General features: G+C 33.6%; 1 protein-coding gene across 1 annotated transcript; it reads left to right on the forward strand.

The window, feature by feature from the left end:
- The first annotated feature begins 4,106 nt into the window (after positions 1 to 4,106).
- LOC118202295 (uncharacterized) lies at positions 4,107 to 100,305 on the forward strand. The gene is made up of 5 exons (XM_035374455.2): positions 4,107 to 4,438; positions 36,147 to 37,374; positions 82,261 to 82,362; positions 89,599 to 89,736; positions 97,837 to 100,305. Exons 2-5 carry the CDS (start codon positions 37,059 to 37,061, stop codon positions 98,073 to 98,075), a joined length of 795 nt encoding a protein of 264 aa, XP_035230346.1. The 5' UTR covers positions 4,107 to 4,438; positions 36,147 to 37,058; the 3' UTR covers positions 98,076 to 100,305.
- The last annotated feature ends 2,422 nt before the right edge of the window (positions 100,306 to 102,727 follow it).

The raw sequence follows: 102,727 nt of genomic DNA on the forward strand, positions 1-102,727 counted from the left end.
ATAAGAAGAAATTATAGGACTAGATGTTAGTTTCATCGACTGAAAAAAATAAATCGAAATGATATAAAGGAACGGTATAAGAAAAATCTGGCTATTTACATCTAGATAAAGGAATTCAAAAAGAGCATTAATAAGAATAATGAATCGTAACAGATTGTATTTTAAAGTTTTCTCACATTTTATAATCATTTCAAATGTGTTAGTTTCGAAGACATCTCCAGCTGTCTTCTTTAGTTTATATGAATGTTTCAATTTTTCTTCTTTTTAAACTTGTTTTATCAGCTTTTACGCTTTTCTACAATAATTGTTTATTCATCTTTAGTGATAATTATTGTTTTAGCATCAGAAAAGGAATTTATTACTTTCTATAGTCATTACTGACTATTCCTGACTATACCTCATTGAAACCGATTGTGTAATTTCTTCTTTTCTAATAAATATGTTGTTACATATGGCTTTATTGGAAAGATCAATCCAAACATATGAAACAGCTCAAGTATCACACAAGAACAATAATAAATAATAAAAAAGAACAAACATTTATAAAGAATCAGAGTAAATGAACATGGGAACGAAAGAAAAAAGTTAAAAATTTAAGCAATAAGGAAAGGAACATAAGAGATGTGGAACATAAGAGATGTAGTCTTTATAAGGAGTTCATGAAAGCTCTGGCATTCCAATATAGTTTACTTTATCTCACCACTTTTCTGAGACTCTTTATCTAGTTCTGGGCATTTAAGAAGATGCTCTTCATTCATGATGCCCGAATTGCAAATTTAGCATATACTAGATGGAAGGATGCCAATTTTATTAGGATGATGTGCTATGCAATCGTGACCTGTTTGCTGAAGTCTGCCACAGCCTCTTTGCAGGATTTTTGACAAAAGTTTACCATGTGTCTTGAATGTTAGCCCAGGATTTGCCTGTTGATTTTGCTGCATGGTCAGATTTAAGAGTATCCGTTAATTTCCCAAAAATATGCTTTTTAAATGACTCTGGAGGAAGTGGTTTGTTGTCTTGTGGCGCAAGTGTTACTCTTTTGGCTAGTGAGTCTGCCTTTTTGTTACCGCCGATACCTACATGTGAAAGATTCATTTAGAAACGATTGTTTTATTGTGTTTATGAAGAAAGTTCAAGGTTTGTCTTATTTCAGAGACAATTTGGGTATCTCTGTCATGATTTATAACTGCAGCCTGCATGGCTGCTTTGGAATGAACTAGAACAACTGCTTTAGAAAAACAATCGATCTTTATCTTGAGGTTTTCCAGATCGGGGATTGCAAGGATCTTTGCATCAAAATTAGACATGAAGTTTCCCACAAGAGTACATTCGAAAAAAAGTTTACTGTATACACCAGCCCCAGAGTTGTCTTACATTTTAGAGCCATCATTGTATACTCTAGTCCAGAAGTTCTCAACCTTTTGACTAAGGCGTACCATCTAAACAAAAATTGAAAACCTTTAGTAAAACCACTACATTTTACAACGATTATTTTTCAATTTCTAAGTAGAAATATTTAAAACAAAATAATGAAAGCTTTCAGATTTTATATTACGCTCAAAGAGAAATTTGTTTTAACGTTTTGTGTGTCATCTTTATTTATTAAATATCATGTTCTTCGCACTTAAACCATAAAATTCAATTCAACAGCAATATCACAAAGCATTAAAAAGAGCATATCTTTAGTATTTCCGACAGACAGTCTCGCGCGCTGGAGATTAAATTTTTGTTTTCGTACAGTGTTGCCTTTGCTCGCTTTGAAATCATTGAGTTTGTTAATCAAAAATTCGTTTAAAGTGTTATAAAATATGAAATGTTGGGGCGTTGCGGTATTTAATGCAGGATGTTGTAGTATTTATTTTTTGAATTTAATAGTTAAAAATACTTTGGTTCTTTGCATACCACCTATTTTTTCTTGTGTACCACCGATTGAGAACCTCTGCTTTAGTCCACTGAGGTTCAGGGTATTGTTCATGTAACATACACAATGTGCTTGGTTTTAATATTGCGTCAGGAATGTTTTCCTTTCCCAAGTCGTATATATCTAGCTAGTATTTGATATTAGTGTATTCAAGGGGATTAATCATGACCTTATTGCAATTCATTAGTTTGTTTTCATCTATTTTTTGTAATAATTTCTCACATGCCTCTAGGGAGGGTCTTCATAGTACTTGGTTTGCCTTCGTTCATTCAATGCGCTTCACCGATGCTTTCATTTTAACGAATGTACCAACTGCTTGTTTTTTGATTTTAATAGCAATTGGTGGATTGGAAGTATAACTTTGCATAGCTGTAACTGTTTCACCGCTCCTGTGATAATTCGAAGAGCTTTGCTTTGGGCTTTTTCCAAAGAGTCAATCTTCCCTTGTGTGGTAAAGATTAACACCGCACTTCCATATTTGAAAATAGGTTTCATATAAGTTTTATTTAGGATATACTGTGAGCTTCCCCATTTGGTACCGGCTAGTCTTTTTAAAATTGAGTACCTTTTCTCTGCTTTTTCTATAACAGTATTCACATGATTAGTAAAGTTTAATTTGTTGTCCAGCACTTCGCCTAGTTATATGGTACTATTGCGTTTTTGAAAAGAGTAGCGTTGTCTGTTTTTAATTCAAAGTCTGTATTTACATGTCTCAGGTAGATTGTTTTGTTTTTATTTATAATCGTATTTCTAATAATATTTTTAAGAATATTTAATCACCTCTTATGAAGCTGTGGCCTCCAATGTAGTTGTAGTATATTTGGGATCTATAAATTTCTCGAAATAAAATAATGTAACGATATTAACACTGCGCCCATTAGCAGAACAATTACCAGCTAATCAATAAGGGTATTTATAGACCAACTTTAAGCTACTACATTTATTGTTTATTCATATTATTTTATTGTATGAAGTGTGCATAGATTATATGTGTTTCAGTTTTCGTAATGATATGCACTTTCTTTATCTGCTGCTTGCTTCCTGTACCAATCGATGGAAATATCCGGTTTCGGTTTAAAAAAAAAAACAACTGCGGGATATTCGATAAGCAGTCAGTTAAGACGCTAGACTATTAAAGTCTGCTGTCCACACTTTTATTCAAAGACTGTGCTTGAATTTTTTTAAAGCTGAATCCATTCTTCATATGACGATGTCCTTGTTGTGGATTTAACTTGAGAAGCTCTTCCGATCTGTAACGGGAAGATTATAATATCCTCTTGAAATTAAAGACACAACTTAGTCTCTTTAAACTCAGTATTAATTCAGAACCTTACAATTTACAAGAGAATTCTAGAACTTATTGTCATTCATTGCACAAAACTGAAAATTATCTTGTATTTGTAAGTTTAGCAGTTCCTTGAATGATTTCTATTATAATGCTTTATATCCCTGCTTTAAATTATATATTTTGTTTTCAATAAGACATCTGCATTTCATATTCAATATTATAAGGTATTTCTCCTTCCTTTCTGTATGCCTTCGTGGTGTAACGGTAGCCCACTCGGCGCGCATTCGAGAGCTCCCAAATTCGAATCCCGGCGAGGGCATTGCACATTTTTCATCTACTCCTGCTTTAAAATAACCTAATATCTCTACAGTGGCGCCCGAACTAAAAGATGCTGGATAATGATTCTTCACCACTGGGATTAGGCGGGTCATCTAATCCTCAGTCGCCCTTTGAAATGGGGAGTATATAATGCATTTTCTTCCTTCTTTTTACATGACTTCATGGTTTAATGGTAGCATACTCGGCGCGTATTCGAGAGGTTTAGGTTCGAGTCCCGTTGAGGGCATTGCTAATTTTTCACTTCACCAGCATAAAATTAACCTAATGGATCTACAATGTTTTCCGAATTTTCTAAAAATATGGCATTGTTATGTAGAGATCCGCAACAAATTTTTATCCCAAAACTATGCATATAATGCAAGAGATTTATCTCCTCTAGTTAGAACACATTCGAAAAATATCACGAAGAAATTCATTTGCTAGATACGCGATAAGATATAGTTTAATTATCGAGGCAGCGCAACGTTTTGTGTAATAAAAAAGTTCAAGAAACTCTGAACAGTTTATCATTCGAACAAAAGTAAATTTCTTGCAATATTAGTTGAGCAATTACGCTGATAGGAATTCGAACGCGACTCAATTCAACGACAGTTCTATCGCTCGCAAACAGAATGTTAACATTCTTTTTTAATCAAATATGGCGCTTTTTGGCAGGCGATACAGGTAAAGTTTTCGTGTTTCGGACATAATGAATGCACGCGGGGGGGGGGAAGAATATCGAGAAAAAAGCTACCTCAAAGAGATCAAAAAGCCGAAGTTCGCGAAGCATTGTGGGATAGCTCAGGTAAAATACTTCTACCTCAGTACTTTTGGATCAGTGCCTTTCGCTTACAGGCTAAGACACACGTGTTTAACCCTCATTTAAAACGTGGAACTGTGTGTTAAATCAGGTGAGTTTATATTTTAAGTATAAACAATTACATATTAATTATTGAGTATAATTTTGTACAATATCTAAAGCTCTTATGACAGTTATTTGTTGTAGATAGTTGTATTATAAAATTGCTTAATTTTGCTAAAAATTTAAAAAGCAACTTAAGTTTTTAAAGAATTTAAAATTTTGATAACAATATAATGTATTTTAGTATATTTTAATAACTTGTGAAACATCATGCAAATTAAAACTAATGAACTGTATTAATATTTTCAAGCATTCTTTTCCTTGAAATTAGTTTTGCAGTATAATAATTAATATGGTTATCATTATATGACATAATGTTGTATAGATGTATCCTTAGAATGCGCAATATATATATAGATATAGATATAGAGAGATACAGACAAAAAAAAAGTAACATGTGGATAGGTCTTTCATGTTTCACGTTTTCGGAACAATATACGAATATTTTCTATCGTTCGAGGTATTTTATGACTTTTTAAAACACTCGTTTCTATTTTAATGTATAACTGGTAGTTTTTTTAAAATTAGTTTTACTATACGTGTCATTTGAAAATATCTTTTAGTTTTGTAATTTTTTATGCTAAATTATCCTTAAGGATTAAAACTAAACATACTACTCTGAACTATAAAAATTAAAAATGAAAACGTTCTCTTGTGTAAAACGCGAAACGCAAGAAACTTCCGTTTGTAAGTCGCACTTATGCAAAAGCAGTAATTCTTCGAGATAAGAGTTTATGACTAAGATGTCAACATATATATTAGCAAGGAATTTTAAGCTTTTTCAAGCATCCAACGTATTAGCAATGAATTTTAAGCTAATTTTGATACAAGCCTCTAAACTTCAAGAACTAAATACCGATATATAATTAATAACTGTAATTCATCTGATGAATTTAATTTCATCATTCATGCTCTGAATTCTTGCAGAAACTGACCTAGATTTTATGCCAAATTTTAAAAAACATTTTGCTTAATGGACCCGCTACTAGTTGGAGGAAATTTAATTAAAATTAAGATATCTATAGAGCAGAAAACTGTAAATTAGACCTGCATTGTTTTTAAAGAATTACTAAGTCTTGCTTTATATTCACATGTATAAATCATTACATTTGCATATTTCAAAAAGTGTAGGATAATTTAACTAAACTGTATAAACTAATTCATTTACTTTTCATTCTTAATCAAAAATAACACTACACGGATATACATTCAATTTTCTTACATCTAAAATGTCAGAATAATTGGGAAGATATTGCAACTGAAAGTAATCTATAGAAAAAATTTTCGATAATGATAACAGTCAACTTATTTGCATTTTGAACCTATATACTCTGTTTTTGTCAAACTATATTCATCTTTCTTACCGCACTGATGTATTGATAGAAAAATATTCGAGGGATTTCTTATAGTTACAAACGTTTACTGATATTGGGAAGATACACTCACTTCCAAAAGTTAAGCACGAAGATGTAAAATGGAAAAAAATCGACAAATACTGCTTTCATTACACAAAATTCGGCAGGAAAGTAGCATATATATTTATGCATAAAACAAAATCAATAATTATATACAGAAATGAAAGCAATATTAAATTTTTGTAAGTTATCAGATAATGACATACTGAAGACTTAAACAAAATTATGTATAAAGTGAAAATAAACAGCATAAAAGGAAAAAAAGGGACATTAATTGGGTATGTGATCCTCCCCTCATCTGTATACAAAGTTTACACCTTGTGACCATGCTTTCAATTAGGTAGTCAACCACCGCAGAATTAAGCAATCGCCATTCTTCCTGTAGAGCAGTTTCCAGCTCAACAAGAGTGGCTGGAGGTGGGAAACGTGAAGATACAGCACGGCCGAGAGCATTCCAAAGATTTTCAATGGGATTAAGGTAGGGCGAATATGCTCACCACGCCATACGCGCAATAACTTCACTCTCCAGGTAGTCATCGATGATGTCAGCTCTATGGGGACGTGCGTTATCGTCCATTAAAACAAAAGCAGGGCCAACTGCTGCATCGTACAATCTCACAATGGGTTCTAGGACTTCATCTCAATACCGGACAGCAGTCAAAGAACCCCGTTTAAAGACGTGCAGGTCGGTGCGGTATCCTAATGAAAAGCCTGCCCACAGCATAATGCTTCCTTCTCGGAATGCGTGATGTTCGGTGATGTTTTGGGACTGATTGCGTGTTCGTTGTTCACGTCATATCCTTATACGCTTGTAATCAGGTTCCAGAGCAAATCTTGACTCATCAGTATACATGACATTGCCCCAGTCAGATACATTCCAATTGACATGTGTCCGGCACCACTGTAATCGTGCCCCTCTTGATTGGACGGATAGAGGAACACAAACTCGAGGTTTCCAAATGTACAGTCCACTCATATGCAATCTTCGACGTACAGTAGCTGGAGATATCGCCTTACCAATGGACGCTGAAACCTTAGATGCCACACGTGTGGAGGTCGCTCTGCGATTCCGCTTGGCTACAATAGCAATATATCGATCTTCCGCGGGGGTGTTGTAACCCTTGGGCGACCGGCTACGGGTCTTCGGACAACTGATTTTATGGTTTGGAATTGTTTCCATAAACTTGAAATTACAGAATGATTAACCCCGAAGAAAAGAGCAACATCTGTGATCAACTGTCCTGCTTCAATGCGCCCCACAGCACGCCAGCGCTCAGAATCTTCCATTCGTCTTCTGGAAGTCATAGAAACACGTATGTCTTGAAAACAAATTGTACAAAAGTTTTAAACACCTTCTATCAGCACTTGCAATCAATTTCTGTAACCCTTCATAAAGCTAGCTTCTTATAAGACTGCCTTTTTTGCATATTTCTTGACATGAAAGCGCGATTGGCTGTTACGTAACATATTTTCATACTTCCATGTACCTCTGCAGGGAGTTGCATCCTCTTCAATTCTGATTAGCTTCCGGAAATTAGCATTTTTCTCTCCGTACTTAACTTTTGGAAGTGAGTGTATTTTAGTAAATGAAAAAGGGAAATTCTGAGAAATCTCTTATGAAGTTAAAGCTTTGTGAAATAATTGAAAATTTTTAATTGAAAAAACGCATTTTTTAGAATTTTAAATGTGAAAAAGTGCTGAAAATCTCTTTGTGAATAATTTTGTTAGATTTCTGCCTATCCATATGAAATCCTGTTACTTTCTACAAAAAACATTTATTCTTTCAGAAATTGGTTTCAAGTTTTTTCTTATATTTCTGGTTTTTTGTAAGACTCTGCTATAGAATGTGTCAGAAATACGTCTATACGTTTGACGTGAATGTTACGTGTTGTACATTATACAGCCGAAAAAATATATATTAAATCTAAAACTTCAATTTTTTCCCTTTCGAATAAGAGTCACGTGTTTGACGTTATATTATAGGCAAGGTAACTCTGAACGTGCAACATGAGCGTTTACATTAGGAACCGCCCATACTGCATCTGGCTAATAATTGACCATTTCTCAGATTGAGTGTTAAGCCAGTGAAACTGGGAGAGCATTTCTTTTAATGCAGTATTCCTGCTTTAATCAATAGAAAGAAAAAAACTGCGTATAATATAAAACATCTAAAAAAATATTCGCTGGAAACATTCACGATAGCAATGATGCTGCAGCATAGGCAAGATCTGAAAGCATTCGAAACGGCAAGCATTTTCAAGCAATAATGAGAGTCTGAATGGTATTACTGTCTTTTGTTCTTCAGGCTGAAGACTTGATTTCCGAAGGTAATATTTCATATTCCATAGGTCATCTCATAATGCAGTCAAATGTGTAGCCACATTTCTGATTCAGACTGCAAATTAAAAGTTTTCCCTGCTTAAAGTAAAAGTTAAATTTGTGTCTCACATATATAAGGTGATTTTTAACGCATTAGTTACATCTAAGACCTGGTTACCTACCAAGCGTGAAAGGTCCAGACCCAGGGGTACACAATTTAAGAGGCCTTATAATTTCTCATTAACCAGTTCTGCCCTTTTCATGTTAAAACGAAAGCGGATGTTGGACAGACTTCAAATAATGCTGCTTTTACCACCTCAGACTGTCATGATTGAGCTTATCTTTAAGGGTGCCAGAGAAGCAACCTTGTTACTAAACATACCTGAAAACTGACTTTTAATGAAAAAATGTGATAAATTATACCTAAAAAAAGTAAGGAACTTTATATGCTTCAAAATATGAGATCACCGGTGACGTTTATATATCTAGAAAATGTTTGCTTAATTTTTGACCAAGAATTAAAGTAGTAATTCCAAAACGGAGTCTGAAAAACTAAAAAATATTGCCTCTACCCTTTCAGTTACTTCTTTTCTCTGAGGGTCCGCGCTATTATGCACATAACATATAAAATTCTTGAATTAGAGCTGTATCTACTTACGCGTTTCACCGACCTGAGTATGATATTTGTCGCAATCCTGGAGCAAGACAAAGCAGAATTGACTTACATGTGCGAACGTTATAGATCTGACTTTCTTCGCTATCATAAAGTCAACTGATCTTATTAGGAAACCTGATGACTTTTCGCACAAGCGTGAATAATACCAGCACAGAAGAAGAATAAAACAAGCCCTTTATTATTCGTCAAACTCTTAACACAAATGCACGTACTTCCTGCCTACAATAACACCGAGGACCTGCAGTGGAACTAAAAAATAATTTAACAATAAATTTAGAGATAAATAGTATGACTGAACTAACAATTTAGTTTAAGGCTAACTAGGCTGATTCAATAACCTACCTTGCGAAGTGCTTATCAAATTGCCAAAAATGCGTATCAGCAACTCAGAGTAACAACAATGAGGACAGAATGGTAACGTGTGCTGGCTAGTGAAATCACGCTCTGAATAAGCGTCTGGATTCTTCGGTATTTATACTCTCTTTACTTGAATTTTGCATCCTGGCTCGGAAATGCTAGGGATAAAATGAGAGGTTCAGGAAAGATAACCAAACTTAAAATAATTTGTTATGAAATCTAAGGGAAACCCTGCAACATAATCAACGGACTCAGTGGTTTGTGATTTGTTACAAAACGTGTAACATTCTTTTGAATAGGAAGATCGCATTAAAGCTTCAAGACTCTTCAATATCCTGCTCCTGTTTGTAATTATCAAACTATTGAGTGTTTGTGCAGTTCTGATAATGTAACCAGACACCCGTACCTCTGCCTCAGGGTCTAAAAACAGATTTAAACACGTGTAGATTCTAAGGATGGATTTAATATTTTCGTAACATCGTCATTCAGTACCTAATAGCATTTAGACTTTGAGTTCTGTGTTTTTTATTAGAATACGAAATGTAATGTCTTTAGATTAAATTAACATATCTATATATTTGCCTAGATCTTTAATCGTTTGAATGTTTTTAGATAAACTCACTTGGTTACACAATTTTACAACATATATACGTGCTTTTTTGATATTATTGTTTCGGTTGCCCTTCAAAAGTGTGCAAAGAATAGTAGAAAGTGTAGAACATCTTTTATAAGATTTATAACTTTTTATTAATTTTCTTTTATAACTTTTCATTAGTTCAACAACAGTATTACAACTCCTTTCCTCCTGGGAAATCTTTTCTTGAGAAGAAAAGCTAAATAGTTTCCTCCAGAACAGGAAAAGAATACAAGAATTGACTCTCAATACATGCAGAGATACATACAAATAAATACATACAAATTAATACACTGAAGTACCGCGATATACCTTGAGCCTGCCAAAAAATAAACCTCGGTTGAATAATTTTTATTATTTAAACAAGTAGTTATAACCAATATAGTTTCTTGTAAGGAAATAAGAGTATGAGAAAAGCACTAAATGTTTAGTTCTTTACAAAATATACACACTGTAAGCTAATATATAGTTAGCAAAGCAATAACCTTGTGTTTGGCATAGATGTAGTCAACAGCTCTATCGGTTTCGAGGGCGAACAGGTATAGGTCCCTCTTCACCAGGAGCAAAGAAATCTGACAGACACAAGGTTGTTGCTTTGCTAATTTTGTGTTTTACCTTGTGGTGTTGCTCTTCTGTTTTGAGTAAGCTGACAGCATGAAATATAAGTACCTTTAAATATTTACGATTAACATGCAATTTAGCCAGTTACGTCAAACACATATATAAACAACAAAAATCTTGCTTATCCGGTAACAAATATAGATATTACTGTCGTATATAATAATTTTAAATTATCTTCACGACTGCGAAATGTTAAGCATTTCTCAATTGCAATTTTACATATATGACATTAATTACAGTTTTACATATGTGACTATGGTTCATAGTATTCAACTATAAAAACACGTATAAAATGAAAATTTTCTCTAGAAATAAGATAATTAAGGACCTTTTTATTTCCGATACTTTTATACCTGTTTGAATTACGTTGTCTCCGCAAACTGCAGCCTTTCTTTTAATTTTTCCCAAATCTCCTGATGTACGTTGGCTAACCGTTAACAAATCAGTTTTGGGCTCAAAGTTTGTCTTATCCGAACATATTCGTCGCAATAAGAAGAATCAGTAATAAACCCTGCACACACCAAGTCAGCTGTGACTCTGTATCTCTCAGAATTTTTATTTCACTCCCATTTCTTATATAAGAGTCAATGAAATCATTCTGAAGATCCTCTTCAGAATTGCTGAGTGACTCGGATTGTTGATTTTTATCTCATTTTTGACATGCTGACCTCAAATGCTCGACATCGGTACAGTATCAGCACTTTGGGAGGGGGGTCGCTTTCGAATTCATTTAGACCCTTTGTTCGCATATCCCGCGTTAGGGAGTGGTTACTGCGGGGACTATTCTCTAAGTCAGATTCTTTCCTTTCTAGTTCTGATGTCGATAGAACTGTTCCCTTGGTTTTAGCAATTCTATTGAAAGATTTCTTTGCCCCTTTCCTAACAGCTTCATAGTTATCAAAGAGTTCGGATAATTTTGCTGCAAACTCTAAAATAGCCAATTCTAGGTAAATACTCTTTCATTTCTGGTTTTGCTCGTTTCTTTAATTGGCTAGTAGCGATTAAATCTTTCAACTCTTCTTTTAACATTTTAACATCTGAGCTAGCGAGCCATTCTTCTAGGTAATTTCTTATTTCAGTTCTTTTTATTTACTCTCAGCTTTTTTCTGATGTTGAACAAATTTTTGCCGGAAAACCTCCGGGCTTAGATTGAACTTCTGGAGCAACAGTTTTTTTATTACCTCATAATTTTCAGCCATATAGTCTGGCTTTCTTGCCGTAAGCTGCACTATATCTAAACGTAAGTGCCCTTTCTAAACCTACGCTCATATCATGCGACGTTTGAAAGTTATAAGATATAAACTAATATCCGATTGATTGGTATTGAACTCTGGCATTAATCTTCTTAAATCCAAGCGTGTCGCCTCAAATTGAGCATTTTCAGCTTGAATAGATTCTTTAGTTTCTTGGCATTTCGCCACTAAATCTAGTCTTTCCATTGTAGAGTTTATATTTATTTTAACTAACACTTATTTTAAGTTTAAACTATCTTTTCTGTCAAGCCTTACTTTCCCCTGGAACTGCCAATGCCAGAATTTGTAAATTTGAGTAGAACGCGCAAGGATTCAAATTATCAGCGGAAGTATTCTGATTTAAATAGAAGGAAACGAGTTCGGTGAGATATTCTTACTTAGCGAGCGCGGAGGTAGTTAGCGAGAATTGAAGAACCCCGCGTTGCGGCCTATGTGCTTGGCGGGAAGTAGTGGTAATCGTTCCAGTGAGCTTCAAGTCTGCTGAATTAGCAGCGGTATTGTAAAACGCGGTGAGTTAGTTATTTTAGAGAGCCTCGTAGTTAGAATCTTGTCTTTACTTTCTTTTCAGGTTATTATTTTTATTTGACTGCCAAGTTGGCACAGTCTGTAAGCGTCAAGAGGACGCAATTGTAATTTATTACGTTGAATAAAAAGGGACTTAAACCCTTCACAAGGCTCTATCTTTTATACAAGTTTTCACAGTCACCTCTTGGTTGCGTGCAAGTTGGAGGCGCGCAACGTTATATTGGCGCCCGAACAATTATCGAACTGAAATGGCCGAAAACTGGATGGAAGCCGCTGGACAACACCAAGAAATGACAACTCAGTTAGAAGGATTTGGATACCTGGTCCAGACTTTGAGAGCATCAATCAAGCCAAACGTCTATTTCGACGGAAAAAATTCGGTGGCGGTATTTTTAGAAGGTCTAGAAAACCACTTTCAGCTCTACCCTGTGTCTGAAAGACAAAAAGTTGCCATCGCCACATCAGCACTAAGAGGACAGGCCGCGCTATGGTTCAAAAATATAGGCAAATTTCTTCTAGGTGAATTTGGAAGCCCGACGTATACATTTGAAAATTTCAAAAAATCGTTAGTAAAGGCCTTCCCCATAGTGAAAGATCGCGCACGGCTGGAAGCCGAACTATATAGTTTCTATCAACGGGATACAGCACAATTGACGGACTTTATTTTACGAAAAATCAAGCTAACGGATATGCTGTATGGAAAAAAACCCGATGCGGAGATAATTGAAATAATATTACCAAGATTGTTACCCGCTGTCCAAGACTACTTTGAAATTAGAAACCCAAGCACATTGCAGGAACTTTTCGAATTGGCGGTGAAGTTTCAAAATCGCAGAATAGCGGAAAAAGCGAGAGGGGAAACATATTCTCAATATACCCGAAGGAAGGAGGAAACCAGAAATGGAAATCGCTCATATGGGGGAAAGAACTATCAAGCTAACGCATCGAAACTCGAAGGTCAAGGCCCAAAAAGAAAATTTGAAAATAAACATCCGCGTACCCAGAAGACACAGATTGAAAGGAAAGCTTTAAACGACTAGAGGGGCCTGTGAAAGGGAGGGTCCAGACCCCGGAAGTTTTAAAAAAAACCCTCAAATAGACATTTAAACACGGTCATCGTAAAAAACTCACAGCTACCAATTATACAAGTCCTGGTTGGCGATGTACCAGTAGAAGCCCTCATCGATACAGGAGCAGAAGGAAATTTTATGAGTGAAAAGTTCTTCAAAAAGAATTTTTATAGGATACGACTATTTAAAACCAGAAATACGGAAATTATAGCGGCGCAAGGAAAAACATGTCACTGCATCGGGAAATTATCATTAAACTTACAGGTAAAAGAGGAAAATCTCAAAGTATTAATTTTTGTGGTGAAACACCTGCAACACTCTCTTATTTTAGGTATGGACTTTTTAAGGGCCGCGAGGGCCAAATTAAATTTTCAAGATAGTTCCGTAGTGTTGGAGATGGACCAGAGGGTGGTGGAACCTGTGGAGACACCTGAATTGGACCTTAGCCATCTGAATGACCAGGAAAGTAAAGCAATACAGCAAGTGGTGAGTAATTTTTCTCATTTGTTTTCAGAAAAACCAGGAAACTGCCAAATCGTGACTCACAAGATTCAATTAAATGCCGAAAAACCTTGTAGGACTAAACCGTATCGTTATGATAAACAAAAAGACCTAATCATCGAAGAATATATTCAGGAGATGTTAAAGAATAAAATAATAACGTCCATAAATAGTGAGTACGCGAGTCCAGTCGTACTATGTAGGAAAAAGAACGAGTTTCCTCCTTCGGATAAAAGGGCTTGGAGGTTTGCTATTCGTTACAGAAAACTAAATAGTATTACTAAATTTCCAGTTTACCCTTTGCCGGTTATAGACGAGATCATTAGACAGATCAAATCGACAAGATATATGTCTACTTTGGACTTAACGTCTGGCTACTATCAAATAGCTATGAGACCCGAAGATATACATAAAACCGCGTTTATAAAAAAATCGGGCACTTATGCATTTTTAAGCATGCCCTTTGGGTTGTGTGGGGCCCCATCAACATTCCAGAGAGCTATGGACATTGTTCTAAAGCCTGTCCTAGGAAAATCAACTTTAATTTATCTAGATGATATAATTATAACGAGTAGTACGTTGGAACAACACATTAATGACCTCGAACAAGTTTTTAAATTATTAAAAGAGGCCGGTCTTACAATTAACGCCTCAAAATGCAAGTTCGCAACTAAAGAACTTAAATATCTCGGTTATAAAATTTCGCAAAAGGGTATAGAAACGCAAGATTCAAAAATAAAAGCTATTAAGAATTTCCCACCGCCTAACACCGCCAAGAAACTTTCATCTTTCCTTGGATTATGTTCTTACTATCGATCTTTCATAAAAGATTTCGCTAATATTGTTGAACCACTCTTAGTAATCAAAAGAAAAAAGAGTAAATTTACGTGGACAGCGGAAGCTAACACAGCTTTTGAAAGATTAAAAGAAGCGCTTATTAATGCCCCTGTTTTAAAATTCCCTGAGGGGACGAAAACCTGGAAATTGCAGCAGATGCGTCAGACTATGCGGTGGGTGCGGTTCTTATGCAAAATAACCATCCGCTGGCATTTTTTAGTAAAACATTGAATCAGACACAAAGGAATTATACAGCTACAGAAAGAGAAACATTAGCCGTATTAATGACTGTACACAAATTTCGAGTTTATTTCGGCAAATCGCCAGTAACAGTCTTTTCGGATCATGCGGCTGTTGGTAGACTTTACTCGGGAAAAAACCTAACGCCCAGGTTAATAAGATGGGCTTTAAAACTCCAAGAATATAATATCACAATAAAATATAAACCGGGTAAGGAAAACAATGTAGCTGACGCACTTTCTCGTATAAAACTGGACGATGAAGGAAATGAACTTAAATGCGCTGTGTTGACTTCAAAAATTTTAGATTCTAGAGATACGGTTATTACTGAACTGAAAGCTGATCCTGAATTTGGAAATATCTATGCTTATTTGAAAGACCCCGAAAGCTTTGAGCATACAGATATCGATGCGATAAGAAATAGAGCAAAAAACTATGAAATAATAGATAATTTATTATTCTATACGAAAACAACAAACGAAAATCTTGAGTATAAGCCAGTCATCCCAGCCTCGCTTCGATTAAGCATTTTGAAGGAGTTGCACGAAAAAAAAACAGCGGGCCACCTAGGGGTCAGAAAGACTTTAAAAAGGGTACGCGAGGCGGTATATTTCCCGCAATTATACAAAATAGTAACGGCGTATGTCAGGTCCTGCAATCAATGTCAGTTAATAAATGATATTAATTACAGCCCGGCCGGGTACTTAAATAGCATTCGCGCTACATTTCCGAATGAAATTTTAGGCATAGATCTCCTTGGTCCCTTCCCCCAGAGCGAGTTAAATAAAAATCGTTTTCTTTTAGTAATAGTAGATCATTTTTCAAAATGGATAGAAATTGTTCCACTTAAACGCGCGTCAGCCAAAACAGTCGCAGATGCATTCTTACACAGATACATTTTAAAATACGGTGCACCGATAAAAGTCATTAGCGATAACGGAAAACAATTCATTAGTCAAATATTTGAAAACATATGCAATGGACTTGGCATACGCCATATCAAAACGGTTCCGTATAGACCACAGGCTAACATAGCAGAAAGAGTTAATAAAAACATAGTAAAAATAATTCGCAGTTACGTGAGCACACATCACAAGCGCTGGGATGGCTACATAAATGAATTAGCTTATGCTTTAAGAACGGCACATCATGATACTACGGGAAAAACTCCAGCAGAATTATTTTTAGGCAGAAAGTTAATTACGCCTTTAGATAAATTATTCTTTGTGCAACAAAGAGAGCAGGAGTTTAAACAACAAGATGTGCAAAAGCTCATTGATCAGGCGCTTAAAACCTCGGATACGGCAAGAAATAGGCAGAAACTTTATTATGATAGAAAACGCCGTGAAGCAGATTTTAAAGTTGGGGATAAAGTATTGAAGCGGAAATTTTCTTTATCAAGTGCCCCAGACAATTTTATGGCAAAGCTAGCTCCAAAGTTTGAAGGCCCCTATGTAATTCAGGAAATCAAAGGGGTAGTATTATATCTTAAGAACGACAGAGGGGAAATCTGTAAAGCAAGTCGCGACCAGGTGAAAAAATACTATAATCCAAATGATTTTGAAATCCTTAAAAGTTTCTTGCAGGACTCAAGTCTAAACGAAGTAGAAGAATCAGAGACTACAACAACTATTCCACCACCCAAGAAACAGAGAATTGAAGAGAGACCTAGCACTTCTACAACCCGGACGTCGGTATCAAAAAGAAAAAATGATTTTCAAACTCCGGCGTTTAAGAAAAACAAAAATACCGATGAACCGGGTAAAGAAACCGTGGTAAAGAGAAAAACACCACCTACAAAGGATAGCAGGAGAAATTACACATCAAGGAGAACGCGCACACGGCCACAGAGTCAGGTGCCAGCAAGGCCGCCGTTCCGGAAACTGAAACGCCAACAGGAGGCACGAAAATACGAGGAACAGAAGAAATTCAAGAAGGACTCCAGACCGGAGGACGTCAAGACCAGCCGTCCCAGGCAGAAACGGAAAGGCCAACAACCAGACGATTACTCCGTCAAGAGGCCAGCATGTAGAGAACGCAAAAGAAAGAGCAACGTGGACGACACTCGGAGATCAATAAGGAGAAGATTGACATCCATGAAACCTCTAACTTGGGATCAATTTTGCCAAAAACGGATGACGGAGTTTCAAGCATCGAAAACTCAAAGATAAGTTAAAACCTTCTATAAATATTTTTCTCTTTTGTTCCGAAATGTTATGCATAAGTACGAAGTTCTATGTTTTGACGAAAGTCAATATGTCTCGGTTGAGACTTAGTTTTGTTTTACTTTATTTAGCTAAGGCAAAAGTATTATTTTCTTTAAGTGTAAAAGCTAAAAACAAGCATTTTCTGTTGGTCGAAAGACTAATTCTGTTATGTTAAAGCCAAAATTTGGCCGGAGATAAAAATAACTTCGTATTCTTGTATTAATAAGAATTTTACTTTCAGTGCCGCCAGCTTGGCGAAGAATGAGTAAAGTAAAAATTTATTTTCTCTTATTCATTGTATGGTAAATTGTAAAAAGCATATGTATTAAAATTTTGTAAATGTATGTAAATACTTGAAGGTTATGTAAAAGTAGAATTTAGTCTAGAAGCATAAAATTGTAGATGCTAAAAGTGAATACTTAAAAGCAATGAAGTCAAAATCTAAGTATTAAACTGTAAAGTCATGCTTTAGAGCGAAAGCCTGCATGTTTAAAGATGAATGAGGGGGAAGTTAGAATGAATGTGTTTTGTAGGGTTCTCCACCTACATTTGAATTTTTAAGAATATTAAAGTAGCTCATTGAGTTGTAGAATGTCGAGTAAGGTGTGTCTATTTGGTCGTTGAATTCTAACAAATCATGGTGGTTAGGGGAAGTGTTGTAAGGCTAAAACACGAATATTCCCGTTTGACACCACACACGGTGGAGAGCCAGGGTAAAGTTAAATTAATGCTTGAAAAATTGAATGAATGTGAAGTAAGCAATAACTAAGAAAAACGAATCGTTTAAAAACAAAAATTTATTGTGTGAAGAAAGTGTAAATTATAATGTATGTAGAAAGATACTGATACTTATTCCTTCCAGATGCTGGAAGGAAAGACCAAGATTGATTGATGAAGTCCAGGAAAAGTTGCTGTAAGAAGAAAGCTTTGTAACGAGCAACAGAATTTTAGTATAATTGTTACATAAGATTTTTTTTTTTTTTTTTTTTTTTTTTTTTTTTTTTTTTGTAAACGAGGTTCTCGCCAGTTAGTTCAGAATTAGAGAAACTTACAACAGGTCGTTTGTAGGACCTGCTTCCAAGTTTTCCAAATTCTGGCAGCGGCAAATGTAGGGTTTATATTTATTTTAACTAACATTTATTTTAAGTTTAAACTATCTTTTCTGTCAAGCCTTACTTTCCCCTGGAACTGCCAATGCCAGAATATGTAAATTTGAGTAGAACGCGCAAGGATTCAAATTATCAGCGGAAGTATTCTGATTTAAATAGAAGGAAACGAGTTCGGTGAGATATTCTTACTTAGCGAGCGCGGAGGTAGTTAGCGAGAATTGAAGAACCCCGCGTTGCGGCCTATGTGCTTGGCGGGAAGTAGTGGTAATCGTTCCAGTGAGCTTCAAGTCTGCTGAATTAGCAGCGGTATTGTAAAACGCGGTGAGTTAGTTATTTTAGAGAGCCTCGTAGTTAGAATCTTGTCTTTACTTTCTTTTCAGGTTATTATTTTTATTTGACTGCCAAGTTGGCACAGTCTGTAAGCGTCAAGAGGACGCAATTGTAATTTATTACGTTGAATAAAAAGGGACTTAAACCCTTCACAAGGCTCTATCTTTTATACAAGTTTTCACAGTCACCTCTTGGTTGCGTGCAAGTTGGAGGCGCGCAACGTTATACCATTTCAAAATTCAAATGCTCTTTGCTTTAATTCTTATTTTTGTCTTTACTTTCTAATGAATCATTTTCTAATTCTAACTTTTATTTTTTCTTTTTTCCTATTCGGCCGTTTTAGAAACGAATAAGGAATGTCAAACAAATTCTCGAGAAATTCTTCATCATTTCTGCTACTTGTTACAGCGGATTTAAGTTCTGTAGTTTTCATTTGAGATGCACACTTAAACCCAGAACTTTTAAAGAAATTTTAAATCGTGCCTATTCCCTTTTCCTAGAAAAGATATTTTCGGTAAAATATATACAAAATCACCAAAACAAATTTGAAATTAACTATCAGATACACATAATAAACTATAAAGATAACTATCCTAAGCCCAAATTAAAAATATAGTAACTTCTACAATATTTAAAAAATAGTACTCCCTTACAAGAAAATACTTAAAAAGATTTTTTTTGAAAAACTTTTAGTAACCACTGAAAATCCAAACAAGGCATCTAAACAAACTGTACTGTGATCAAACTCAAGAGCTATAAGAAGGTACTCATCCATTTTGTTGAGACGAAGTAGTTCTGTAACTAATTATTGGCTTCCCTGCCTCGTTCGACTTAAAAGCATTACAGGTCCCCTCTCCCTTTAGGACAAGTCGCAGAGGTTCATCCTCCGCTATTGCCCCTTCAGGAGAGAGCGCACCACCTTGCTATTTGCCAGACAGCACTGGTCGTTTGATTTGCTACCTGCCAGGTCGTTCGGGCTGCCCGTCGCAGCGGTACATTACCCAGCGAACCCGAGGACGCTATCCCCCGGGCTACTAGAACCATGCCGCGTTAGGACGTGCCAGACCCCGAGGCCGAACAATAAGTGACTTTTCCCAGATCCTTCAGAACCACCAAGTTCATAAATTTTATACCCCGTGGCCGAGACTGCCTAGGTACAGATCCTAGCCAGCAGCTTCGCAGAGCTCTCTACCTCGATCCCCGGAGGGAGTAGTTCTGCAAGTCTTGCACACATGACTGTTTTCAATGAAAGCACAGAAGGTCCGTCTGACCACACTTCAAATCACTAAAACATAAAACACTTATGCCAACACGTTTTGTTAAAACAATGATTTGTATTCTTCCATAGATAGAGTACTTTCGCACATCAGTAGCGGCATTTTTTCACATACAGGTTGTGAAATTCTTCGATGAAGGCTGGGAGAAAATTTCGCGCTTTCCTTTTTCAGCGTAGCCATTAGTACGAGCTATTAAACATGCGCCGAAAGTTTCTTCCCCCTTTGTAGATAATCATCCGACTCCTTGTAACCAAACATTATATTTATATATTTGGCTGTAACGTCGTTAGATTAAATAAACATATCCATAGATTGGCTGAGATTTTTAATCATTGAAATTATTTAGAGAAACTCACAAACGAATTTTGACCGCACCTATAATACGGCTAAAAAAGCAATGTTAATGCGTCAAACTTGCACCACACCTAAAAGCTTCAAAAACTAGAATTCACGTTATCACTTTGTAGAGTCCTTAGAATTTTTTATGCTGGAGAGGGGAATAACGTGCATTGCTCCACAGGGACTTCAACCAGGGCTCTCGAATACGTGCCGAGTGTGCTACATTTACACGAGGACATGCTGAAAACAGGGAGAAAATATCTTTTAAGTTTTATGCAGAGAGCTGAGACTAATAGAACCGATTTTTGTTGTATTTTAAGTATCTATCTCTAAAGTGAGTGAAGATCATAATACGTGCTTTTTTAATATCAGTTTTTTTTGTTGCCGTATAAAAGTGTCGAAATTTTTTTATAAACTTTATAACTTTTTATTGGACTTCTTTTATAACACTTCATTATTCAAACCACGATATTACAGGAGATTTATTTTAACTTTACTTGAAGTTTCTATGAAATCATGAACTGCTTAGATAAGATCTTCACTCACTGTAGAGATGGAGACTTAAAATATTAGAAGAATCGGTTTATTTTCCTAAGTTCTCTACATAAAACTGCTAAGGTAAACTTTGATTTTTTGAAGATATTAGGTGTGTTACAGGTCTCACACATTAACATTGCTTTTGTATCTCTATGAGAGGTCGAAAGTTTTGTCTGCCACACTTGCTGAGAGTAATATCATTGTTCTTTGTTTTGTAACGTAGAGAAGATATTGCACATACTTCTGTGTTCATTCTATATTCCATGGATTAACAAAATAATGTTCCCAACTGGAACTGAGTGTATTTTGAAAAGTTTCTAAGGCATTTTCTTCCTCCTTTTCGCATGCCTTGTTGGTGTACCTTGAAGTAAGCCTGACGCGCAATCGAGGTATGGAGTTCGAATCCCGGCAAGGTCATTGCGGATTTCTTCGATTTCTTGCTTCAGAGAAACTATTACATACTTAAGAAACTATTACATACTTCAGATAAACTATTACGTTGCTTCAGAAGAACTATTACATGACTCTACAAAGCGGTCAAACGAAAGCTGATGGTCGAAAATTCATCACCAGTAGGATTTGTCCAATGTGTTCCCTCATCCCCAGTCGCCTTTTAAGAGGGGGTGGGGTACATGAGGTATTTTCTACTTACGCTGAGTATGCTTATTGATGTAACTGGAAGAACGTCCGACGTGCAATCCGGTGGTCTGAAGCTTGGTTCCCGGGGAGGGCATTTCACATTGTCCTCGTCTGTTACAACAATAAACATAATGACTACAAAATTTTATTTCAGTACTGATTGTGGTAAAATTGTCTTACAGATCTCTAAGAAATTCAAACTTACCGGACGTTCACTGACTAACTCTGGTCTTATCGGAAAATTATGTCTTATTCAACACAATTGAAACACGAAAATGCAATCTGCGCTAATCTTGTTTCTACAGGAGCTTTTCTATTCTGTTCAAAAGTCTATTCAATTTTCATCTGCCCATTTTGTTAATTCTTACTTAACGCACTCTACAGAAGTTTCTTATAGAAAAGGCTGCTTATGCTCTTGATCTTTCCGTCACAGCGTTTACATTCGCTACTTTATTCTAATGTTTTATTTCGTAATTATGTTGTATTAGTGACTGAATTTGAATCAAGTACTAAGGAAGCGGCATTGCTGGCCTATAATTCTTCTTTACTGTCATACACTTTTCATTTTAGAGATAAGATGCGTCTTTTAAAAAAGTAATATTTCTATGAAATTTCTGGGGACATAAATCCCCATTACATAGTAACAACCTTGAATTCAGCATTCTTAGTTTTCAGGAAAGAATTTAGCCTCCCATTTATAATCTAATCTACATTAATTCTTGAAATAATTCTTATTCCCTATTCTTGCTTTGCTCTTATAAAGCTTCTCTAAAAGCGTAAAAATCTGAATAGTTATTCAAGAGTTGCTCAAATTATATATATATAAATTCTTCTTTTTGCCAAACTACATTGAGAAAATATATTATGAGGTTCAAGAGTTTTAATTGTGTACATCATCTAAGTTTCATTTGTCTCTTCTTAATAAAAATAGATATATTTTTAAACACTGTATTATAAACGTTTTTTATATTAAACTACGATTCGAAATTTTGCGTTAAAAAAATTTTAATATAAAATAAAAATATTCTCCACCTTTTTTTTTTTTTTTTTTTTCTATTATAAGGAAATTTCGAAAGATTATGGAATTTTTCATCCTTCGGACGCGAGAAAGTGTAGAATTCTTCTTTTTGCTAATCAGAAATGTGTTGAAATGTTCCTAACTTTGTAAAAAAAGCAATTGTAAAACTATAAACGTCTCGCTACAGCGTTGCGTGATGTAGCTTCTTTGCAGGATAAGTACAATTACAGAGAAACAACTTTTACGAAACGTACTAAGAGATGACCCGGAAGGATACTAAGAATTTAGGAGGATTTATTGTAGAATACTTCTTTCTATTACTTGGTTCCAAAGCAACAGAAGTTATACGGTAATTATTTCATGAAAAAAAGCTGCATCAAGAAATGGCTGAGCGATTATCGAGGAGGCGAAAGTTAAAAAAATTATTATTAGCAAAGAAAACTTTTATTATAACTGGAATTACACAGCTATCATGGCATAGAGATAACGACTTTGAATAAGCAAGTAATTGAAATTAAAGTAGCATAAAATTATGATTCTTACACTGAGGAATAAATTGTTGTCAGCTATAGTTGAATTTTTACATTGTCAAAAAGATTGATTTAGAAAAAATATTGAATAGATTTCTGCGCTTTTCTAAAAAAACATATTTTCAGAAGAAAAGCAAAATTTAAATTTAGAAAAACACAAAATTATGATGTTCATTGCATTCTTCCGAGATGTTTAGAACACCGTAAGATCAGATGTACAATTATTTGCAAAAATAAAATTTTTCGTAATAAAAAAATCGATTTTACTATAGACGAAAATAATTATGCAAAGAAATATTCACTTTGTACGGTTACTATTATTTTGGATTAAACTATAATTTCAGCCTCTACTATATCTTTTCGTTTCCCCGCCGGAAATATAAATGAGTTAGAGAGTATTTGAGATGAAGTTTTTGGAATATGAAACACTCTTGTAAAATAGAGTGTATTTCTAACGTTAGAGGCCACGTTACTAGGTTTTCTCAGCCCTAATAAGATTGTTTTCTTCGACGAGGTTCACATTTTGAATTTGATTGTTACTTTATATTTCATCGTTACAATTTAATAAAAATTATGTTATTTTTTAACCTTCTGCAGTCTCTGTAGTTCACTTCAGATCAAGCGATAATGCACTTGGAGTCTGTTAGGTTTTGTTACTAATTAATGCTACCAAAGAAAATCAAATTATATAACTTATTTAACTATTTCTTGTTATGCTGTCAGGCGACTCATCAGCCCGTCTTAGTAAACCAGCAGCAAACTCAGAGCAAAAGCAAATTCTTAGTAAAGCATGCTTAAACAAATTTTTTATTAAAACTTTGAACTTCAAAAAATGCACTGTTCCTTTTTACAATCAGTCTCCACTACATGCGAGATCTGTACTATCAGAAAACAGTTAAAGTATGTAAAGCTTGAAAGATACGAAATAAAATCTTATCAAGCTATGGCTAAAATATTTCTAAATGCGCCAGCAACATGGATATCAAAATGTATAAAGATTAATTAGGCAATTCTGATGAGGTGGGAAAGAAGTATCACATTGGTCAGTTTTTCTGCCAAAAAATGTCTTTCTAACTTCAAGAACTCCTTTCTTATATACTCTTTCATTAATTTGCGTTCTGGTGGAAAATGATAAAAGCAAGTCTTCTGCTTTTTTGGGTTTCCACCATTACAGCATAGACAAAATAATAAGAATTTATCAACATAAATCTTATGAAACAATTATGTAATTATATTTGAATGAATGTATCAAAGAAAGATCGATTTTCTGTCTTGAGTAAAAGAGAATTCGGTGTCAGAAATGTAAAGAAAGATTCAACAAAGGGCTTATCACCACAGTTACGTTTTCGTACAATAAAAACTAAAAGTACGAAAAGTCTAAACAAATGTAAAATTAAACTTTACTTAAACAGTATTCCCTAAAAATTCCCTTATCTAAAAACTAAATCCCATTATAATATCCACATAATATAAAAAAAGTTGAATTATATCAGTAGAAAGTAAGAATTACGTGACAAAAATCTATGACAAATTTCTTATAAAAGTAGGAAAATGATCTGTATAACATGTACACTTTTCCATATAATCCAAAGCAGTCTCCTGTTGCAGTTGCTGGTGCATAATTGTGCTTATGAACTCTTAAGCAGAGCACCTACTACAGATCAATAAAAGACAATTGGCAACTTAGATTAACAGCACAAGAAGAATGCGAAAAATTCTCATGAGTAAAATTAAGATATTGTCTCTTATCATAAATATCCTGGTATAGATGGATAACTAACAGAAAGAACAATTAGACTCAGTACTATTACTACTTTTCACCCTACTAACATATTAGTGCTGTTTTAAATGTAATTAATTGTTTCATTGCATAAATTTCTTTTAAAAGAATACGAACACGTTCTTTATTTATCCCATAAAGCCTTGTTTCCTGACTTTGGAGGAGAAGGTATCAGTAATTCAGAAGTTGAGAAAGAGATTAAGATGTATACGAAAATAGTTTAAAATGTTTCACATATATAAATGCTAAATACTAAGACAAACAAATGCCATTGTTTAAAATTCAAAACGAGTCATACTTTGGCTATATAGAAAATAGTTTCTAAATACTGAACTCTGAAGAAGCAAATGATAATGCACCTACTTTCATGCATAGACGTCAACACAAAACGAATATTAATATCGTAGTAAATTGGAAATTAATAATCTAAATCCCACTGAACATATCAAATTTTCTTCCTTTTCCTTAACTCAATTTAGTGTCTGGAAATCCAGAGACGAAAATTTTGCGACTAATTTAATTTTTAAAGAACGCGATTATAGTATTAATATAACAAATGAAGACAGTAATGGGTAAACTGGGTGGAAACTATTACGATATTATATTAAAGAAACCTCATTCCAATAAAATACATTGTAATGGTATGATTACAATATCTCACGGATATTAGCCGATAATGATGTCTTACAGATTACTTCACTTGACGCAGCAAAATACCTGGATTTCGAAATATCGAACACATGAGCAATAGATAAAGCCATAATAAGTTGGAACTTAAATAACAGCAATAAGAATAAATCACATGGTGGGGAAGTTCCTTAAGAGTGAGAACACCTGCCACATTCAGGTAACTTAACGAAAAATCTACGCAAAATACATTTCAAGTAATGAACGTAAGGGAAAATAAAACGGATGAAATGGAAATACAAATTAAAAAATACTGAATAAAAATAAAATTATCAAGGGATACAATTTAGCAATAAACTAGCCCTCAAGTAGAAAACTTATGTACGATAGGGAAGGGGGAAGGTTATGAGAATATATTTAAAATTTCCAGAACTTAGCGTCTAAAAAGCTAGGAGAGAATTACGCAAGGAAATACGTTATATCGGAAATCCACTGCACTTTTTACCTGGAGAAAAGAAGTATTTCTCTTCATACTTTGCATGCTAAGTTATTAAATTATCGATTATTATTGTTATTCAAAAATTTTCAAGCTTCATATGTCGTCTTTTGTTATGAAAGGGGGTTAGAAAAACAAGTGATATAGCACACGTGAAGAGTCCAAAGTCGACGCTCGTCTCTAATTTTGCGCGTGAAGTATAAAAGTGAGTTTTTCTTGTTTTCAGGAGTAAGAGTCTGTTTTTTAAACGTAAGCTTTGATTCTCCTACATATGGCAAGCCCTATTTGGTTTATTCGCGTATATATGAGGCCTTAGTTTTAGTAGCCCCCCAACACAAAAGTTTTAACACATATATAACCTAAAACTTCTCCTCATAATCTACAAATATTAAGCAACACAAGGTACTTTGGAACAAAGCTTACAGACGTGCTTGGTTCGAAGCTGTATGAAAATTTAAATTTTCCTGAATGTTCAGAACGATTTAATAATCATAATTTGATATTGTACAGTGATCTAAATTTTTGTTTATATCTGTGTAGCTTTCATACCGACTGCTGCTAATAAAAATGAATTAACAATGTATTTTTACTAATTGTATTTTTATGTATTTACTAAATATTGATGATTGTATTTTTTACTAATTGTATTTGTAAGTGTATTATTAACTAAATACATAAATGAAAATAGGTTGGAGTGTATCGTCCCACAAAGTATAATACTTTTGATAATTTTTCATAATCAGTTTTCATTACCACCTCCCTTCCCGCATGGTGGGGATTTTACGCCCCCCGATTAAATTACCTTTCTTAATATTATTAATTATTTATTTTGTGCTTATTTTCACACTACTGTGACACTAAAAGATGCTTAATAGTATTTCCTTACATAATTAGATTGTAACAGATAAAGACCTACCTCTCCTTCCATAATCCCGAAATAAGAACTAATCGAGCTGATGTGCTTCCGTGATCAGTAACTCAAACTAGTAAAGACTGGGCACTTATGTGACAAATTGTGTGTAAATCAATTTTATTATAACCCCCAAAAAGATTTTTTTAAAAAAGTCATTTTGCAAGGAGATGCAAGTGAATCAAAAACGTCAAATAATTTTACTGCGTATTAGCGAATTATTGGTTACGTTGTTGAGACATTAGGTATTTTGGAGCAACGCTTTCGTCGGGAATCGAACAGCGGACCTCTGGAATACGCGCCGAGCGTGTAGACCACCACACCACGAAGACATGCCAAGAAGGCGGGAGAAATACCTTATAACGTCTTTAAATTTTTACGAAATAATAACAATATGGTTTAAAAAATAGCAAAATGGCAGCTTTCTTAAAGAACTTTTAATAGCTTTGGAGAACCAAAGTATCCTGTAATGTACAATAGCTCTTGTTCACCTCATTGTAACATATTTTGATTATAAAGTTCGAAAAAAATGTATTCTTTAGAAAAGTTATATGAGAAATCTCCATTCTTCTTTTTCAAACCGCTTAATTTTTAAGACATTTTTATAATAACAATGACGTTTTAAAAATTTAATGGTTCGCATATACTCATATGTTTATAAAATGTATGTTTTGTAAACATATGAGTAATATAATAAAATATGAAAAATATAAAACTATGAGCTTTATATGAGTATATAAAAATATTATATTTTTCAAAAAGAGAAAAGTATAAATGTGTAAAAGGATTATCGTGGATATAACAGCATCATATATCTATTTGATCTAAAGTAAAAATTACTTATATTTAGATTTCATTATTTTAGTAATTTTATTGAAATTACTTCCTTTCAACTGAGAGGTAACACGTTTTTTATTCCTGTGCAGACAGAATATTCTGAAAAAGCAAACCGTATACCGATGCGGTTTGCCAGTCACGTTGCGAAGATAATTTTTGCCGTCAAAAAGTGGTTTTCATGTAATAAATCATTTCTTCGTGTTTTAATGATACATAGCTGAGAATAGCTGTAATGATACTACTCTTTCGTACTGTGTTATTTTCAAAGACCAGTTCGAATGGAAAAATTACTTTTATTATTTTTGTTGAGATACTCTTTTGTTAAGATTTCCTGATTTTCGGAATCATTTTATGTTAACTGCAAACAGCACTGCTTAATGTTGATTTAAAAAACGGTTGAAATAATTAATTCTGAAAAAATTAAAAGAAAAGAATTTTGTGAAAGTAAATGGTTCAGAAACGCATTTATGATAGACGATGTACATAATCCCCAATACCTCTCTGGCTCTCCGAACGACCTTGAATTTCTCTGAGTTTGGAAAACTGATGATTTTCAGATTATATTAAAAATATTATATTGCTTTCAGAATCGTAGTTTTTTTTTTTTTCTTTTTTTGTTAGTCCATATCATATTTAACCACCAGTAATGATAGTATGTGAGTAAGCCTCATCATGCTTATTACCGATTCTGAAACTTTCGACACCGTTACACTCGTACCTAATTATGGTTTAGGCTTTAGTGCTCTTGTAGAGATGTATCATGCGCAGAGGAAAGCTCAGAAAGGTAAATTTACTACTATGAAAAATCTATAGAATCTTCTCCTGTCTATTCAATATTATTATGCGAGTTTCCGGAACAATAGTATCAGCTGAATTTGTGACAATCTTATTCACGGCAATAGAAGGAGTATCCGAACAGCGCAGCTTTTAAGATAAAGTTAGATGTTTCTTAAAGTATTTAAACCGCTGAATGCTTTTTTTTAATTCGAGTAGAATACCTTCGTTGTATGCCTGTTATAACATTACCTGTGCTTCTGTGGCGGATTGTAAATTTATGCAATAGTAAAATTCTCGTCAAATATTCTGTTTTTAAGGAAATGTATAATTCTGTGTGAAAGTCATAGTTTATTGTGTAGAGATATTAGGTATTTTTTGAAAGCCAGAGATGTGAAAAATAAGCAACGCCTCCGCCGAGACTCGAACCGCGGACCTCTCGAATTCGCGTCGAGCGTGCTGACCACTACACTACGAAGACATGCTATGAAGGCGGGAGAAATACCTTATATACTCCCACTTTTAAAGGGCGCCCAGGGTTTTAGGGTACCCACTTGCCAAATTCCGGTGGTGAAGAATCATCGTTCACAAGCTTTTAGTTCGGGCGCCACTGTAAAGATATTAGGTACTTTTTCAAAGCAAGAGATGGGAAAAATGAGCAACGCCTCCGCTGGGACTCGAACCACGGAACTCTCGAATTCGCGTCAAGCGTGCTGAATACTACACTACGAAGGCATGCTAAGAAGACGGGAGAAATACCTTATACCTGCAAGAATTTCGCAGCACAGCATTTGTAGTGTTCATTATATAATCTGATAAGATCTTCAAGATGAAGAAATATATGAATAAAGATTGCACTTTTCATCGCAACATATTGAAACACCTACCCATTGTCATAATCTCATTTGGAAAATCAAGACGTACAGGAGAAATTCACAGTTAATATTAGACAGGAAAAGTACTTTTATTAAATCAAAACCTGGTGTTTTAGAGCAGTAACCATGACTTGGAAAATATTATTTGGAGGTTTCAGGAATGTTTTAACAAATTTATTAGTAAGATAGAAATGATTTCCATCTGCTAAATAAACACAATTAATAAACGAATAGTTCTTGAAAATTTGCTGGTCCTCATTTGAAATTCACCAATATTTAATAATATTTAATCTTAATGCGATTTGTTAGTATTATAGAGTCATTTTTAATAGGCTCCTACGAGTTTTCAGATACTTTTTTGACACAAATTATCAACTAACATAATTAAGCTAGTATAACTCCTTCATAAGTAACGAAAGACTAAATTAAATTACTATATATCTTATTAAAATATTTTCAATTTTTGTAATTTTCTTTCCTAACACTAGTACTCTCGAGTTCAATTATTCTTCATAATAGTTGTTTCTTTTTTTTTAATTTTATTTTCTTTGATAGTTTTATCCAATGGCGTAGGACGTTTATTATATAGTTTCCAAGTCACAGTAATTTACCTTTGATTCGATTACTTTTCTTGTAAACAGATATAATTTCTAACTACACTCTTTAATAAAATTTTAACAATAAATATCTTCATAAATAAAAGTAAAATACATTTCTGCATCTGAAAAATAAATACCATTAGTGTAAAAGTCAAGAGGAATAGTTCATATCCCCCTGTCATTGGATATGATAAAAAGTCATGAGATTTTCAAGTTGTCTCTGATTTTCTGTTTCCTCTCAAAATCGCTTTTTCCTTAATTATGCCTAATTAATATTACATATATTTAAGTACAGTTAAAATACTGATATTCATGTAACTAATGAAATATTGCCTTTTGTATGAGTATTTCATTTCTTTTATTCTCATTCTTTCTTTACTTTATTAAATATTAATTTAAGCTCAAGTACTAATAACTCCAATATTTTTTCAATTTCATTTAATAATTCTTAGGTAAGAAATTACTAATCGTTCGGCAACAATAATGTATGTCATTGCAATGGTAAAATTCTCTTTTTCTCTTTGAGTACGTAATGAAATATGATGAATTTTTCTCGAAACGTTTTTGGAAAGATAAGTTTACAGTTAAAATTTAATGCATAAGCTAGACTATATAAACTACACATAATGGAATCTGAAATATTTGTGTGTAAATCATTCCTGAGGTTCCAGTTAATATCAACAATTACAGCTTTATATCTCATATTAAAACAAAATTATATCAGGGGTATAATGGTATATGAAACAAACCAGAAAAAAAGTTATTTGAAAATATTTGAATTCAGTGTTGTTATACATTTTATGATATTATATGTTGGAAATACACAGTGATACCTGGGTATACGTCATTAATACGCTGCAGATCCTTGAACGTATACCAAACTAGGCGTACCAGTATTTTCCAATAAGAAATAAAGTAACAAACTTTTCCAATAATAAATGAAATTTGCCAATAAGATACGAACTTTTCCAGTAAGAAACAAAGGTAAAATAATTACCTCATTTCTTATAAAAAAAAAATACGATTTTTATTTTTATAACACTGTTTAATACCAAAATGCAAATGCAATGTATGAAATATATACAGCACATAACTAAAGCGCTACATATCATATTTTACATCCTGCAGGAAAATACTGGGACATTCCTATATCTCCTGTTCTGCTGGGCCGATTGACGAAATTTAACTTACGTTTTTCATATCTCGAAAGCGCAATTTAGGGTATATATTACATTTATATATGACATTGTTCTAGCATAGGTATTCGGACACAAAATCAGGCTTTTTCGAAAATGAAATTCCGATGTTCTTACATATTTCGATTTTATGACTCAAATTATGCAAAAGTGCCAAGTTTTGTAAAAATTGCGAGAGCAGTTTTTAAAAAATCTCTCAAAATTTTAGGTCCTCTAGATGTTAATTGAATTTGGTATAAGTGTTTTCATATCTCTTTTTTTTATTAAACTTTCTTGATTCTTTCTTTCACAATTTGTTCAATCCAAATAAATTTCACACACAGTTTCTGATTTGTTTTTTAAATTTGCATTTTATAGTAATTTTTATAAATTTTTCGAAAATATTTTTAATTTTTAAAAGTTTTACTATCTTATTAAAGTAGATGTATTGGTTCATAAATAGATTGAATGCAGAAGGCCAATAAAAGGTTAATAAAATTTATTCTCATCGCAAGAAGTAAAATAAAACGCTGTAATTTTCCTCAGAGATATTCTCACAGTATCACGCAACATAATCAATAACTATACTTTAAACTACTCAAAACTTTAAAATGCAGCGCAATGTGAAGAGAAAGCAAACCCGATCGAAATCCCGAATTCGGGGGGGGGGGGAACTTTGGCTTTTTTTTTAATTCGGTCGCGAGAGATTCTAGTATTTTCTGCTTCTCGAAATTTCTGGAAAGAAAAGGAGTAGAATTTCGGTTACAGCTAACACAGTAGTCAATTACATTTATTGAATTTAAATATAAATTACCAAGATATCAATTTATTAAATGTTAAATGCACATGCTCCTGTATTTTTAATTTTCTGGCAACGCTTTACCTTAAAACCCGTCTCGCGCTGCATTGCATGGAATAATAAAACAATTTTAATTATAATTCTACTAACATTAGCTATCTAAATACAAAATTCGTAACACGAGCTAACTAAATACAGAATTCGTAATAATATTTTCACAATTAAATATGCGTGAAATGAATGAAATGACTACTAAAGAACGTACAGCAATATTTTTCGTCATTCCATTTCCATTCTTACATCCGAACTGATGGTTTTATTTTTCCCTGTCCTTCTGTCACTGTCTTTTTCTATGAAGCACAAGAAGTTGAGCATCAGCCAGCTGACCTTGAACTTAGTCTAAACAAGAAAAGGTGAATTTCCTAGGAACCCTACTCCTCATCAGAGAACCCTTAAAAATATTAGTCAAGAATCCGAAATGCATCATATAAGTCATTGTTACAACCTTTTCTCCAATCGGGAAGCTGTGTCCAAAGGGAAACGTTCTGTAACATTCGAAATGTCATGAAATGACATAAAAGTTTCTCTTTTAATTTTCAAAAACGCAAGCTCTCTCACACTTTTCTAAACTCTAGGCCAAAATAAAAACTTGAATGTACATTTTTAAATAATATCTAATTATAAAGAAATCTCATAATATTTAAATTGCGTAATTTTACTATATATCAAATAATAGTATTAAAAAAATTAAAAATAGAAATTTGAGGTACTTTTCTGTTTCGCCGGCGCAAATCTCGCCGAGCAGACTTTATTGGCGACAACATACAGTATACGCATAAAAAAGTTAACAAATGGTAGTTCTAAGAATGTTTTATTTTAAAGGCATAAACATTTTAATAGCGTTTAAAATTTTGTAAAAAGCCAATAAATAAAGACAATAAATTTGCAAAAAGGCATTAATTTAAGAATTTATTATGCCTTCATGGTTCAGTAAGCTGATTCGTCAGTTCATATCACATGACCCCAAGTGATCTAATCTCACGTAAACTACGCTACAAAAATCTAATTCTCTCAGTAATTATCTACATTAATTTCAAGTTACATTTTAATTTGGAATACAAGTTTAAATGCAAGAATTATTTCAATTCTCGTTAGAACTGATGAATTTAACCTTGACTTTGCCTTCTCTATATTTTCGCCTTCGGATGAGCGGTGTGATTGTATTCTAATTGACTTAATTACGGCGAATGGCCCTAGGGCATAAAATTTTATTATCTGGTAAAAATTCTATGTAATTGTAATGCCAGCATTGAAAGAACCAATCAACCTGATAAGAAATGTCTGTGACTTGTTTTGAAAATGAAGCGTAAAAGGTTACCAGCGAGGATATTCCGTTTATCGGCGACTTTATCGCCTGCGCCGGCAAAACGGAAAGGTACCAAATTTGATTACGCAAGACATGAAATATTATATTACTTGATGCTCTTTAAAACATTTATATTTTTCCGCAAGGATCCCTTGTGCTTTGATCAGTTACGTTAAAGCACATGAATTGCCTAAGGCGAAGGATGCCTTGGTGGTGGGTTTTCTAGGAGAAACTGGCTCGTATTCTTCTTATTACAGGGAAAACCAATAAAACGCCCTAGCAGTCAACCCGTCTGCTAGGGATTTGAACTCAGGTCGAATTACCAGTGTTCAGTGCCTTGACCACTCGGCCACTGGTGAGCCGAAGGATCCCTACGATGAATCATTTTAAAGTTATAAAGTTGTAACGCGAGTGCCAAGTTCATCCATCAAGAATTACACCTGTAGCGAGGTAACGAGACATTAGACTGTAGCGAGGTCAAAGAATTGTGATCAGTTTACGTCAAAAACTCTAGATGAGAATCCAAATAAAACTGTAATTTTTTATAGCATAGTTTATAGTTGCTTGCTGCTTTCCTGCGCACTCCTTCCTTAAATATTTTTTTATTTAGTAATTTTTGAACTTAAATAAAAAACAGAGTGTTTATTTTCTTTATCATCTATTTGACATAATATTATATACATTGTCTGTAATATAATGTTGATTTCGACCTTCGAAAGTCACAATATAATTGCTTCCTGAAATTTTCTGCTTTGTTTATCCAGGACTTTTGCACTTCTAAATTATTTGTCGATTTTTAATTTAAAAATTATAATTAAATCTCCTTTACCAAATTGTGTTTTTACTGAGTTTCGTTCATGTTTTACTTCGTTGTTAAGCTTCTTTCGTGTATTAAATAGCCAGTTCTTGACATTTTTTCATTCGATTAACATATTTCAAAACCTAACAGACGATATTATTTCTTTATTTCTTTGCGTATAGTAGAGTGAAAACGTTCGTCAGTTTTTTTTTTTTTTTTTTTTTTTTTTTTTTTTTTTTGCCATGAAATAGCTCTGATAACGTGAAATAGATAGTTTCATATGTGACCGTTTCTGATTGCGTAAGATGAGCCAGTGAATACTTCTGATATTCAGAAACAACTCCTAGGACATTTGTATCCATTTAATATTCTTTACAGCGTTCATGGAAACATTCAACGGGATTAATTAAAACATAATAAAAGAGCTTCTCATATTCTCAATGCAAACTAGCTCCAAAAATTTCACTGCCAAACCACTGACAAATGAAGTCCCCTGATCCATTTAAATCGAATTTAGGATACCAAAAAGACTGAAGGTGTGTAAGAAAACATCAGTTGCACTTCCTGAAAAAATATCTGTCTGAGGAACAGCATGTGAATATTTAGATGATGTACACAGAGATTTGATCACATATTTTTTCCAGTCCTTGTTGAAGTTTGCTGCGGACCTACAGCATCAACATTTATTTACTAAATATAGTTAATATAGTAAATATTTCAAAAATGACCGATATTAAGAGCATTGAAACCTTCTTTGTATCGTTTCCTTTCCGAACGCGCTGACAAGTAGCACATACTTTGCAAAATCTTCGGTTTCATTACAACAGCTTTGTCCAATAAAACTATCCGGCCAGACTTTTTTTTTTGTACTTTTGCGCACCTTGCAGGGGTTTATGTACTCTAATCCATTATCTTGTCATTAGCTTAATTATTTATCTTTACTAGCCATTATCAGTATCTTTATCTTGTTTATCACACGGCAAGGTTCTTTCAACTTCTGCATCGTCGGATGTTTCTGAGATACAAATTAGTTAACGTACAGAAGCGCAAAATTCTTGAAATATGTAAAATCTCTTGGAAACGAGTAATGACCTTCTCCAAACTATTTATGCTCAGCTCTCATATTTGCCATAATAGGTTGTAACCTTTCGCTAGCCGCATTTATTTACGTGATGAGAAGGTTTCAGCCAAAGCTTACAGTGGAATTTTGCCGTCTGAATTGCATACTTTAATCACTTTAGTTTTCCGTTAATATTTATATTCTGTTAAATCCTGCAAGAAGCAATAAGTTGCTCTGTTAATGACATGAACTGTGTAAGTTGTCAAATTGACGTTATAATAAAATGGGGTTTTTTTTAATCTTCTTATAAGTTACTTCTCTAGAAAACTATGGAAATCTCCTGACCGTCTGCTTGGAGAAAAACCTCAATTTTGGACTACAGGTTCCGTACACTGCCACCCGTTGACAGTAATGCCTGGAGATTAAGCAATATTTAGTTTAACCCATGCAAGGTTGCAAGTTGAAGAAAAGCTGTTGAGCCTGAGGGAAGGTTGGAGTATATCATAGATGCCATTCGAACTTTCATGAAGCTAGCTATCAGGTTTGAAGATAGAAAATATATCCCATTGCACCTAGTGGGAAAGCAACAGACGTTTTCCATGACAACATTCATTTTGAAGAACCATTTGAGTGGTTCAAGGGCATCGGAGAAAGTTTATTAAGTAAATACGGCAATGAGACATATAAAGTTGATGTTTTTAAGGCCGTGTTTGTTAAAGTATTTTCTACAGTAAGGGATGGATCTTGGTTAGAGTCTGTTCAGAAAGCTTATCCGGGGCTTCTATAAAGTATTATACTTTAGTCTTTACTTTAAAATAGGCATTTCAATATCTTTATTTCCCTTTTTCTTGTGATAATAATAGTGACGATTGCTGCGGAAAACAGTCGGGTTCTGTTATTATTATAATTTCCTGATCCTCTATTCCTAATAAAGCAAAATAAATATGCATCTGGAAGTTTCTATATTATAACGAATTACTTTTATAAAATGAAAACATTTCCATATTTATAGTAAAACAAGTAATCTTATTTAATCCTAATTTTTATATTTTAAACATCTCACTTTCTGGATCCTGATATCTTTATTTCATTGTATAAATGTATAATAATGTTTACTATTAAGCTTTCATACCGTGTTGATTGCTGAGATATTCATTTCTTTTCAGGAATTCTACGGAAGAACTTGCACCCATCAGTATGCCAAGCAGTTAAAACTATGCTAAATACTATTGACCAAAATAACTGATCATCTAATAACGTGTGTTTCTTCAAACAATAAAGTGGACTGCATTATAAAATATTCGTGAAATCTAAAAAAAAGTGTATAGCCTGTTGACCTTATACAATTTTTAAATACCTTTTAATACAGTAAATTAAATACAAATTTTAGGAACAAATGTGATCTGATTTATGAATAATTTATGTAAGAAAAATGTATTAATGTTAAACGTAGTAAAATTTTACAATTATTTTAAGTATTCAAAGACTTGGGTTGATGGAAGTTTAATAAAATCATGTCTTTGCGAAAAGTCTGCGTTGAACAGATATCTTCCTGAAAGAGAGTCTTCATCATAAAAAATTATCAAAAGTTTTTTCACAAAAATTGAGAATATATATATGTTTTATTATTTCATTCATTACATTGATAAAATTTGTACAGACATTACCTGAACATAAGAGCATTTTCTATGCTTAACGTAGAAACTATTCAAAAATTTGTTCCACATTTGAATATATGTATTAATATTTCTCCAGGAATTTTTTTCAAATTAACGTAATTATATCGCAATGAGGTGATATTGTAATTTCTAGGCTTATTTCTAACATTTTAATTTGTAGCTCAAAGTTATTACTTTCTATTCATGTGAGCATTAATTACGGTCTCCCTCACTAAATACAAAGGTGCATTAAAATCATTTATCTGTAATACTCTTTCATATTCCAAATCTTATTCTCATCTTCGAAAAACAATAACTTCAAAAAACAAGAGCATAAATTGCCTTGAATTTGAAATTCGTAAGACTCCTATACTGATATCAGTTTTCATCAAATATGTCTCAATATTTCCCTCTTTTACTATGTTCACATTTACATGCGTATTCGTATCAGTTACTATTCTCTTGACCTCTCTAGCTACATTATTCTTAACCCTTAGTTTATTTTCAAATGAATGGGAATACATCAGCTACGAAATGCAGAAAGTAGATGAGATTGTTCAGTCGAAAAATTACAGTATTCAGTGGCTTCTTGGGCAAATGGCGCGCATCGAAGTGGATGACGCCTCAACAGAAAAATCAGTTCAAAATAATCGAAGTGAAATGGCCTTAAATCGAAGACTAATTTACCTAGTACCTGCTTATGGAGGAGTCAATAAATTGTGCATTGATATTCCAGGTAAGAAATCGATACCTAACCAAATTCTCTATATTAATCTCAGTAACAATTGACTTTTATATTCTTTCAAACTCCTTTTTTTATTACTTCCTTGTACGAAGTAAAAAGGAAGTATTGTAATCGCGAAAAGCTTCAGGCAGCATATTTCAACGAAAATATCCATTTTGACCGCTTTCAAATGCAATTTAAAGATCTTTTTGTGTGATATCTGTACGTAAGGACAGAATAAAAGACTCTTTTCCTCCAAAAAAATTATAAAACTGCTTTAAAATGACTTCTGAAGAGAATTTTTCGTGGCGTCTGTACGAACGCATGTATGTACGTACATACGTATCTCGCATAACTCAAAAACGAGTAGCCTCAGAACGTTGAAATTTTGTATATAGGACTGCTATAACATGCAGATATGCACCTCGTATTTTGGTTGCAATCGGCCGCGCCAAACATATATAAATATATTTATATATATATCCACTCTGTTACCCGGCTCAGTGATCTCAGTTTCTTTACTCTTACATGTTTGTAAATTGTACATTTTTGCTTTAAAAATGATCGAATTATGTTGTTCTTATCTTCCGGTTAAGGTTTTTATGCCTTTAGTAAATCTATATGCAATATTTTTAGAATTATCAACAATTTTAAAGTTGTTTTAGTTCCGCTAAGCCTAATAATTTTTTTGATGGCGACCATTGCTTGTTTACATTTGAAACAGCAGAGTAGTGGATTTGTTGCCAATCTAGAGAAACATAGCTTCGCAACAACAAAAATAGCGCCTTCATTTATTATTGCGAATTAAATCGTGCTTAATCCTTTCTGGAAATTTTTCAAGGAAATAAGTGTTTAAGATTTACTTCGTAATTTTTAATACAGATATTTGAGTTTTTATGTATTTTTGCCTTGTCGTGAAGTGAGAACTGAATTAATTGAATGAGAAATACTCAATCGTCTGTGAAAAACTGTTTCTTTTTTGTTTTGTTTGCTTAATTTCTTTTATACATCGTTCTCAGGAGTGGCCCATGAGCGATGCGTAGTGCAGAGAGAAAATTATGCCACATGCGCATGACGTCATGTGGGTAACAGCATGGACCTTATAAGAAATAGACTAACCCAAACGGGTTTTCTCCCTTGTCTGAGGCGTTGCCGGCTGTCAGCTTCATCACATCCGGAGGAGTAGGGACGACTTCCAGAAATTTATATTGATTGCCTATTGCAGCGTGTATAATTGTCAAGAAAAAGCTGGTTGTAGCGCCTCATTTCACAAATTAGAATTTCTACATGTTTTTATTTTTGAAATTGAGATTGATTTTTAAAAATGTAGCATATTTATGGAGCATAATTAACATTCCAAATAATTATAAAGTTATTGCATGCTTTCAGGACTGGATATTTTTTTAGCTTTTCCTATGCTGTAAGGAAATTTGTAACTACTTCTTTTAGAAAATAATGTTTCAAATCTAACTAATAGAAAATTTCAAACAAGCAATTTTCTCTTGCAATTTTTATGCTTTTTTTTTGGTGGGGGGTGTAAATAAGTAAAAAATATTAAAATATTTAAAAACGAATTTTTGAAAGTTTTGTTTAAAATTCTAAATTGTGCTCCTTTTTTAAAATTATAGATGAGTCTTATAGCACAATTTCTATAAGGGAATTTTATTTCAATTATACTATTTCATAATACATCATAGTGATAAACACTTTTGACTCCTTAATAATTTTTATACATTTAATTCTAATATTAAAATTGTATTTAACCGTAATAATTAATTTTGCTTGTATTTTATAATGATTATTTTTTTTAAATTATTTTTAGTTCTGCATAAGATTTTTTTTATTTATTGTTAATTTAATTTATTAGCCCATGCATGAATACATGTATGTTTCTCGCACTGTGACAAAAACGACAGTATCTAGAGCCATCGAATTTTGAATAATGTAATCCTCCACCCGAACATAGGCATCTGGACGGCCGAATTTCGAATTTGTTTTAATCTATTTCACATTTTGTAAAATTTTAACGAATTTTTGATTAACAAACTCAGCGAGTTCAGAGCGAGCACTGTACGGATATGCTGTTTTCAAGTGTATGTGGTTTACGGGCGAAGAACATGATATTCAATAAATATAGGTAACACACAAAACTTTAAAAAAAGAGTGCTTCTAGATTTTATTTTATCTTTTTTTTTCCTTCATTACGCTCAGAAAATTTTATGCTCCGAAATTTATGAATTATTAAAATAACTAATTGTGCTAGCAAGCCGGCATCTATCATCAAACTATCGCTTCAAGAATCGTCATCGTTTCGTCCAAGCCCTTGGTGGCAGTTGTTGGACCGGTTTCTTTCTCTTTGCTGCTGGGAGTTCAAGGGTGAAGGACGGGCTTCCGCCTGTCTCTTCACTGACTGTTTCTTCACCTATGACCTCGTTTCATGATTTGTTTACCAAAAATTTCTGAGATTTTGCATAATACTTTAACACTGAAACTCAGTGTTAAAGTAAACCAGATCGTCCCTACTCTTTCTTGCCGACATGTCGGTGACGCGCGCCCCCCCCCACTGGGTCTAGTCTATCTCTTATAAGTCTATCTCTTAGTCTATCTCTTATAAGGTCGATGGGTAACAGCATGGACCTTATAAGAAAAGGTCTCTTATAAGGTCCATGAGTGACAGTCGCTACTTCTTGGCGTTTGTTTACATTCGTTGCATCAACAGTTTGATTTGATTTGCATTGCTAATTTGCTATTATACCTAGTCAGAAGTGGCAAATTGTGCTACAGCGTTGTTTCAGAATTATACTCGCCAATACGTTTTTTAGCGAAAACACTCTTTCCAACCACATAAAATAACTGACTATTTTTTTAATGAATTTATGTAGTTTTCATACATAACTGATGTAATTTTACATTTATTTTCATTTTGCTGCTATTTTACATTTAAAATTGAAAGATTTCTCATTTTAAATAATTTTTTATCATAACGTTCACTTTGCGAATGAAACTTACATTATAGATATTTAAACTTGTCATGTTTACCAATACTGAGTACCTGAATGATTACTTGATAAATTCGCTTATCCAACTTCATTCACATATTTTGATTACTTTCTTTACATCTCAAACGTAATTCTATGTATTGAAGCAATGTCTGGGTTCAGCATTGCGAACTAAGTAAACTGATACATGCTTCACCGTGAGGAAAGAACGATTTCTGGACAAAACTATGATGCAAACATCGAATGAGTGAGTGACATATTTCCTTCAGTGTTATTTAACTGATGCATATGTCTGATGTAATTTAATTGATATAACTAAGTGATTTTACATATGCTTGACCCTGAAGGAAAGCAAATCTGTATATTGTGCTGGAATACAATAGCGAAAGATTAAGTAAGATATTCTCTTCAGTGTTATTTAACTGCTGCATATATTTTAATTTTGATTCCATGTAATTTGTTTTTAATTATATGAGAAAGACAAATAATTAAATACTGAACACTATTTTGAGTGTTCAAAAGAGTTTTAAGAAACAACCTGATATAAATACATTAGTAATTAAAAATATTTAATTTGAATACAGGCTGCATTGAAATTAAGATGTAGGGCAAGTTTATTAGTTTTATTATTGTGCATTTAGTATGTCTAAGAAATGTATTTTAATTATTCTATTTTTAATGTATGGAGGGAAGAATAGGGCGTGAAAATCGAAGATTATTTTCTATACCAAATAAACACGCCACGGTAAATGTTATATAGAAATCTTAGGAGTCTAAGGGATTATAAGATTGTTTTTAGATAATACTGAAAATATATGCACTTCTGCTGAAATCTGAAGTGAATCAATATAAGTATGTGACTTTAAAAGAATGTGATAAGTCTATTTAAAAGTACAAGGATGTGATATTAAGAAATTTGTATAATTTTAGGGTAATTAAAAATGAATTTACTGATTTAAATCTTTTTATATATTTTTTTGCTTGAGTTACGTAATTTAAACTGAAAATCACGATCATATATTTCTGATGGAATGTCAAAGTTCATTTGTATTTAAAAAATGCATGAGTAATGAATATAAATAGGAAAATACTTTTTGATTATGTTATTACCATGGTTTAGCAGTAATGCCTTCATGTGTTCTATTAAACAAGATTTATTTAATTGAGATAATACAACAAAAAATGTTATTACCATGGTTTAGCAGTTATGTTATTACCATGGTTTAGCAGTTATGCCTTCATATTTTCTATTAAACAAGATTTATTTAATTCAGACAATACAACAAAAAATATTGAAAAATACCTTGTTTTACCACATTTATTTCCCTTAATTAAGTTAAATATCGTTTTTCATTTTCTAATGCTTTCCTTTAAGAAAAGGATGTAATGTTTACTATTATTTTTAGCATTCGTACGAATTCTGTGCATAAAATAAATATTTGCTTTAACAAAATGCTTAATCAGAATGTATATACCCGGTATTTCCGTTATGTTATTATAACTACCATATATAAAATGATACTTTACATTTTTTCCATTACCAAAATTATGTAGCAGACGCGGCAATCCATGTGTCTTGTCACCCGGGTGACGTCACTACCATCAACCCATGGCACACTTTTTCCGTTCCTGGCCTAACCTTTAATATTAAAGAACCTTGCATCGTTCTAGCTTTATTATAGTATTTGAACAGAACATGGGACAACGATTAGATAATTCTTTAAATGATATAAATTTGCGCATTCTAAGTTATAATATGAACGAAATATAATACTGTTAAGTGAACCTAGCGCCAGAGTGTCGCTGTGGTAAAGAAATAGAGTGAATTTTAAAGAATGCATTTATTCTATTGTGGTTTATGCGCTGTCGGCGAAGTAGATTTAATTCAATCCAATAAGTTTAAACGAAATGTAAATTTAATATTCCGTACAAGGAAGTCATGTGGTGTACACATCACATTTTTTATTATGTGCATCGCCATTAAGCACTACACGGAAAGAAAAGGATGAGCGTGGAGAACGCTTTAAGGAAAACTGGCTCGTTGCACGTGGGGAAAACCTTAAAATTTAAACAAACTTTTTGAAAATTTGTAATGAGAAAATTCATAATTTATTGATTTTTTATACTTTATTTTGTTTTTCATATATTCGTATATATATTTGTATATTTTTCGTATATATATTTTTGCCAGCAATGGGTTCGTGGATATGTCTTTAAATAATTACTCGAGATGAGCAGGAAGAAGTTGATCACTTAATAGAGTGCACATAAAATAAAAGTACTTATACACAGCTCAAGCACATCGCGATTTTTGAGGAAATCTTCCTTAGACCGGAGGCATATTGTGAATTAACGATGTCACTGTTAGATTAAATTCTAAAATGCAGTTCTGCTAACTCTTCTTGAGCCGCACTCTCTCAAAACTGAGTAACAGCTGACTGCTTCTGGCTCTCGGAGATATATTAAAACGCGACTGACGGGCCTTGGGGACAAGATATATATTATTACATGTGTCCGAGATGTAATACATTGTTTATTTCTGCAATAAGTCTTCTATTTATATTGTATTTATATTGTAGGGTTCCTCACTTTAATTCTGCTAAATTAAATGTGGAGGAACCTAGTGTTCGGTTAAGCGAATTATCGCTTAGTTCAAAATAACAGGAAGCGTAAACTCAAGGAGGATTAATTACCCTTTATTCACTCAAAATAGAATGGACAAGTGGCCCCTTTCTTCGGGCTTACAACAAAGCCTCCACTTGAGTTTAAATCCAAAAATGAGAAATAAGAACTAATTATATCTAACTAAAAGATTTAACCGAAGCTAACACAACTCTAACGTAGCTGGCCCTTAGTTTTAACTAGCCGGCGAACTATTAAAAGGCAAGTAATATACGGCGGAGCGTAACAGCTGCTTAGATTTAGCCCGAAGGCAAAAGCGCGGTACTTAGGATTCCTATGTCTCTCTCACGATGTCAATTGAACTTTCCTTAAATAATGTTTCTTTGCATTCAGTGCGATTCTAAAACCTCATTCTGGTAGAAAGCTGTAAGTTGAAACGAGGCAAGATAGGAAATGTTAACTAAATTAAAATAACCGTTATAAAATTAAAATTTACCTTGCAGTATAAAAAATCATTTCAGAAGTATCAACGTTCATAATTTCAAAAATGAACTGAATTTTTGAAAGCAAAAACAAATGCGTTTCCATTTACATTTAACGTTTGAACGTTAATTGTGACAAGAGTCATTCTTTTAGTAATTTTCGTAGCGTATATCAATATATCACAAAATTCGGAGCTTTCTTTCTTTTTTTTTTTTTTTTTCTGAAATTGTTTTTTTGAATAATATATATCAGGAAAAATGTTAAGTTAATATATATAAAGCCTTTTTGAGGAAAGTGTGCTAAAAATTTGTTGTTGGAGTTTATTTCAGTACACTTTTGATAGATTTTTGCCGGTTGTAATTTAGTAATTATTATTATTATTATTATTATTTGTGGTTTCATACTTTTGATTTTAAAAGATCTAATTTTTTTATTTTAATAGTTTAACTTTTATTAGTGTCAGTTATTTAGAGTTGTTAATGTAAAGTTACCAGCTTCTGTGTTACATATTTAAGTATAATACAAAAAATCTGATGTGTACACCACATGACTTCCTTGTAAGGTTGGTTTGGTTTGGTTTACTAGATTATGGCAAAACACTCGAGGGCTATCTGCGCCTTAAGGGAGGGATGCCTTCGTGGAGAACTTTTTAAGGGAAACAGGCTCGTATACACGTTACACATGGGGAAAACCACGAAAACACACATGCAGCCAGCCCGTTCGCGGGATTCGAACTTCGGACCGAACTACCAGTGTTCAGCTCGGCCGCTGGTGGGCCTTTCCTTGTAAGGAATATTAGTACTATTCCGTTTTCAGTACCGTAAAAAAATTTCAGCGAAAATGTTTGCGCAAAAGAGCCAAATCTTGCAAACACGCCCATTTAACAGTGCGCCAAATCTAGCGTACGCGCTGATTTCAAATTACGTAAGTTTAGATAGGTTTTCTTAAGACGCCATTGAAATACTAGTTTAATTTTTAAATCTTTTTTCGATAACGCTGTGGATTTAACAATTTGGGAATTGACCAGTGACGAAAATTCTACAATAGAATTTTTCAAAGAAAAGGCATCATTCATTATAGAAAATTATTTGAACGAGATGAATTAATGCTTTAGCGATAACTTGGTAGCAAAATAGCGATGCAGGAATCCACTCAGTTATGTTTAGCCTTTTTTATATAAATTATAATAATGATCTGAAATAGTTATTTACTCTTGTGCTTCCATTCAGTTATGTTTATCCTTTTTATATAAATTATAATAAAAAGTATTATATGAAATGAACTTTTATCTAAATTAAACAAAATTAATCTTATAGTTATTTACTATTATACTTCCTTTCTTGCATTTGCGTTGGAGCAATTATTTTTGGCAGCATTGGCATCAACAATTGTTTGGCGATTTTTTACGGTCCTCAAAACGGAATAGTACCGAAATGGTAAATTATACTCATTTTTTTGCTGCATTTCCTTTAAACTTATTCCCTCGAATTTCAATAGAGATATATTTCTCATTCAATTAATTCAGTTCTCATCTCGTGACAAGGCAAAAATACGTAAAACCTCAAAATATCTTTATTAAAAACGAAAAAATATTAAAAGAAAAAAATCTGAAAATTTTCAGATTTTTATGTTACGCACCTAAGGGGCTTTTTTTAAAGTTTTGTTTGTTAGCTTTATTTATTAAATATCATGTTCTTCGCTCTTAAACCAAAAAATTCAATTCAACTGCAATATCACAAAATATAATATTATATCACACTAAAGAATGATTCTCGCATGGAGTTATGTTATCCAAGTTTTTCTTATTTTTATTCACAACACATCTCATACATAAATATATTAGACTGATCTATAATCCAAATATAATTAATTAGGTAATCTGAGAAAAAGAATAAAGAATAAACTAACCTAGTAAGCAAAAAATATCCGTTACATTCGAATTCTAAATATTTGTTTATCTAAACATTTATCGCAAGACCTGCCGTGAAACAGATAACAGGCGATTGCAAAAGTATGAACACCAGAAAATCACCTAATCATTTTATTTTCAACAGTTTCAAAATTGAATTGACGCAAAATGACACTGGGCAAATTGCCGCTTTAGGCTAACGCAAAACGAAACAATTAGGCCAGCGGGCAAAAAGGCACTTTTTCAGTGCACAAAATTAAACGTTTCCTTTTTATCCCACTCGGCAAAAAGACACTGAAGTTTCAGAAAGACTAAGTTCTCTATTCTGCTAAGTTTCAAATGTAAACAAATATGGCTGCTATGGTAAAAAATTACGCTTAGCAGCACTTAAACAACTTTAAAATTGCTGATGATTCTACAACTATTGGATGTAGATTACCTAAAGGCATAAAAACATTATACGAAAGATAAGAAAAACATAATTAAATCATTTTTAAAGCAAAAAATGCACAATTTACTAGCGTATAAGAATTAAAAAACTGACCCCACTGACCCGAATTACAGAGTGAGTATATACTTTTGCTGCGGCCAATTGCAAACAAAAAGGGAGATGCACAACTACATGTTATAACAGTCCTACATACAAAATTTCAATGTTCTAAGGCTACTCATTTTTGAGTTATGCGAGATACATACATACGGACGTACGGACATCACGAAAAAATCTCTTCTGAATCTATTTTAAATATTGTATAATTCGTTTGGTGAAAGAGAGCCATTTATTCTGTCCATGCGTACAGATGTCACGCAAAAGCATCGTTAAATTACATTCAATAGTGATCAAAAGGGATATTTTTTTTGAAATATGAGAACTGGAATTTTTCGCGGTTACAATACTTCTTTTACTTCGTACAAGGAAGTAAAAATAAAGAAATCATCAAAAAAGTGTTTTTCAAGTCCTTTGTTTTTTTTTTCGTGCATTGGATTTTACTTTAAATTTAAGAAACTGCATTTGAAAAAGAAATGATACTATATCATTTTTATGAAATGTTTTTCATTAGCGGAAAAAATACGGTATATTTAATGTATGATGCATAAAATAACGTTTAAAATTCAGTTTCTTTTCCCTTTATTAAAATTAAAGGAAAACTCAAAAGCACAGCAATTTTAAGAATTGTGTGGGCACAGTTCTTGACTATACAAATGACAGCAAATAATTAAGGGCAATACGGCACAATAAACTACTTCCAATTACGCCTCAGGTTAGAGTAAAACGTTAAAGATTTGGCAAAATTCTTAACTGGAGACACTGTTAAAGGTGATAGTTACTGAAATACTGTAATTTTTTTTAATATCGAAAGACAAATTCTGTTACTTTTAACATTTAAATATCACCAACCACCAATTCAAACTTCATCCCTAACTAAATATTAAGCACAATAAACTTTCACTATCTATTTTCGAAAACATTTATCATTATATAATAAAAACTTCTATATCTAGTATAATAAAAGTCTATCGTCTAGTTTATAGTATAAAAAAAACTTCTATGTTTGCTTAAGAGAGAATAATTTTGAAATTAATAAAAACATTCTTCTTCTTTTGTAACAATTGTTCTATATTGAGTGTTTAAAAGAATAAATTTAAAAACATATTTGCTCACAATTTATAAGACTATTATTACTCTGTAAGCAAAATCAGGTACTCAGAGAGTCAAATAGAAAAAAATATTAATTTGATTATGAGGAAAAATAATCATCTTTTAATAGGGATTTTAAAAATTGCTTTCGAAATGTTTGTGCATATCTTCGCATTTTATGTACCAATAGGAGTATGATAAATAGCACAAACATCGGTTTACAAATTTAATTCGTTCCTGAAGTCAACTGAAACTACACTGCTGGCCACTAAAATTGCAAAACCAGGAAGGAATCATCTGAAGAATGTCAAAATCACACGAAAGCAAGAAAAGATTGAGATATGCAAATGATTAGTATTTCAGCGCACTCAGACTAAGCAGAAGAAAGAAACGATTTCTGAAGCACTGCATGAATGAAAAGTTGTGTAATGGATTTCTTATTCAGAAAGTGCTTTGTAAGGTCGTAGTTTGCTCAGAATATTGTGTTCTCCCTCGAATAAGAAGATGAATCATTCCGTGATATCGCCTGTCGCACTGGTCGACATCCAAACACCGTCATGAGAATATGCAATCAGTGGTTTGCTGAGGATCATACTGAACCACCTGCAAGATCTCAACGCCCTCCCCTGACCAATGCCGGAGAGGACAGACATATTGTGAGGTCACCCTTCAAAACCGTATAACCACATCACGGACCATTAGTCAGGAAATGGACATGTTTGCAACACGCCCAGTATTCACTCGTACTGTGCGTCGACTTTTGCAGGAACGTGGACGTTTTCAGTACGCCGGCTATTACAATGTAGCATAGAGATAAACGGAGACTATGGTGCGCCAAACGACAAAGCTGGATACACGAATGGCACAATGTCGTCAGACGAGTTCCGGTTCTGCGTGCGGTATTCTGATGGCCGTGTACGTGTCTGGAGGCTCCGAAGAGACTGCACGTCGCTTGCTTGAATTCGATATCGGCATAGAGGCCCTGCACCTGTTGTGATGGTTTGGGCAGCTATTGGGTATACGACACGCACATCTCTAGTTCGGATCGACAGTAATTTGAATGCAGGTTACATTTCTGACATATTATATCCAGTGTTTGTGCCTTATCTTCGAGGCCTGCCAAACGCCATCTTCCAACAAGATAATGCAAGACCACATGTTGCATTCCTCGATACACAAGGGGCGCCACGGGATGAGCTTCTGACCTATGTAATCCAATCAGAATAATGCTCAGGAGTATTCAGTTGCTGCCCTGGCCTACACGATCTCTAGATCTGTCACCCATTGAAAACATCTGGTCATGGATTGCTGAAAGACTGGCACGCCAGCTAATACGGTTGATGAAGTGTGGCATAGACTTGAAACAGCATTAAATGAGTTGCCCGTTTCTGTCATCCAAGCCCAAATCGACACCATGCCTAAACGGCTAAGGACCGTTTCAACTCCCTGGAGTGGTAGTTGTTTCTACTAATTTCGCAGCCTTGTAAACTCTCAAACTGCTACAAATTTAATCATTTTGCCTTCATGCCACACTACTTACTTACAATAAATATCTTTTTCGTATTTGCTTTCCTTCATGGTGTTGCAATATTAATGGCCAGTAGTATATTTTCCTTGTAGGAGTTAATGTAAAATGAATTAATGTAAATCTTGATACTAGAAGATTGCTTATTTAAAATTTATAACAATACTCTGGGTATAAGTTCATTCGAAACCCAAATCCAATGCAAAAATGTAAGATGAAAGCTTAATTTACCCTATCAGTGTGGAGAGAACTACATAAATAAAAAATGTTGAGGAAGATGTTATTGTTTGGATGTGGAATTCCCTTTCACGGGCAACTTCCTTTATGTTTTCTTTCCTTCTGAGCGCCATTCGACTGTGCTTGAAACTCTCACTTAAAATAATTTACCCAATGTGTTTTGTATTTGTCTGCGTCTTCAAATGACTCTTAAGTAAATGTTATTGAAAATGTATACTACTGTTTTATCAGAGTGATATTCCCATATGGAAAGTTTGTTTTATGTTCAGATAATTTGTTCGTGAGCCAAACTGTACATGAAATGAGGCGTTTATAAGGTTCTACTGCACACAAAAGCTAGTTATTCGGAAATGATTACTCTAATTGTTTTTAAATGATGACGCTGTTTTAGATTTTACAAGAACTTATACAAGCAACTATAACTTTGAAACTATATCTAATCTCGCTGAATAATGATGAAGTTCTTAAATACGCAGCATTTTCAAGCCATTTTATGAATAATTTTTAGTTTCATATGCTAAGATAACTGAACATAAAGGTCATAAAATAGAGGATATTTAAAATAGTTTCAGAAAGAGTTCTTAGACATATTACTTCTTCTAAGTAATTAGAATTGGCATAATATAATGTTTCCAATTTTCGTAGCATTTTTTGTTTACCACCACGGGTACCATGATCATACACTTAACTTCCTAACAGCAGCAAGATCCGTTTACGTTTGTGATATGGAAAAGAATAACTTCGGAACCTAAAGTGATATTCATGGAGCAGGATGCAAATATTAAGTATTTAACTTAAAATTTAAAAATCATCCCCATAAATTGTGGCTATACATCAGAAAGATCGATCATCTGTTGATCAGTCTTCCAGCGGACGTGTTGATGTGCCCACCTCAAACGTTACCGTCTATGAAGTCATGTGAGCATCACACAAATGGCTGGTTGCTTCGCATACAGACCTCCTTCTTGAAGCTTTCTACGCACAACGGACGTTGACACCAACCTTTTGGTGGCTGCAATAAAGGAGGATTTGGAGTTGAGTCGGAGATGTGGTTCTATTCCTTCGTGTGCATAACAACAAATATCGGTCATCGGCGCTCGTAGTAGCGATTGCCGGTCTTTAGCTGAACCTCTTGGATGCAGTATCTGTGGTTAGAAATTATTTCCAAAGTCTATTAACTACAGAAAAATGCACATTTAGCCATCTTGCTACTTCTGTCTGACTTTGTCCTGCCTCTAGTCTTCCAATAGCTCTCCATCACAGTTCTTCTGGTAAATAATGCCTGGAGGTCATTGTTACGAATTGACTATCACAGATTTCTTATCTCAGTATCACAGCGAAATTTACAGGCTTTCTCTCAAACATGCAATTTCTTGCTCTTCGAAAGTGACGCATTTCGATTGCAGCGCCACTATTTTGCATATTGCAGTTTTGCTCAACAGTTCTTATTTGATAACATATTCGCATTTTACATGGATTGGCTTATTTATGGACGTGGAATCCTAATTTTATGATTTTTTCTTATTTTTTGAAAACCAGTGTATATACTGTTTTAAGTGATTTCGCAAATAAGTAATTTACAGCTATTATCCACTAAGCGATGGCAACTGATGAAAACATGTCGAATGTTTCTCGCAGTTGCAGATGAAATTATTTCGCAGCATTTTGTCTCATGAATTGCAGTTGCTCGAAGAGATATCGGAATTAACACAATAAACTTATCAATAATCTTCACATGTATAGTGTTGTCAACAGGGGGGTCCAAGAATTGAATTTCCAGAAACAAACATAAATAACAAAGACAGTATATCAAGAACTTAATCGCTGTGCTTGATATCAGCCTAAAATTTACAAATAATATACTACATATAATTTACAAATAATATAATTAATATTAATATTATTATTTACAAATAATATAATTTATAAATAATATACTTTAGATTACAAGGTGTGATAAGTTTTACATAAGTAAATAAAACCAATCTTCTGAGTAAAAATCGACCTTATTTTCCCGTTCAAAGAAATGGTCGCGTGAATAGTAGCCAAAAATATCTACTTCAAAATATTGTTTCCTCTTGGAGAGCTATTTTTAAGAATACATTTGAGAAGGACGAAAGGCGAAGAATTTTATGGAAATTGGTAAAAGAGTATATCTTCAATTGTGATTATCTTGAATATCTTCAATTGAGTGTATCTATGTCCTATTAAATATGTCCGCAGAGTGAAATTCTGACAACCTTTTCAAGTTATATAAAGAGTTGAACCACATCTTATTCGTTAGATAACTGCAACAAATGAAATTGTTTCAAACATATCAAAATTATAATAGATATAATGTCAATACATATTTTCAAACTTCAAATTCATAAGCTTCTTTTTAACTTTTTTCAGTTTTTATTTCTTTGTACGATGTAAAGAAATTATTGTAATCGGAAAAATTTTCAGGTGTCATATCTTAACAGAAATATCCCTTTTGACTGTTCCGGAATCCATTTGGGCAATTTTTTGCGTCATACCTGTACGTACGGACAAAATTAAGGATAATTTTTTCCAAAACGGATTGTAAAATGAATTTGAGATGGACTAAAAAGGAACTTTTTCATGACATCTGCACTTACATACGTATGCATGTATGTATCTTGCATAACTCAAAAGCGATTTGCCGTAGAATGTTGAAATTCTGTATAGAGAACTGCTTCTGCACTTCTGCACTTACTTTGTTTTATTGCAATCTACAATACTGTAAGTACATATATTTATCATACCAAATAGCCGCACAGACGGAAAAATGGTTAGTGACTGATTGTCATACCGAAGGACCCGAATTCGAATCCCTGAGAAGGTACGCATGCAAGGATTCAGCCATGCTATTCATAATCGGCAACAGTTGCAGACTTATTAAGTGCCTCCATTAAAAGAAACACTATTTTCGGCCTTAGTAATGGCCAATGCTTATAATGGCTAAAGCCCACCATTGGGGAAAAAAATCTATGTGGATAGATAAATATTTCACCACTCCCTTTGTACGGAAAATTCCGTATAGAAAGGTGATTTTCGTATACATCACATACAAAAATTTCTGCCTTCTTTTAATGTATCTAAGTTCGAGTTGGATGTATATTGGAAAAAACGAAATTAAGGTACAAAGTGAGAAAATATTTTTTTTTCATTTATAATCAAGAAAATACCATTTATTCATTACATTTTGTAGAACTTTGAAATTTCAGGGCTAAACCCCTAATGCTCAGAGAGTTAAAAGTGCTTAACCGGCCTTTTATATTCGCAATCGCCTGTGGTAGTCACATACTTTTAATTACAGAAGTATTTTTTAAAATTTAATAATTCGTTAAATACAGAAATTTTAATGCGATCTCCCTGTTCCCATACTTATAATTGGTAAAGTTTTACATTCGTTATGAAAAAGTAAAATTAGAAGAAATTTGACTCCAAGACGATAAAAATTGACCGGCATATTTAATTTCAAAATTTGCAGTTTTTTTTAATATCATTTTCAACTTGCCTTAAGAGATCCGTTAATTAAGTTAGAATAATTCGAGGAAATAAGTTTAAATGAAGTGTATCAAAAAATGTGTATAATTTAATAGGCCGTATAAGGAAGTCGTGATGTCTATATCAGATTTTGTTTCGCTCTAGGGAACGGCTTTATAAGTAATTACTCTTAATTGTTGTATTCGTAGTTCTTTTTAACTTACTTTAAGAAACTCGGAAAAGTACACATTCATGAAGGTAGAATGCCCATTATTTGAAAAATTTAAGGAATTATTTGAGGTATTAATATATTATGAATATTATGAACATCATCAAAATAAATGTCACTGGCTTACAACTAGGGTAGCCTTTAGAAACGGTGTTTTGCTATTTAAAATAAAAATTTGTGAGCATTTTTGGTAGCGCGTGAATGCAAATTCTACTTAGAGGAATAAAGTTTAAATATCGGAGTTTTAGAAGGGAAGTGGGAGAGTTGGGCTCAAGCAGCCGTCTCTGCTGTAGGTACAATTGCTGATTGCTGGTTCAAGTGGCTTAAATGCATTTATCTGCTGCCACTACTTATAGGGAGGGTCGAAGGTCAGTATCTCGTTCAACCCTGTAGATTAGTTTAGCACTTGTTAAACATTTCAACTTTTTGATTTTCAGTTACCTGCTCTTCAGTTACTGTCCAAGTGGAGGCGAAGTTTTTTAGCGTCAAGTTGACGTCGTGTAAATGTTAAAGAGTTAATAAAGGGTTTGAACCCTTCTTCTGTGTAGTTTCCTGCTACTTTTGTATCCGGATAGAGGTTAAACTACCTGTACACTACCAACTTAAAATGAAGTTATAACATCGTTATACTTTGTTAAAAGTTTCGTTAATTTGTTTCGTCATTCTTCACAATGAAAGGTTAAAACACTCCACTTAATGCTTTAAATATTTAGAGATGAAAACCAGTAGCTTTTGAATACCAGCAAAATAAATGTCACTGGCTTACAACTAGGGTAGCCTTTAGAAACGGTGTTTTACTATTTAAAATAAAAATTTGTGAGTATTTTTTGATGAATCGAACATATTGACAAAAGAAATTTCCATAAAGAATTAATTTTTGCTTTTAATTTTATCATTTACTATTAGTTAATGTTAGTTACACTTAACTACATCAAGTCTTTTCAGTATTTCACTGTGATTTTATGAAAAGTTTCAGTTTTATATAAAGAATTCATTTTCTTTTCATTAACCGTTACATAATTTGTCTTGAAATGCCATTGGCTTGATGAATCTGATGTTCTGCATGTATTGCATCTAATTATTACACATACAATATTCGTATTACATATAATATTAAATACATATTACCTATAATATTTCTTGTCTGTGGGTCATTAAAAGTGCTTTTAAAACTTCATAGATTTTTGTTTCTTTTGTGTATTAACTAGGCAGTGGCCGCCTAGACGGTATAGTGGATAGGGAAGCCTACTGCGAAACCGAAGTGCCCGGCTTCGAATCCCGAAGCAGGCATGGATGTTTATAGATGTATAGTGCTTTTTCAGCATGGGGGGGGGGCACTCTAAATATATGGCGAGCCTAAAGTCCTCTCGTGTGGTTTGGTGGTAGGGGAAAGGTGTGAAGGACCCTCGCATCGCACCCGGGGTCTATCCTTCAAAATCGAAGTAGAAGTCCAACTTCCTTGAGGTTCTGGCAACCATTCTACCATGAAATATATGAACAAGACAACAACAACTAGACATTGGGTCTTCTAATAAGAATAATGATTCGAAGTAAGCTTGTATTTCTTGATACAGAAGTAACACTGAAATAAACCATGTGTCATGAATACAGCCCCTTTTATATTTTCAGAAATTCATTCTAACCATTTCATTGGCTACCATAACCACGCAATAAAGCAGATAATTTTATTGAGGTCATGCGAGAGAAGCACGACAAAGATAATACGCCGTCACTAATAATTGCGAAATTTTTCTGAAAGGAATTATGAAAAGGTTATACAACACTTGGCTATAATTTCCTTGACATTCATAAAATTCCTGTGCAGACACACAACAAGTCATCAATCTGAACTCCATTTCTTTGCCTGAGTGCGTTATTGCCCAGATTGTAAGGTAATTTGCTTGATGAACCAACTCCTATTGACGGGCACTGAACGGGTGGAACCTTAAGTATCATAGCAACCCGGCCCAAAACATTTCCAATTAGCTAAAGTTCTTTAGGATCCAATAAAAATGATATTCTCGGATTCTCACTTTTACTCTATATTCTACATCTTGCTCATCGTGTGCGTATATACCGCGAAATTAGTTTTCGTGCAGGTGCAGTAAAAGAAGGACAACTGCCAGACCATTTGCATCAATAAAAAAAAAAATAATAAATATATATATATACCTCATTTAAAATGACACAGTTGTATGTTTTTTTTTTTTTTTTTAAACTTGCAGAGCTAATAGATTCCAAAGGCAATAAGTTTAATGTTTTTCTAGTACTGTATGAGTAAAATTAACGAAGAAAGAAACTTATTTTAAAAGAATTTAAATATAGTTTTAAACAACGTATTAAACAAGACATAAGTTCTTAATTTCCTCGAAAAGGTTTCTAATAAACTTTGGATTCTTTTCAAACACCTCGAAGAAGTGTTTTTTGCTTTAAGAAAGTGGGTTTCGTGTTCTATTAAGTTAAAAAATATTACAGCTAGTGCGAAATATTTGTTATAAGATTCACGCGCACGTGATCTAATTAAAAAAATGCACAAACTCGTCTTGAACAATTAAATATTTTCTTTCTTACATAAATTCGCAAATTTCTCCATCGTGCTAATTTATGATGAAATAATTAATAATGCTTAGCAATTTTTTAAATTATTTGTCTTTACCATTTTAAACATAAGATTTTATATTCTACCTTAAATTTTCACGAGGACTCATTGTTGAACTGTTGTTTCTTGTAACTTCTTAGTTTAAATTGTTTCAGGCATTAAGCAAAAATTTGCATACCAGTATCAGAATAAAATTTATGTTTAAATTATATTTCATACTTTTTAAATTTTAAAAATTTCTTAATTTTTCGAAATTTTAATTGTAAATTCCTTGCGATATTAGATATTAATTTGAAAGTTTTTGGATTGTAATAATCTTTATAATTAATTTTATTTATGTAGTATTATTTGCTACTTATTTTTAACTATAAATAACAGTTTCGTAATATTTGTGACATATAATAACATCCCAAACAATATTAAAATGTACTCTATGAAATCTTTTCAGTTAACGTACGTTTATGATTAGAATTGGACAATTAGTGCGCAAAATGTAAAAGAATTTTTAACAAAATTAATGAATAAATGATAATTAAAAAAATCTGAATGACTTCAGATTTATCGGTCATCAAAAGGGTTTTTAAACATTTTTACGTTTATGCTGAGCTTTCATTATACCTGTCTATTCCTGCACTCACTCTGCTAATCCTTTTTTTTTTTTTTTTTTTTTTTTTTTTTTTTTTTTTTTGCTCTTTTAGCTTTATTATCAAGCCTCGATTTCTTCGCATTACAATTCAATTTCAAATCACAAAAATTTTAAAAACAGCATAGAGCATATATTTAGAATTCTCAATGTAGTGTTAGATATTATCACGTACTTTTTCTATTTTTTCATTCTTTTCCGAGTTCAACATATCAATGTTCAGTCTTCTTAGTGAAATGGCTTAAAAAACTTTTTTTTTTCGTCTTTCAATTCCTAGCATATTGTCAATTAACTTTATTTAATAAATATCACGTTTTTCGTGATATTTATTAATTAATATTAACTCACAAACGTTATATAAAGTTCAATTACCTTTGGTTATATAAAATTCAATTCAACAGCAAAATATTTAAAAACAGCCGTATCTTTAGAATTTCTAGTAGACAGTCTCGCGCGCTGGAGATAAAAATGTTTTATTCCGTACAGCGTTCTGCTCACTTTCAAATCGTTGAGTTTGTTTGTAGAGACATTAGGTTACTTCAAAGCAAGAGAGTGAAAAATGAGCTATACTCTCGCATGGATTCGAACCAGCGATCCCTCAAATATGCGCCTAATGTGCTGACCATTACGAAGGCATACAAAGAAGGGAGAGAAATACGCTATATGTTATTCGGAAATTCATTAAAGGTTTACAAAATATGAATTAAACAATAAAAAATATATAACGTGATTCTATGAAAATATTTAGTATTTTTAATTTGGTAGATCATTAATTAAATGTATTTTTAGTTCAAAGGGGCTTTGTCCCTGAAGGACTACTGTTTTCGTTTTGCGATTTTGCGTCGGTTCACTGTAAATGCCCGTTTCACTTTTCAAACTTTTGCCACCAAATTTTAGAGACCTGCATTATGTTTGAAGAAATTAAATAACGAAAAATCTGCATAAATGTATGTATATTTCTCGCATTCTAATAAAACAACGGTGCATAGAGCCATCGAATATTGAATGACGTAATCCTACTGCGAATATGGGCATGTGGAAGCCCAAATTTGGAATTTGGAATTTGTTTTATTACCGATTTCATATTTTGTAAAACTTTAACGAATTTTTGATTAACAAACTCAAGGATTTCAAAGCGAGCGATGGCAGCGTTGTACAGAAAAAAATTTTTATATCCAGCGCGTGAGACTCTGTATCGGAAATTCTAAAGATATGCTCAATTTAAAACTATTTTTCGACATTGCTCTTGAACTGAATTTTATGGTTTAAGTGCGAAGAACGTGATATTTAATAAATAAAGGTAACATACAAAATGTTAAAAAAAAACTCCCCTTTGGGCGTAATTTAAAACCTGAAACCTTTCAGATTTTCATTTTTTTATTATTTAAATCAATTCGATTCAAAACGAAGAAAGAAAGGACTGTATCTATTGCTTTCCGATAGCTTAATTTGGGTCTCCACAGCAGACAAACTCAATTTGAAAGATAAATATCTTACATTTTGCAGAATGGCAACAGACTTGAACGAAAAATGAAACGACGCGTTTATAGTGGTTTGTCAGAAAAATCCTATTTCGGTGACTAATAGCTTTTCGGGGCTAATAATATGCATATTTAAATTACACAATGCTTTTAATCTACTTTTCTTTTAATCATTAAGCTCATATTTTTGTCAATAAAACAATTTTTGTCATTTAAAACTGTGGCTGCACTTAGGGATTTCTAGTAGACAATATGTGATAATTAGGATTTTCTGAAAATTGGAGAGTTCTTCGCTTTAGGGAAAGTGTAGCTGAATAAAAAATATGCTTTGTAGCAGTAAAAATGAATGCATAAATAAGTAAAAAAAAGAGTAAAAAAAAGAAGATACAAAATTATAAATGTTTTGAGCATATCTGGTATAAATATGACATGTGATTGACTTTAAAAATATTATTTTAAGAAGAGAGTACACAACAGTAGTTCAGACAGTAACGCCACACGTGACAGTAATGAGATGCGCTGCACTACCGAAGCAAATGGAAATTTCTGAATGATCCTGGAAAAAAATGTGATAATGATAACAATTAAAAATCAAAACATTTATATAATAAATATTTTTAATTGTTTCATAAAACTGGAGAATATCTTGTGATCCGTGTCGTCTTATACTCTTCCAAAACCTGCTGAATATGAAAATGTTGAATATGACCTCAAAAATTGCAAATTTTGGAATTACGTATCCCGATCAATTTTATGGGACATTTTGTAGGACATCGGCATTTCCGTTAAAATGAAAATTGAGTGTTAGAAATAATACGTTAGAAAACAAAATCATATCGAATAAATTAGTCTAAATTCCTATCACAAAAACTTCAGTAGCTCAAATTAGTAAATATAACGGCTTACTTAATAGAGAAAATAATGCATAATTCTGAATTTCAAGGAAGTGCATTAGAAATTTCGCGGCTTCATTTAACTATTGTACCTTACTTTTAGACCTCCCCTCTCCCGGGAAAAAAAATTCATTGTGCAATCTTTTAGAAAATTCTGCCTTTTGGAACAGTATATCTTCGCATACTAGAACTAAGTTTATGAAACTAACGCTGAGATATAATTTTCAAACTGAGACAAAATCCTAAAACAATATTTGCGACCAGACAGAATCAAACCAATAATTGTACGTTTCCACAATGTTAAGTTTTTTTGTTCTGAGTGAAATTTCAGCAAGATATAAATATCACCTTAAGATACAACAAGGAATATGCAATAGTCATGACGCTGTAACAATACCATTGCCTCTAATTAACAGATTAAACGCGCGAAGAATTATGGGGTAATTTGCTATAAAATTTTCAGCAAATCCAAAAGTAAGTTTAGGGTGCTCTCTTAGGATGTCCTCAAGAGTATTAGTTACATAATTTATAAATTTGAAGATCGGATCCCTAGTGCATAACTTTTAATCCAACACCTCATCCTGCTACAATCTGACCTAGACTTTGCTACTACCTTTGATGAATTTCTACTTTATATATTTGATGACCTATTGCTGCTCGGGTAGAACAATAAACACATATTCGCCCTCCATTATGATTATGGTAACCCAGGATATACGATTACATTCCATTTCTATCATTAAAATCAACTGCTGTTCTGCCAATACACGTCTGGAAAGTTTCAAATAGCTGCTCACCTTTAACTATTTAAACATCATCAACATATGTCTTTAATATTTCAATTTACGTCTTTATTAATATATGGCATTAATATTTCAGTAACAATGGCTACATCCTGAACCATTATGGTGCACTGTTTTGTAACTCTGCAGAAATCTGAAGAATTTTTTCTTCATTTTGCGTTTCTGGTGTGTCTTTAAGTAGGTCATCTTCAAATCTGGAATCACAGGAAACGTCAATGCGTTCGAAGATCTCCGAAAGGGACAACGTATTACCTCTGCTAAGCTGAGCCAGTTTTTCATATGCTTTCCCTGGGAAATTGCTCAAATGTTCTCATAATTTATTGATCATGCATAGAATAAATAAATGACATTTTTCACACGTGATCAGCTACAAAGTATCTAGCTAAGAATACTCAGATGTCTGCGAGAAATCGTGCAGTTTGGTTGCATTAAGTGTGTCCTCAGACAGGAGAATCAGGCAGTAACTCAGAATCACTAGGGATCTTCTATACAAGTACATTTTTCTGAGCACCAGTAATCCTACTTTTAAATCCTACTTCGTAAATGAACGACAGGCTCCCATTCACCTTCTACATTTTTTCAAAAATTCAAGATATCAGTAATTTACAATCTAGGAAATAGTACAGTCGAGAAAATCAAAGCAGCATAAATTCAAGAAAAACACCTTGAACTTTCACTAAATAAATTAACTGAATACAGTTTGGGGAAACTTTAGCTAGGAATACAGATTATAATATTAAACATTAAAAATATTTAAAATCTCGCATTCATTAAATTAGATGGGAAAACAATGTCCATGTATAGCAGAGTAAATAGCGAATAATTCCTTGTGCAAGAAATTAAAATAATCCGAAGTAAACATTTTGCGCCATTTCAATGCTCAATAAAAACCTTCCTTTTTCATTGAAAGCAACCAAAACAACCAAAAAGATATGGTCATACTTTTCTTTGCATCAGCACTGACATTTTTTCAACTCTGAATCGTCAAAGGCCCTATCTCTCAGAAGATCTTCTGAAGTCGACTGGGTAACTTGTAAGATGACGTTTGTTCATTTCACGATACCACAGAAAAATATCACATAATTTTTTTAGGTATAGAAACTAGTTATTACTTAAGTATATAAGCAAATTTATTTGGGCATACGAAATGGTAGATCTAAGTTTTTTGCTTCAAGTATTTTCTGCTACCTTGTCTAAATATCTTGAACTTGACGGGTTTACTTTGATTAAACCAAAGCACAAGAGTGTTATCTCCTAAAGTAAGAGATGCCATTATGAAGATCTTTCTAAGAGAGCTGCCGATGGAAAAATCGCTCAAAAAATGCTGGTAGACCGGCCTGCGTTCGATTCCAGACGAATAGCATTTACGTGATTTTCTCATGTGTAATGTGCATACGAGAGAGTTTCCTTTAGAAAGTCCTCCATGAAGGCATCCTTCTCCTTAGGCAGATAGTTCTCGTGTGCTTTGCCATGTATAATAATAATGTATTTGCATTAGTTACAACATTTTTTATTGTAACTTTTACGAACAGCGCAAATTATATAATACTCAAACTGTCTTTGCAATAGCGTCTGCGCATTATGTACATAGTCATTGTAAATTAAATCTTTAACACACCATCTTCAGTTTCGTATTCTGTTAATACCTTTGTATACATAATCTGCTCTGCATATCCCAGTTTTAGTGTTGTATACTATTTCTAAAGTTGTATCATATTTCACGTATTTTATCAATGTATTTCATGTCTCATATATTGTATAAATGTGTATTGTATGTATTTTGTCCTGTATTTTATCAAGTATCATGCTTATTTCTAAGCTTTTTCTCACTGTCTGTACACTCTGTAGTAAGTACAGAATCTTTAGATACCTCAGTATTCCCAATATGCAACACTATCACGCATTTGCAATATGCTTAACGTTTATGCATCGAGTGAGAGGTATTGGTAATTACACCTTATGTTTATGTGTTTAATGTGTTGTTTTTATATTTTGTTTCTTTTTCATTTATTTATTTTTCTTTTCCTCTCTTTATGTCATACGCTTGACTATTTATGACATGCTTCTGTATCCTAAACTGCAATGAAACACGTACTGACTCATCAGCCCTTGTTTGCACTTTAAATACTTTTATTAATTTCAATAAACTCCCGATACAGCCCCATGGGGCTCCAAGGAATTGCTGTTTCTATATAGATGAAGGCGTGGGACATATGCCTGTTTACCACTGTTAAACACCAGGCGTCTCCGTCTTCCGTCACCTGGACCTAGTCCTGTCACCAAAATTTAAACCCGGATCGAAACGCCAGTCTTTACTGATCTTACTTCTTGGCCACTGGAGAGCCAAAACATCTTTGACCATAATCCCTTGCTTCTGTTAAAAATGCAGGGGATAGATTAAACCATCTTCATAAATATAAGTGCATTATGTACATTAACATTGTTAAAATTGCATTTCAGCTCGTGATCAAATATACTATTTTAAACATTTTACCATTAAAATTATAAGTTCTAATTTTAGTTTTCATTATCTGTGTTGCAATGTTTTTCCTTTCTGATATATTTTAAACATTCGGTTTCTATTAAAGAAAAAAAGAATTTGAAATCACTAATCCTTTAATTCGAGAAATTACTTAAAGCGAAATATTTTTAAAAAGTTAAGAAAGGATGACAGTAGGCTAAGTATGAATCCTTCTTTATCTGAAGTAATACCTACTGTCTACTCATTCTGACGAAGGTCACTGACCATAACTGCAAGAAATACAAATTCGAAATTTTATAATTATTGTTTTTTGTAATATGATTGTATGATTCGTTAATGAGTTTTGGTATTCTTTCAGATTATTCATTAGTCTGCCATCGCGGGCTTCTGTAATGGAATAAATTTGGCAGTTTGCTTTGTGAAGCTAAAATTATTTCTGATATTCAAAGTGCGTGCTTCAAGCAATTTGTGTTCGAATTGAGTAGAAGATGACGAAAAAATGTGCTTCCTTTTTACAGAAGAACATTCATAAAACTTTGGCAATTGGATTTTTTTCTGCTCTATTTTCGTGAAAATTAGACATAAGTGAATGATCAATTAAATTTAGAGTTGACTTATAAGACTGCTAGTTTTACGAAAAAAAATTTTAAATAATTTTTCCTCATTAATTTATTTATGCAACTGATGAAAACGAAGCGTTTTGTACATCTTCCCTCATAGCATCTTTTAATCCTATTCAAAATTTTGGAAAAAACAACCTCACTTGAACAAAATAATAATTTTTTAAAAATTGCTACAGAATCCCAGTTTAAAATATTAAAGGACTTCTAAAAATAAAAGCCAAATAATTATTCTATACTAGTATATTATGTTATAAATTTATTTCATTAATTACAATAATGTCATGGGATTGTAGAGAAATTAATTATTTCTCTGCAAATTCTCATAAGATTTATCAGTTTAATCTATTATGAATAAGACGGACTAAATGTGTTATAACTTTCATCAACTAGATTTATAACACATTTAGACCGTCTTATTATGAGATTTATAACACATGTAGTCCGTCTTTTTTATTATTGGAAATAATAAGTATGTTTATTGTTAAATAATATGTATGTTAATAATAATAATAAATTTAATAAGTATGTTTATTGCTTTTAAATCACTGCGTTTTTCAAATAACTACAGTTATAGCTTTTAATTTATGGTTTTATACCATATCTGACTATTTTCCAAGTCGCATGGAAGAAGATATTTATGTCTCGTGCAATGGCAAAACGTGCGAGGTCGAGTGGGAGAAAAATGTTCCGGTAGCACAATGTGACGTAACGCAACCCCCTAAAAACTGGAAAGACTCCGCTACAGAAGTTTCCAGCCTCAGTAAGACCTTTTTCGGAAATAAATTAGAAAAATTTAACAAAAACTATATTCACTGAAAAATGTTTTTGAATAGCACTGAAGCATTTTATAATACTTTAGTACTGTTATAAGGTATTTCTTCCGCCTTCTTAGCATGCTTTTGTAGTGTAGTGGTCAGCAAATTCGACGCATATTCCAGAGGCCCGTGGTTCGAGTCCCGTCGAAGGCGTTGCTCATTTTTCACATCTCCTGCTTTCAAAACAGCCTAATGTCTCTGCAGTGGCGACCGAACTAAAGGTGGTGAATGATGATTCTTCACCACCAGGATTTGGCGATCGGGGCCCTTAATCCCCAGTTGCCCTTTAAAAGGGAGAGTATATAAGGTATTTCTCCCGCCTTCTTAGCATGCCTTTGTACTGTAGTGGTCAGCACACTCGACGCGCATTCGAGAAGCCCGTGGTTCGAGTCCCGGCGAAGGCGTTGCTAATTTTTATCTCTTCTGCTTTCAAAAATGCCTAATATCTCTACATTGTAAGAATATTTTATTTTACAACTTAAATCTCTAGTAATCAAACTATTTATAAAAAATAAAATTTTCAAATATTAACTCCCAGGCTAGCTCTGCAAACATATTTTTGAGTTATCCAACTTTGTTGAAGCATTTAATCTAGTTTGACGATGGTAATATAACAATCATGAAATTACAACTATTAAATTCGAATTCCAACAATCAAATTCCATAAATCGCCCCCCCCCGACTTTAAAAGGCACTAGAGAAAGGAATGGCAACCAGTTCAATCTTCAGGTTCATCAAATCCAGATTGCTTTTATACACTTTATTTTATTTCGGGTGCAACTATAGAGATATTAGGTTTTATGGGAATATTTAACATTAAAAATCAACTGTGCCCTTGCTTTAATTCCAGGCAAGAATTTTCCAGTTTCTGGCTGGACATGCTGCCAATTACACTGCGAAGCCAGAAAATGCGATAACTTCTTACAAATTAACGAGCCTAGGAGTCATTTAGTTGGTTAGTGTAAAGACGTTAATATCATCATCGTACAAAATAATCAGTAAAATTCTTCACTGGGACATCGCGTTTAATTTAATAAGACTGTAGAGATTACGAGATAAGCATCCAAAGTTTGAGTTTTTTTGCTATTTTGATTTTGGTTGATTAATGAGATTTCTAAATGAGAATACTCTGCCCATTATTTCAGTTCGTTTAGTGTTTCAGAGAAAAAGTGTATTAATCAATATGCTCAAGTAAATGAGAGTTACTCAAATAAAATGAGTAGGTGAGTTAGGATATTTCTGAGTTTCTTATGTGGTTGCTTCTACCATTTATTGGCTTGGACTACTGATAAAGAGCAGACTAAATGCCTTCTTACAAAATAACTACTAGCAGGACAGTTTGGTTTTCCGTATAACTGTTAAATGCATTTTAACCCAAAGCTACAAGCCAGGATTAAAATGACTGAATTGACTAAATAAAAAATAAAAATAATTCTGCTGTATTTTCAAAGTACGTGATCAGGTACCTCTACTGTACTATCAGTAATAATAGACCTTCCGTTCAGCGGCTTCGCTGAGAATCGATGTCACATCCAGTCTGACAATAGATTTCGATGCTAAGAGACCAAGCGGAACCTTGAACTTTGCGTGATATTCTTCGCCATAGCTTCACGCTCCTAAATTAATATTTCATGCCAGTCCATTATACTTGACAGAAACGAAGTAGTTCCATCCTTTTCTTCTAGACATGTAGTAAAGGAAGGGGGGAAACTGCACGTTGGGGGCGGTTCCTTCGACTTTTACTCACTGGCCGTTCCAACTTAACTGATTTTCAGTTCAAGCACGTGCTACTTTTCTCGTGAACACAGGTACTTACATTTCATTTACAAGTTAAGTGTTGTTAAATTTCATGCCTTAATTTTTGCAGATGAATTATTTCATGAGCTTGTGTATTTAAGGAGTAAAATGGTTGCTTAGAGGGTTAAATAACTTGTCGCAGTTGACAGAATTTTATTAAAGTAGCTAACGTTAAATACCATCTCTATTAGAGTTCTGAATGTATAATTAATGTTTTTATAAATTGGTAGGCATAGATTTAAATGCAACCGTTATTTTCTACGCTTTTCTAAATGAGAATTTACTTTATCATAAATAAGGCGGTTAGGATGCCAGTTTGATTTAGCAAGGAAATGTATAAGTGAAATGCGGAAAATAGCTATTTCTCTAAATATTTTGCAGCAAACTGTTCGCTTGTATTTACGTGCACTTTAGGAATGGTGTAATATACCGTATTTCCAAGCATATATTTTACATTTTCCGAGATACTTTATTAATAAAATATCCAGATGAGAAAAATGTGGAAATTTTTTAAAAACAGGCTATAGTATTATAAAATTATTTACAATTTTTTCCTTAAATCTGAAAGGATTCGGATTTTAACGATCGCTCAAAAGAGTTTGTTAAGGTTTTTACACTCTCGCTGAGCTCGCAGTCAACCACTCTGCTGTTGCATTCACTCCTGATTATCCATTCCTTTTTTCTTTATTATGAAGTAACATTTTCTTCGCACTTACTACGTCATGTACAACCTAACAGCAAAATTGCAAAAATTTTAAAAGCAGCATATATTTAGAATTCCCGATGCTAAGTGTTGCTAAGTGTAATTAGTGCTAAGTGTTGGCATATACATTTTCTATTTCTTTCAGTCTTTTTTTCAATTCATCATATCAATGTTCAGCTTCGTTAGTAAGATGGTTTTCAAAACTTTGTTTTTATCTTTTTATTACTAACGTTTTGTGTGTTAACTTATTTATTAAATCCTTGCAGTGTTCTTCATTGAACGGGTGGGAATTCAAAGCTGTAGATAGGTATTTATTAAATATCATGTTCTTCGCACTTATGCAACTTAAAATCCGTTTCAACAACAAAATCCCAAAATATTAAAAAACAGCAAATTTTTAGAAATTTCAGTTGACAATCTCGCGAGTTGAAGATAAAAATGTTTCATTCCGTACAATGTTGTCACTGCTCGTTTTCAAATCGTTGAGTCTGTTAGTCAAAAATTCATTAAAGTTTTACAAAATATGGAATATAAAATTCGAAATTCAAAATTCAGGCTTCCAAGTGTCCATATTCGATTGGAGAACTGCGTTATTCAAAATTTGATTTGCTGTAGGTACAGAGCCGTTTATAGTGATTCAACGTAAAATACCGTTTCGAGAATAATAGTCTATTTGGGCTAACGGCCTTTTGAGCTAATAATTTGATTATGAAATAATATTATTAGTTAAACAATTAAAGAGTATTTTATGTGATTTAATTCTGATGCGCACTTTAATAAATTTATTTAATCTAAAACGTATCAGATATAACTTCTTAATATCAGCATCCGAATCGTAATTTTCTTGTAGTTCTCTGAATGTTTTGCATAAGTCAAATCCTTATGAATATCATCATCCTCCATTTCACCATTAATATCGTAATCATTTTAATTAACTTCATCTTTGCTCAGATGAAGAGAAAACTTTAAATTTAAAATTTGAAAAATACGCCGTCCTTTTTTCCTGGACATTTTTAACTATATAGCAAAAATTAAACATTACGTTTTACTTTTAAACGCGAGAGACAGTAATTAAGGGGAGGTTTTTGATGATTATGGCAAATGAGAACAGAAATAAAATTTGCCATTGTATTGCCAAAAAGCCAAATTACGTACATGTGCAAAACTTTGGAGAAGTGGGAAGGCGAAACTATTGGTGGGAAAAATTGTGTTCTTTCGTTCTACTACGCTCTCACTTCTTTCTTCTAAGCAGAAAATGAAGGTTAGCTGTGCCTTACCATCAGTTCATGTAATACGAGTCTCACTCACTTTCTTTGGTAACATAAACTCATGAGCTCTAGAAAGACTATAGAGGAATAATCCCCTTGTCTGAAACTGTAGACAGACAATGTCAGAATGTAGGTGTAAACACAAAGAATTATCATTGAACACAAAGAAGTAACAATGACCCAGCTTGAGTTTGCACAAGCTAATACTTCTGGCTTAACTTAAACAAGTCATGTTGAACTAAAATCAAATGTAATTAGATTAACCTAACGGCTTCCTGTGCGTTACTTTAGGAATAAAGTAACGCACAGGAAGGCTCTGGTTTGTATAAAACTGACGAGACAAGATTAATGGCTAGAAACATTCTACTCCACAGAATCAAATCGCTATTTATTCAAGGTAACAATATGGCCTCCCGTAGGCAGAAGACGCTCTAAAATCAACTTGCGAAACCTTCACTTAAGCATTTCGTTCTCCCTCAAAATATGAATAAACGTGCGCTATCTCGTTTACATCCTGGCATGAAAAGCGTGGATGAAAGGAAAGCGACAGGAAAATTACTTTAACTCAAAATTAACTATTAGACAAAAATAAATAGATATATTCTCGCAACATCTGTATCAGTTAGACTATCAATTACTTGCACTTTTAGCAATATATATAGCTGGATTTATAAGATGATTTTAAATTCTGCTTATGCACTGGTTTTCAATTTTGGTTGAAACATGTAAGTGTATATTCATATTCACTATTATTCAGATCTGTTCATTAGTTTTTCAGAATTTCGACATAATGTGTAAAATCTCTCAAGTTTGCATACGACGGTTTTTTATTCAAGACTAGCTAATCTTTATTTCTAAACGCTTTATTCCACATTACACTCTGAAACATGGTCGAGTAAGTAGAGCTGAGTGAAACTGAGATGCTTTCAAAGGACGTAATTCAACAGATATTTTAGTTTAAACATTTTCAAAAAAATATTAAAAATGGTAGACCATGCTCTTCTTTAACGGTCACATGTAGTAAATACTATTAATGTAGGAGCAGAACACATTTTATACTGCCTGCTGAGGGGTTAAAATAAATAAAGAAATAAACAGGCATCTAGTAGCTTTTGGACGTTTATAAAAAGCTATTGAAAGTTTTTTGTTTCAGTCTCTTCAGTTGTTTCATTAGAATATGAATGGATTTAGTAATTTGTGCTATTAGTATCTATTTTAAGACACGAAATATTTCGCTTTAATACTAGGGCAACTCAAGCGTGGAAGATCTAAAGATTTTCCCCGCTTGAGAAATCTAGAAGAGATCTTCAGTAATACTAGCAAATAAAAATAACTGAAAAGCTTTATGAAGAAGCAATAATAAAATTTAGGGAATTTTAAATCGATTGATAAATCATAAAAATTTCTTCGAAAAAAAAGCTGTAGAGATTTTGATCAGGCTTTAGATGCCAAAAGAGATAAAATTACATAAAGCTGGTAAATCTAAATAAGAGAAGAAAAAGCAAGCAGATAAAAAGAAAGAAAGTCTAAGCTGATGTTCAAAATGATATACATTGTTTGCAGTTTAAAAGTTTTTTGAATACCATAGACTTGAAACATCAATTTCTCAATACACTTCAGTAAAAAGCATAGACACATACAACACAGAAGAAAAAGAATTTTTTAGAGAATGTATATTTATAAATGTTAAATGAGACAATCGTACTGTAAAATTATAGTAGCACTTCTGGTGACAAAAGCTAAAGATGATTTGCTTCCTATAACAGACCTGAATTCATGATCATTCTACTTGAAAAGAATTTTCTTCGTCCAGTCTTAATTTCCAAAACTTTAATACCAAACTTTCGATCATATTTTGAAAATTACATGAATAATTATTGAATAAATATAACACTTGATCGTAGTACGAAATATTTGAATTGCTTGCTCTTTATTTTTTCTTTCTGGTAGAAAAATGTACCTGTCTTTAACAAACACATAGTATTAATTCATGTACACTACATTTATTCAAAATATTATTTGTGAAAGGTTTACATAATTCTGCTAATATTAGCATCAAATGTACCAGTGAAATAGGAGGATTTTTCAGTGTAATAGGATTTTTCACCATTAATATAAATCAATGGTTGATTAATTTTGCATTTGGTCGTAGACTGTAGTACCCAGCAGTGGTCGATTGCTTAAAACAACTAAATGTTGGGAGTTCGTCACAGATCCCTAGTTAGGTGCATGGCTGGTTTTCGCTATGTCTTACATAAAAATGAGCCAGTTTCTCTTAGAAAATAAAATCTTCCATGATAGCATCCCTTCTTCTAGGCAGATAACTCTTGCGCATTTGGCTATATCAACTAACCTAATGTAACTGTTATTAAATCTTCATAAAGCAAGTAAAACTGAATTATTACCGCGATAGTTTAGAAATCATAAGAAATTAAAAATATATATAAAAATTTCCACTTCAGTCTTAAAACTGATAAATTTAAAATTTTTATCATGTGCAGATCATTCTTTTATATGCTATGCGATATTCAGCAATGTTAAGACGCAAATAATAAAACCAACCACAGAATATGTATAATGTTAACTCCCACACATTAAGGTAATTTTAAAAAAAAGTTGTAAGCAAATTTGGACTACGCTTGTGTAAATTCAGGATGCGTTTCTGACTTTGAAAATCTGCTGTGCCTTCGTTCCAGACCAATTTAATGATGTCCTGGTTGTTATAAGCTTAAGATTTTCTTATGAAGGTGTTCAAAAATGCAAGAAAATTTTTAGCGATATTTTAGGGCAATGATGAAGAAGCTCTAATTGTACTTTAAATATCCCTAAAACTGCTGTACTAGACCACTGGTTTCTAAATGGTATGATGATATCTTTTGTCTTTGCTTTCATGAGAATATGCTTGAATGACCATGAAGTCTAGGTGATATAAATCGAGGAATAATCTATCAGATTGTCACATGCTCCAGCCTTGAGGATTGTTGCCTACGGTAAGTCTCAGTTGTCGCAAATTCGGCATTTGTCATATATAATTAGTCACAGAAACATAAAATTGGTTAGCTAAATGGATGATTTGCTGGTGGAACCATGAAACAGCAACTTAGAGCTGAAAATTCAAGCATGTCTCAATTCTTTTGAGAGGTATGAACCAAGTCACCAAGTCGTAAGCAGTAACAACTGGCATAAAGAGCATCGTTGCAGCCTGTACCTCAATGTAAGACACATGAATTAAATTTATGCAATGCATGCATTGTCTAAACGTTATTTTAGAACTTGTTAATAATCATGTATCTGAGCTACTTTAATTTAAGAGCGGTACTTCTGACAAATCACATGCAAAGAATAATTGCTAGTAAGTGGAAGATATCATCATATCTACTCCAAATATGGTATAATGTAGTTAAGGTGAGGATTGTACATTGCGGTACCTCATATGGGGCAAAACTTTGACTCTACATATGAAGAACCTCCTACACGCTTTCCAGAAATCGGCTTTATTGTGCATAGTCGGGGATTATTGAACCACATCGATAAGAGCCCGACAAAATTTGCTTATGACTGCGCAATTAGATTTTGGAGAATACTAAGAAGCAACAACAGACAGAATTACCAGACTCGATCTATCGACCACAGTGTTATGTGGTCACACCAGTGCCGGTTCAGATTATAGCAAATACATACGGCATTAGGCCATTTAGAGGACCTAGGTATTTTGCACAAAACAAATGCTTGCAGCAAATCTAGCCAAATTGTCTTATAATTCTGAAATTTACGGCAACCGACTGACTAGAGCCGATACAATCTAGTGGCGAGCAAGGCAGTTGCTTCAAGTAAACAACTACAAGGGACCAAATTCGCTAAAAATATTAGAAATTCATTTTTAGAAAATTATTATTTCAACTTTCATCTTTGAAACAAGCAGAGACACATTTTCGAAATTTCATATTTAAAAAACTTTATTCATACCATGTACACATGTATAATAATTTAAAAGTGTTACATCCTTGAAATTGTTTTCATTAGAACCATTAGTTTCATTAGTACGATGTGCTGTTACGAATTTTCTATATATGTAAATAATTTTAGCGACATAATATCTAAAATTGTAGTATCTTTTATATACTTTTATATAATGTAACATGAAAAGTCTGACGAGTGCGAAGCTCTGCAGGAAAAATAAGATTAAATCTATTAAATATTGAGGTAAATGGCTATTTCGCTAAATTGCCGAGATATCGCCGAGCTGGTGATGGTTTTGGCGACTAATTTTTTTTGTCAGATTTAGTTAGAATTCGCCAAACTTGGCAATATTTTAGTCCGGTTTCTGTATAATTAACTGTATAGGATTCTCCACTGTGTATTTCTAAGTTACAGATGAATATGAAGAATCTTAAGAACTAGTAAGCGAATAATCGCTTGAGTTCGCGAGGTAGAAAACAAGTGAAAAGGGTAAAATAACCCTTTATTATTATTATTATTATTATTATTATTATTATTATTATTATTTTCCAATGGCAGCTTGTGAAGAATTAAAAATGTAACCCAGTCCATTAATCTATACAAGGCCGGATGTGGTGGTCTCTTTATTATGAAGGCACCTACCAGGTGGGCCACCATCGCCTTTCCTATGAAGGGACGGACAGTTACAACCATGCCTTCTCCGGGATAAGAACCCAGGCCCTTCAGCATCGCAGTCAACTTTCCTGACCACTATACCGACTGGGCGGCTTAACCATTTATTATTCTAACTAAAGTTTAACAAAACTTAGCCTTGGAGTTGTACAATAAAGCCGACACTCGGGCTTCAACTTAGGAAACTAAGAATTAAAATTAACTAAAGAGATATTGTAAGGATCTTAAGTTTTACTAACGTTTATTTTATTTTAAATCTTTACTATCACTTCTTATTTTCTACTTCCGGCCAGAATTATAAGCGTTCCGGTTTTTATGCAAAGTTTGTCAGGCGAACGCCAAGTATTTAAGTGTGACTTTTTGCCAAGCGAGAGAGAGGAAGCAGTGAGTCGAAGCAGGCCGCTTACCTTAGAAGTTACGCAGTTGCTGTTTGCCTTCCAGGCCAGAGGTTTTAATTCTCTTGATAAATTTTAAACGTATTGTAGTGTTCACAGTTCTCTGTACTACATACGCTTCCTGTTAATATAAGGCCAATCTTCCACGTTTATTATTCTAAAGTTAAATTAGAGTTTAGTTTTATTTTTATACTTTTACGTTTTGACCCCAAGTAGCGGGTTTGTGTATTCCGAAGTACGGAAGTTTTTGTAAATAGAGAAAATAAAGGGTTTTGCATACCCTTCTTGTGTATCCTGTCTACTTCCCATAATTAGTGAACATAGCTTTAGTAAGCTCTCTGTTCCGAGTCAGGTCCTTGCATGTTCCCGAAGAAGGTAAGAAGGAACATTGACCCTGATTGTCGGGCCCAACGAAGAAGAATAACCATGGCCGAGTTTCAAGAAGAACCTGTGCTGCCTGCAGAAGCGGCTCAGAATCCAGAAATTCCAGCTGCCGCCCTGGAAGGATTTGGTTACATCGTCCTGACCATGCGCGCTTCTATGAAACCAGAAGCAACATTTAATGGAAACTCACCGGTAACCAGGTTTTTCGAAAAATTGGATGACCACTTCATGCTCCCCGTGCACGAGTTTCAAAAAGTTACCTTAGCTACCAGCGCTTTGAGGGGCCAAGCGCTTAACTGGTTCAAATGTATAGGCAGAAGTCTCTTGGGTCAAGCAGGAAGTCCCACCTATACTTACGAGAATTTCAAGACTGCCCTACTAAAAGCCTTCCCTGTTGTAAGGGATCGTGCGAAATTAGAAACGGAACTTTTTAGTATATATCAACAAAGAATCGAAAACCTCTCAAGCTTTATTTTAAGAAAAATTCACGTCTTCAAACTCTTGTATGGAAACCGTCCGGATCCTGAAATAATTCAAGTGATTTTGCCGAGGTTACTGCCCCAAGTGCAAGACTTTATTGAATTAAGAAATCCGACTACACTGGAAAAGTTATTTGAGCTAGCAATCCAGTTTGAAAGTAGAAGAACGGCGGACGTCGAAAGAAGACGCCAATATCAACAGCGAAACCAATTTGGTACGCCAAGACTACAGCAAACTCAAGCACACGGCTACGGAGGCAAAGCGAATCAGTGGGCAAGGAAACCCGAGCATTCAAAAACAGCCGGCGAACGTCGACAGTTCAATAGCAATACAGAGAAAAAGTCTCAAGGCCAGTGGAAAAAGAAGGATTTAAACTAAAACGGATTTCTGCTGACGGGAGGGTGCGGTAATCCGAAGGCCACGAAAACCCCTCTTCCTACAAGTTAAATACAGTAATGGTGAAAAATTTGACTCTTTCGAAGATTGAAGTGTTGGTGAATAATATCCCAGCCACCGCACTCTTGGATACAGGCGCGCAGTGTTCCTGTGTGGCAGAAGATTTTTTTAGGAAGTATTTTCGTAAATATCGCATATAAAATTCGGATAATACGACAGTGTTAGCTGCGCAAGGAGAAAGTCGTAAGTGCATAGGTAAAGTACCTCTGTATATTTCCGTATCAAGGACGAACAAGTAAAGGTGATGTTTTTTATAGTAAAGAATCTGCAAGCACATTTAATTTTAGGAATAGATTTTCTTTCAGAAGCACAAGCTACGCTGGATTTTAATGAAGCGTCCCTTAAGCTGACAATGAAACCAGTTCGTGCAGAAAAGGCTGAACCGCCGATGTTAAAACTTGACCACCTCCCTAATGACGAGCAAGGAAGAATCCGACATGTGGTAAGTGAATTTTCTTCGTTATTTAGTGATATTCCAGGATTTACTCAGGTTACTAACCATAGTATTGACACCGGAGATGCAATGCCAGTTCGCCAAAAACCATACCGGTATGATAAGAATAAGGAAAAAATTATAGAATGGCATATTACCGATATGCTACGTAAAAAGATCATAACGCCCATCTCAAGTAGTTATGCTAGCCCGGTGGTTTTATGTAAGAAAAATAATGACTATCCTTTGACGCATCCAAAAAGGTTGAGATTCGCTATTGATTACCGTAAATTAAACTCCATAACTAAATATCCGGTATATCCGTTACCGATCATTGAAGAAATTCTAAGGAACATAAAATCAACCAAAGTTATGACGACTTTAGACTTAACGACTGGTTATTTTCAAATAGGGGTTAGGCCTGAGGACGTGCCTAAGACTGCTCTTATAACCAAGTCTGGCACTTATGCATTTTTGCGAATGCCGTTTGGCCTTTCAGGGGCCCCGGCAACATTTCAGCGATGCATGGACATTGTGTTAAGACCTGTTCTTGGAACGTCCACATTTATCTATTTAAACGATATCATTATTACTAATGATAACCTCGACCAACATGTACAGGATTTAAGACAGGTGTTTTCTTTATTAAATGAGGCCGGTCTAAAAGTTAATGTCCAAAAGTGCAAATTTGCAGCCCCTGAATTAAAATATTTAGGTTACAAGATATCTCAGAAAGGAATAGAGACAGACGAATCAAAAATAATCGCTGTACAAAAGTATCCGACTCCAAACACGGCAAAGAAGCTCTCTTCTATTCTAGGACTTTGTTCATATTATAGGTCCTTTATAAAAGATTTTGCAGCCATCGCTGAAACATTGTTAAAATTAAAAAGGAAAAAGGCAAGATTCTCGTGGACGGCCGAAGCCAAAAGTGCTTTCGAAAAATTAAAACAAGCATTAACGCAAGCCCCTGTGTTGAAATTTTCTGAAAAGGATGAGAATTTGGAAATTTCAGCGGATGCTTCGGATTATGCGGTAGGAGCGGTACTTTCGCAAAATCAGCAGCCCGTGGCATTTTTTAGCCGAACTTTAAATCAAACACAAAGAAGCTATTCCGCGACCGAGAGAGAGGCACTTGCAGTTCTGTTATCAGTGCAAAAGTTCCGAGTCTATTTTGGAAAGGCGCCAATAACAGTGTACTCTGATCATGCGGCGGTAACTAGATTGTACTCAGGAAAAAACTTATCCCCAAGGTTAATAAGATGGGCACTCAAGCTGCAAGAATATAATCTGGTAATCAAGCATAAACCCGGAAAAGAAAATATCGTAGCAGATGCCCTATCAATAATTAAAATAGATGAACAAGGTAATACCGTAAAGGTGGCAATGCTCACAGCATGTACAATAAATTCCCGAGAAACTGTAATAACCGAACTGGGTAAGGATCCTGAGTTTGGAAGCATTTATGAGTATTTAAAGGATCCTGAAAATTTTAGCCACCAAGATATTGTGGCGATAAGAAATAGGGCGGCCCATTACGAACTAATAGATGGTCCATTATTCTATACAAAAACTACGAATTCCAACAACGAATTTCGACCTGTTATCCCAGCTAGTCTCAGATTAAATATCCTGCAGGAGCTCCATGACAGCCCTTTAGCTTCTCATGCTGGTATTCGAAAAACTATCCAACGCGTACGCGAGGCAGTCTACTTTCCTGAACTGCAAAAGTTAACAAGGGCGTATGTCCATTCCTGCCCAACATGTCAAGCAGTTAATTATATTAATTTCCGCCCGGCCGGGTTTCTAAATAGTATTAAATCCGAATTTCCAAATGAAATAATTGGCATCGATTTATTGGGCCCTTTCCCAAAAAGTCAGTTAAATAAAAGTCTCTATCTCCTTGTTATGGTTGATCATTCTAGTAAATGGACCGAAATTGTTCCCTTAAAACGAGCCTCCGCGAAATTAGTTACTGATTCTATTTTAAATAAATATATTTTAAAATACGGGGCGCCCCTAAAAGTTATATCGGATAATGGTCCTCAATTTGTAAGTAATATATTTGAAGACATGTGCCAAAAACTGGGCATACGTCATTTAAAAATGGTCCCGTATCGGCCGCAATCAAATATAGCGGAACGGGTCAATAGAAATATAGTGAAAATTATCCGTAGTTATGTTAAAAATTTTCATAAAAGCTGGGATAACTATGTCAATGAATTTGCTTTCGCCCTTAGGACCGCAAAACATGATACAACGGGCAAAACTCCTGCTGAGTTATTTCTAGGCAGAAAGATTATAACGCCGTTAGATAAATTATTTTATTTGCAACAAAGAGCCCCAGAATTTAAAATGGGTGATATAGAAAAACTAATTAAGGAAGCAAGGAAGAATACTGAAGTAGCACAAAGAAAACAGAAGCTCTATTATGATTTGAAACGACGGGGAGTAACTTATAAAGTAGGGGATGAAGTTTTAAAAATTAAGCATTCACTTTCTTCAGCACCAGAAGATAAGACTGCCAAATTTTTTCCACGATTTGAAGGACCATATGTTATAGAAAAAATAACTCACGCTGTAGTAGTGTTGAAAGCCAGAAATGGTGAAACCTGCTCCGCAAACTTTGATCAAATCAAACCCTACTTCGATCGTAATAAAATGCAAATATTTTCAGATCTTTTGCAGGATCCGGCACGGCAGACACCGCAGGCACAATCTCCAGAGGTGGAAAAAGGAAAAGTACAAGGGCAAGCCATTAAGAGGCAGGAGCAAGTGAAAAGAAAATTTCCCCGCGGAAAAATTGAAGGTAGCAAGAAAAAGAAGCCGTTCCACCGTCCAGAAAAGAGAGTTCACGATCACCCCCAGAATGAAGAAGGAGAAATGACGGCAACTATAACCCGGCTCTAAAACGGAAGATCTACTCATCCGACAGGACTCTCCGCAGCAAATGTCGCCGAACTGCGGAAGGGCCCTCAGCGGCGGAGGAAAAGTTACAAGGAAAATTTGAACGGCCAGCAACGAGGTCCAAGCAAGATCACGAAAGAAGTTTCCCGGTTCCGCCAAGACCAGCTGCCATCAAACGGCCAAGACCACAGGCAGAAGTGAAAAAGAAGGTATTCAAGGGTGACCGAACTGGTGAAAAAAGGAAGCTTCCAGAGGAAGGCACTGAAGGGCGAGCCCGTACAAGAAGGAGGATAAATCAAACAACTATCTGCAATACCTTTAAGGACTGGGCCCAGAAAAGGATGTCCGAATATCACAAAGATAAGTAAAATTTTATGTTACTTTGCAAACTTAAGTTAATCTTTCATTCTTACTGCAAGTGGCAGATTTCAAGAAGTTTGACCTCATGCGAGGTCTACTTTTATCGCCAAAAGGGCGAGAAATGAGTTGTTACCGATTTTGGTATTATGTTTTTCAATTACTCGCGCGTAAAACTAAAGTTGATGTATAATAGCGTTGTGTAAAGACTTAAATATTGTAAAAAGTTATTGTATAAATTTTATTTAAATCATTCTAGCAAGAAAGAAGTTTTAGTCTGAAAGACTTTTTGAAATGTAGTATGTCAATGTAGAAAGAATTGGCACTTGCTTTGAAAAGAATAGAAGTTAACAATGTACTACTAATGTATGTTTTCAAATGTGTAAAATTAACGGCATGTTGATATGTTCTTATATACAATGTGAACTGTTATTTTAAATGTTAAGAAATACCGTGATATGGTAAAAGTGAATGTTAAATTTTTTTTTATTCGTGTGACTGTAAAAAGACTAAATCATGGTGAATATGTGTTAAAGGTTGAATGATGTAGTTAGGCTCCCTGACGCTACACTTCAGAGTTAAACACTTTCAGAATAGTACCTCAGGGTTTAGAGTTGGAATTAGGGTGTGTTACGAGGTCTTGGCATGTTGAATTTTAACACGTTAGTGTTTTGATTGTAGGAGGAAGTGTGGAACACGTAGACAGAAACACGTTCGTGTTTGGTGTTCTTTTACAACACATGTCAGAGAGCACGGGGAGAGATAATTAAAATAGTCATGAATGAAATAAGAATGTTAAGAGAAATATAATTATACATGTTACTTGCCATTTCATTGTGTAACATTTCATTAAACTAGTTTTCCTTCCAGATCTCTGGAAGGAACCAGATTTGAATAAGAGCTCCAGTTTGGATGCAGTACAGATGAAAAAAAAATTGTGTATCCTGGGAGCTGCTATTGTAAAAACAAATTTCTTTCTTTTAAATTTCTAGTTTCTAGCGAAAAATATTTGTAAAAGATTGGCCTCGCGTTAGATTCTAGAGCTAAAAGTTTTCAACAAGGTCGTTTTAGACCTCAGTTTCAAACTAATTAACTCTGGCGGGAAGTATGTAAGGATCTTAAGTTTTACTAACGTTTATTTTATTTTAAATCTTTACTATCACTTCTTATTTTCTACTTCCGGCCAGAATTATAAGCGTTCCGGTTTTTATGCAAAGTTTGTCAGGCGAACGCCAAGTATTTAAGTGTGACTTTTTGCCAAGCGAGAGAGAGGAAGCAGTGAGTCGAAGCAGGCCGCTTACCTTAGAAGTTACGCAGTTGCTGTTTGCCTTCCAGGCCAGAGGTTTTAATTCTCTTGATAAATTTTAAACGTATTGTAGTGTTCACAGTTCTCTGTACTACATACGCTTCCTGTTAATATAAGGCCAATCTTCCACGTTTATTATTCTAAAGTTAAATTAGAGTTTAGTTTTATTTTTATACTTTTACGTTTTGACCCCAAGTAGCGGGTTTGTTTATTCCGAAGTACGGAAGTTTTTGTAAATAGAGAAAATAAAGGGTTTTGCATACCCTTCTTGTGTATCCTGTCTACTTCCCACAATTAGTGAACATAGCTTTAGTAAGCTCTCTGTTCCGAGTCAGGTCCTTGCATGTTCCCGAAGAAGGTAAGAAGGAACATTGACCCTGATAATATAGCCGAAGCTATCAAAATTCTAACAGAGTTGGCCCCTTAACAGAAATTGACTGCGAAGCTATCTACGGCCTAAAGTACGGCCGAGCGTGATAATAACGTACGAGAAAGTAGCCTAAAAAGGCGAACGCGTGCTAGCCAGAATATCTGGTATCTCTCCCTCTAAGACAATAGAACTTCGCGGTAAATACCGCTTTTCCTCAACTCAAAATTTAACTTTAATAAAATTAACATAATTCTTACAACTGAATACCTGTAATTGATTCATCCCTATATGGAACTGTAACCGTAGCTTGTCCTCATATGCAACTTTAACCGTGCATGTCAGACTATTAATTTTAAGGTAAATTTTGCGGTGAGTTATGGCTTTAGAGAGTCTGAATTTACAAGGATCTAAAACTTGGTCTTTAAGTGGTATCAGAAACCCCTATACCGAATATGTTAAATTGGCCATTGTTAAATTTTCGATGTACCTTTTCTCAAAATCTGCTGTAGATACAAGCTTGAAATTATTTCTGTAATTAAAGTATACCTATCTGATTATACTGAAAGGAGCTTTTGAAGCATTTTGAATTTTAGAGTAAATTACAGAGTATTTTGTTAGGCATAGTAAAATTTAGCACTTTTCTCGCACAAAAAAATTAAATTTTTTTTTCTAAGTTTATTACAAAAAGCTCATTTCAGTAAATATAAGGAAACCTAATAAATAAGCCATAAAAAATTTAGATACCTGTGAGTAGTAGTTCCTGAGAAAAGGTACATCGAGTATAAAAAAATCCCGTTTGGAGAAAAATACGTTTTTATGTAAAAATCCTCATTGATCAAAGCAGTAGATGACAAATTAAAACTAGACTTTTTCACAGTTCTAATTTTCATAGAGATTAAAGAATGGTATTTTTAGAAAGATAAAAGTGTAGAAAATTTGAAAATGCAAAAATCCGAAATCACAATTTTTTGAAGATTTTGGGGTTCCAACACCCGTTTAATAATTTGTGTATCTGTGCATTCTAAAATAAAGTAATTATCAAATAGTAGAAGGAGCTTGTTGTTGCAGGAAGGAAACCAATTAAGAAGTTTTCTTTGGGCAAATGGTGAATTAATAAATTTAGGAAATGTGTTTTTAATTTCGTTTTACTATACTAGGTAACAATTTTTTCTTGTGAAGGCCTTTTCCTCTTCGAAATTGTAAGAAATGCAGTTTCAAAATGTTTGAAATATTAAGGAGAAACAATTCGAAGCAATAAAGTTGTTTATTTAAAAAAAAAACTGCAATTAAAGCATCAAAAGCAGTAAGATCAGGTCTGGCAAAATTGCTGCGAACAGAAAATAGCCGCAAACACATAACGTATTCGCGAAATTTAACACATTGCTATTCCCTGAACTAATTAAAGAGATCGAGTAAAACTGAAGATAAACCATGAAGCATCATTAAATCTTAATAAATGTATTAAATCTAATTAAAACTGCGCTCATGGTTTAGTGATATAATGGGAACGAGAGCTTATAAAAACACTAACAATCGATCTATTAAAAACAATCAATTGGCCACAATCTATTGTTAAAAACAATCGATCTATTGGCCACAGTATCATGATAGTAAGCCAAAATTGTTCGTTGGGCCACTTGTGAAGAAGATCATTAACTAAAACACAAGAAGCATATACCTTATAACTTGTTATTTAACAATGGCCCACCAGCGGCAGAGTGGTAATGTCGCTGAACACTGGTAGCTTGGTCCGAGGTTCGAATCCCGCTAACGGTTTCCTTGCATTGCGTTTTCGTGTTTTCCCCACGTGTAACGTGTTATACGAGCCAATTTTCCTCAGAAAGTCATTCACGAAGGCACACATCCACTTATGCAAATAGACCTCGAGTACTTTACCATAATCAAATAAACCAAACTAAACCTATTATTTAGTAAGTTGCTTAACAAGATTTTAGGAATCTGTAATATCTCTTACAATGAAAATGTTAATGAATCAGTAATATCTCTTAAAATGAATGAAAGTTTTAGTTACTCATACTGTAAAAGATTACTTGTTATTCTATATTAAGGATGGAGAAATCTGTAAAATTCATTGTGTTTAAATGAATTTGAACCAGCGATGAAAACCTACTTGGGCAATTTCAAGAATGTCAAACGGTTCCAACCGGAAAATCATTTGGAATTTGCACTAGTGTTGTGATCTACTTTGGACTAGTATGCTAAATTAAAACTTGTTATGGATTTTGAGCAACTAATAAATTAATTACGGCGTCAAATTGTTGCAAACGTCATGTAACAAAACCATAGCTCTGACGTATCCATGTTCAATTTGAATTCTTTTTTCTAGAAAATGAGAAGCAAAATATTTTAAATATATTTATTGAGAATTCTTTCATTTTTAATTTTATACACAAATTTCGAATTATGAACAACTGCGTAAAGTTATTAGATCTTTATACAAAGAAAGGAATTCATAACAATTAAAGAAAGCAATATCGATTCCATAGAAATAAAGAATAAAAATGCTAATAGTTTAGCAAACAAAATAGTTTGTAAAATTAGAAAAAGATGGCTTCGACAATCAAGTTCGAAGTGAAGGATTTGGATTGTGGGGCCAATACGTGATCGAACAAAACCGTGATCGAACAAAATATAATCCTTGTTTGATTCGTAGTATAAATTAATATGCAGAAATGTCACTTCCACAAATTCAAGTATGTCAAATGTTTTTTGAAACTGTACAAAAGATCTATATATTTTTTAATATTACGAATTGATGGGTGCACTTATATACGTTTTAAACGACGTTAAAAGGTTACACGAGTATACGATTGACATCAAAAGCAAATGCTGTTAAAAAAAATTGAATCTCAAAATAATCGAAAAACGTCAGGTTCTAAAAAGATAGGGTATCAAATCAAAAATCACTACATTTTAAAGGCATTTTGAAGTAAATCAATTTGAAATTCTTATATATATTATCTATCTAATACGTAACTATTTGCATATAAAACAATTCCATATTCTTTAACAACACATTATTCATATTGCACTTAAAAGTACTTTTCCTTAACCTGGAGTGATTGACCTCTCTTGTCTTCATCATGCCCTCCTTCTTTAAACGACTTGTCTTAGGTTTTCCTTTATTAGTGGTTGCTGTGATGTCTTCTGATAAATAAACTTACATTTTCTTGTATGTATTTTCCGCTGAAATGTAGTGGAATCGCTGCGTAAGCTGAACGGTAATCTTAAAAGTACATATACAACCAATTTACTTATAAAAGCTTTCTCTGCCGTATCTTCAAGTCTCATAGCTATTTGAAAATATCCAGAAGTTAAATATAAGGTTTTCATGCGTTTAATTGATCTCATGTTATCTTTCTTATTCACAATCCCGCTTTTTCTTCATTATTCACAATTTTCTTCGGATCTACGTAGAGATCGCTACTTTGCTTACTTATCCAATTAATCTTTTGCTCAACATTCATATTCCTGGCTCCGAACTTTTCCTCACTTCTTCCTCTAAATTTATCGCCATTATTACAGCCAAATCTATTCCCTATGAGACCATCACCATATCTAGTGATTTTGATCCAACCTACATACCTCACTGCCAACTTGAAACATTTCTCCAAATTGCTTAGATTCTGTTAATCAACAAAATCTTGAATCTGAGGTAACAATTCATATCGTCTCAATATTCCTAATCTGTAAAGTGCTTTCTTTCTCTATCTGAAACACTTAGTAACTAGAAGCTTATTTATACTTACCTGGATTCTGGTGGAAGTTGATTAAAGCAGAAGTTATAATAAATAAAAAATAATAAGATAACTGGGTTAATTAAAATAAAATTTATTTTATAAAATAAAATAATTTTTTAAATTTTATAATTAAACTTAATTTATGGATTCATTCAATATGCATTATTATTTTTAGATGTTGCTTGGCAACAGATGAAAGAAGATGGCTTCCTTGTTGAAGAATGCATATCTTACCTTTCCAAAGAGAAAGTCACATCAAGAGATTCTTGGCTTGATCGTAAGTATGTAAAGATGTGGGAAATAGAATATTTTGCTTACATTTGTTATTATTTGATGTACAAAAAATATTTTCATTTCGTTCTTGTAAATATGAACTATTAGCTCTTCTTCATAACTATTTAAAATAAATCTGCATACAACTTATAAAATAAATTTAATCGGATTACAAAATTAACAAAACAACAACCTTGTGTCTGGCGTAGATTTAATCAAAAGGCCAGTCGATTTCGAGGGCAAACAGGTAGAGGTCCCTCTTGATCAGAAGCAAAGATCTCTTTGCTCCTGATGAAGAAGCTCTCGGAATCGACTGAGTTCTTAACTAAATATACGCAAGACACTAGGCTGTTGCTTTGCTAATTTAATGCTTTACTTTGACGTCTTTCTCTTCTGTTTTGAATTGGATTAGTTAATGCGTTAAAAAATTACTTATTTTTCTTTTTCGAGGAAGTTGCAGAAAACATATAAAATAAACCTTTCCCTACTTGAGAGCCTAACTACAAATCTGCCGGTTGCTAACCTGATAAGCTAATCACTACATCACGCAGACACATGCGAAGAGTTCCTTTAACATATTTCGTCCCATCTTCAACTAAAGGGCGTTTGTTAAGAGGACTAGACGTACACTGACGAAGAGTTGTGATCATCACATTTTAGTTGCATTGTACATTGCTTGTGAATGTTGTTAGATTTTTCAGAAAGGGAAATAAAGGGAATCTACTGTACCCTAGCCAGAACCGAACCAGAGAATACTCTAAGCACTGCACCGCAAGCGAACATGAAAAGAATGCCTTTAATTTCTCACAAGTTAAGCTAGGGCTTTCCAGCCAGAGAAGAATTTCTCCTAAGGTAAAATTTCTGGTCTTCATGGAGTGGGTATTTATTGTTTGTTATTATCAGGATACTAATTCAGAAGTCAAACAACAAAAATCAGCGTAATACCTACAAAATTTTCACAGGACTAGTTTCGATGGTTTTACCGAACCATCATCTTCAGCTGCAAAACCGCAAATTTCATTTGATTGAGAGATCTTTGAAAATTTGCATTTTATTACGATCATAGTAGGGTTTGATTTGATCAATGTTTGCGGAGCAGGTTTCACGATTTCTGGCTTTTAACACTACTACAGCGTGAGTTATTTTTTCTATGACATATGGTCCTTCAAATCGTGGAAAAAATTTGGCAGTTTTATCTTCTGGTGCTGAAGAAAGTGAATGCTTAATTTTTAATACTTCATCCCTTAATTTATAAGTTACTCCCCGTCGTTTCATGTCGTAATACAGTTTTTGTTTTCTCTGTGCTACTTCCGTATTCTTTTTTGCTTCTTTAATTAGTTTTTCTATATCACCCATTTTAAATTCTAGGCCTCTTTGTTGCACATAAAATAATTTATCTAACGGCGTTATAATCTTTCTGCCTAAAAATAACTCAGCAGGAGTTTTGCCCGTTGTATCATGTTTTGCGGTCCTAAGGGCGAAAGCAAATTCATTGACATAGTTATCCCAGCTTTTATGAAAATTTTTAACATAACTACGGATAATTTTCACTATATTTCTATTGACCCGTTCCGCTATATTTGATTGCGGCCGATACGGGACCATTTTTAAATGACGTATGCCCAGTTTTTGGCACATGTCTTCAAATACATTACTTACAAATTCAGGACCATTATCCGATATAACTTTTAGGGGCGCCCCGTATTTTAAAATATATTTATTTAAAATAGAATCGGTAACTAATTTCGCGGAGGCTCGTTTTAAGGGAACAATTTCGGTCCACTTACTAAAATGATCAACCATAACAAGGAGATAGCGACTTTTATTTAACTGACTTTTTGGGAAAGGGCCCAATAAATCGATGCCAATTATTTCATTTGGAAATTCGGATTTAATACTATTTAGAAACCCGGCCGGGCGGAAATTAATATAATTAACTGCTTGACATGTTGGGCAGGACTGGACATACGCCCTTGTTAACTTTTGCAGTTCAGGAAAATAGACTGCCTCGCGTACGCGTTGGATAGTTTTTCGAATACCAGTATGAGAAGCTAAAGGGCTGTCATGGAGCTCCTGCAGGATATTTAATCTGAGACTAGCTGGGATAACAGGTCGAAATTCGTTGTTGGAATTCGTAGTTTTTGTATAGAATAATAGACCATCTATTAGTTCGTAATGGGCCGCCCTATTTCTTATCGCCACAATATCTTGGTGGCTAAAATTTTCAGGATCCTTTAAATACTCATAAATGCTTCCAAACTCAGGATCCTTACCCAGTTCGTTTATTACAGTTTCTCGGGAATTTATTGTACATGCTGTGAGCATTGCCACCTTTACGGTATTACCTTCTTCATCTATTTTAATTCTGGATAGGGCATCTGCTACGATATTTTCCTTTCCGGGTGTATGCTTGATTACCAGATTATATTCTTGTAGCTTGAGTGCCCATCTTATTAACCTTGGGGATAAGTTTTTCCCTGAGTACAATCTAGTTACCGCCGCATGATCAGAGTACACTGATATTGGCGCCTTTCCAAAATAGACTCGGAACTTTTGCACTGCTAACCGAACTGCAAGTGCCTCTCTCTCGGTCGCGGAATAGTTTCTTTGTGTTTGATTTAAAGTTCGGCTAAAAAATGCCACGGGCTGCTGATTTTGCGAAAGTACCGCTCCTACCGCATAATCTGAAGCATCCGCTGAAATTTCTAAATTCTCATCCTTTTCAGGAAATTTCAACACAGGGGCTTGCGTTAATGCTTGTTTTAATTTTTCGAAAGCACTATTGGCTTCGGCCGTCCACGAGAATCTTGCCTTTTTCCTTTTTAATTTTAACAATGGTTCAGCAATATCTGCAAAATTTTTTATAAAGGACCTATAATATGAACAAAGTCCTAGAAAAGAAGAGAGCTTCTTCGACGTGTTTGGAGTCGGATACTTTTGTACAGCTATTATTTTTGATTCGTCTGTCTCGATTCCTTTCTGAGATATTTTGTAACCTAAATATTTTAATTCAGGGGCTGCAAATTTGCACTTTTGGACATTAACTTTTAGACCGGCCTCATTTAATAAAGAAAACACCTGTCTTAAATCCTGTACATGTTGGTCGAGATTATCACTAGTAATAATGATATCGTCTAAACAGATAAATGTGGACTTTCCAAGAACAGGTCTTAACACAATGTCCATACATCGCTGAAATGTTACCGGCGCCCCTGAAAGGCCAAACGGCATACGCAAAAATGCATAAGTGCCAGACTTGGTTATAAAAACAGTCTTAGGTACGTCCTCAGGCCTAATCCCTATTTGAAAATAACCAGTCGTTAAGTCTAAAGTCGTCATATATTTGGTGGATGTTATGTTCCTTAGAATTTCTTCAATAATAGGTAACGGATATACCGGATATTTAGTTATGGAGTTTAATTTACGGTAGTCAATTGCGAATCTCCACCTTTTTGGATATGTCAAAGGATAGTCATTTTTTTTCTTACATAAAACCACCGGGCTAGCATAACTACTTGAGATGGGCGTTATGATCTTTTTACGTAGCATATCGTTGATATGCCATTCTATAATTTTTTCCTTATTCTTATCATACCGGTATGCTTTGTGGCGAACTGGCATTGAATCTCCGGTGTCAATACTATTGTTAGTAACCTGAGTAAATCCTGGAATATCACTAAATAACGAAGCAAATTCACTTACCACTTGTCGGATTCTTCGTTGCTCGTCATTAGGCAGGTGGTCAAGATTTAACATCCGCGGTTCAGCCTTTTCTTCACGAACTGGTTTCATTATCAGCTTAAGGGACGCTTCATTAAAATCTAGCGTTGCTTGTGCCTCTGAAGGAAAATCTATTCCTAAAATAATATGTGCTTGCAGATTCTTTACTATGAAAAACATCACCTTTACTTGTTCGTCCTTGATACGGACATACAGCGGTAATTTACCTATACACTTACATTTTTCTCCTTGCGCCGCTAACACTGTCGTATTATCCGAATTATATATGCAGTATTTCCGAAAATACTTCCTAAAAAATTCTTCTGCCACACAGGAACACTGCGCGCCTGTATCCAGGAGTGCGGTGGCTGGGATATTATTCAGCAACACTTCAATCTTCGGAAGAGTCAAATTTTTCACCATTACTGTATTTAACTTGAAGGAAGAGGGGTTTTCGTGGCCTTCGGATTTCCGCACCCTCCCGTCAGCAGAAATCCGTTTTAGTTTAAATCATTTTTCATTTCCGTGCTTTCCTTCTTTTTCCACTGGCCTTGAGACTTTTTTCCTGGATTGCTATTGAACTGTCGACGTTCGCCGGCTGTTTTTGAATGCTCGGGTTTCCTTGCACACTGATTCGCTTTGCTTCCGTAGCCGTGTGCTTGAGTTTGCTGTAGTCTTGGCGCACCAAATTGGTTTCGCTGTTGATATTGGCGTCTTCTTTCAATGTCCGCCGTTCTTCTACTTTCAAACTGGATTGCTAGCTCAAATAACTTTTCCAGTGTAGTCGGATTTCTTAATTCAATAAAGTCTTGCACTTGGGGCAGTAACCTCGGCAAAATCACTTGAATTATCTCAGGATCCGGACGGTTTCCATACAAGAGTTTGAAGACGTGAATTTTTCTTAAAATAAAGCTTGAGAGATTTTCGATTCTTTGCTGATATATACTAAAAAGTTCCGTTTCTAATTTCGCACGATCCCTTACAACAGGGAAGGCGTTCAGTAGGGCAGTCTTGAAATTTTCGTAAGTATAGGTGGGACTTCCTGCTTGACCCAAGAGACTTCTGCCTATACATTTGAACCAATTAAGCGCTTGGCCCCTCAAAGCGCTGGTAACTAAGGTAACTTTTTGAAATTCGTGCACGGGGTAGAGCATGAAGTGGTCATCCAATTTTTCCAAAAAAAAAACTGGTTACCGGTGAATTTCCATTAAATGTTGCTTCTGGTTTCATCGAAGCGCGCATGGTCTGGACGATGTAACCAAATCCTTCCAGGGCGGCAGCTGGTATTTCTGGATTCTGAGCCGCTTCTGCAGGCAGCACAGGTTCTTCTTGAAACTCGGCCATGGTTATTCTTCTTCGTTGGGCGCCACTATCAGGTTCAATGTTCCGTCTTACTTTCTTCGGGAACATGCAAGGACCTGACTCGGAACAGAGAGCTTACTAAAGCTATGTTCAATAACTGTGGGAAGTAGACAGGATACACAAGAAGGGTATACAAAAGCCTTTATTTTTCTCTATTTACAATAACTTCCGTACTTCGGAATACAAAGACCCACTACTTGTGGTCTAAACGTAAAAATATAAAAATAAAACTAAACTCTAATTTAACTTTAAAATAATAAACGTGGAAGATTGGCCTTATATTAACAGGAAGCCGTATGTAGTACAGAGAACTGTGAACACTACAATACGTTTAAAGTTATCAAGAAGATTAAACCTCTGGCCTGGAAGGCAACCAGCAACTGAGTAGAACTTCTAAGGTAAGCGGCCTGCTTCGACTAACTGCTTCCTCTCTTTCGCTTGGCAAAAAGCCACAACTTAAGTACTTGGCGTTCGCCAGACAAACTTTGCATAAATACATTAACGCTTATAATTCTGGCCGGAAGTAGAAAATAAGAAGTGATAGTAAAGATTTAAAATAAAATAAACGTTAGTAAAACTTAAGATCCTTACAACACTTTTAAAAATAGTTTAATAAGTAGTTTAATAAATTTAATTAGTTATGTACTTTAATAAACGACTTAAGCTGTGTAGAAAGTGATATGTTATCCGGATTCTACTGACTAAAATCAATTCAGTTTTATAGATACATTTAAAAATTATATGAAAATTTTTATCATATTCTATTTATATGGAAAATGACTTTCTGCATGCAGCATCACAATGATAAATATTCAACTTTCTTAGATTATCTCTAGCTTTCATAAAAGCACGCTAAAATTTTATAGTATCTCAGATATTCGATTCGTGCCTTGGAATAGAAGTCACTTCACCTGCTTTGTCTTAATTAACTGCATATTTTAGGCTCAGCTGAAATGCTGGAAAGATAAAGTACATGCGCGATTCTACCGACGTTTCCGCGCGTATTATTTCCTTGCTCTGATGGTAAGATTTGGTTAAATATTTCGCTATGTCGTATTCAGTTTAATCTTTCGCTATTTTATTTGCTGTAGAACAGAAAAGAATTAAAATATAAGGACAGTGAACATAAAAAATGTAGAGATAAAAAAGTAACAACAGAAAAATAAGGTATACTCATATTTTTTAGCAAAAGGCTTTTATCTCAAATCAATTTGGCTACAGTGAAGTGTGAAAAGTAAATTTAATTGCATGTCTCTTGAGGTAAAGTGAAAGCTTTATACATTTACTAAATATTTAATGTATAAAAATATCTGGAAATGTCTTAAGAAATGTGTATCATATGCTACAGAATATGAATAAAAATTTTATAAAGAGATGAATTTCAAGTGTTAACAAATGTAAAATGCGTAATTTCTTTTGAAGAATATTGAAATATAAATCTGATGTAAGGAAGCTTCATAATATTATTAATGTCATAACTGTAAGAACTGTTTCATGGCAATATTCTATACAGTATTTATGGAAGTGAACTACTGCCATAAGGTGTTTGGTATAGCAATTTTTTTCATCTAAATTAAATGAATTTATTCTTAAACTTCGTTCTTAGTTTTTGCTTAATCTTTTTCATTTTTTTTCTAGATCCAATAGTTTAATATTTATCCCAAGTACTTTATCAAGCTTCATTAACCATACACCGAGTCTTTAGAGGACTCTGTATATAGTTTATTCCTCTACCACTAAGGCCCATGAGTTGCAGAATTGATAAAGCAATGAAGCATTACAGTTCATCTCCCTAACTGAATATAGCTACGAGTGATAAATACTAAAGAAATGATAAAATTTTTTAATGCAGAGCCTATTAATTCCTCATGATCTTATTTGCAAGCATATTTCACCATAAGAAACGTAAGTTCATAGTTTGTGAATGGCTGTACTAGAACTAAAGGTTTTAAGTTTCAAAATTTGACAGTTATTAATCTGATAAAATCTTGTGAGATATAGACATATTTAGAGATTTCTGAAAAATATTTTAAAATTTATCAAATAAAAGCTTTTTTCCTTCATTTTACTACAATCTTGCGTAAAAATGTTTCAAATATTTAAGATCTAATAACATTTTTAAAATGTTAGAGAATTTTAACATACTACACTTTTTTAGGAATGCGAAATTTGGCCATGTCATGTGCAATTGTTTGCCTCATCCTTCTAGGAAGTTCAGCAGCTCTTGGCATATTAGGTTTAATTAAGAATGAAATCAGCACGATCATGGTTACTGGAGTCATGTATAGTTTAGCAGGTTTGTACAAGTAATTAGGGCAGTTATGTTAAAAATCTTTGTGTTTTATATATTCTTACTATTTTTTACTATAACATTTTTAAATGATTATCTCTGTATGTCATATAGTAAAAGTAGCATACAAAACGGCATAAGTTATTTCTGCATCATAGTAGGACTAATTTAACATTACGGAACAATTTTATTTTTAATCATGATGAGTCATACGACTTATAATAATTAAAAAAATGGCATTTGAAGATACTTGTCGTAGTTATTTCAATGATCATTGCAAACATCATTTGCAAACAGAAGAGCATCGGTATCACTATTAAGCTCCATTATAAGATAAAACATATAAGAAATTCAAAATACCATTTTCAATGCATTATTCAATTTCTTTAGATCTTTCTTCTTGATTTCACATATTTTGTTTTTCCTATACAAAGCTTAAGTTTACTAGAGACCCATAGTGCTAATAATCACCTTACATATCCCTTTAAATCTCATTGATAAGCGTTATTAGCATGTATGTTTTAATAGAACATTAGGTATCTTAATCCCACATCCAATTTTATATTTAAAATTAAGCTGTAGGAAATATATGTTACGTTCATCTCTGGATGAATACGGGAGTTCCACTTAGTATTCTATTCTACCACTGTTTTAACCGTACAATACTTTAACCATAATGAATAAGCTATTTTATGAATTTTCAAATATTTAAGTATTTACTACAATTAACTAAACGTTATTATCAAATACGGCATCAAAATTTATAGCCGTTCAGATGTTCGACAGTCCCCCCCCCCAAAATAACAGTAATATTAACTTTTTGCAGGAGTCAGAGACAAGCATAATGAGCAGTATGTGTCCTACTAACAATTAAGTTGGATTCCGTGATTTATAACAGCAAAAAAAATGTATTTTCAACAATTTCTCATGCCAGACGGAAAATCTGAGAAATTTGTTTTAAGCAGCGAGTTCGAAATCGAATTAACTTTTGTTTTAATGATGGAGAAGATATTGCTAAAATTGGTTTCGTTAAATTACCGTGAATGATCAGACAACAAAAATTAGACAGCATTGATCTTAAAAATAAAGAAAGGGACTTTAAAAATCAGATAAAAACATATTAAATATAGAATATAACACCGTATCCACGAAACTCTTTCTACAAGCTTTTTTTCGCAACCGCTGGTTGTAGTTAAATTACAAAAATGGTTTTAAATATGACAATTTTTAACTACAGAAATCAGATTTGAAAACATTACGAAATATAACGGTTTATAAGTTTTTCCGGTCCCTATATTTTTGTAAAATCATTATTTTCATTATGAAAAATACAGAAGTGTGATATCCATATGGCCAAAATTGATTTCTATATTAATATCAAAGTCGAAGATCGTATTTAAGGTCGTATACAAATTGAAGAGCGAAATATTGCGTTTGGACTAATTAAAAATAAATATAAGTATTTTTGTGCAAATCATTGGTAAAAGTATTGATCATTACATTTCTGTTCTGGAAAATGTTGTTAGGCTTCATAACTGGCCTTAACCAACTCATTATTTTAGTTGCATTAATTAAAAATGAAAAATAGTTTAAATTAAGGAATTTTTTGAATGATCACTAGATTATAATTCTAAAGTAATGAAACATCATGAGAATATAATTAACGTATTTTTAGTGTTTGAAAATATAAAATAATTGTATGAAAATTATTTAAGCGGACCAAATGTAACAAAATCATAAAGTAAAGACGCACAGAAGTAAATCACAAAATAATATCATTGAACGACATTTAAGAAGGAAAAATAAACCCCGAATAATTCTTATTTAATTTATTAACCAATCACTCGATGCAAACCGAAAAGAACATCAAAAATAGGAGATTTTGGAATTAAGTATCTCGGCCAATATTTGTCGTGCGGGTATCAAACTTTTAGCGTTTTTTTTTTTTTTTTTTTTTTTTTTTTTTTTTTTTTTTTTTTCAATAAATGTAACCTTTTTCTAAACATTAGATGCAGGACCAGGAGGAACCTATAAAAAGTAACATTTCTTAATTTTTACAAACAAATATTTTCAAATTTAAATATGCCAAAACACGAATACTTCTAGCATTTAAAACATTTCTGTAAGTGAACGAATCTAACTACAACTAAGGATTGCCAAAATAAACTTCGGGTAAGGGCTTTTGTGGACACGGTGTACATCAAAATTAAGTTTAATTTGCGAGGTGACGAGAACAGAACATCAAGTAATCTGCATTCGCTGCATGTGGGCCAATATGTTTTAGAAACCATATAATTTTTTTTCTGTACTAGATATTCGTCACTTGTTTCTAGTACTTTTTAAAGAAACGAGAAATTGACTATAGAACTTAGCATGATTGAATAACATAAGGAGAAAAACGCAACTGAGTAATGTGTAACCTATTTGAAAGTTCAAGAATCTAATTCAAAATTTGAATGTAGAAAGGCAAAGACAGCAACACGGAATGAAAGACAAGAAAAAGTCGTAGCAACAGCAATTGTAGAAACAAAAAAAAACAAAAAAAAAAAAAGTGAAACATTCAGAAAGGAAGCTAGGGTGCCCGGTTAACCAACTGAGTCTAGAATCCAAGACGAATCTAACAGTGGCTCAGAAAAGTAACTCTCATAAAACTGAAGATTATAGTTAAAAACAGATAGATATAACTGTAAAATAATTATATTTTAGAAGTTTTTAATTTTGATCCCACATAATCGGCAAAAATAATACGTGTGATCACCGCTAGTTCAAAAACGTGCTATCGAATTAGTTTAAAAAAGATTGAAATTTTGAAGTCTCAGCAGAGTTTTCAACCAAACAACCATTCCTACTCTATGGCTTGAACGCAATGTCATCATTCAATCTCTGTAACAAAACAGCTGGATTTAAGATGAGAAGTTCTTTGCTGACGCCAACAGGAATAGTCGACAGACGTTTAGCCTTAAAACCGCAGCTCGTAGATTTATGTAGAAACATGCCACTGTCTTTTAGTCAAATTTCTTCACATTTTTCCGATACTGTTTAATCTTTCTATCAGTTATAAAATTAGTCGGATTCTTCATAAGTTCACATTTCAGATCATTTCATCTCCTATCAGTAGAAATCATTGTTCGATTCTTAAAGATCGTATGCCTAATTTTAAATTCTAGTGTAATTTTAGCATATCGTGTCTTCGTGGTTTGACATATATCGGCTAAACTGAAAAAGTATTCAAATTATGCTTGTCAAGGAACACGAATCGCATTTTAATATCTCAGATATCTTAGCTTTTTATCGTTCCATTACTATTTTCTTCGACCAATCACCCTGCATTCGATTTTATTTTGCCCCATCTATTGTTTTATATTTAAAATCGTTTCGCTGAAATTTCCTTTACCCCTTCTGAAATCGAGAAACGCGCTCGAATTCGAATTCTCGCTTGAAATTTATTTAAAAATCTATGCAAACTAAGGTTTCTTTTTGTTGTTGTTTTGCTTTTTGTCTATTTAAGATCTATACTTTATATCAGTGGTCTTCAATTTACACTAATGTCCATAAATTAAGGATAATGCAAAATCAGGCAAAGGAAGAGTTAGAAGCAAAACAAATTTGACTTATTTGTAAAGCTTATTTATTAAACAAAAGGTAAAGAACAAAAAAAGATGCTATATGTTTGATATTATTAAAAAAATTAGCGAATTTTTCTCCCTGTAGCAAATTACAAAAAAAAAAACGTATTTACAAAAAAAAAACAATATTACATGGTTGGTATGATTGTTAATACATTCCATGTCTCCCAGACGATGCAATATAGTCCGTACAACGCCTAGGCATGCTGAGTATCAAATTATCGATCTGATCTTGGGGGATATTACACCATTCAAAAAGCAATGCTCTCCGAAGTTCCGGTAGACATGTAGGATGAGATTGACGGGCTGCAACTCTTCGGCCAAGCATGTCCCACACGTGCTCTACTGGATTCAAGTCCGGTGAGAATGCTGGCCAGTCCATACGGGTGATATCCTCCGATTGAAGGCATTCGTTTACGATGTTTGCACGGTGAGGACGGGCGTTGTCATCCATAAACACAAATTGTGCGCCCATGGCGCCCCGAAACGAACGTACATGTTGTTCCAGAATGACGTCCCGATATATTTGGCTTGTCGTGGTTCCAATTTGAACATGCAGGTCAGTTCTGGAACCGAGAATAATTTCACTCCAAACGAGCACTCCTCCACCACCGTAACAGTGTCGTTCAATGATGTTTTCTTGGTGGTAACGGGTACCTGGAGCTCTCCATATGAAAGTCCGGCGAGAATCAGACTGCAAGCTAAACCTGGACTCGTCGAAAACATCACACAAGCCCACTGTTGCGGTATTCCCAATGCATGCTTTCTACTCCAGGCTAACCGCAGGCGACAGTGAGTTGCAGTAAGTGGAACGCATCTGACAGGTCTACGAGCATATAGACCAATCTGCCCTAAGCGTCTGTACACGGTCTGCCTTGAAATTGTCGTACCAATGGCTGATGAGAGCTGACGAGACAGGTCTGAGGCTGTGCTCCGCCTGTTTCTTTTGGCAGTAACTGCCAAATACCGGTCTTCATTCAGCATTGTAACCCTGTCTACCTGTGCTGTAACGTCTACTTACATTACCATTATCTTGGAATCGTTGCCAAAGCCTGGAGATGACACACTGGGCTATTCCAAGTTCGTCTGATACTTCCAGTTGGGTACGCCCACATTCCAGACGGCCGATAATTCTACCCCGTAAAAAATCATCCAAATGCGTCCTTTGTGTCATAACTATTCGGTTATTGCACTGAAATGCTTATAAAGCGCCTGCGAACAATTTTACTTCTTTGCCTGTATTCCTTATATATCACTCTCTTACACTCTCGTCATTGTGACGTACCATCGGTGTAATCTGGTTAATTACTGAAATTTGCATATGATTCTTGAAGATGTGTGTAGTGATTTTACAGGTGATATATTTATTTTAGAGTTCAATTTCCGCATGACTCCGAATTATCCTTAATTTATGGACATGAGTGTAGATTCAATTCACAAGTCCGATAAAAAGTTAACAAAATTTATTCTTATCACAAGATTAAATAACAAAACGCAGGATTTTTCCTCAAACATATTCGTATAATAGCACAATATCGCACAATATAAATAGTAGCTATATTTTAAACTACTAAAATCTTAAATAGAACACAATCCAGAGAGCTAATCCGATCAAAATTTACAGCAGCCAAGTTAACAACAACAACTCCAACTGAGCTGAGAAGTTTTTCTCCTACTTTTTAAAGCTTTTCAATCATGCACGAGAATATGTTGGTAATTTTTCTTTTCTCGAGGTTTCTAGAAGGCAAAAGAGAAAAATTAAAGTTACAGCTAACACCCAACTGCATTTATTCAATTTAAATATAAGTTACCAGATAACTATTTATTAAATCTCCTGTATTTTTACTTTTTCGGCGTATCTTTCTCTTGAAACTCGTCATGCGCTGCATTGCACGGAGAAATAAAACAATTTTAATTACAATTCTATAAAAATAGCTAAATAAATACAAAATCTGTAACAATATTAATGTAACATTAATATTCTATTCTTTAAGCATATAAATATTCTATTCAAAGAGTCCAATGATACTTTTTCTCCTCTGCTTCAACAAATAATGCCTTTTATTTTTTAAATTTTCGGTTTTTGCACTGAAATGCTTATAAAGCGCCTGCGAACAATTTTACTTCTTTGCCCATATTCCTCATATATCACTCTCTTACACTCTCGTCATTGTTACGTACAATCGGTGTCATCTGGTTACTTCCTGAAGTTTGCATATGATTCTTGAAGATGTGTGTAGTGTATCCTTAATTTATGGACATGAGTGTATTTGAAATTTCATAGAATTCTTTTTTCACGTAACCTTAGGAACTTAAGGTCTTTTCGGGATACCCCATATCACCCTTTGAAAAATATATCTTAAAATAGTATTTAAAGTAGATCAATATGTCATAGATATTTCATGTCAAGACAATTAAAAGAAAAGTATTATATTTTTATTAAACAAAGTAACAAAATTAAAATAATTAACTCCTGCTCCAGTCTTAATATTTCGACTTTCTTAATATTAACCTATCCTTGTCTTAATATTTCGAGATAGGGATGTCCTTGCATTTTTTTACACAAAGTGTCGAAGTCTAGCTTTATTGACGTTACCTGCAGTCGTATTTCATATTCTGCATAATTTGTTCTTTATTTTGTCTTTTTGCCACTTATGTTGAGATAGATTTTTCGCACATTATTTCGAATGGCATTAAAACGTTTAAAGCTGTCTTAGGTATGCTGCAGGAATCTATGCCAAAAGTTCAGAAGCTGACCTTGTATAAATTTAGATTTTAACGTCAAATCTGCATGTTTATAAGTTGTTCCCTTTACTCTAGCAACACTATTTATCGTAGTACTCAAACGGATTTTTTATACAGTCATACCTGTTTTTTTTCTCCTGTAAAATATTCTTTTACAGTTTCCTACAATTGAAAAATAGTTTCTAACACTATCGCTAAATTCAATTAATTCTCCATTAGAAAACAGTTCAGTTTTTCAAAGCATTGTACATCCTTTACTTGGACATATGATGACACATGTTACGTTTTAAAACTAATTTGTAACTATCTTTTATCTAACTATTTTTGTTTAATTAACTAGTGTTAACGCTCTATAATTTTCTGTCCGAATTTTTTATTTGAAACCCAGAACCCTGGGCTTTGACTAGCCGAACCTCGCAGTTCCGGAGAACATAATTTGAAAGCCACTGCTCAACATCATTAAATAAAAACAAAATGTAATGTTTTCCCATAAACTTTCTCCTTGTGCACCCTGAAAACGGCATTTTGTCGGATACATATGGACATAGTTTACTAGCACATTTATCGCACGCCACGGTTGTAGGGCCGCGTGGTGACAACTAATGTCTGGTACGGTTAGGAGGGTCACACAGGACTCACCTTTTATTACTCTGAAAAATACCAACAAATATGAATCTGTTAAGGTGCGTAAGCAAGAACGACAAACAGACTGTTATGCTTTATTCGCTGTTGGTTGCCGACAATGTGTAAGGTAGGTAGGTGACCTACCTTACACATTGTCGGCAACCTTACACATTGCCGACAATGTGTAAGGTACCTATTTGCTCAACTTGCACGTTGAGCGAAAAATCTCGCGTTCAAAAATTTCAATTTTTTTTTACAAAATAAAAATTTTTTTTCGCAGTGCACATTCTCTCTATGCAGTGCAACTGAAGTTTGATTGCTTCTTCGAAAACGTAGAAGCGTTTTGCGAGTCCACCACACGTTTCACTGCATTGATATCTCCATTTCTCGATTTTTCTAGCTAACTAGCTGTGATTGCGCTATGCGCAGCATGCTAGAATTAGTATATGCAAATAATTACACTTACCCTCCAAAGCTTTTCCGCTGCATGAGTCAATTTCCTCTCTGTGGACGCTTCAACAAATGGGACGTCGAAAGCGGCAAGAAAGTTTCTGGTTACTTGGTAAAACTTTAAATTCAACTAGACTAAATCAATTAATTTCAGTTTAAAAATTAAGGACTAATCTTAATTTATTTGGCAAAAGTTAGAACTTGAATCCAGTGTCCCCTTGAGTAAAAATAAGCCTATTTTTGAGAAATTTCGTTTCAACAAACGGGCACCTTCCCCTAATTTCAGGTCTGGCTACGCTCCTATGCAGTACGATTATTCACTGAAAATTATTTATAAATAGTTAGTAATTATTAACAGCTTTTAGTTATTTTTCTAAGAATAGGTTTTAATTATTTCTCTAAGAATATTTTTATAAATAATTAAGGCTGTGCTGTTTTTAATTTTTATGAGTTACTCGTCTTTCTGAATTTCTGATGCAATAATCTTCAAATATAATTAATTAATGAATGAAAGAAATTGTTATCATCCAAAGTTGATTAATATTATATTTAAAGCAGATATGGTATTAATATGTTATTTAACCTTGTACCCTTTTACAATATGTCTTAAATATTTTGATCAATTAAAAAATCTTAAACTAAATTTTTATTTTTATTTTAGCTGTCTTCGGAACATTCAACCTCGTTTTCATGCGTTTCAAGCGTGTTAAACCTGACGGATTTTATACAAGCACAGTACTGGACAAAGATATTCCAGAAGAATTTCTAAGAGCTAGGTTGTTCACGGTTGGATGGCCACCAGCCATCGAATGTGCCGGACTCTGCCTTTGTGTGATAGCTAGTTTGTTCTGGTTGCTTCTGGCAAGAATATTCAGATTTCTGATAATAAGCACAACGTAGGACTGTTAGCACAATATAGACTTCAGCTTCTCCTGACTGTGTTCATTTAAGACAAGAGATATCAAGCTAGAGAGACTTATAGCGGCCATCTACTAATAAAGTACTTGAAATTCTCCGAATTTCTAGAAAACATAAACTTTAAGAACAAAGTGTTTCATGATCAAGTGTAGGTTTTCCAGATAAGAACAGTGCCTGCATTTCTTTACTTTTATTACATAATAGAAATTTATTTTAAATACAAAGCTCAAAAATTTAAGTACAAAATAATATACTGTAACGTGTTTAAAGCTCAATAGTGAGTGACATGGGTTTCAAATGAATCTGAATTGGCCCACCAGCGGCCGAGCGGTAAAGTCGCTGAAAACTGGTAGTTCGGTCCGAGGTTCGAATCCCACGAACGGGCTGGCTGCATGGGTGTTTTCGTGGTTTTCCCCATGTGTAAGGTGTATACGAGCCAGTTTCCCTTAGAAAGTCCTCCACGAAGGCATCCCTCCTCTTAGGCAGATAGCCCTCGAGGCTTTGCCATAATCACACACACACAAATGAATCTGTTCCCAATTTTAACTTTTAAAAATAAAATTATGTCCCCATTCAATAAAGTGTTCAAGACCTATAATGACACTTTCACAGCAGAAATTTTGTTTCTGAGAATAAAAAAAATTTCCATTATTTTAAATTCCAAATTGAATACTACTTTAAAATACTTCCAAATTTATTTATTACACGAAGGCATGCAACTAGTGCCAGTGTTAAATGGATATCTTTCCAGTCAGACTGAGTATAATTAAAAGCTGGCGCTCATATTCACGGCCTACGCTAAGGTATTCTATGCCCTTCAGCGAATTCAAAAAATGCGCCCTTTAAGATCAACTTTTTTATCATCTTCTATCAATAACAGAAGAGCATTTAGAAGAAGAAATAAGACAACAAAACCACATTTTAAACAATTAAATCGTATTTTAATCAAAAATGTGTAATTTAAATGCTAATTAAACATATATGCTTAAAATTTTGATTAATTAAACAATATTTTTTTTACATCTCAATTCTTATTTTCTATATTTCCAATGAAAAAAAGTAGAAATTATTTTTTTTTTTTTTTTTGAATGTAATACTGTATAAATAAAATCTTCAACTCCTCTCAATATAAGTTTCACAGATCTTTCTTGTGATATATCTTTATGTAGATAAGATTTAATTAATTTTAGTTTGAAAAATGTTCTTTCACCACTTGCATCACTAACACACAAAATCAGTAATAATCTTAAGGAAAGGAGTAAACTAGAAAAACTACATCTAACGATTTAATTTTTCCTAGCTTACCCCTTTCCAACTTACTAATTGCGACTCTACACGTGAAGTCAATAATAATCTTAATGAAAGGGGTAAGCTAAAAAATAAAATTGCTAGATATAATTCACTGCAAAATCTCAAAAGGGTTTTGAGTTTTAAATTTATCTTTGCAAATCTATATAAAATCACATATCTTTAAGGTTTGTTTTCTCCAAATTGTTACATTTTTTCCGCAGATCTCATTTATCAGTTTCTCATTAACTGTACAGGAAACTAAAATTACCATTGTACAGTTTTAGTAGTTTAGAACATTCCTTTAAGAGTGTCAGTGCATTATCAAAAAAACGTATAAAATACGTACCGCGTATTTCCGCAGATAGGATGAGAGATGAATCATTAAAAAAAAGGGCTACCGAAATCCGGGTTCGACAAATACAATTTATAGGATAAATACAAAAAACAATTAGATTGAAAAATATGTAAATTAAAATTATTATGAAATAAAAAATATATACATATAAATCTGAAAGCTTTCAGATTTTACATTACGCCCAAAGAGGTGTTGTGTGCTGCATTTATTTATTAAATAACATGTTCTTCACACTTAAACCATAAAATTCAGTTCAACAGTAATATCGCAAAATAATTTTAAAATGAGCATGTCTTTAGAATTTCCGCGCTGGAGATAATTTTTGTTTCGTACAGTGTTGTCAGTGTTCGCTTTTTCGTTTTGTTCATTAAAAATTCGTTTACGTTTTACAAGCTATGAAATAGCGAATAAAACAAATTCCAAATTTGGGCCTCCAGATGCTCATATTAGAGTAGAAAGGTACGTTATTCAAAATTTGATGGCTCTAGGTACCGTTGTTTTATCACAATGTGAGAAACATACATACATTTATGCAGATTCTTCATTATTTAATTCCTTTAAATATAATACGGGCTCTAATATTTGGTGGCAACAGTTTAAAAAGTGAACCGATATTTCAACGCAAAGTGCCAAAACGTAATTAATTAAACGAAATGAATTCTGGGCTAATTGCCCCTTTGAACTAACAAATCACTCATCAATGTAATCCTGTAAAATCCTTACATTCATCATCTGAGGCAAATTACTTCTTCAAGCATATCTTTACTTTCGTTGCGCAGAAGTTTTGTTGTTGAGAAGCTCGGTTTATGAGCACCATTCTGTATCTAGCGACTCGATTTGCACTTCCTCATTAGTATCCAATAGCAATGGTTTTATCACTGTTTCCACTTTAATTTTTTTCCAAGTTTTGATGACGAAATCACGCAGCACATCAAGTGATCCAGCCTGCATAGCTCCACCTTTCGTGTATGACTTTTTGCCACTCATTATCCAGTTATTCCGTTGTTTACGCATATGATCTTCGAATGGTTTATTCAGATACATGTGTAAAGGTTATAGTATCGAAATTAAACCAGCCGGTATAACAGAAATCGTAGTATTGTTTCGTGCTAAGCGGTTTTAGTGTTTTCAATTACGTGACTGCGAAACATATCCAACATCAGCAAACTGTGTTGATTTAACAGAGAACCTATTCGTGTCTCCTGCACATTTCCCCTAAAAACGTTTTCATTATTCTCGTACATCCACTCGTTTCCCTGAATATGTAATAAAATTCCTGGCGGAAATTTTATTTTAGAAGTAGTTTTACTTTTGAAAATGACAGTGGGTTTTTAACTTTATTCCATCTGCCATGCATTTTAATATTAATGTAAAGCTGATATTTCCTTAGCCTGTACTTCTAACTTGAACAGTTTTTACTCTTTTTGTTTCCACAGTTCTATAATTTATCAAGTTCATCGATATTGGAACCGTATTTCGAATATTAGATAATGGAAAGTTGTATTTTTGCCTCATACCAATAACAAACTTGTGAGTGTATGATCAAGATCTTGTGGTAATTTCTGCGCAATTTTTGTTACTTTCGTATTAACAGATTGTTTCTGTTCTTGAAAACCATTGCACTTCTCTACTGTTTCTTTGAATTGTTTGCTTTGTTCTGGACTGGCCCTTGCCCACGTCAGTGCATAAGTCGTAATGATATTTCTTGTAATAACATAACTGTTCTGACTCTGTATTAGTGCCCATTCTGCAACTTTACTCTCTAAATCTGTTCAGCAAGAAATTTCTTTTCTCATCGAATGCTTTTTTTATCGGCTCTTTTTTAATAGTACCTTCATTCTTTCATCAATTTTTACGATCACCTTCTATGTTATATCGCAATCCTTGCTGCAGCATAGATGTTCGATTCTTTAGCCTCTTTATATTACCTTTATCCTGAATCTTTCTTCCTATTTCCTTTTTTCTTTTGGTTCCATAAATAGGCCCACACGTTTTAAATTTCACGCTCATTACACTTACAGTACAAATTTTTTGTACACGCGACACAATCTACAATGAAGCTTGTTACAATTACATGTGAGTATGTGATTCGCACACGCTTCTGTAGGCAGGTCCAAGAAAATAAAATTTATTGGAGATGATATTTGCTAATCTAAACTAAATTCATAGGCCGTTGATGCTTTGAGGGTGGTCTTATAGGACAGATATATGCTAAAACTTTAAAATTTTATACCTCTTCTTATCTGAAGATCATCTTAAGTAAGGAAATATACGGTAATTTTAAATTTGTCTTCAGGTGTTTGAAGTGATTCGTCTTGATAGTCATACTGAAAGTGACCTATCTTTTGCCGTCATTGGATTTTAACCAAAGGTTTAAATTCAAATTACCGATCTATGTTTTCACTCAGATTTTTGGCAATTTTAAGCACATTGCTGTTATTAGAATCTGATTTTTATTGTAATAAAATGTTTATTTTCCTTCAATGGCTTCTGAAGCAAGTTTAATATCCATAGTTCTACCTTGAAGATGTCTGTTGACAGGATTTATTCCATTATGAATATTGCGCCAAATTAACATAGAGGAAGTAAATTTTAAAATAATTATTTTTCACACATAGATTTTTGCTTTGTGTTATACTTTGTGTGTTATTCTCACTATACTTTGCTGTATTTTGTATATACATATTCAGTCCAGGAAAACAAATTGTGTTGACAACATCTTAATTAAACTGTCGGAGACAGGAGCAAAGTTCTGTTCACGGAAGATTTTTGAGATTCCCTGGAATCAAAAGATAAACGTAAAAATTCCCGGAGATAACGGGGCACGCGGAATCAGGCCAAGAAAAATATCGAATGTCGTGCATTCAGAGTTGTCAGCATCATGTTGTGCACTGGATTTTGAATGAGATGTCGCACACAGCTGCACATCTTTAAAAATGGTTCTGTGATAATTGCGCAATTTCGGGCTGAAATCTTACTGCCTATTGTG

This window comes from Stegodyphus dumicola, chromosome 2 (assembly GCF_044657685.1).
Source record: "Stegodyphus dumicola isolate Sdum_Otavi_A_Nest chromosome 2, ASM4465768v1".
In the NCBI taxonomy this organism is placed as follows: domain Eukaryota; kingdom Metazoa; phylum Arthropoda; class Arachnida; order Araneae; family Eresidae; genus Stegodyphus; species Stegodyphus dumicola.

Bases quoted from the DNA above. Each gene is read 5' to 3' on its own strand.
- LOC118202295 (XM_035374455.2), top strand. From the start codon at position 37,059: ATGTTCACATTTACATGCGTATTCGTATCAGTTACTATTCTCTTGACC. The intron at 37,375-82,260 runs GTAAGAAATCGA...TATTATTTTTAG, and splicing joins ATTGTGCATTGATATTCCAG to ATGTTGCTTGGCAACAGATG. The intron at 89,737-97,836 runs GTTTGTACAAGT...TTTTTATTTTAG, and splicing joins AGTCATGTATAGTTTAGCAG to CTGTCTTCGGAACATTCAAC.